This window comes from Dendrobates tinctorius, unplaced genomic scaffold (assembly GCF_039654945.1).
Source record: "Dendrobates tinctorius isolate UK_male_01 unplaced genomic scaffold, ASM3965494v1 ptg000223l, whole genome shotgun sequence".
Classification (NCBI taxonomy): Eukaryota; Metazoa; Chordata; class Amphibia; order Anura; family Dendrobatidae; genus Dendrobates; species Dendrobates tinctorius.
The window spans coordinates 12,341,287-12,485,465 of record NW_027361890.1 but is presented as its reverse complement, the minus strand read 5'-3'; the positions used below and the strand labels follow the sequence as shown (position 1 = coordinate 12,485,465).

Below are 144,179 nucleotides of genomic sequence, written 5' to 3'. Positions count from 1 at the left end.
TCCCATCCCGGGGCTCTGGCGACATTTTGCGACAGGCCAGAGCCCCGGGGCTCCCTCTCGGTTCCCTCTGTATTGGCTGGCTCCGGCAATATGGCGACCACCGCCGAGGACGGCACATGCACTGATGGTGATCTTGGGACGAGATCTCAGTGTCGGCAGAGCCCCGGGCTGCTGCACAGACCCCCTGGCAGCAGCACAAGCCCCCTGATAGCAGCACAGACCCCTGGCTGCAGGACAAGCCCCCCTGATAGCAGCACGAGCCCCCATGGTAGCAGCACAGACCCCTGGCAGCAGCACAAGCCCCCTGATAGCAGCACGAGCCCCCCTGGTAGCAGCACAAGTCCCCCTGGTAGCAGCACGAGCCCCCCTGGTAGCAGCACAAGTCCCCCTGGTAGCAGCACGAGCCCCCCTGGTAGCAGCACAGACCCCTGGTAGCAGCACGAGCCCCCCTGGTAGCAGCACGAGCCCCCCCTGGTAGCAGCATGAGCCCCCTGGTAGCGGTATGAGCCCCCCTGGCAGCAGCACGAGCCCCCCTGGTAGCATCACTAGCCCCCCTGGCAATGCGCTGTACATCGGAGCACCCTCTCATCCCTTCCTGCAGCCTGCAGTATCACCCCACTCCTGCCGCCTGCAGTCACCACCCCCGTAATCAATAAGACACCTGGATTATAAGATGCACCACCATTTTATTAAAAAAAAGTTTTTTCCTATTTTTCTCCTCAAAATTTGTGGTGCGTCTTATAATCCGGAGCGTCTTATAAAGCGAAAAATATGCTTTTATGCAATGAAAACAATTTTATATAAAATATAATTATTTTTGCATCGCTTTATTCTGTGAGCTATAACTTTTTTATTTTTTTACTGATGATGCTGTGTGGTTGCTCATTTTTTGCGAGACAAGATGACGTTTTCAGCGGTACCATGGTTATTTATATCCATTTTTTTGATCTCGCGTTATTGCACTTTTGTTCGGCAGTATGATGATAAAGCATTGTTTTTTGCTTTGTTTTTGATTTTTATTTTTTAAGGGATTCACTAAAGGGGTTAACTAGCAGGACACTTTTATAGGGCAGGTCGTTACGGACATGGCGATGCTAAATATGTGTACTTTCATTGTTTGTTTGTTTTTTTATTTCCAAAAATATATACTTTTTTTAAATTTATTTAGGGATTTTTTATAAATTATTTTCACACTTTTTTTGTTTTACTTTATTTTATTGTCCCAGGGGGAGACATCACTGTAATGTGTCAGATCGCTGATCTGACAGTTTGGACAGCGATAATCAGCTGACACCCGGCCGTGATCAGCGGCAACCCCCCCCCCCCGAGGCTGCAAAAACACTGAAAGAATTGACATGCTGTAGATTTTAGCCCCTTAATGATGGGGCCAAATTTTTTAAATCTGACCAGTGTCCCTTTATGTGATAATAACTCTGGAATGCTTCAACAGATCTCAATGATTTTGAGATTGTTTTTTTGTGACATGTTGTACTTTATGTTAATGGTAAATTTATTTCTATATGTTTGTGTTTATTTAAAAAAATATCAGAAATTTGACAAAAATGTAAAAAAAAAATTGCAATTTTCAAACTTTGAATGATTATCCCTTTAATCCGTATATTCATACCACACAAAAACATTCATAAATAACTTTTACATCAGCACCATTTGTAAAATGTTATTTAATTTTGTTAGCCTTTTAGGAGGTTTAAAAATGTAGCAGTAATTTTTCTTTTTTTTCAAGGAAATTTACAAAACTTATTTTTTGAAGAACCTATTCAAGTTTGAAGTGAATTTTGGGGTTCTAGATCTTTGGAAACCTCCAAAATTGATACCATTTTAAAAGCAGCACCCCCCGGCATACAACCCCTGGCAAAAATTATGGAATCACCGGCCTTGGAGGATGTTCATTCAGTTGTTTAATTTTGTAGAAAAAAAGCAGATTACAGACATGGCACAAAACTAAAGTAATTTCAAATGGCAACTTTCTGGCTTTAAGAAACACTAAAAGAAATCAAGAAAAAAATGTGGTAGTCAGTAATGGTTACTTTTTTTAACCAATCATGGGGGAAAAATTATGGAATCACTCAATTCTGAGGGAAAAAAATATAGAATCATGAAAAGCAATCAAACAAAAAAACACTTCAACACATCACTAGTATTTTGTTGCACCACCTCTAGCTTTTATAACAGCTTGCAGTCTCTGAGGCATGGACTTAATAAGTGTCAAACAGTACTCTTCATCAATCTGGCTCCAACTTTCTCTGATTGCTGTGGCCAGATCAGCTTTGCAGGTTGGAGCCTTGTCATAGACCATTTTCTTCAACTTCCACCAAAGATTTTCAATTGGATTGAGATCAGGACTATTTGCAGGCCATGACATTGACCTTATGTGTCTTTTTTCAAGGAATGTTTTCACAGTTTTTGCTCTATGGCAGGATGCATTATCATCTTGAAAAATGATTTCATCATCCCCAAACATCCTTTCAATTGATGGGATAAGAAAAGTGTACAAAATATCAACAAAACGTGTGCATTTATTGAAGATGTAATGACAGCCTTCTCCCCAGTGCCTTTACCTGACATGCAGCCCCATATCATCAATGACTGTGGAAATTTGCATGTTCTCTTCAGGCAGTCATCTTTATAAATCTCATTGGAATGGCACCAAACAAAAGTTCCAGCATCATCACCTTGCACAATGCAGATTCGCGATTCTTCACTGAATATGACTTTCTTCCAGTCATCCACAGTCCACGATTACTTTTCTTTAGCCCATTGTAACCTTGTTTTTTTCTGTTTAGGTGTTAATGATGACTTTCGTTTAGCTTTTCTGTATGTAAATCCCATTTCCTTTAGGCGGTTTCTTACAGTTCGGTCACAGACGTTGACTCCAGTTTCCACCCATTCGTTCCTCATTTGGTTTTGTTGTGCATTTCTTGTTTTGGAGACATATTGCTTTAAGTTTCCGGTCTTGACGCTTTGATGTCTTCCTTGGTCTACCAGTATGTTTGCCTTTAACAACTTTCCCATGTTGTTTGTATTTGTTACAGATCTTAGACACAGCTGACTGTGAACAACCAACATCTTTTGCAACATTACGTGATGATTTACCCTCTTTTAAGAGATTGATAATCCTCTCCTTTGTTTCAATTGACATCTCTCATTTTGGAGCCATGATTCATATCTGTCCACTTGGTGTAACAGCGCTCCAAAGTGTGGTCACTCCTTTTCAGATGCAGACTAATGAGCAGATCTAATTTGATGCAGGTGTTAGTTTTGGGAATGAAAATTTGCAGAGTGATTCCATAATTTTTTCCCTCAGAATTGAGTAAATCCATAATATTTCCCCTATGTTAAAAAAGTAACCATTACTGACTACCACATTTTTTGTTCTTGATTTCTTTTAGTGTTTCTTAAAGCCAGAAAGTTGCCATTTGAAATGACTTTAGTTTTGTGCTATGTCTGTGATCTGCTTTTTCTACAAAATTAAACAACTGAATGAACATCCTCCAAGGCCGATGATTCCATAATTTTTGCCAGGGGTTGTATTGAAAACTGCTGTCAGGTGGTTTATTAACCCTACAGGTGATGTTAAGGAATGAATGCAAAGTGACATGACAGGAATGAAAAAATGTATTTTTAACACTTAAATGACACTGACTTCTGAACAGGCCACTGTAGCCGACAGACTTTAAGGCCGCTATTTGGCTGTGAATTGCCATGGCAAACATCAGGACCACAGAATCATGATCTCAGGATGCCAATGAGTTTAAAGAGGAAGCCCCCCACACTTTGTTAACCATTTATATAATGTAGTCACTATTGACAGCAGCATCTATGGGGTTAAACAGATATGGACGGTGCCAACACTGACTGTGGCTGATGCAGCAAGTTGTCAGCTATAGTGTATGTACTGTATGGCCGACAGCTGCTGTATTGTCAACTGTATGGGGATGCTAGTCTCTTATATCTCAGGTCAGTAAAAAGACGTATTGGCTGTCGTTAAGAGGTTAACCCCTTCACCACCTTGCGATCTTCCATTTTTTGCACTTTCATTTTCTGCTCCCCTTCTTCCCAAAGCCATAACTTTTTTTTTGTTATTCCCTCAATATGGCTGTATGGGAGCTTGCTTTTTGCAGCATGAGTTGTCCTTTTGAATGACAGTATTGATTCAGCCATATAGTGTACTGGAAAGCAGGAAAAGAATTCCAAGTGCAGTGAAATTGCAAAAAAAAATGCAATACCACAATTATTATTTTTTTATATTTTTTTTTTACCATGTTCACTAAATGTTAAAACTGACCGGCTCATATAATTATTCAAGTCATTAAAAGTACGCAGATACCAAACATGTATAGGTTCTTTTTTAATTAAGTGATGAAAAAAATTCCAAAACTTGGAAGGAAAAAACAAGTATTGCCATTTTCCAAGACTTGTGGCATCTCCATTTTTTGGGAACTGGGGTTGGGTGAGGTCTTCTGTTTTTCTCCCTGAGATGACATTTTTATTGATACCATTTTGGGGTAGAAGCAATGTTTTTGTTGCTTGTTATTGCACTTTATCGCAATGTTGTGACCAAAAAAAAATTAATTCTAGGTTTTTGATTTTTTTTCTCGTTATGACATTCACCGATCTCATTAATTTATTTCATATTTTGATAGATAGGACATTTCTGAACTCAGCGAAACCAAACATGTATTTTTAATTTTTTTAATTTTTTTATTTTGAATGGAGCAAATTCAGATTTTTAAAAACTTTTCTGTTTTTTACTGTTTTCTGACTTTAGACAAAAAGAACAAATAGGAGTTTAGAGTCCCAATATATACTAAAAGGTATAAGTTTATTAAACATGCATAAATAACAATATGAACAGACTAGGATCAGGTAATGATGGCTACAGGGGTCCTCCCATGTAAATACATAAAGTGCTTTAGTGCCAAAATACACATATATAGAATAAAGTGAGAAAGTGCAGCGAAACACGCTTTGAAGGCGGCGTGGCTTGGGTCCAGCCCTTATACAATATGGGTAAGCAGTACTAATGGGTGATATAATATATCCCAACGTTTATGTATGCATTTGCACTTGATTGTTTCTGGCATATGGTATTATATACACTTGCTTATTCTATATATGTGTATTTTGGCACTAAAGCACTATAAGTATTTACATGGGAGGAACCCTGTAGCCATCATTACCTGAACCTAGTCTGTTCATATTGTTATTTATGGATGTTTAATAAACTTATACCTTTTAGTATATCTTGGGACTCTATACTCCTATTTGTTCTTTTTGTCTATAGTATTGTGCCTAGGAGTGTATTTATGTGACCTGATTACGTTTTTTGGTCTACTTGGCATCTCTACACTTATGTTTCCTTGTATGGTTTGTGTTCTTCTATTTACTGACTTTAGTTGTCCTCTTAAGAAACTTGAAGTTGCGATCATCTGATTGCCTGTGCTACAAATTGCCAGGTTTCAGGCCTGCTATATGTAGCAAAATTCATGATCTCCTATAAACGCTGGAGATTTACAATGACAGGCATAGGGGTCTTTTGCAGACCCCCGGCTGTCATGACAACCCATCGGCGCCCTGTGATTACATGACAAGGACGCCTATGGGCGTTTCATGTGGCGCTCTTCCTACTGGCGCATGTTAAAAGCCACTGTCAGAGACTGATAGGAGAATTTAACTTGTTAACAGCAGCAGGTGGATCCAACAGCGGCTGTTAGAAGCACATGACAGCTTATCAGATCAGTTGTCATGTGCAGAGAAAGATGCTGGCTCAGCGTCAGAGCCCGCATCAATTGCAGGGAGACGACCTTGGTGTCATGTCGGACGCTGTTCACACCACAGCGTCCGGCAGGCAGCGGTAGTTCCATCTCCGTCCACTATAGCCTCAGTGGCGCCGGTTTGATTTTACTCAGGTTATCTGGGGTTAATCTAGCTGGAAATCAGGTGGGATGTTTGGTCACGCCCACGGTCTTTAAATAGTCGTGCTGGCCTGTGGGCGTCGCCGATTATAGCTTGTGTTTTGTGCCAAGTGGTTCCGGTCTGGAGTGGAGGTGTTGGAGAGAGAAATTCATATCTGGTGTTGTATGATCCGTTATTACCTTTTCGCCTTCCTATATTTGTGCTTTGTTTTGCCCTGTTCACATTATAGTATTGTCCTGTGTGTATGCGGCACAGTGCGGTTTAAGTTCTCCCTGTCTGTCATTACTGTGTGGGTTTTGGTGGTTTGACAACTCACTGGGTGGAGGGTGGAGGGTTCAGCTTAGGGCTGAGCAGGAGATAAGGAGAGGCTGGAGGCTCAGGCATTTGCACCTTTAGCAAAAACCCTGAGTTGAGGGTCAGACAGGGTTTCCCTAGTTTGAGGGACTCCGCAGGGGCCTGGGTTTTGTCAGCCTCCTTCGAACTAAGCCTCGCATAACATTATAATCGGCCCAACATTTTTCCATGGATTCCATGACTTCCATAAACCGCCAGTTGGCGGCGCTGTCCGTACAGGTCACCGAGTTGAAGGGGGCAGTTCAGCAGCAGGGCCTGGTTGTAGCTAATGTACAAGCGGCTTCTGCTGGTGCAGGTGCAGAGCCTAAGATTCCGCTGCCTGAACGATTTTCTGGGGAACGCAGCAAATTTGTCATCTTTCGGGAGGCCTGCAAGTTATACTTTCGCATGCGCCCGGTCTCCTCAGGTAATGAGGCTCAGCGGGTGGGTCTGGTGTTATCATTACTGAGTGGGGACCCCCAAGCATGGGCGTTTTCCTTACCAGCCGACTCTGCTACGTTTCATTCGGTTGAGAATGTTTTTTCAGCACTCGGGCTCATTTATGATGACCCCGACAGATTGGCTTTAGCAGAATCTAAAATCCGCGCCCTCCATCAGGGGGAACGTATGGCGGAAGACTATTGTTCAGAATTTCGCCGTTGGGCAGTAAACACACAGTGGAACGACCCAGCGCTGCGGAGTCAGTTTATTCATGGGGTCTCAGAAAGAGTTAAACAGGCCCTCCTGATGTATGAGACTCCTGCATCGTTAGAATCTGCCATGAGTTTGGTTATTCGTATTGATCGCCGTTTGCGTCAAGGGGCGCAGGAGACGCTGCCTCTGGGGGAAAGCAGGGGTGCCAGTGTGGTTGCTGCAGATGAGCCCACGGAACCTATGCAAATCGCTGGGGTATCACATGTGCAGCGTCGCGTTCCTGGGTTCAGGAAGCATGGAGCATGTTTTTACTGTGGTAAAAGAGATCATTATGTAAATGCTTGTCCTGTGCTACCAAAGAAAGTCGCACCGGCGGAAAACTGGTAAGCTCAGAGGGTATGGAGGAGGCCCAACTGAGCGTATGCATATCCTCCATGATGGTATCTCAATGTATGCTCCCTGCCAGGGTTATTATTGCGGGCAGAGAGCTACCAATATCAGTTTTTGTGGATAGCTGTTCAGCCACCAATCTCATGAATGAGGAGTTTGCACGCATGGCAGGTTTCAAGATCGAAAAACTCCCTCATCCTATTCGCGTGGTTACCATTAATGCCGCTCCCCTCCCACAGGGGGAGATTACTGAGTTTGTAGCTGAGGTTGAACTCCACATTGGGGTCCTACATTCTGAGTGGGTTACATGTAAGGTACTCAATAATCTCCCAGCACAAATAGTCCTGGGTTTCCCATGGTTGTCTAAGCACAACCCGGTGATTGACTGGAGAACCCAGGACATAGTCCAGTGGAGCAGTTTCTGCCAGGAGAATTGCTTGGCCACATGTGTGTCCGCCGTGAAGCCCAGCCTTCCGGAGGCATTGCTGGATTTTGCGGACGTATTCTCTGAGAGGGGTTGCTCAGAACTACCTCCACATCGAGCCTATGACTGTCAAATTAGGTTAAAACCCGGGGCTAAATTGCCAAAGGCGGGGATGTTTAGTATTTCTGGTCCGGAGAGACAAGCTCTTAAGGACTACATTGCGGAGAGTTTAAGTAAAGGGCACATCCGGCCTTCATCCTCACCTGTAGCAGCGGGGTTTTTCTTCATTAAGAAAAAAGATGGGGGGTTACGCCCGTGTCTGGATTTCCGGGAGTTAAACCAGATTACGGTCCGTGATCCCTACCCGATGCCTCTGATCCCTGATTTGTTCAACCAGGTGGCTGGTGCGAAGTGGTTTTCCAAACTTGACCTCAGGGGGGCATATAACCTCATAAGGGTCCGTCAGGGGGATGAGTGGAAGACGGCATTTAATACCCCTGAGGGTCATTTTGAAAGCCTAGTTATGCCATTTGGATTGACAACCGCGCCTGCTGTGTTCCAACATTTCATTAATGATGTATTTGCTCATGTGCTGGGGAAATTTGTGATTGTGTACCTGGATGATATCCTTATTTATTCGAGCGACCAGGACACTCATTTAGAGCATGTCAGGCAGGTGTTACAGCTGCTCCGTGAGAATAAGCTCTATGCTAAGCTTGAAAAATGCGTGTTTTTTGTTCAAGAGTTGCCTTTTTTGGGATATATTGTGTCCGCCGCAGGGTTTAAAATGGATGCCGCGAAGGTGCAAGCGGTGCTGCGATGGGAACGGCCTGGTAATCTAAAAGCGCTCCAGCGGTTCCTTGGGTTTGCCAACTATTATAGGAAGTTTATTAAGAATTTCTCTACTATAGCCAAACCGCTCACGGACATGACGAAAAAAGGTACCAATCTCGCTATCTGGTCTGAGGATGCGGTGCGTGCATTTGAGCTTCTGAAGAACCGTTTTGCTTCAGCCCCCATTCTGGTGCAACCGGATGTATCTAAACCTTTTACGGTGGAGGTCGATGCGTCTGAGGTGGGAGTGGGGGCAGTACTGTCACAGGGCTCGTCGTTGAGCAATTTGCGTCCATGCGCCTACTTCTCCAAGAAGCTGTCGCCGGCCGAACGGAATTACGACATCGGCAACAGGGAGTTGTTGGCCATCAAATTGGCTTTTGAGGAATGGCGACACTTCTTGGAGGGGGCGGCCCACCAGGTCACAGTCATCACCGACCATAAAAACCTGCTCTATCTGGAGTCGGCCAAGCGTCTGTCTCCCAGGCAGGATCGCTGGGCATTGTTTTTTACACGTTTTAACTTTCTGGTGACTTACCGTCCTGGGGCGAAAAACACCAAGGCGGATGCCTTGTCCAGGTGTTTTCCGGGGGAAGACCCTCGGGAAGAGCCGGTACCCATCCTCCAGGAAGGTGTAGTGGTTTCGGCTCTCACGACTGAGGTAGAGGCGGAGATTGCCGAGGCCCAGGAGGAGGTACCACCAGGACTTCCCGCTAATAAGTCGTTCGTACCCCTTCATCTTCGTCTTAAAGTGTTGGGGGAACACCACGACTCGGTCCTGGCCGGTCATCCAGGGGTTAGGGGCACCTTGGAACTGGTATCGCGCCGCTTCTGGTGGCCAAAAATCCGGCAGGATGTGGTTTCCTACGTGACAGCTTGCATCACGTGCGCCAGGGCCAAGTCGCCCAGAACCCGTCCTGCTGGCACTCTACAGCCTCTGGGGATACCTAGTAGGCCATGGACAGAAATCTCCATGGACTTTATCACAGACTTGTCTGCCTCGGCGGGGAACACGGTCATCCTGGTGGTGGTTGATCGATTTTCGAAGATGGCGCACTTTGTGTCGTTGCCGTCCTTGCCCAACGCGAAGACGTTGGCTCAGATATTTGTGCAGGAGGTGGTCAGACTGCACGGAGTTCCATCGGACATAGTGTCTGATAGGGGTACCCAGTTTGTGGCGAAGTTTTGGAAAGCTTTTTGCTCACGATTGGGGATCAAGTTGTCTCATTCGTCGGCGTTTCATCCGCAGTCAAATGGTCAAACAGAGCGCATGAACCAAAATCTGGAGCAGTATTTGCGATGTTTTGTGTCTGACAACCAAGAGGAGTGGTCGACGTTCCTTCCCTTGGCCGAGTTCGCATTAAATAATCACCGCCAAGAATCATCGGGAGAGTCTCCGTTCTTTTGTGTTTATGGGCACCATCCTCAATTTTGTACCTTGCGTCAGGGGGGCTCTGGGGGCGTCCCAGAGGAGGACCGGTTAGGAGTTCAACTATCATCGGTCTGGAGGAGTGTGAAACAGCGATTGCTGAGCATGAGCGCAAGATACAAACGTGTGGCTGACTCTAGACGCGTGCCAGGTCCGGACCTGTGTGTGGGTGATTGGGTGTGGTTAGCTACTAAAAACATAAAACTCAAAATTCCATCATTGAAATTGGGTCCAAGGTTTATTGGCCCTTTTAAGATTGCTGCCATCATAAACCCGGTTGCTTATCGGTTAGAGCTTCCTGCGGTATACAAGATACACAACGTGTTTCACAGGTCTTTATTGAAAAAGGTGGTAGGCTCTGTGGACACGACGCCGATGCCACCTCCAGTCATGGTGGATGGCGATTTAGAGTTTGAAGTCTCCAAGGTGGTGGACTCTCGAGTACTGCACCGTACTCTTCAGTATTTGGTGCACTGGCGGGGGTATGGTCCGGAGGAGAGGTCTTGGGTACCAGCCTCGGACATACATGCGGATCGGCTGGTCAGTTCCTTTCACCGCCGTCATCCGGACAAGCCGGGTCCTATGAGTCTTGAGGGCCCTGGGGTCCCTCGTAGAAGACGGGGTACTGTCATGTCGGACGCTGTTCACACCACAGCGTCCGGCAGGCAGCGGTAGTTCCATCTCCGTCCACTATAGCCTCAGTGGCGCCGGTTTGATTTTACTCAGGTTATCTGGGGTTAATCTAGCTGGAAATCAGGTGGGATGTTTGGTCACGCCCACGGTCTTTAAATAGTCGTGCTGGCCTGTGGGCGTCGCCGATTATAGCTTGTGTTTTGTGCCAAGTGGTTCCGGTCTGGAGTGGAGGTGTTGGAGAGAGAAATTCATATCTGGTGTCGTATGATCCGTTGTTACCTTTTCACCTTCCTATATTTGTGCTTTGTTTTGCCCTGTTCACATTATAGTATTGTCCTGTGTGTATGCGGCGCGGTGCGGTTTAAGTTCTCCCTGTCTGTCATTACTGTGTGGGTTTTGGTGGTTTGACAACTCACTGGGTGGAGGGTGGAGGGTTCAGCTTAGGGCTGAGCAGGAGATAAGGAGAGGCTGGAGGCTCAGGCATTTGCACCTTTAGCAAAAACTCTGAGTTGAGGGTCAGACAGGGTTTCCCTAGTTTGAGGGACTCCGCAGGGGCCTGGGTTTTGTCAGCCTCCTTCGACCTAAGCCTCGCATAACACTTGGACAAACCTATATGCCCAAGGTCGTTAAGGGGTTAAAAAAGCTGCAGTTTTCCAATTTAGTCAGGAAAAAAAAATAGTATGTGCATCAGATTTCTGCAATCTCACAACTTTTACTTTGTACCATAAAATTTTTAGACTACATTCTAGGATATCCACTGATCTTTTGATTTGAACTTTATCCACCTTGCCGTTTTTTTCTGCTACTGTCTTCTGCTTTGGCCCTAGTTTTTGTAGCCACAGCTCTACTATTTTGGCTTTACTATGGCCTAGGTTTATTATGGCAGCCAGTTGACAAAGATGACATTAGCCCTGCCTCGTATTTAAAGAATAGCTATCCTGAAATGCATTGCCTACTGATTGAGGTTTTTGCCCTTTTTAGAAGAGACCTCAGTCAACAGGAAATGCCTTGCAGGATCTTGACATGGGACTTAATTTTAAGTTTGTCACTAAACTTTGCCTTAAAGGGGTTTCCCAGTCCAAATCAAAAACCCTGTGTAACTGCAGACTTATGACTCTTCCCAGCGTACACACTACATGCTGCGGTGATTCACCAATTTCATGCCCTCTAGTTGGACACGCTAACTGGACGGCTGCACTACTAGATGGGGTGTGGCCTTGTTCCATACAAGTGTATAGAGCAAGGCCACGCCCCTGGCCGGGAGTATGTATAATTCATACATACCCTTCGGTCCCAGCTCAGAAACCGGCCAATTCCCAGAGCACACAGTGTGTGCACTTGCAGCGCCCCTGAGGGTCCAGTTGCCACAGAGGTACTGCACCTCATTCAGAGGTGTGGTATCCCACCCTCAGGTAAGGATGGCGCACCAACCAGGACTCCTAACACTTACACCCAACACTCACCAGACTGGCCAGGAAAGGGTGTTGGGGAGTTAGTGGGGAAGGTAGGTAGAAGGGGAGGAGCTTAGGAAGTGGGGTGATTGAGGACATCCAATCAGTGACAGTGAGGTGACAGTTAGTGGGAGGAGTTAGTGTGAGGTAGAAAGATTGCTCTGGAAAGATCCAGTCAGTCAGGGACGGACCAGCAAGAGAGCAGGACTGACGTGGGGAGAGTAAGGGTCGGAGAGACACATTTAGACGGAAGGAAGCTCCTAGGAGAATAGAAGGGGTCCTAGGGGCACGGGTAGTGCAAGACATGGAAGGACCAGGCCACAGTGGGGGAGCCGGCCCGTAAGTCTAATGGAGAATAACAAATGAGGCTCAGTTAGCAAGCTGGAGGCTGAGGTAACTTCAAGTGCCTCAGCCGCAACCACAGTTATTCCCCAAAAAGGCAGCCAAATAGGAGTAAGCGAACTTTGATAACGTCACCCGACATGGTCCGCGGCTGCTGGCTCGGGAACACTGCGCAGAGAGGTGGCCTACAAAGGTAAACATCAAGGTGAGTCCTGAAAAGGTGTTCCTAATCTACCTGGGAGTTTGCTGGACCCCTCACCCGGAGGACACAGTACCAAGTGGGTTACCATGTACACAGTAATAGTGAGTAAAAACACCGAAACTGCACCCAACTGTGTTCCTCGTGTCATTAGCGTCTCGCCTGCCCTGCACCGCACGCACCATCACCGGCTCAACTGATAACACCTTAACTGCCCTGGGACACAGCTCTGCCCGTGGAGAGCTTAACTATCTTTGTTGCCCTAACACCGTCCCAGAGGATCTGCATTGCAACGTCGGCTACCATTGCCGAATACCACGGGTGGCGTCACGACAAACTCCCTATTTCCCTACCATTTCTCTATAATTTTCCCCACAACCATCATCATCCTTCATTAAACATCCATCTTTACTGGACGCCCAGGGCCACGGACCGGGTCACTGGCACCGTGACACATCCCCTTTAAAGAACCTGACCGGCCTGGTACTGAGTAACCTAAGGGCCTGTGGGGTGCTCCACACTGGTGAATTCATAAGTGTGCAGTCACACAGAGTGCCTGCAGACTTATTGATTTGGACCGGAAAACCTCTTTAACTTTGCCACTTGCATTGCTCATTTTGTACCTGCTATCCCAGCTGTGACTTTTGCTTCTCTTTCTGTCTATAGTCCCTTCACATCTTCTGATCTGAGCCTCTCTAACTTTCCTGTAATGTTGATCCTTGTTTCTGTTCATGACTGCACTTCTATTACTTAAACCCCTTTAGCCCCCAAGCCTGTTTTCACCTTTATAACCAGCCAAATTTTACAATTGTGGCCAGTGTCACTTTATGAGGTATTAACTCTGGAAGGCTTCAACGGATCCAACTGATTGTGTAATTATTTTTTCATGACATATTGTAATTCATGATAGTGGTAAAAATTGTTTGATATGACTTGCATTTATTTGTGAAAAATTTGGAAATTTGGCAAAAATTTTGAAAATTTTGCAATTTTCAAACTTTTAATTTTTATGCCCCTAAACCAGAGAATCATGTCACACAAAATAAACAAATAAAATTAATAAATAACATTTTCTACATGTCTAATTTAGATCAACAAAATTTTTGAACATAATTTTTTTTTGTAAGGAAGTTAGAAGGGTTAAACGTTTACCAGCGATTTCTCATTTTACCAACAAAATTTACAAAACCACCCCTCAAAGTACTCAAATCCACATTTAAGAAGTCTATTAATCCTGCAGGTGCTTCAGAGGAATTAATAGAATGTGGAAAGAAAAAATAAACATTTAAAGGAGATATCCGGGACTTTAAAAAAAAAGGCATGTAGTTGCTCACAGAGGCAACTCCTTGTCTGTTGTACCTGGCGCCGGTCAGTGACCGATCCTGCCAGAGACTCAGCTGATTCCTGTCAACAGAGCAGCAATTTCTCTTCCTGTTGACAGGGCGAGACTACTGGCATCATGCTTATTGACAGCCGGCTTCCCCAATTAGGCAGCGGAGAGCCAGCTGTCAATCAGCATGACACCAACAAGAAGACAAACTGCCGCTCTGTTGATGTGAAGTCAACAGAAGTTTGTGACTGCTCTGTGCCGGTGGAGAACAACAGGCAGGTAGGCAGCAACTCTCTGCCTGTTAGTACTTCGGTACTTTTTTTTTTAAAGTCCTGGATATACCTGTTAACTTTTTCTCACTAAAAAATTATTTTAGACCCCAATTTTTTTATTTTTACAAGGGAAATAGGAGTATATGGACTCCAAAATTTGTTGTGTAATTTCTTTTGAGTATGCCAATACCCCATATGTGGGAAAAAAACTACTGGTTAGGTGCACGGCAGGGCTAGAAAGGGAAGGAGTGCCGTAACTTTTTGAATACAAAATTGGTTGGAGGACATCATGTAGCATTTGGAGAGGCCTCGTTATGCCTACAGAGTGGAAACCCCCAGAAGTGATCCCATTTTGGAAACTAGATTCTCCTCAAGGAAATTATCTAGACTTGTGGTGAACACCTTGAACCCACAGGTGTTTCCCAGAATTTTACAATGTAAAATAATGAAAATGAAAAATAAATAGATTTTTTTTTACCAAAATGTTGTTTTCATCTTAATGTTTTTCATTTTCACAAGGTTAGCAGGAGAAAACTGACCAAACACGACATATTGCCCACGGAACTTTCCATCTAAATCTGCCTGCCAAACTGTCATTCCTTCCTTTCCGAGCTTTGTCGTGCATCCAAACATTAGTTTTAGCCCATGCATTAGTTATCAGCCTACTCAGGAGAAATTTTTTGGTTTTCCATTTTTGGAAACGCCGGTGTTCATTGAACTGTACGGAGTGACCACGTCCAATACATTGTACATGTAATGCTCAATGTGTGACTGGACACACCGCCTCCAGCAGGGCGAATTTATGACACACGCGACCCTGGATACACCGCCTCCAGTAGGGCGAATTTAAATAATAAGACGTGAAGCCGGATACACCGCCTCCAGCAGGCGAATTTCAGAAATACACATGAAGCCGGATACACCGCCTCCAGCAGGGCGAATTTAAATAATAAGGGGAAACACCAGGGAAACAATTACAATGGTGGGCCCTGCGATAGGGAACGGGGACGTGGACACCTTCTGCACTCCCATGAATCAGTGTCTCTACACTCCTACCGATCCCTAGGCCGCACCGGGCGCTGGTCAGGATACCTTTAAACCTAGTGAAATGGCTGGTGCAGAGACTAATCCCACCACTGCACTGAAACACACATAAAGGAAAGGCACAAACAGGGAAACACCACTTAGCTTTGCTCTGTTGCTCTTGCTCCCAGCAACAGAGTCCACCACCAGAATGCAGCTTTCCTCCTGAATAGCTGCCACCAAGCTCTGTCAGAGCTGCAAGGAAATCCCCTCTGACTCCTTCCACACCAGGGCTCTGACCGTGCTGCAAGGAACTCTCTCTAGCTCCTTTCTGCACCAAGGATGGTTGAAATGAACACTATCACCAACACCAGTGAGAGCACATGACACACCTTTATAGTTAAGCCAGAGGAATCACACCTGTTAGTGATTCCCGTGTAATAACGCTAACCACCACCGGGGGCAAACTAGAACAAAAGACACCACTGTGTAATAATCCTAATGGCCACCGGGGGCAAAAACCAAACTTAAGCACACAGCTTAAGGAAAAAAAAGGATACATGTGCTTTTAACTGTCATCATCCAACCTGGATCATGACAGTATGGGTGAAATTTATCTTGCAGAGACTCACATCACTGCAAGATAAATAGACATGCTGCAGTCCGCAGGTGATCCACGGGCATCGGTGGACGCATAGTGGACATGGGATTTCTTGAAATGCCATCCACTATACTGTAACATCTGCACACTGTGGGTTTGACACTGTGGAAGTATGCAGCATCCAACCCGTAGCGTTTACACATACCCTGAGGCACTAGATTGTATCAGACACTATTTTAGGAATTATTAATTTGTCTTGTACATTGTTTTTAGCTAAAGTGTATTCATCATATAGAAATATTACATTGACAATGAGTGGCTATGATACTATTCTTGTACAAGTCCAAAGGGATAAAATCCAGGTTTTGTATTTCACAGTGATCCATATTATCTGCGTGGGTCAGAACACTTCTGTTTGTAGGGCATTTTTCATTTCATGCCTGGAAAAGCACAAGAAATCCAAATCATCATAAAGGGAATGCTGTGGACATCGTGGTTTCTCATCATCCATGTGTGACCAACACATTAACTGTATAATGGCTTCATTAGTTTACCGTCTGTGTTCATCAAATCAAGCAGTCAGCACAGAAAAGACGGAAGATAAAGGGCTCTATTGAAGATCCTTTTATGGTCCCAACCTGCCCCTATAACCAGACACTTTATTCTTTTACCACCAACAGACTGAAGACACATGTATCCTAAATAATAATGCCACACTACCTCCTCTATTAATATTTTTCTCCTTCCAGGCTATTACTGCAGGCATGTGATGCAGGTCCCTCCAGAGATATCGGACGTTTGATATTTACTATGGGAAGGTCAGCATCTGTATAAATATGCGTGTGTGCACTACAATTCGCTTTCTGTTGCTAAATGGCAACTATTATGTGTGCCCAGATAATGTGACCACCATACATTACAATTGCTTTATTTTGGGAGTGGTAATGCATCGTTCCTTGGTCAGACTTTAGGAGTTAGATCAAAGCAGAGGACTTTTTTCGTAATGGAAAATATAATTTAAATGCTTTGAAATATTCACATTGAATATCTATTTTCATAGCACAGACCTTATTGATCGTGATAGTACTTACACTTAAAGACCATTCCCACCTTAGCAACTTAACACATATCACCTATTCACATACATATCGGCATGGAGGGATGGGTAATAACTTGCTAATCACTGGGGGGTCCTCACAGTTGTAAGGAGGTGGCGGGGACCCTCATTTGCCCCCTCTCTCTCTTGCCTCATGTGGTATCTGGATGGTGTACCTGTATATAAAGATATTAATGTTATACCAATGTGATGTGCTGTGTCTGTATTGAATTAATTTGCTGTGTTTGTATTGTCTTAATGTAATGTTATGTGGGCCATGCACATAAAGGCCGTCCTCTGTGGCGTGTCCACATCGGACATTACCTGTCTGAATCCTGCTCATATAGGTACTATACACATGGTCAGGTTTTTAAATACATCAGTTAGGGACTGCTCTGATATGGGTTACCTTGACATTTGGTAGAACGGCTTAGTATACATTTTTTGCAAAAAACGTATCAACCAAATACCCTGCTTTTTGTCATCTTTTTACTAGCACTTGCTTTTTACTGTTACTTCTTTATAACAGAATATTTTTGTTAGTTTGTTTTACTGTGTTTTTCTGTGTTTCAGTTACAGGACTGTGTTGCTTTCATCAAAGAGCAAGGGCCCCGAGGGCCATATGTGGTGGCAGTGAAAATGGCCTCCGATTGGGATGAGGAACCATTGTGTGAGGCTCAGTGTTGCGAGCGGCCGACGACAACGGCTGCAGCTGCTATATTTGGACAGCAGGAAGCAGTGCCCAGACCAAATGTGGCAGTCGCTGAGGAGTCACCGGAGCAGGCGACTCTGGGAGCTATGGGCCCACCGCTGGAGGGGGCGCAGAGCAGAAGGAACAGTGGAGACTCCTCTTCCAGCAGATCCTCGTCCCACACCAATATTGTAGTGCAGAGTCCGCATGCGGCCCATTATACCAATCAGCAGCCGTGTGTTGACTGATGCGGCCCCTTTAAAAGAAAAAAGATGTGTGTTGTGCCGGTTACACCTAAGAAAAAATGAAGAGACTGTTCCGCATTTCTTAAGGACAAGGAGCCCAGTCCGGCACCAGGACTAAGGTGTCAAGAGAGGCCAACACGGTGATGGATAAAGAACTGTGGTTGTTATCCCCCTCCTCCAAGTTTATTTACGCACGTTTGCGTACCCCTTGCTGGATCACGTGCCTGAAAACCCTACGAGGGTTGGCTGCCAGGAACTGTGTTTGTAGCTGCTGCAAGGACTGACTTCTTTTAGCCAGGAACTTTACCCCATTTTAACCTTGGACTAGCCCCCTGTTAAGCACAGTGTACGAATTTGTTAGTAAACCTGTGATCTGGTCAAAGGAGGGAGGGTGAGAAGCTGATCAGGAGGATGTGAGGTGCAAGCCGGGTCCAGACTATGAGGACTGTGTGAGTGGCCATTGGGCCAGGGTATTTGTTTTATAAGTCCCAAGAGCAAGGGGACCAGGGCCAGACGGATCCACTATAAGAGGAACTGAGACTCTTTTTGGTTCTACAGTACTGTTATTATTGTTTATCTGCTGTTTTAACTCTGCAGGTGCTGTCATGGTCGTGGATGACCATGTTTTAGGAGGGAGGAGTGTAAGGAGGTGGCGGGGACCCTCATATCTCTCACTTTCCTCATGTGGTACCTGGATGGTGTGCCTGTATATTAAGATATTATTTTTATACTAATGTGATGTGCTGCGTCTGTATTGAATTCATGAGCTGTGTTTTTATTGTCTTAATATGTTCATTGTAATATGTAACCTGATGACAGACTAGGGCTAGTAAGGGGTTAATTAAGGGGGCTGGCTAAGCCATCTAAAAGTAATAGGAAGTTCCTGTCAGTGGTCAGGCTCCTACGGTTCGGAGCAGAAGGTATCCCAGACGAGGGGACAAAGCTGCCGCAGACATCTGCTTCAGTCTGCCGGGCAGTGTAGATGGACCCTGGGACCGTCATCAGAAAGACTGATACTGACTGGCCTCAAGTAACAGCAGAGACAGAACAGGAAGCCAAATTTCATTTACAGAAAAGTTTTCCTTGTTGGATCAGAACTGTGCCTGACGTGTTTTGTTTCTGGATCCTCATCCTCAGCGCCTGCTGTGAGCGTGGAAAGGAGGTAATTGACTGTGCTGTAGAATTGGGACCATACCTGTCCTTTTCATGTGCAAGGGGCCGGGGTGTTTATAGACTGTTGCTTTAAATGGACTCGGACATGACTACCACCCAGTGCCACCTTGTTACACAATCATGAGAATGTAGCTCTAAAGTGCCCCATTCATTCATATATCCCACTACTTTAATCACTGTCTATGGAACTGCCAGAGTTAGTCAAGAGCTGTACTCACTTGCCGCCACTATTTTAATAGATAATGAAGAGTCAGGAGTGGACACAGATAGAAGAGGGCCCCTGTGCAAGAATAATACATGGGCCCTTTGCAGTCCAATAACTAAATAGCACAATTCTAACTGCTTTGGAGGTGGAAATGAGCCACCTTACTTCTTGGTCCCATGTGCGGCCGCTCAGGTTGCACCAATTATATGTCCATCCCTGAATAGAGTTACAGAGCACATGAGCAGCCATTGCTTCATTCAAGGGGGCATTCAGAACTTTGTTCTCAAGATTGTGAGGTCCTACAGGTGGGAACCTTAATGATCACCAGCATATCACCCTTCCTGACCCAGCAATCAGCAAGTTATCATTTATCCTTTCTGTAACTTTGTTTTATTTTTTTTACAATTTTTAAGATCTCTGATTGCTGTTAATAGATGTGACTAGAGTTGAGCGAAACGGGTCGAAAAATTTCAAAAGTTGCCGACTTTTGGCAAAGTCGGGTTTCATGAAACGAAACCCGACCCTAGGATGAGGTCGGCCACGAGGTCGGCGACTTACGCGCCAAAGTCGCGTTTCAAAAGTTTGTTTTGCGCTCTTTTTCAGCCAATCAGGATCCACGGACACTGTGGGCAACGTGATGACATAGGCAGGGGTCACCACCATCTTTCAGAAGGGCATGCAAGTGATTGGCTTGCTTTGGTGGACGTCACAGGGGGTATAAAAGGGCGTGCACGCCGACCGCCATCTTACTTCTGCCGATCTCAGTATAGGGAGAGGTTGCTGCTGATTCTGTAGGGAGAGCGTTAGGCAGGGAAGAAGACAAAAAAACTGCTTCTGCTGCTAGCGATTTGGCCTGCACAACACACCAGTCACTGTGTGTGCAGTGCAAGGGGAGGCTATATAGTGGTGTATCAGTGGTGTTGGTTGTTGGGCTGCCTTCTAAGGCTTCCTGACATTCCTGCATTGCTGTTTACCCACTGCTCCGCAAACTGCTTTTTTAAAAGCAATCCCAATTTTTTTTTTTTGTCCTGCTGAGAAGAAAAAAAAACTGCTTCTGCTGCTAGCGATTTGGCCTGTACAACACACCAGTCACTGTGTGTGCAGTGCAAGGGGAGGCTATATAGTGGTGTATCAGTGGTGTTGGTTGTTGGGCTGCCTTCTAAGGCTTCCTGACATTCCTGCATTGCTGTTTACCCACTGCTCCGCAAACTGCTTTTTTAAAAGCAATCCCAATTTTTTTTTTTTTGTCCTGCTGAGAAGAAAAAAAAACTGCTTCTGCTGCTAGCGATTTGGCCTGCACAATACACCAGTCACTGTGTGTGCAGTGCAAGGGGAGGCTATATTGTGGTGTATCAGTGGTGTTGGTTGCTGGGCTGCCTTTAAAGGCTTCCTGACAGGCTGGCATTGCTGTTTACCCACTGCTCTGCAAACTGCTTTTTTAAAAGCAATCCAATCTCCCTTATCCTCTAGTCACTTTTGTCACAGCTGTGCCATCGAGCCTGTGACATAGCGCTCAGATATCAGTGGGCCTCACACAATCCAAAAGTGTCCAGTGTCCACAAGTGTCTGCAGAAATTCAAAATCTCCCTTATCCTCTCGTCACTTTTGTCACAGCTGTGCCATCGAGTCTGTGACATAGCGCTCAGATATCAGTGGCCCTCAAACAATCCAAAAGTGTCCAGTGTCCACAAGTGTCTGCAGAAATTCAAAATCTCCCTTATCCTCTAGTCACTTTGGTCACAGCTGTGCCATCGAGCCTGTCACATAGCGCTCAGATATTCATTGGGCCTCACACAATCCAAAAGTGTCCAGTGTCCACAAGTGTGTGCAGAAATTCAAAATCTCCCTTATCCTCTAGTCACTTTGGTCACAGCTGTGCCATCGAGCCTGTCACATAGCGCTCAGATATTCATTGGGCCTCACACAATCCAAAAGTGTCCAGTGTCCACAAGTGTGTGCAGAAATTCAAAATCTCCCTTATCCTCTAGTCACTTTGGTCACAGCTGTGCCATCGAGCCTGTCACATAGCGCTCAGATATTCATTGGGTCTCACACAATCCAAAAGTGTCCAGTGTCCACAAGTGTGTGCAGAAATTCAAAATCTCCCTTATCCTCTAGTCACTTTGGTCACAGCTGTGCCATCGAGCCTGTCACATAGCGCTCAGATATTCATTGGGCCTCACACAATCCAAAAGTGTCCAGTGTCCACAAGTGTGTGCAGAAATTCAAAATCTCCCTTATCCTCTAGTCACTTTGGTCACAGCTGTGCCATCGAGCCTGTCACATAGTGCTCAGATATTCATTGGGCCTCACACAATCCAAAAGTGTCCAGTGTCCACAAGTGTGTGCAGAAATTCAAAATCTCCCTTATCCTCTAGTCACTTTGGTCACAGCTGTGCCATCGAGCCTGTCACATAGCGCTCAGATATTCATTGGGCCTCACACAATCCAAAAGTGTCCAGTGTCCACAAGTGTGTGCAGAAATTCAAAATCTCCCTTATCCTCTAGTCACTTTGGTCACAGCTGTGCCATCGAGCCTGTCACATAGCGCTCAGATATTCATTGGGTCTCACACAATCCAAAAGTGTCCAGTGTCCACAAGTGTGTGCAGAAATTCAAAATCTCCCTTATCCTCTAGTCACTTTGGTCACAGCTGTGCCATCGAGCCTGTCACATAGCGCTCAGATATTCATTGGGCCTCACACAATCCAAAAGTGTCCAGTGTCCACAAGTGTGTGCAGAAATTCAAAATCTCCCTTATCCTCTAGTCACTTTGGTCACAGCTGTGCCATCGAGCCTGTCACATAGCGCTCAGATATTCATTGGGCCTCACACAATCCAAAAGTGTCCAGTGTCCACAAGTGTGTGCAGAAATTCAAAATCTCCCTTATCCTCTAGTCACTTTGGTCACAGCTGTGCCATCGAGCCTGTCACATAGTGCTCAGATATTCATTGGGCCTCACACAATCCAAAAGTGTCCAGTGTCCACAAGTGTGTGCAGAAATTCAAAATCTCCCTTATCCTCTAGTCACTTTAGTCACAGCTGTGCCATCGAGCCTGTCACATAGCGCTCAGATATTCATTGGGCCTCACACAATCCAAAAGTGTCCAGTGTCCACAAGTGTGTGCAGAAATTCAAAATCTCCCTTATCCTCTAGTCACTTTGGTCACAGCTGTGCCATCGAGCCTGTCACATAGCGCTCAGATATTCATTGGGTCTCACACAATCCAAAAGTGTCCAGTGTCCACAAGTGTGTGCAGAAATTCAAAATCTCCCTTATCCTCTAGTCACTTTGGTCACAGCTGTGCCATCGAGCCTGTCACATAGCGCTCAGATATTCATTGGGCCTCACACAATCCAAAAGTGTCCAGTGTCCACAAGTGTGTGCAGAAATTCAAAATCTCCCTTATCCTCTAGTCACTTTGGTCACAGCTGTGCCATCGAGCCTGTCACATAGCGCTCAGATATTCATTGGGCCTCACACAATCCAAAAGTGTCCAGTGTCCACAAGTGTGTGCAGAAATTCAAAATCTCCCTTATCCTCTAGTCACTTTGGTCACAGCTGTGCCATCGAGCCTGTCACATAGCGCTCAGATATTCATTGGGTCTCACACAATCCAAAAGTGTCCAGTGTCCACTAGTGTGTGCAGAAATTCAAAATCTCCCTTATCCTCTCGTCACTTTTGTCACAGCTGTGCCATCGAGCCTGTGACATAGCGCTCAGATATCAGTGGGCCTCACACAATCCAAAAGTGTCCAGTGTCCACAAGTGTCTGCAGAAATTCAAAATCTCCCCTGTCCTATAGACACCTTGTACCTTGTTTTACATTACTATATAGTTTGTTGGATTTTGTCTACATTTCTACCAAAAATGAGGAAGGCTGGTGGAAGAGGCCGTGGAATTGGGCGGGGGTTGGCAGCTGGTAATGATGGTGTTGGTGGTGGATCTGATGGTAGTGGCAAGAGCAAAATAGGACCGAATGCAGGAGGTGTTGAGCCTGCGTCATCGTCTGGCTACATAAGGCCTCGAACGCTTAGTTTTCTAGGAGTTGGCAAACCGCTTTTAAAGCCAGAGCATCAGGAAAAAGTTTTGTCTTACATTGCTGACTCAGCCTCCAGCTCTATCGCCTCCTCTTCTTCAGTTGTAAAAAGTAAAAGCACTGAGTCGTCATTGGAGGCTCATGTTCATGAACCACACCTTTCCTTGTGTCCTTCACCCCAACCAAGATTGAAGGATGACGCAGGCCATACTACTGATTACTCCATGGAGCTGTTTTCACATACCATGCCTGGATTATCAAGTCAAATGGTGACTTACCCAGGCCAAGATGAATCTGACATGGAGTGCACTGATGCACAGCCGCTGATGGATGATTCTGCTGGTACATTCACTCAGAGCACTACATTGTCCTCGCAGTGTACAGAGCCAGATTCTGACCCTGATGAGACTCAGGTGCCCCTTCCCGCACACTATACCACCATACACGGTGACACAGAGGAAGGTGCACATGACATAGAAGAGGAGGTGATGGATGACCCAGTTGTTGACCCAGATTGGCATCCATTGGGGGAAGAGGGTGCTGCTTCCAATAGCTCAGATGAGGAGCATCCACAGCAGACATCGACATCGCAACAGCTGTTATCTGGCAGGCCCGGAGCATTCCAAAGACAGGTTCCAAACATCAAAAGAGTTGCTGGACAGCTTGTCCAGAGGGTCAAAAGATCACAGCGTGCTAGGCCGCAAAATGTCTGCCAAAGTAGGAAGAGTGCAGTGTGGCACTTTTTTGACCAAAATCCTCATGATCAGGCCAAGGTTATCTGTAAGAAGTGCGCAAAGACCTTTAGCCGAGGGAAAAATCTGAAAAATTTGAATACCAGTTGCATGCTTAGACATTTAACCAGCATGCACTTGCAAGCGTGGACACAACACCAAACCTCAAGTGCCACATGTGCAACTGATCACAACGAAGGTAGTCAGCAACGCTACATTGTTTCCCCCACTGTAAGCCCACCTATTAGCACAGCAGCAAATGTTGAGGTGTCGTTGCAAGGCCACAGCAGTCAGGGAATCCCACTGTTATATCAACGAAAGACTGATTCTAGGCCATCAGAAAGAACACCAACTCCATCACCATCATCAACCCTCTCTCAGTCCGCCCTGTCCACCGCTACTTCCACCATATGCAGCTCTCAAGTCCAGCTCACCCTCCCAGACACTATGAGTAGGTCAAGAAAGTACTGTCTCTCATCCGCGTACACTGGGTTTGAACGCCCACATTGCCAAACTAATCTCGTTTGAGATGATGCCCTTTCGGTTGGTGGAAAGCACAGCTTTCCGCGAACTCATGGCCTATGCAGTACCACGCTATGACCTACCCAGTCGCCACTTCTTCTCTCGCAAAGCCATCCCAGCCCTCCACCATCATGTGAAAGACCGCATTGTCCATGCACTCAAGCAGTCAGTGAGCGGAAAGGTGCACCTCACAACTGATGCATGGTCCAGTCGGCATGGCCAAGGCCGTTACGTGTCCATCACTGCGCACTGGGCTAATGTGGTGGATGCAGGGTCCACAGGGGACAGCGGTGGTGGGACAGTGCTGCCTAGCCCACGGTATAGGAAACAGTTGGCTGTAGGCGTTCGACCCTCCTCCTCCTCCTCCTCCAGAAGCGAAAGCTCGTCCACAGAGCGCAGTCGTACGAGCACTCCATCTGCAGCTGCCACTGTTGCACACGATGTGTCCCCCTATCGAGCAGCTAGTGGAAAGTGTCAGCAGGCTGTGTTGCAGATGATGTGTTTGGGCAACAGACACACCGCCGAGGTGCTGGCCGAGTACTTGAAGCGACAAACTGAGTCATGGCTGGGCAGTGTACATCTTGAGGCAGGCAAGGTAGTTAGTGATAACGGCCGTAATTTTGTGGCAGCCATAGCCCTTTCAAAACTCAGCCATATACCTTCCTTGGCTCACACCTTGAACCTGGTGGTGCAGTGCTTCCTCAAAAATTATCCGGAGTTAACAGCCCTGCTCCAGAAGGTGCGAAGACTGTGCGCGCACATCCGCCGGTCGCCTGTACACTCCGTTCGTATGCAGAAGCTGCAGCGATTGCTCCACCTTCCCAACCACCGCCTCATTATCGACATTGCAACAAGGTGGAACTCCACCCTGCACATGGTGGAGCGGCTGTGCGAGCAGAGGCAGGCCATAATGCATTTGTGGGAGGATACACGGCCAGGCACTTTGAGAGCAGACATGGAGTTGACAGGTGTGCAGTGGTCGAAGCTGAAAGACCTCTGTAAAGTCCTTCAGTGTTTTGAGGAATGCACACGGCTGGTAAGCGCAGACGACGCCATCCTAAGCATGAGCATCCCACTTATGTGTCTGCTCATGCAAACTTTGACGCACCTTAAGGAGCAGGCGTCTGCAGCCAATGTTGATGAGGAGGAAGAGGAGGAGGGAATCCTTGATGACATTCAGCCATTGTCTGCTCAGGGACCTCTCCTGGACGAGGTGGAGGAAGAAGAGGAGGAGGAGGAGGATGATGGGGATGATTACTTAGGGGAGGAGGATGCATCTCGTGGGGCAAGTGAAAATTTTGGCGTGGCAAGGTCTGGTACAGGGTTTGTGCGTGACTGGAGGGATGTGGATTTGCCAGAAAGTGCTCCTCCAACCAGCACTCGCAGTGCATCATTGACACCGGGAACATTGGCCCACATGTCAGATTATGCCTTGCAGATCCTAAAAAGGGACCCACGCATTGCCAAAATGATGAACGATGACGACTACTGGTTGGCCAGCATCCTGGATCCACGCTATAAAGGCAAATTACAAAACATCATGCCACAGGAGAACCTTGACCTAATATTGGCTAATAAACAAGCAACTCTGGTAAATCGGTTGCTTGAGGCATTCCCAGCACACAGCAGCGGTGATGGTTCTCACACGAGCCGTACGGGCCGGGGGCAGCTTGGCAGAGGTGTTCGTGGTGCACACAGCAGAAGTGGCGTTGGAGACAGGGGTTTCATGACAATGTTGTGGACTGATTTTTCAAGTACCGCTCACACAACTGGTAATACTGCATCGATGGAAAGTGACAGGAGACAGCAGTTGTCAACTATGGTTACAAACTACTTTTCCTCCCATATCGATGTTCTCCCACACAGGTCATTCCCCTTTGACTATTGGGCCGCTAAACTGGACACCTGGCCTGAATTGGCACAATATGCCTTACAGGAGCTCGCTTGCCCAGCTGCAAGTGTGCTATCGGAAAGAGTCTTCAGTGCAGCTGGATCAATCCTGACAGAAAAAAGGACCCGTCTGTCAACCCAAAATGTGGATGATCTAACCTTCATTAAAATGAACCACGCATGGGTTTCCAAGGATTTTGTCCCACCTTCCCCTGATGACACATAGGGTGACAGAAAAATGGCTTGCTTTGGTCCACCTCTTCCTGGGACTTGACCTATTTCACCTTTTGCATCAGCTGAATGTCCAACATCAACATATGCCACTTTCTAAAACTCCCTAACTGTGCTGCCTCCCCCCCCATGGCCGGTGTCACCACCTAGCGCACGACACCGTGCGAGTGCCGTTGCCCTGGACAGGTGGGTAGGCCGACTCTTGGGCGCGGGCACTGGTACAGGGTCCTTCATAGTGCAATCAAGTGTCTCTGACGGTGGTGGTGCACACCCGCCGTCAGACACACCGCCGTACTATGAGGGGCCCAGTGCCAGTACCGACGCCCATGAGTGGGCCCCCCTTGCTTGGGCAGGGCCCCAGCATTTCCAATCTTTACCTCTCCCTGCTCCTCCGCTGTGTAGTCTGGGCCGTCAAATCCATACTGTGCCTGACACCGTCTGAGCCTGCCTCCTGATGTATAGACATATATTTTGAATGTGTACGCTATCCATACATGTTATCTGGGGATACGGTACCCTTTCTAACCTTTGTGCAATCACGTGCAATCCATACTGGGCCTAACACCATCTGAGCCTGCCTCCTGATGTATAGACATATATTTTGAATGTGTACGCTATCCATACATGTTATCTGGGGATACGGTACCCTTTCTAACCTTTGTGCAATCACGTGCAATCCATACTGGGCCTAACACCCTCTGAGCCTGCCTCCTGATGTATAGACATATATTTTGAATGTGTACGCTATCCATACATGTTATCCGGGGAAACGGTACCCTTTCTAACCTTTGTGCAATCACGTGCAATCCATACTGGGCCTAACACCGTCTGAGCCTGCCTCCTGATGTATAGACATATATTTTGAATGTGTACGCTATCCATACATGTTATCTGGGGATACGGTACCCTTTCTAACCTTTGTGCAATCACGTGCAATCCATACTGGGCCTAACACCGTCTGAGCCTGCCTCCTGATGTATAGACATATATTTTGAATGTGTACGCTAACCATACATGTTATCTGGGGATACGGTACCCTTTCTAACCTTTGTGCAATCACGTGCAATCCATACTGGGCCTAACACCGTCTGAGCCTGCCTCCTGATGTATAGACATATATTTTGAATGTGTACGCTATCCATACATGTTATCTGGGGATACGGTACCCTTTCTAACCTTTGTGCAATCACGTGCAATCCATACTGGGCCTAGCACCGTCTGAGCCTGCCTCCTGATGTATAGACATATATTTTGAATGTGTACGCTATCCATACTTGTTATCCGGGGAAACGGTACCCTTTCTAACCTTTGTGCAATCACGTGCAATCCATACTGGGCCTATCACCATCTGAGCCTGCCTCCTGATGTATAGACATATATTTTGAATGTGTACGCTATCCATACATGTTATCCGGGGATACGGTACCCTTTCTCACCTTTGTGCAATCACGTGCAATCCATACTGGGCCTAACACCGTCTGAGCCTGCCTCCTGATGTATAGACATATATTTTGAATGTGTACGCTATCCATACATGTTATCTGGGGATACGGTACCCTTTCTCACCTTTGTGCAATCACGTGTAATCCATACTGGGCGTGAGAACGGCTGGCGAGCTGTTAAGCAAGCTACAGCACCTGTGGTTTGCACACGTAAGTTTTTCATTTTTTCAGGAATGACGGTTAGGCCTAATTCCGGAACTGCGGTTGACCTGCACTTACTGGGAAATCATTGTTCGCGGGTAATAAATGTAATCAGTGATCCCCATCACTAACGTTGTTCAGCGGGTTATCTGCACCTGTAAGCGACAAACGCTGGCCTTTTCAGTGTAGCGCACATGCAGCCACGGACATGTAAGGGCATGACACACCAGTTATTGGCCAATCTCATGTGCCAGAGCCTCACGTGTCCCTCTAGTAAGCCGGACTCGGACCGCGGGGCATGACGGAGTCTCGTTCGTTAACGGAATTAAGCTTGCAATGTGTGCATCTAATCTGTAGCTGGTATGGTTGAGGTTTCCCAGGTGGAGTCGAATTTAACCGTAGGCTCCACTCCTGGTGGTGCCCTTCTGGACATTCCTTTAAGGTTCAGCTTTGCAACCATACTGCCCACGTAAAACAAACACTTTGCCTTCATGAACGCTGTTTGGAGGGTCATGACTCGTGGGAATAACGCCGCCCAATCAGTTAACCTGCTAGAGAGATCGTTCGTTGCTCCCAAGCATGACATCACACTCCCTAGGAAGAAGGTAATGCCACTGTGGCGACCGTACTCCTGGGGGCGACACAAGTGCACTGATGCCCAGCCACTGCTCGATGAATCTGCTGGTACATTGACCCAGACCACTACATTCCCCTCGCACGCTACACGACCTGAATCTGACCCTGATGAAACTCAGGTTACCCTTCCCATATACAGTTCCATCTTACACGGTGACAGAGGAAGCTGCAGATGAAAGTGCAGGTTCGGCCCACCCGCCATCAGACACACCACCGTACTATCAGGGGCCCTGTGCCAGTGCCGTCGCCAACGAGTGGGCCCCCCCTGCTTGCTCAGGATCACAGCACTTGCAAAGTTGAAATACTGTGCAGTGAGATGGAAGATGGGGACGACGAGGAATCCAGACAAGTACAGGGATTCCCTAGCGAGGAGACTTATTTGATTGTTTTCAATGTTGGGACAGCAATTTTTGGGGAGCACTATACTCTGGAGAATGATAGATGGGGCCCACCATACACTGGAACATTCCAAAGGTGGACATCAGACACTGGAGCAGCATTTACAGGGCCCATTATACACTAGAGCATTAGAAATGGGGCCCATTATGTTTGGAGCATTATTTGGGCCCATAAGACAGTGGAGCTTCATCCGTGGGGACCAACATATACTGTAGCATTATGTGGAGCTCATCATATACTGTTTCAAACATTATATGGGACCAATGATTCTGTATGGAGAAATAGATGGGCCTCGTCATGAGATGTAAAAAGTGAGGTATTTTTCATTGTACTATACCGCTATTTCTCTGCCGTATCAGAGCATGATGAGTTGTGGTATGTGTTAAAGGGGCGCTCTTTCGCCCAGGGCACATGAAAACCTGCAGCCAGCCCTCCCCCCCCACAACTTTAGCCAAATAACCCCCATTTTTCAGTGCGTAACTTGTATTATGAAGTTAATTAAGGTTGACAAGCTTAAGTAAGAAGAATTGATGCTTTTGGCATTCAAATGGGCACTGTAGGTGTGTTTCCTGTCCTCCTCTCACTGCCGACTTTTATTTCCCATTGACTTACATTGGGTTTCGTGTTTCGGGACGACCCCGACTTTTCCCTATAATCGGACGATCTTGCTCGACCCGACTTTTGGAAAAGTCGGGTTTCACGAAACGCGACCCTAAAAAAACAAAAGTCGCTCAACTCTAGATGTGACCCTTCTTGTTTTCATCTGAGGTTGTGACCCAGTCTAAGCATCCATAGCCAGTACATAAAAGCAGCATCCAACATTTTTTGATATATCTCTAGGACAAATTTGGCACTACTAATGCACTGGATGTCTTAGAACAATCCCATACAAATCTGTGGAATCAGTCCTGACAATTCTCACCACTAGAGTTGAGCGACTTTGGTCGGATCGGGTTTCATGAAACAAAATTTGTTTCAGATGAAACTGGTCCGACTAGGGCAAAAAAAGTAGGAGTTTTCTCCGAAACCCGACCCCAATGCAAGTCAATGGGGAATAAAAGTCGGCATTGAGTGGATGAATGTCTTCCGCTCAATGCCGACTTTTATTTCCCATTGACTTGCATTGGGGTCGGGTTTTGGACGAAACTCCGACTTTTTTTGCCCTAGTCGGACTAGTTTCATCTGAAACAAATTTTGTTTCATGAAACCTGATCCGACCAAAGTCGCTCAACTCTACTCACCACCATTTCTAAGGGGTGAAAAGTACATTCTGTGCACTGATATATAGTGTTAACTATTTATTGTGCAAAGTAAATCTTGCCAAATCAGACAAGGTGATTTTCTGGATTTGTTTTCTCATTTTGACTCTCATAGTTGTGGTCTACCTATGATGTCAATTACAGGCCATGCTCATCTTTTTAACTGGGAGAACTTGCACAATTGGTGGCTGATAATATTTTTTCCCCCACTGTATGCATAAAAGCAAGCTACGTGAGACATTGTGATCCTCTGGGCAATGTTCTGCTGGGAAACCTTGGGTCTTGGCATTCATGTGGATGTTTCTTTGACAAGTATGACCTAAACATTTTTGCAGAACAAGTATACAGTCCTTGGTGGTCATGGTACTGCTCAATGACGGTGACCTGTTTTGGAAGGATAACGGGCCCTGCTATATATTTTGTGAGGTGGTTATGTGACGAATGTAAAAATATCCTACAGTCTACAGAGGAATCTCACATCTATAAACATACAAACCCTACTGTAGATTCTAGAGATCTGGTCACCAATGTGGCCAATAAGTGCTTTAAAGGGAATCTGTCATGAGGTTTATGCTTCTTATCCTCAGGACACGATATGATAGGAGCAGAGACTAATTCTTAATATAGGGGAAGAAAGTAATTTTTTATATAGGAGCATAGAATAATCTAATATATAAAGCTCAATGTGGGTGTGTGTGTATGTGTGTGTGTATGTCCGGGATCGGCATCCGCACCGTCGCAACTACAGCCATAAAATTTGGCACAGTCACATGTCTGGACCCCGAGAGCGTCAAAGGCTATGTTGTGAGGCGAAAATTTAACCCCGCGCGTTCCAATTCACCAAGCAATTTTGCCCCTATCTACATAATGGGGAAAAAGTGAAAGGAAAAGTGTTGGAGGCAAATTGACAGCTGCCAGATGTGAACAAGGGGGACTTAAAGAATGAGAGCGATGGCGCCAGTGTATATACCGTACAGTTGCTAAGGTGGGGCCCTGACATGGGATACTCACCACACACGGGGATATGAACACACACACAAAATGCGCCACACACTACCACGTGCTTCAACACATATACCACCCTCAGCACACATTTCACCACACATACACCAACCTCACCACATAAAAGCCGAAACACGAAAGTCGCCACTCAAAACTCGCCACGCTGTCCCAGAGCTGTTTAAAAGATGAAAAATGAGCTGTGATTGGTTGCTATCAGCAACAGTTTCCTTTGTAGACAGTTGTGGTAACGGAGGCCTATTATTCTTATCATTTCTATGGTGTTATCGTCCTTCTGTAAAGCTGGAAATAACACAATTTATTACCGTGCCAAGCCAGACCACCCTCTGACACAGACTGCAGGGGGAGCCCAGTATCACACAGGATAGGATTAGATACACGGTTCAGCAGTCAGTATCACACAGGATAGGATTAGATACACGGCTCAGCAGTCAGTATCACACAGGAGAGGATTAGATACATGGCTGAGCAGTCAGTATCACACAGGATAGGATTAGATACACAGCTCAGCAGTCAGTATCACACAGGACAGGATTAGATACACGGCTCAGCAGTCAGTATCACACAGGAGAGGATTAGATACATGGCTGAGCAGTCAGTATCACACAGGATAGGATTAGATAAACAGCTCAGCAGTCAGTATCACACATGATAGGATTAGATACATGGCTCAGCAGTCAGCATCACACAGGAGAGGATTAGATACACGGCTGAGCAGTCAGTATCACACAGGATAGGATTAGATACACAGCTCAGCAGTCAGTATCACACAGGATAGGGTTAGATACACGGTTCAGCAGTCAGTATCACACAGGATAGGATTAGATACACGGCTCAGCAGGCAGTATCACACAGGATAGGATTAGATACACAGCTCAGCAGTCAGTATCACACATGATAGGATTAGATACATGGCTCTGCAGTCAGCATCACACAGGAGAGGATTAGATACACGGCTGAGCAGTCACTATAACACAGGATAGGATTAGATACACAGCTCAGCAGTCAGTATCACACAGGATAGGGTTAGATACACGGTTCAGCAGTCAGTATCACACAGGATAGGATTAGATACATGGCTCAGCATTCAGTATCACACAGGAGAGGATTAGATACACGGCTGAGCAGTCAGTAACACACATGATAGGATTAGGTACACGGCTCAGCAGTCAGTATCACACAGGAGAGGATTAGATACATGGCTCAGCAGTAAGCATCACACAGGATAGGATTAGATACACGGCTCAGCAGACGGTGTCACACAGGATAGGATTAGATACACAGCTCAGCAGTCAGTATCACACATGATAGGATTAGATACATGGCTCAGCAGTCAGTATCACACAGGAGTGGATTAGATACATGGCTGAGCATTCAGTATCACACAGGACATGATTAGATACACAGCTCAGCAGTCAGTATCACACATGATAGGATTAGATACATGGCTCAGCAGTCAGTATCACACAGGATAGGATTAGATACACGGCTCAGCAGACGGTGTCACACAGGATAGGATTAGATACACAGCTCAGCAGTCAGTATCACACATGATAGGATTAGATACATGGCTCAGCAGTCAGTATCACACAGGAGTGGATTAGATACATGGCTGAGCATTCAGTATCACACAGGACATGATTAGATACACAGCTCAGCAGTCAGTATCACACATGATAGGATTAGATACATGGCTCAGCAATCAGTATCACACAGGATAGGATTAGATACACAGCTCAGCAGTCAATATCACACATGATAGGATTAGATACATGGCTCAGCAGTCAGTATCACACAGGATAGGGTTAGTTACACGGCTCAGCAGACGGTGTCACACAGGATAGGATTAGATACACGGCTCAGCAGATGGTGTCACAAAGGATAGGATTAGATACACAGCTCAGCTGTCAGTATCACACAGGATAGGATTAGATACACGGCTCAGCAGTTAGTGTCACACAGGAGAGGATTAGATACATGGCTGAACAGTCAGTATCACACAGGATAGGATTAGATACACAGCTAAGCAGTCAGTATCACACAGGATAGGATTAGATACACAGCTCAGCAGTCAGCATCACACAGGATAGGGTTAGATACACGGTTCAGTAGTCAGTATCACACAGGATAGGATAAGATACACGGCTCAGCAGACAGTATCACACAGAATAGGATTAGATACATGGCTGAGCAGTCAGTAACACACAGGATAGGATTAGGTACACGGCTCAGCAGCCAGTATCACACAGGATAGGGTTAGTTACACGGCTCAGCAGACGGTGTCACACAGGATAGGATTAGATACACAGCTCAGCAGTCAGTATCACACATGATAGGATTAGATACAGGAGAGGATTATATACACGGCTGAGCAGTCAGTGTCACACAGGAAAGGATTAGATACACAGCTCAGCAGTCAGTATCACACAGGATAGGGTTAGATACATGGTTCAGCAGTCAGTATCACACAGTATAGGATAAGATATACGGCTCAGCAGTCAGTATCACACAGGAGAGGATTAGATACACGGCTGAGCAGTCAGTAACACACATGATAGGATTAGGTACACGGCTCAGCAGCCAGTATCACACAGGATAGGGTTAGTTACACGGCTCAGCAGACGGTGTCACACAGGATAGGATTAGATACACAGCTCAGCAGTCAGTATCACACATGATAGGATTAGATGCATGGCTCAGCAGTCAGCATCACACAGGAGAGGATTAGATACACGGATGAGCAGTCAGTATCACACAGGATAGGATTAGATACACGGCTCAGCAGTCAGTATAACACAGGATAGGATTAGATACACGGCTCAGCAGTCAGTATCACACAGGAGAGGAATAGATATATGGCTGTGCAGTCAGTATCACACAGGATAGGATTAGATACACAGCTCAGCAGTCAGCATCACACAGGAGAGGATTAGATACATGGCTCAGCAGTCAGCATCACACAGGAGAGAATTAGATACACGGCTGAGCAGTCAGTATCACATAGGATAGGATTAGATACACAGCTCAGCAGTCAGTATCACACAGGATAGGATTAGATACACGGCTCAGCAGACAGTATCACACAGAATAGGATTAGATACACGGATGAGCAGTCAGTATCACACAGGATAGGATTAGATACACGGCTCAGCAGTCAGTATAACACAGGATAGGATTAGATACACGGCTCAGCAGTCAGTATCACACAGGAGAGGAATAGATACACGGCTCAGCAGTCAGTATAACACAGGATAGGATTAGATACACGGCTCAGCAGTCAGCATCACACAGGAGAGGATTAGATACATGGCTCAGCAGTCAGCATCACACAGGAGAGAATTAGATACACGGCTGAGCAGTCAGTATCACATAGGATAGGATTAGATACACAGCTCAGCAGTCAGTATCACACAGGATAGGATTAGATACACGGCTCAGCAGACAGTATCACACAGAATAGGATTAGATACACGGCTCAGCAGTCAGTATAACACAGGATAGGATTAGATACACGGCTCAGCAGTCAGTATCACACAGGAGAGGAATAGATATATGGCTGTGCAGTCAGTATCACACAGGATAGGATTAGATACACAGCTCAGCAGTCAGTATCACACATGATAGGATTAGATACATGGCTCAGCACTAAGCAACACACAGGAGAGGATTAGATACACGGCTCAGCAGACGGTGTCACACAGGATAGGATTAGATACACAGCTCAGCAGTCAGTAAAACACATGATAGGATTAGATACATGGCTCAGCAGTCAGCATCACACAGGAGAGGATTAGATACACGACTGAGCAGTCAGTATCACACAGGATAGGATTAGATACATGGCTCAGCAGTCAGCATCATACAGGAGAGGATTAGATACATGGCTCAGCAGTAAACATCACGCAGGAGAGGAGTAGATACACGGCTGAGCAGTCAGTATCACACAGGATAGGATTAGATACACAGCTCAGCAGTCAGTATCACACAGGATAGGATTAGATACACGACTCAGCAGACAGTATCACACAGAATAGGATTAGATACACGGCTCAGCAGTCAGTATCACACAGGAGAGGATTAGATACATGGCTGAGCATTCAGTATCACACAGGACATGATTAGATACACAGCTCAGCAGTCAGTATCACACATGATAGGATTAGATACATGGCTCAGCAGTCAGTATCACACAGGATAGGATTAGATACACAGCTCAGCAGTCAATAGCACACATGATAGGATTAGATACATGGCTCAGAAGTCAGTATCACACAGGATAGGGTTAGTTACACGGCTCAGCAGACGGTGTCACGCAGGATAGGATTAGATACACGGCTCAGCAGATGGTGTCACACAGGATAGGATTAGATACACAGCTCAGCTGTCAGTATCACACAGGATACTATTAGATACACGGCTCAGCAGTCAGTATCACACAGGAGAGGATTAGATACATGGCTGAGCAGTCAGTATCACACAGGATAGGATTAGATACACAGCTCAGCAGTCAGTATCACACATGATAGGATTAGATACAGGAGAGGATTAGATACACGGCTGAGCAGTCAGTGTCACACAGGATAGGATTAGATACACAGCTCAGCAGTCAGTATCACACAGGATAGGGTTAGATACATGGTTCAGCAGTCAGTATCACACAGTATAGGATAAGATACACGGCACAGCAGTCAGTATCACACAGGAGAGGATTAGATACACGGCTGAGCAGTCAGTAACACACATGATAGGATTAGGAACACGGCTCAGCAGCCAGTATCACACAGGATAGGGTTAGTTACACGGCTCAGCAGACGGTGTCACACAGGATAGGATTAGATACACAGCTCAGCAGTCAGTATCACACATGATAGGATTAGATACATGGCTCAGCAGTCAGCATCACACAGAAGAGGATTAGATGCACGGCTGAGCAGTCAGTATCACACAGAATAGGATTAGATACATGGCTCAGCAGTCAGCATCACACAGGAGAGGATTAGATACATGGCTCAGCAGTCAGCATCACACAGGATAGAATTAGATACACGGCTGAGCAGTCAGTATCACACAGGATAGGATTAGATACACAGCTCAGCAGTCAGTATCACACAGGATAGGATTAGATACACGGCTCAGCAGACAGTATCACACAGAATAGGATTAGATACACGGCTCAGCAGTCAGTATCACACAGGATAGGATTAGATACACAGCTCAGCAGTCAGTATCACACAAGATAGGATTAGATACATGGCTCAACAGTCAGTATCACACAGGGAGAGGATTAGATACACGGTTCAGCAGTCAGTATCACACAGTATAGGATAAGATACACTGCTCAGCAGTCAGTATCACACAGGAGAGGATTAGATACACGGCTGAGCAGTCAGTAACACACGATAGGATTAGATACATGGCTCAGCAGTCAGTATCACACAGGATAGGGTTAGTTACACGGCTCAGCAGATGGTGTCACACAGGATAGGATTAGATACATTGCTCAGCTGTCAGTATCACACAGGATAGGATTAGATACACGGCTCAGCTGTCAGTATCACACAGGAGAGGATTAGATACATGGCTGAGCAGTCAGTATCACACAGGATAGGATTAGATACACAGCTCAGCAGTCAGTATCACACAGGATAGGATTAGATACACAGCTCAGCAGGCAGTATAACACAGGATAGGATTAGATACACAGCTCAGCAGTCAGTATCACACAGGATAGGATTAGATACACGGTTCAGCAGTCAGTATCACACATGATAGGATTAGATACATGGCTCAGCAGTCAGCATCACACAGGAGAGGATTAGATACATGGCTGAGCAGTCAGTGTCACACAGGATAGGATTAGATACACAGCTCAGCAGTCAGTATCACACAGGATAGGGTTAGATACACGGTTCAGCAGTCAGTATCACACAGGATAGGATTAGATACACGGCTCAGCAGGCAGTATCACACAGGATAGGATTAGATACACAGCTCAGCAGTCAGTATCACACATGACAGGATTAGATACATGGCTCAGCAGTCAGCATCACACAGGAGAGGATTAGATACACTGCTGAGCAGTCAGTGTCACACAGGATTGGATTAGATACATAGCTCAGCAGTCAGTATCACACAGGATAGGGTTAGATACACGGTTCAGCAGTCAGTATCACACAGGATAGGATTAGATACACGGCTCAGCGGACAGTTTCACACAGAATATGATTAGATACGTGGCTCAGCAGTCAGTATCACACAGGAGAGGATTAGATACATGGCTGAGCAGTCAGTAACACACATGATAGGATAAAGTACACGGCTCAGCAGCCAGTATCACACAGGATAGCGTTAGTTACATGGCTCAGCAGACGGTGTCACACAGGATAGGATTAGAAACACAGCTCAGTAGTCAGTATCACTCATGATAGGATTAGATACATGGCTCAGCAGTCAGCATCACACAGGACAGGATTAGATACATGGCTCAGCAGTCAGCATCACACAGGAGAGGATTAGATACACGGCTCAGCAGTCAGCATCACACAGGATAGAATTAGATACACGGCTGAGCAGTCAGTATCACACAGGATAGGATTAGATACACAGCTCAGCAGTCAGTATCACACAGGATAGGATTAGATACACGGCTCAGCAGACAGTATCACACAGAATAGGATTAGATACACGACTCAGCAGTCAGTATCACACAGGATAGGATTAGATACACAGCTCAGCAGTCAGTATCACACAAGATAGGATTAGATACATGGCTCAACAGTCAGTATCACACAGGGAGAGGATTAGATACACGGTTCAGCAGTCAGTATCACACAGTATAGGATAAGATACACTGCTCAGCAGTCAGTATCACACAGGATAGGATTAGATACACGGCTGAGCAGTCAGTAACACACGATAGGATTAGATACATGGCTCAGCAGTCAGTATCACACAGGATAGGGTTAGTTACACGGCTCAGCAGATGGTGTCACACAGGATAGGATTAGATACATTGCTCAGCTGTCAGTATCACACAGGATAGGATTAGATACACGGCTCAGCTGTCAGTATCACACAGGAGAGGATTAGATACATGGCTGAGCAGTCAGTATCACACAGGATAGGATTAGATACACAGCTCAGCAGTCAGTATCACACAGAATAGGATTAGATACACAGCTCAGCAGGCAGTATAACACAGGATAGGATTAGATACACAGCTCAGCAGTCAGTATCACACAGGATAGGATTAGATACACGGTTCAGCAGTCAGTATCACACATGATAGGATTAGATACATGGCTCAGCAGTCAGCATCACACAGGAGAGGATTAGATACATGGCTGAGCAGTCAGTGTCACACAGGATAGGATTAGATACACAGCTCAGCAGTCAGTATCACACAGGATAGGGTTAGATACACGGTTCAGCAGTCAGTATCACACAGGATAGGATTAGATACACGGCTCAGCAGGCAGTATCACACAGGATAGGATTAGATACACAGCTCAGCAGTCAGTATCACACAGGATAGGGTTAGATACACAGCTCAGCAGTCAGTATCACACATGACAGGATTAGATACATGGCTCAGCAGTCAGCATCACACAGGAGAGGATTAGATACACGGCTGAGCAGTCAGTGTCACACAGGATTGGATTAGATACATAGCTCAGCAGTCAGTATCACACAGGATAGGGTTAGATACACGGTTCAGCAGTCAGTATCACACAGGATAGGATTAGATACACGGCTCAGCAGACAGTATCACACAGAATAGGATTAGATACACGGCTCAGCAGTCAGTATAACACAGGATAGGATTAGATACACGGCTCAGCAGTCAGTATCACACAGGAGAGGAATAGATATATGGCTGTGCAGTCAGTATCACACAGGATAGGATTAGATACACAGCTCAGCAGTCAGTATCACACATGATAGGATTAGATACATGGCTCAGCAGTAAGCAACACACAGGAGAGGATTAGATACACGGCTCAGCAGACGGTGTCACACAGGATAGGATTAGATACACAGCTCAGCAGTCAGTAAAACACATGATAGGATTAGATACATGGCTCAGCAGTCAGCATCACACAGGAGAGGATTAGATACACGACTGAGCAGTCAGTATCACACAGGATAGGATTAGATACATGGCTCAGCAGTCAGCATCATACAGGAGAGGATTAGATACATGGCTCAGCAGTAAACATCACGCAGGAGAGGAGTAGATACACGGCTGAGCAGTCAGTATCACACAGGATAGGATTAGATACACAGCTCAGCAGTCAGTATCACACAGGATAGGATTAGATACACGACTCAGCAGACAGTATCACACAGAATAGGATTAGATACACGGCTCAGCAGTCAGTATCACACAGGAGAGGATTAGATACATGGCTGAGCATTCAGTATCACACAGGACATGATTAGATACACAGCTCAGCAGTCAGTATCACACATGATAGGATTAGATACATGGCTCAGCAGTCAGTATCACACAGGATAGGATTAGATACACAGCTCAGCAGTCAATATCACACATGATAGGATTAGATACATGGCTCAGAAGTCAGTATCACACAGGATAGGGTTAGTTACACGGCTCAGCAGACGGTGTCACGCAGGATAGGATTAGATACACGGCTCAGCAGATGGTGTCACACAGGATAGGATTAGATACACAGCTCAGCTGTCAGTATCACACAGGATACTATTAGATACACGGCTCAGCAGTCAGTATCACACAGGAGAGGATTAGATACATGGCTGAGCAGTCAGTATCACACAGGATAGGATTAGATACACAGCTCAGCAGTCAGTATCACACATGATAGGATTAGATACAGGAGAGGATTAGATACACGGTTGAGCAGTCAGTGTCACACAGGATAGGATTAGATACACAGCTCAGCAGTCAGTATCACACAGGATAGGGTTAGATACATGGTTCAGCAGTCAGTATAACACAGTATAGGATAAGATACACGGCTCAGCAGTCAGTATCACACAGGAGAGGATTAGATACACGGCTGAGCAGTCAGTAACACACATGATAGGATTAGGAACACGGCTCAGCAGCCAGTATCACACAGGATAGGGTTAGTTACACGGCTCAGCAGACGGTGTCACACAGGATAGGATTAGATACACAGCTCAGCAGTCAGTATCACACATGATAGGATTAGATACATGGCTCAGCAGTCAGCATCACACAGAAGAGGATTAGATGCACGGCTGAGCAGTCAGTATCACACAGAATAGGATTAGATACATGGCTCAGCAGTCAGCATCACACAGGAGAGGATTAGATACATGGCTCAGCAGTCAGCATCACACAGGATAGAATTAGATACACGGCTGAGCAGTCAGTATCACACAGGATAGGATTAGATACACAGCTCAGCAGTCAGTATCACACAGGATAGGATTAGATACACGGCTCATCAGACAGTATCACACAGAATAGGATTAGATACACGGCTCAGCAGTCAGTATCACACAGGATAGGATTAGATACACAGCTCAGCAGTCAGTATCACACAAGATAGGATTAGATACATGGCTCAACAGTCAGTATCACACAGGGAGAGGATTAGATACACGGTTCAGCAGTCAGTATCACACAGTATAGGATAAGATACACTGCTCAGCAGTCAGTATCACACAGGATAGGATTAGATACACGGCTGAGCAGTCAGTAACACACGATAGGATTAGATACATGGCTCAGCAGTCAGTATCACACAGGATAGGGTTAGTTACACGGCTCAGCAGATGGTGTCACACAGGATAGGATTAGATACATTGCTCAGCTGTCAGTATCACACAGGATAGGATTAGATACACGGCTCAGCTGTCAGTATCACACAGGAGAGGATTAGATACATGGCTGAGCAGTCAGTATCACACAGGATAGGATTAGATACACAGCTCAGCAGTCAGTATCACACAGGATAGGATTAGATACACAGCTCAGCAGGCAGTATAACACAGGATAGGATTAGATACACAGCTCAGCAGTCAGTATCACACAGGATAGGATTAGATACACGGTTCAGCAGTCAGTATCACACATGATAGGATTAGATACATGGCTCAGCAGTCAGCATCACACAGGAGAGGATTAGATACATGGCTGAGCAGTCAGTGTCACACAGGATAGGATTAGATACACAGCTCAGCAGTCAGTATCACACAGGATAGGGTTAGATACACGGTTCAGCAGTCAGTATCACACAGGATAGGATTAGATACACGGCTCAGCAGGCAGTATCACACAGGATAGGATTAGATACACAGCTCAGCAGTCAGTATCACACATGACAGGATTAGATACATGGCTCAGCAGTCAGCATCACACAGGAGAGGATTAGATACACGGCTGAGCAGTCAGTGTCACACAGGATTGGATTAGATACATAGCTCAGCAGTCAGTATCACACAGGATAGGGTTAGATACACGGTTCAGCAGTCAGTATCACACAGGATAGGATTAGATACACGGCTCAGCGGACAGTTTCACACAGAATATGATTAGATACGTGGCTCAGCAGTCAGTATCACACAGGAGAGGATTAGATACATGGCTGAGCAGTCAGTAACACACATGATAGGATAAAGTACACGGCTCAGCAGCCAGTATCACACAGGATAGCGTTAGTTACATGGCTCAGCAGACGGTGTCACACAGGATAGGATTAGATACACAGCTCAGTAGTCAGTATCACTCATGATAGGATTAGATACATGGCTCAGCAGTCAGCATCACACAGGACAGGATTAGATACATGGCTCAGCAGTCAGCATCACACAGGAGAGGATTAGATACACGGCTCAGCAGTCAGCATCACACAGGATAGAATTAGATACACGGCTGAGCAGTCAGTATCACACAGGATAGGATTAGATACACAGCTCAGCAGTCAGTATCACACAGGATAGGATTAGATACACGGCTCAGCAGACAGTATCACACAGAATAGGATTAGATACACGGCTCAGCAGTCAGTATCACACAGGATAGGATTAGATACACAGCTCAGCAGTCAGTATCACACAAGATAGGATTAGATACATGGCTCAACAGTCAGTATCACACAGGGAGAGGATTAGATACACGGTTCAGCAGTCAGTATCACACAGTATAGGATAAGATACACTGCTCAGCAGTCAGTATCACACAGGATAGGATTAGATACACGGCTGAGCAGTCAGTAACACACGATAGGATTAGATACATGGCTCAGCAGTCAGTATCACACAGGATAGGGTTAGTTACACGGCTCAGCAGATGGTGTCACACAGGATAGGATTAGATACATTGCTCAGCTGTCAGTATCACACAGGATAGGATTAGATACACGGCTCAGCTGTCAGTATCACACAGGAGAGGATTAGATACATGGCTGAGCAGTCAGTATCACACAGGATAGGATTAGATACACAGCTCAGCAGTCAGTATCACACAGGATAGGATTAGATACACAGCTCAGCAGGCAGTATAACACAGGATAGGATTAGATACACAGCTCAGCAGTCAGTATCACACAGGATAGGATTAGATACATGGATCAGCAGTCAGCATCACACAGGAGAGGATTAGATACATGGCTGAGCAGTCAGTGTCACACAGGATAGGATTAGATACACAGCTCAGCAGTCAGTATCACACAGGATAGGGTTAGATACACGGTTCAGCAGTCAGTATCACACAGGATAGGATTAGATACACGGCTCAGCAGGCAGTATCACACAGGATAGGATTAGATACACAGCTCAGCAGTCAGTATCACACATGACAGGATTAGATACATGGCTCAGCAGTCAGCATCACACAGGAGAGGATTAGATACACGGCTGAGCAGTCAGTGTCACACAGGATTGGATTAGATACATAGCTCAGCAGTCAGTATCACACAGGACAGGGTTAGATACACGGTTCAGCAGTCAGTATCACACAGGATAGGATTAGATACACGGCTCAGCGGACAGTATCACACAGAATATGATTAGATACGTGGCTCAGCAGTCAGTATCACACAGGAGAGGATTAGATACATGGCTGAGCAGTCAGTAACACACATGATAGGATAAAGTACACGGCTCAGCAGCCAGTATCACACAGGATAGCGTTAGTTACATGGCTCAGCAGACGGTGTCACACAGGATAGGATTAGATACACAGCTCAGTAGTCAGTATCACTCATGATAGGATTAGATACATGGCTCAGCAGTCAGCATCACACAGGACAGGATTAGATACATGGCTCAGCAGTCAGCATCACACAGGAGAGGATTAGATACACGGCTCAGCAGTCAGCATCACACAGGAGAGGATTAGATACACGGCTGAGCAGTCAGTATCACACAGGATAGGATTAGATACACGGCTCAGAAGACAGTATCACACAGAATAGGATTAGCTACACGGCTCAGCAGTCAGTATCACACAGGAGAGGATTAGATACATGGCTGAGCATTCAGTATCACACAGGACAGGATTAGATACACAGCTCAGCAGTCAATATCACACATGATAGGATTAGATACATGGCTCAGCAGTCAGTATCACACAGGAGAGGATTAGATACACAGCTCAGCAGTCAGTATCACACAGGATAGGATTAGACACACAGCTCAGCAGTCAGTATCACACATGATAGGGTTAGTTACACGGCTCAGCAGACGGTGTCACACAGGATAGGATTAGATACATTGCTCAGCTGTCAGTATCACACAGGATAGGATTAGATACACGGCTCAGCTGTCAGTATCACACAGGAGAGGATTAGATACATGGCTGAGCAGTCAGTATCACACAGGATAGGATTAGATACACAGCTCAGCAGTCAGTATCACACAGGATAGGATTAGATACACAGCTCAGCAGGCAGTATAACACAGGATAGGATTAGATACACAGCTCAGCAGTCAGTATCACACAGGATAGGATTAGATACACGGTTCAGCAGTCAGTATCACACATGATAGGATTAGATACATGGCTCAGCAGTCAGCATCACACAGGAGAGGATTAGATACATGGCTGAGCAGTCAGTGTCACACAGGATAGGATTAGATACACAGCTCAGCAGTCAGTATCACACAGGATAGGGTTAGATACACGGTTCAGCAGTCAGTATCACACAGGATAGGATTAGATACACGGCTCAGCAGGCAGTATCACACAGGATAGGATTAGATACACAGCTCAGCAGTCAGTATCACACATGACAGGATTAGATACATGGCTCAGCAGTCAGCATCACACAGGAGAGGATTAGATACACGGCTGAGCAGTCAGTGTCACACAGGATTGGATTAGATACATAGCTCAGCAGTCAGTATCACACAGGATAGGGTTAGATACACGGTTCAGCAGTCAGTATCACACAGGATAGGATTAGATACACGGCTCAGCGGACAGTTTCACACAGAATATGATTAGATACGTGGCTCAGCAGTCAGTATCACACAGGAGAGGATTAGATACATGGCTGAGCAGTCAGTAACACACATGATAGGATAAAGTACACGGCTCAGCAGCCAGTATCACACAGGATAGCGTTAGTTACATGGCTCAGCAGACGGTGTCACACAGGATAGGATTAGATACACAGCTCAGTAGTCAGTATCACTCATGATAGGATTAGATACATGGCTCAGCAGTCAGCATCACACAGGACAGGATTAGATACATGGCTCAGCAGTCAGCATCACACAGGAGAGGATTAGATACACGGCTCAGCAGTCAGCATCACACAGGATAGAATTAGATACACGGCTGAGCAGTCAGTATCACACAGGATAGGATTAGATACACAGCTCAGCAGTCAGTATCACACAGGATAGGATTAGATACACGGCTCAGCAGACAGTATCACACAGAATAGGATTAGATACACGGCTCAGCAGTCAGTATCACACAGGATAGGATTAGATACACAGCTCAGCAGTCAGTATCACACAAGATAGGATTAGATACATGGCTCAACAGTCAGTATCACACAGGGAGAGGATTAGATACACGGTTCAGCAGTCAGTATCACACAGTATAGGATAAGATACACTGCTCAGCAGTCAGTATCACACAGGATAGGATTAGATACACGGCTGAGCAGTCAGTAACACACGATAGGATTAGATACATGGCTCAGCAGTCAGTATCACACAGGATAGGGTTAGTTACACGGCTCAGCAGATGGTGTCACACAGGATAGGATTAGATACATTGCTCAGCTGTCAGTATCACACAGGATAGGATTAGATACACGGCTCAGCTGTCAGTATCACACAGGAGAGGATTAGATACATGGCTGAGCAGTCAGTATCACACAGGATAGGATTAGATACACAGCTCAGCAGTCAGTATCACACAGGATAGGATTAGATACACAGCTCAGCAGGCAGTATAACACAGGATAGGATTAGATACACAGCTCAGCAGTCAGTATCACACAGGATAGGATTAGATACACGGTTCAGCAGTCAGTATCACACATGATAGGATTAGATACATGGATCAGCAGTCAGCATCACACAGGAGAGGATTAGATACATGGCTGAGCAGTCAGTGTCACACAGGATAGGATTAGATACACAGCTCAGCAGTCAGTATCACACAGGATAGGGTTAGATACACGGTTCAGCAGTCAGTATCACACAGGATAGGATTAGATACACGGCTCAGCAGGCAGTATCACACAGGATAGGATTAGATACACAGCTCAGCAGTCAGTATCACACATGACAGGATTAGATACATGGCTCAGCAGTCAGCATCACACAGGAGAGGATTAGATACACGGCTGAGCAGTCAGTGTCACACAGGATTGGATTAGATACATAGCTCAGCAGTCAGTATCACACAGGACAGGGTTAGATACACGGTTCAGCAGTCAGTATCACACAGGATAGGATTAGATACACGGCTCAGCGGACAGTATCACACAGAATATGATTAGATACGTGGCTCAGCAGTCAGTATCACACAGGAGAGGATTAGATACATGGCTGAGCAGTCAGTAACACACATGATAGGATAAAGTACACGGCTCAGCAGCCAGTATCACACAGGATAGCGTTAGTTACATGGCTCAGCAGACGGTGTCACACAGGATAGGATTAGATACACAGCTCAGTAGTCAGTATCACTCATGATAGGATTAGATACATGGCTCAGCAGTCAGCATCACACAGGACAGGATTAGATACATGGCTCAGCAGTCAGCATCACACAGGAGAGGATTAGATACACGGCTCAGCAGTCAGCATCACACAGGAGAGGATTAGATACACGGCTGAGCAGTCAGTATCACACAGGATAGGATTAGATACACGGCTCAGAAGACAGTATCACACAGAATAGGATTAGCTACACGGCTCAGCAGTCAGTATCACACAGGAGAGGATTAGATACATGGCTGAGCATTCAGTATCACACAGGACAGGATTAGATACACATCTCAGCAGTCAATATCACACATGATAGGATTAGATACATGGCTCAGCAGTCAGTATCACACAGGAGAGGATTAGATACACAGCTCAGCAGTCAGTATCACACAGGATAGGATTAGACACACAGCTCAGCAGTCAGTATCACACATGATAGGGTTAGTTACACGGCTCAGCAGACGGTGTCACACAGGATAGGATTAGATACAGTGCTCAGCTGTCAGTGTCACACAGGATAGGATTAGATACACGGCTCAGCAGTCAGTATCACACAGGAGAGGATTAGATACATGGCTGAGCAGTCAGTATCACACAGGATAGGATTAGATACACTGCTCAGCAGTCAGTATCACACATGATAGGATTAGATACATGGCTCAGCAGTCAGCATCACACAGGAGAGGATTAGATACACAGCTCAGCAGTCAGTATCACACAGGATAGGATTAGACACACAGCTCAGCAGTCAGTATCACACATGATAGGATTAGATACATGGCTCAGCAGTCTGCATCACACAGGAGAGGATTAGATACATGGCTGAGCAGTCAGTGTCACACAGGATAGGATTAGATACACAGCTCAGCAGTCAGTATCACACAGGATAGGGTTAGATACACGGTTCAGCAGTCAGTATCACACAGGATAGGATTAGATACATCGCTCAGCAGGCAGTATCACACAGGATAGGATTAGATACACAGCTCAGCAGTCAGTATCACACATGATAGGATTAGATACATGGCTCAGCAGTCAGCATCACACAGGAGAGGATTAGATACACGGCTGAGCAGTCAGTGTCACACAGGATAGGATTAGATACACAGCTCAGCAGTCAGTATCACACAGGATAGGGTTAGATACACGGTTCAGCAGTCAGTATCACACAGGATAGGATAAGATACACGGCTCAGCGGACAGTATCACACAGAATACGATTAGATACATGGCTCAGCAGTCAGTATCACACAGGAGAGGATTAGATACATGGCTGAGCAGTCAGTAACACACATGATAGGATTAGGTACACGGCTCAGCAGCCAGTATCACACAGGATAGGGTTAGTTACACGGCTCAGCAGACGGTGTCACACAGGATAGGATTAGATACACGGCTCAGTTGTCAGTATCACTCATGATAGGATTAGATACATGGCTCAGCAGTCAGCATCACACATTAGAGGATTAGATACACGGCTGAGCAGTCAGTATCACACATGATAGGATTAGATACATGGCTCAGCAGTCAGCATCACACAGGAGAGGATTAGATACATGGCTCAGCAGTCAGCATCACACAGGAGAGGATTAGATACACGGCTGAGCAGTCAGTAACACACGATAGGATTAGATACATGGCTCAGCAGTCAGTATCCCACAGGATAGGATTAGATACACGGCTCAGCAGACAGTATCACACAGAATAGGATTAGATACACGGCTCAGCAGTCAGTATCACACAGGATAGGATTAGATACACTGCTCAGCAGTCAGTATCACACAGGAGAGGATTAGATACACGGCTGAGCAGTCAGTAACACACGATAGGATTAGATACATGGCTCAGCAGTCAGTATCACACAGGATAGGGTTAGTTACACGGCTCAGCAGACGGTGTCACACAGGATAGGATTAGATACACTGCTCATCTGTCAGTATCACACAGGATAGGATTAGATACACGGCTCAGCTGTCAGTATCACACAGGAGAGGATTAGATACATGGCTGAGCAGTCAGTATCACACAGGATAGGATTAGATACACAGCTCAGCAGTCAGTATCACACAGGATAGGATTAGATACACGGCTCAGCAGGCAGTATCACACAGGATAGGATTAGATACACAGCTCAGCAGTCAGTATCACACAGGATAGGATTAGATACATGGTTCAGCAGTCAGTATCACACATGATAGGATTAGATACATGGCTCAGCAGTCAGCATCACACAGGAGAGGATTAGATACATGGCTGAGCAGTCAGTGTCACACAGGATAGGATTAGATACACAGCTCAGCAGTCAGTATCACACAGGATAGGGTTAGATACACGGTTCAGCAGTCAGTATCACACAGGATAGGATTAGATACACGGCTCAGCAGGCAGTATCACACAGGATAGGATTAGATACACAGCTCAGCAGTCAGTATCACACATGATAGGATTAGATACATGGCTCAGCAGTCAGCATCACACAGGAGAGGATTAGATACACGGCTGAGCAGTCAGTGTCACACAGGATTGGATTAGATACATAGCTCAGCAGTCAGTATCACACAGGATAGGGTTAGATACACGGTTCAGCAGTCAGTATCACACAGGATAGGATTAGATACACGGCTCAGCGGACAGTATCACACAGAATATGATTAGATACATGGCTCAGCAGTCAGTATCACACAGGAGAGGATTAGATACATGGCTGAGCAGTCAGTAACACACATGATAGGATAAGGTACACGGCTCAGCAGCCAGTATCACACAGGACAGCGTTAGTTACATGGCTCAGCAGACGGTGTCACACAGGATAGGATTAGATACACAGCTCAGTAGTCAGTATCACTCATGATAGGATTAGATACATGGCTCAGCAGTCAGCATCACACAGGACAGGATTAGATACATGGCTCAGCAGTCAGCATCACACAGGAGAGGATTAGATACACGGCTCAGCAGTCAGCATCACACAGGAGAGGATTAGATACACGGCTGAGCAGTCAGTATCACACAGGATAGGATTAGATACACGGCTCAGAAGAAAGTATCACACAGAATAGGATTAGATACACGGCTCAGCAGTCAGTATCACACAGGAGAGGATTAGATACATGGCTGAGCATTCAGTATCACACAGGACAGCATTAGATACACAGCTCAGCAGTCAATATCACACATGATAGGATTAGATACATGGCTCAGCAGTCAGTATCACACAGGATTTGGTTAGTTACACGGCTCAGCAGATGGTGTCTCACAGGATAGGATTAGATACACTGCTCAGCTGTCAGTATCACACAGGATAGGATTAGATACACGGCTCAGCAGTCAGTATCACACATGATAGGATTAGATACATGGCTCAGCAGTCAGCATCACACAGGAGAGGATTAGATACACGGCTGAGCAGTCAGTGTCACACAGGATAGGATTAGATACACAGCTCAGCAGTCAGTATCACACAGGATAGGGTTAGATACACGGTTCAGCAGTCAGTATCACACAGGATAGGATAAGATACACGGCTCAGCGGACAGTATCACACAGAATACGATTAGATACATGGCTCAGCAGTCAGTATCACACAGGAGAGGATTAGATACATGGCTGAGCAGTCAGTAACACACATGATAGGATTAGGTACACGGCTCAGCAGCCAGTATCACACAGGATAGGGTTAGTTACACGGCTCAGCAGACGGTGTCACACAGGATAGGATTAGATACACGGCTCAGTTGTCAGTATCACTCATGATAGGATTAGATACATGGCTCAGCAGTCAGCATCACACATTAGAGGATTAGATACACGGCTGAGCAGTCAGTATCACACATGATAGGATTAGATACATGGCTCAGCAGTCAGCATCACACAGGAGAGGATTAGATACATGGCTCAGCAGTCAGCATCACACAGGAGAGGATTAGATACACGGCTGAGCAGTCAGTAACACACGATAGGATTAGATACATGGCTCAGCAGTCAGTATCCCACAGGATAGGATTAGATACACGGCTCAGCAGACAGTATCACACAGAATAGGATTAGATACACGGCTCAGCAGTCAGTATCACACAGGATAGGATTAGATACACTGCTCAGCAGTCAGTATCACACAGGAGAGGATTAGATACACGGCTGAGCAGTCAGTAACACACGATAGGATTAGATACATGGCTCAGCAGTCATTATCACACAGGATAGGGTTAGTTACACGGCTCAGCAGACGGTGTCACACAGGATAGGATTAGATACACTGCTCATCTGTCAGTATCACACAGGATAGGATTAGATACACGGCTCAGCTGTCAGTATCACACAGGAGAGGATTAGATACATGGCTGAGCAGTCAGTATCACACAGGATAGGATTAGATACACAGCTCAGCAGTCAGTATCACACAGGATAGGATTAGATACACGGCTCAGCAGGCAGTATCACACAGGATAGGATTAGATACACAGCTCAGCAGTCAGTATCACACAGGATAGGATTAGATACATGGCTCAGCAGTCAGCATCACACAGGAGAGGATTAGATACACGGCTGAGCAGTCAGTGTCACACAGGATAGGATTAGATACACAGCTCAGCAGTCAGTATCACACAGGATAGGATAAGATACACGGCTCAGCGGACAGTATCACACAGAATACGATTAGATACATGGCTCAGGCTGGTTTCACATTCGCGCTTTTTAAGCGCACGCACGGCCGGGGGTAGCTCCGCCCCCGAGCCGGCTCTCTGCCCGGCGTGCCCGCCCCTTCCTTGTAGCGCCGCCTCCTAGCGCACAGCGGCGCCTGCGATCGGCGCACCCTACCTTTAGCATAGGGTGCGCAGATCGTGCGCAGGCCGTGCGCTAGTTGCGCTTTGACCTGCGCTGCGCACTTTTGACGGTGTGCCGTGCGCGCCAAAATCCGAAAAGTTTGATTTTGGCGCGCACGGCGCACCGTCAAAAGTGCGCAGCGCAGGTCAAAGCGCAACTAGCGCACGGCCTGCGCACGATCTGCGCACCCTATGCTAAAGATAGGGTGCGCCGATCGCAGGCGCCGCTGTGCGCTAGGAGGCGGCGCTACAAGGAAGGGGCGGGCACGCCGGGCAGAGAGCCGGCTCGGGGGCGGAGCTACCCCCGGCCGTGCGTGCGCTTAAAAAGCGCGAATGTGAAACCAGCCTCAGCAGTCAATATCACACAGGAGAGGATTAGATACATGGCTGAGCAGTCAGTAACACACATGATAGGATTAGGTACACGGCTCAGCAGCCAGTATCACACAGGATAGGGTTAGTTACACGGCTCAGCAGACGGTGTCACACAGGATAGGATTAGATACACGGCTCAGCAGTCAGTATCACTCATGATAGGATTAGATACATGGCTCACCAGTCAGCATCACACATTAGAGGATTAGATACACGGCTGAGCAATCAGTATCACACAGGATAGGATTAGATACATGGCTCAGCAGTCAGCATCACACAGGAGAGGATTAGATACACGGCTGAGCAGTCAGTATCACACAGGATAGGATTAGATACACAGCTCAGCAGTCAGTATCCCACAGGATAGGATTAGATACACGGCTCAGCAGACAGTATCACACAGAATAGGATTAGATACACGGCTCAGCAGTCAGTATCACACAGGATAGGATTAGATACATGGCTCAGCAGTCAGTATCACACAGGATAGGATTAGATACATGGCTCAGCAGACAGTATCACACAGGATAGGATTAGATACATGGCTCAGCAGTCAGTATCACACAGGATAGGATTAGATACACGGCTCAGCATTCAGTATCACACATGATAGGATTAGATACATGGCTCAGCAGTCAGTATCACACAGGAGAGGATTAGATACACAGCTCAGCAGTCAGTATCACACATAATTGGATTAGATACATGGCTCAGCAGTCAGTATCACAAAGGATAGGGTTAGTTACATGGCTCAGCAGACGGTGTCACACAGGATAGGATTAGATACACGGCTCAGCAGACGGTGTCACACAGGATAGGATTAGATACACTGCTCAGCAGTCAGTATCACACAGGATAGGATTAGATACACGGCTGAGCATTCAGTAACACACAATAGGATTAGATACACAGCTCAGCAGAAAGTATCACACAGGAGAGGATTCTTGGGTAATCGTTTAGTTAATTTGTGTTGCAAATCTGTAGTGTTGGATATATGATGTGAAATGCTTTCACAGGATAGGAATAGATAAGCAGCTCAGCAAACAGTATCACACAGAATAGTATTAGATACACGGCTCAGCAGTCAGTATCACACAGGATAGGATTAGATGCACGGATTTTATGTGCAATATAATCATTATAATTTGTTATAACTAACCACAGTTGTTTACTATGCCCAGGCAACGCCGGGCTCTTCAGCTAGTCTAATATATAAAGCTCAATGTGGGGGTGTATGTCCGGGATTGGCATCCTCACCGTCGCAGCTATAGCCACAAAATTTGGCACAGTCACACGTCTGGACCCCGAGAGCGTCATAGGCTATGTTGTGAGGTGAAATTTTAACCCTGCGCCTTCCAATTCACCAAACAATTTTGCCCCTATCTACATAATGGGGAAAAAGTGAAAGGAAAAGTGTTGGAGGCAAATTGACAGCTGCCAGATGTGAACAAGGGGGACTTAAAGAATGAGAGCGATGGCGCCAGTGTATATACCGTACAGTTGCTAAGGTGGGGCCCTGACATGGGATACTCACCACACACGGGGATATGAACACACACACAAAATGCTCCACACACTACCACGTGCTTCAACACATATACCACCCTCAGCACACATTTCACCACACATACACCAACCTCACCACATAAAAGCCGAAACACAAAAGTCGCCACTCAAAACTCGCCACGCTGTCCCAGAGCTGTTTAAAAGATGAAAAATGAGCTGTGATTGGTTGCTATCAGCAACAGTTTCCTTTGTAGACAGTTGTAGTAACGGAGGCCTATTATTCTTATCATTCCTATGGTGTTATCGTCCTTCTGTAAAGCTGGAAATAACACAATTTATTACCATGCCAACACAGACCACCCTCTGACACAGACTGCAGGGGGAGCCCAGTATCACACAGGATAGGATTAGATACACGGTTCAGCAGTCAGTATCACACAGGATAGGATTAGATACATGGCTCAGCAGTCAGTATACACAGGAGAGGATTAGATACATGGCTGAGCAGTCAGTATCACACAGGATAGGATTAGATACACAGCTCAGCAGTCAGTATCACACATGATAGGATTAGATACACAGCTCAGCAGAAAGTATCACACAGGAGAGGATACTTGGGTAATCTTTTAGTTAATTTGTGTTGCAAATCTGTAGTGTTGAATATATGATGTGAAATGCTTTCACAGGATAGGAATAGATAAGCAGCTCAGCGCACAGTATCACACAGAATAGTATTAGATACACAGCTCAGCACACAGTATCACACAGAATAGTATTAGATACACGGCTCAGCAGACAGTATCACACAGAATAGGATTAGATACATGGCTCAGCAGTCAGTATCACACAGGATAGGATTAGATGCACGGATTTTATGTGCAATATAATCATTATAATTTGTTATAACTAACCACAGTTGTTTACTATGCCCAGGCAACGCCGGGCTCTTCAGCTAGTCTAATATATAAAGCTCAATGTGGGGGTGTATGTCCGGGATTGGCATCCGCACCGTCGCAGCTATAGCCACAAAATTTGGCACAGTCACACGTCTGGACCCCGAGAGCGTCATAGGCTATGTTGTGAGGTGAAATTTTAACCCTGCGCCTTCCAATTCACCAAACAATTTTGCCCCTATCTACATAATGGGGAAAAAGTGAAAGGAAAAGTGTTGGAGGCAAATTGACAGCTGCCAGATGTGAACAAGGGGGACTTAAAGAATGAGAGCGATGGCGCCAGTGTATATACCGTACAGTTGCTAAGGTGGGGCCCTGACATGGGATACTCACCACACACGGGGATATGAACACACACACAAAATGCTCCACACACTACCATGTGCTTCAACACATATACCACCCTCAGCACACATTTCACCACACATACACCAACCTCACCACATAAAAGCCGAAACACAAAAGTCGCCACTCAAAACTCGCCACGCTGTCCCAGAGCTGTTTAAAAGATGAAAAATGAGCTGTGATTGGTTGCTATCAGCAACAGTTTCCTTTGTAGACAGTTGTAGTAACGGAGGCCTATTATTCTTATCATTCCTATGGTGTTATCGTCCTTCTGTAAAGCTGGAAATAACACAATTTATTACCGTGCCAACACAGACCACCCTCTGACACAGACTGCAGGGGGAGCCCAGTATCACACAGGATAGGATTAGATACACGGTTCAGCAGTCAGTATCACACAGGATAGGATTAGATACACGGCTCAGCAGTCAGTATCACACAGGAGAGGATTAGATACATGGCTGAGCAGTCAGTATCACACAGGATAGGATTAGATACACAGCTCAGCAGTCAGTATCACACATGATAGGATTAGATACACAGCTCAGCAGAAAGTATCACACAGGAGAGGATACTTGGGTAATCGTTTAGTTAATTTGTGTTGCAAATCTGTAGTGTTGAATATATGATGTGAAATGCTTTCACAGGATAGGAATAGATAAGCAGCTCAGCGCACAGTATCACACAGAATAGTATTAGATACACAGCTCAGCACACAGTATCACACAGAATAGTATTAGATACACGGCTCAGCAGACAGTATCACACAGAATAGGATTAGATACATGGCTCAGCAGTCAGTATCACACAGGATAGGATTAGATGCACGGATTTTATGTGCAATATAATCATTATAATTTGTTATAACTAACCACAGTTGTTTACTATGCCCAGGCAACGCCGGGCTCTTCAGCTAGTCTAATATATAAAGCTCAATGTGGGGGTGTATGTCCGGGATTGGCATCCGCACCGTCGCAGCTATAGCCACAAAATTTGGCACAGTCACACGTCTGGACCCCGAGAGCGTCATAGGCTATGTTGTGAGGTGAGATTTTAACCCTGCGCCTTCCAATTCACCAAACAATTTTGCCCCTATCTACATAATGGGGAAAAAGTGAAAGGAAAAGTGTTGGAGGCAAATTGACAGCTGCCAGATGTGAACAAGGGGGACTTAAAGAATGAGAGCGATGGCGCCAGTGTATATACCGTACAGTTGCTAAGGTGGGGCCCTGACATGGGATACTCACCACACACGGGGATATGAACACACACACAAAATGCTCCACACACTACCACGTGCTTCAACACATATACCACCCTCAGCACACATTTCACCACACATACACCAACCTCGCCACATAAAAGTCGAAACACAAAACTTGCCACGCTGTCCCATAGCTGTTTAAAAGCTGAAGAATGAGCTGTGATTAGAGTTGAGCGATACCAGCCGATACTTGAAAATATCGGATCGGAATGGATCGGCCGATCTTAAAAAAAAGTATCGGTATCGCCGATTCCGATACCGGGAACCAATGCAAGTCAATGGGGCCAAAATATCGGAATTAAAAAAAACCCTTTCTTTCCTTGTAGGTTAATTCTACATGAAGAAAAACAACTAAGAATAATGTAGAATGTATTGTGGGAGGTGGAGGAGACATTAATGCCATAGAGGTTTAGCCCAATCAAATGGAATAGCAGGAATTAAACTTTTTTTTTAAAGATGTTAGGAGTTACAAAGATATTGACTATGTTAGCCTCATTTATATTTTGCCAGACATGTATGTCTTCTTCTTCTTTCTTCTTTCTTCTTCTTTCTTATTCTTCTTCCTTTTTTTACCTTCTTCTTCTTCTTATTATTCCTTTTTTTACATTCTTCTTCTTCTTCTTCCTTTTTTTACATTCTTCTACTTCCTTTTTTTACATTCTTCTTCTTCTTCCTTTTTTTACATTCTTCTTCTTATTCCTTTTTTTACATTCTTCTTCTTCTTCCTTTTTTAAATTCTTCTACTTCCTTTTTTTACATTCTTCTTCTTCTTCTTCTTCCTTTTCTTACATTCTTCATATTCTTCTTATTCAACAATTATTATTCTACATATTCAGCTTCTTCATCTTCTTCCTATTCTTCTTCATCATATTCTTGTTTGTGTCAGGCATTCCTGTAGTTGTTATCTAGAAAAGTTAGAAGTTTACACCTTCCGTTCTGCCTGTCACAAAAGATTTACAACAGGATTTGTCCGGGTTCAGTTTGGCCTGCAGCAGCAGGCCTTTTCCAGGGGCACCACGAGGAGGAACGGACTCACCCCCATACACTGCTTAGTCTTCTTCTGCTTATAAATAAGATAATATCATTTGCTCACAGTATTAGTCTTATGCTTAATGTTCTTCTGCTTTGTTTTTTTTATGCTTCTTTGTCTTCTCTCTCTTGTTGTTCTGCATCTTGGTGGTTGTCTTCCTGTTCTTTGTCCTCTTGAACCAGCTGACGGTACTGGCACCCGGAGGGGCAGCAGAAGGAACAAGAGCCAATGGCACTACCGAGGACCAGCTGACGGTGCTGGAACCCGGTTACTAAGCAGGAGGTACCTGTGCTACAAAGCACTACCAAGGACCAGCAGACGTTGCCGGAACTCGGATACCGAGATGGAGGCACCTAGGCCAAAGGCTCTGACGAGAACCAGCTGACGGTGCTGGAACCCGGAGGGGTAGCATAAGCTGCAAGAGCAAATGGAAATAGCGAGGACCAGCTGACAGTGCTGGCACCCGGAGGGGCAGCAGAAGGAATAAGAGCCAATGGCACAACCGAGGACCAGCTGACGGTGCTGGAACCCGGTTACTAAGCAGGAGGTACCTGTGCTACAAAGCACTACCAAGGACCAGCAGACGTTGCCGGAACTCGGATACCGAGATGGAGGCACCTAGGCCAAAGGCTCTGACGAGAACCAGCTGACGGTGCTGGAACCCGGAGGGGTAGCATAAGCTGCAAGAGCAAATGGAAATAGCGAGGACCAGCTGACAGTGCTGGCACCCGGAGGGGCAGCAGAAGGAATAAGAGCCAATGGCACAACCGAGGACCAGCTGACGGTGCTGGAACCCGGTTACTAAGCAGGAGGTACCTGTGCTACAAAGCACTACCAAGGACCAGCAGACGTTGCCGGAACTCGGATACCGAGATGGAGGCACCTAGGCCAAAGGCTCTGACGAGAACCAGCTGACGGTGCTGGAACCCGGAGGGGTATCAGAAGTTACCCCTGAAAAGCAAAGTTGGCATGCCGCAAGCTGGCCGCAGTTACCGAATCACACAGTCCTACAGGGGGTGCTTGTCCTACTGGCACTATGGAACAAGCCTTTCTTACCAGAACCCGCAGTCCACATAGGAAGCACCTAAACTGCTGGCACCCTAGCCTCGGCTAACCCAACCGCAACACGACATGGCAACTTGGGGTGGCAAACTGACATTGACACTTCCCGGAAACAGCAGGCAGGGCTGGAACCAAGCTGGGCAGGAGGGAGTACCCGTGCCAAAGTCAGTTATGAGCAGCAACTGGCGATGTTGGAGCCCAGGACAAGCACTTAGCAGGCTGAGGCCTGATGTGCTGTCAATTGGGAGGCAGCAGGACAGATTGCCATCAAAACAGCAGGGGAACAGCTGACGTTACTGAACCCCACAAACACAGGAGCTAGTGTTTTACTCTGTGAAGACGGCACTTCCGAGCAACAACTGGCTGTGTTGAAGCCCAGGGACAAGCACGGAGCAGGCTGAGGCTGCATTGAAGAAATGTTAAGATCGGTTGTAGACTACTAATTTGAACCAAGCTCCACTTAGGCCTGTGGCTTCACTGATTTTCGTATTTCCCCTGTCCTCCAACCCCGCCAGTTACAGCTCCGAAGTGGCGTCTGCACAATCCACACTTGTTCCTGTGTTACAGGTGTTCAGTCCGGTCAGTTAATCCCCTGATGTGTGTCCGGCAATGTCGCCTGCTCTGTCCACATTCCCATAATGGGAATGTGGACAGAGCAGGCGACATTGCCGGACACACATCAGGGGATTAACTGACCGGACTGAACACCTGTAACACAGGAACAAGTGTGGATTGTGCAGACGCCACTTCGGAGCTGTAACTGGCAGGGTTGGAGGACAGGGGAAATACGAGAGACAGTGGAGCCACAGGCCTAATTGGAGCACGGTTAAAAATCAGTAGTGGTACGACTGTGTAGGCAGCAGGAGACTTTGCCATCCACACAGCAGGGGATCAGCTGACATTACTGAACCCCACTGAGACACGGGAGCAAGTATCTCTTTCCGTGTGGATGGCACTTCCGAACTACAACTGGCTGTGTTGAAGCCCAGGAAATAGGAGGGTGTAGGCAGAGGCCTACTGTATTTTGAATGAGGTGACAGCAGGAGAGACTGCCATCCACACAGCAGGGGATCAGCTGACATTACTGAACCCCACTGAGACACGGGAGCAAGTATCTCTTTCCGTGTAGACGGCACTTCCGAACTACAACTGGCTGTGTTGAAGCCCAGGAAATAGGAGGGTGTAGGCAGAGGCCTACTGTATTTTGAATGAGGTGACAGCAGGAGAGACTGCCATCCACACAGCAGGGGATCAGCTGACATTACTGAACCCCACTGAGACACGGGAGCAAGTATCTCTTTCCGTGTGGACGGCACTTCCGAACTACAACTGGCTGTGTTGAAGCCCAGGAAATAGGAGGGTGTAGGCAGAGGCCTACTGTATTTTGAATGAGGTGACAGCAGGAGAGACTGCCATCCACACAGCAGGGGATCAGCTGACATTACTGAACCCCACTGAGACACGGGAGCAAGTATCTCTTTCCGTGTGGACGGCACTTCCGAACTACAACTGGCTGTGTTGAAGCCCAGGAAATAGGAGGGTGTAGGCAGAGGCCTACTGTATTTTGAATGAGGTGACAGCAGGAGAGACTGCCATCCACACAGCAGGGGATCAGCTGACATTACTGAACCCCACTGAGACACGGGAGCAAGTATCTCTTTCCGTGTGGACAGCACTTCCGAACTACAACTGGCTGTGTTGAAGCCCAGGAAATAGGAGGGTGTAGGCAGAGGCCTACTGTATTTTGAATGAGGTGACAGCAGGAGAGACTGCCATCCACACAGCAGGGGATCAGCTGACGTTACTGAACCCCACTGAGACACGGGAGCAAGTATCTCTTTCCGTGTGGACGGCACTTCCGAACTACAACTGGCTGTGTTGAAGCCCAGGAAATAGGAGGGTATAGGCAGAGGCCTACTGTATTTTGAATGAGGTGACAGCAGAAGAGACTGCCATCCACACAGCAGGGGATCAGCTGACATTACTGAACCCCACTGAGACACGGGAGCAAGTATCTCTTTCCGTGTGGACGGCACTTCCGAACTACAACTGGCTGTGTTGAAGCCCAGGAAATAGGAGGGTGTAGGCAGAGGCCTACTGTCTTTGTAATGCGGAGACAGCAGGAGAGACTGCCATCTCCACAGCAGGGGATCAGCTGGCAATGATGAACCCCACTAACACTTGAACGAATGTGTTTGGCTCTGTGGAGACGACACTTCTGAACACCAACTGACGCTGTTGGAGCCCAGGATTAGGCGAGGAGCAGGCTGTGGCCTACTGGATTTTGGCAGGTGAAGGCAGCAGGAGACTTGCCATCTCCACAGCAGGGGAACAGCTGGCAGTGCTGAACCCCACTAACACTCTAACGAAGGTGTTTGGCTCTGTGGAGACGACACTTCTGAACACCAACTGACGCTGTTGGAGCCCAGGATTAGGCGAGGAGCAGGCTGGGGCCTACTGGATTTTGGCAGGTGAAGGCAGCAGGAGACTTGCCATCTCCACAGCAGGGGAACAGCTGGCAGTGCTGAACCCCACTAACACTCGAACGAATGTGTTTGGCTCTGTGGAGACGACACTTCTGAACACCAACTGACGCTGTTGGAGCCCAGGATTAGGCGAGGAGCAGGCTGGGGCCTACTGGATTTTGGCAGGTGAAGGCAGCAGGAGACTTGCCATCTCCACAGCAGGGGAACAGCTGGCAGTGCTGAACCCCACTAACACTCGAACGAATGTGTTTGGCTCTGTGGAGACGACACTTCTGAACACCAACTGACGCTGTTGGAGCCCAGGATTAGGCGAGGAGCAGGCTGGGGCCTACTGGATTTTGGCAGGTGAAGGCAGCAGGAGACTTGCCATCTCCACAGCAGGGGAACAGCTGGCAGTGCTGAACCCCACTAACACTCTAACGAAGGTGTTTGGCTCTGTGGAGACGACACTTCTGAACACCAACTGACGCTGTTGGAGCCCAGGATTAGGCGAGGAGCAGGCTGGGGCCTACTGGATTTTGGCAGGTGAAGGCAGCAGGAGACTTGCCATCTCCACAGCAGGGGAACAGCTGGCAGTGCTGAACCCCACTAACACTCTAACGAAGGTGTTTGGCTTGTGGAGACGACACTTCTGAACACCAACTGACGCTGTTGGAGCCCAGGATTAGGCGAGGAGCAGGCTGTGGCCTACTGGATTTTGGCAGGTGAAGGCAGCAGGAGACTTGCCATCTCCACAGCAGGGGAACAGCTGGCAGTGCTGAACCCCACTAACACTCTAACGAAGGTGTTTGGCTCTGTGGAGACGACACTTCTGAACACCAACTGACGCTGTTGGAGCCCAGGATTAGGCGAGGAGCAGGCTGGGGCCTACTGGATTTTGGCAGGTGAAGGCAGCAGGAGACTTGCCATCTCCACAGCAGGGGAACAGCTGGCAGTGCTGAACCCCACTAACACTCTAACGAAGGTGTTTGGCTCTGTGGAGACGACACTTCTGAACACCAACTGACGCTGTTGGAGCCCAGGATTAGGCGAGGAGCAGGCTGGGGCCTACTGGATTTTGGCAGGTGAAGGCAGCAGGAGACTTGCCATCTCCACAGCAGGGGAACAGCTGGCAGTGCTGAACCCCACTAACACTCTAACGAATGTGTTTGGCTCTGTGGAGACGACACTTCTGAACACCAACTGACGCTGTTGGAGCCCAGGATTAGGCGAGGAGCAGGCTGTGGCCTACTGGATTTTGGCAGGTGAAGGCAGCAGGAGACTTGCCATCTCCACAGCAGGGGAACAGCTGGCAGTGCTGAACCCCACTAACACTCTAACGAATGTGTTTGGCTCTGTGGAGACGACACTTCTGAACACCAACTGACGCTGTTGGAGCCCAGGATTACGCATGCCGCATGCAGAGGCCAATGGGCAGCGGTTTTTATGGAGGTTGTGGACTACTACTGATTCTAACCATGCTCCACTTAGGCCTCTGGCTCCACTGTCTCTACTATTTACCCTGGCCTCCAACCCCGCCAGCTACATCTCTGAAGTGGCGTCAGCACAATCTACACTTGTTCCTGTGTTACTGGTGCTCAGTCCCGTCAGTTGATCCCCTGATGTTTGTCCGGCAAGTTCGCCAGCTCTGTCCTCATTCCCACTACTGGTTATGGGAATGTGGACAGAGCAGGAGACCTTGCCGGACACACATCAGGGGATAAACTGATGGGACTGAGCCACAGGAACACAGGAACAAGTGTAGATTGTGCTGACGCCACTTCAGAGATGTAGATGGCGGGGTTGGAGGTCAGGGGAAATAGTAGAGACAGTGGAGCCAGAGACCTAAGTTGGGCACGGTTAAAAATCAGTAGTGGTTTGAATGTTGATGGAGCTGGTGACTTTGCCGTCCACACAGCAGGGGATCAGCTGGCATTACTGAACCCCACTAACACAGGAGCTAGTGTGTTTCTCTGTGCAGACGACACATCTGAGCGACAACTGGCTGTGTTGAAGCAAAGGGATTATAGTTCAGGTGGTAGAAAAATGAACACACCAGCAGACCTGGATACAGTTGCCAACCACTAATTTAGTCTGTAAGAGGAATGGCAAAGTCTTTGGAGATCCAGGCCTTGTTCATTTTCAGAAAAGTCAGCCGGTCAACATTATCGGAAGATAGTCGCGTGCGACGGTCTGTTAGTACACCACCTGCGGCACTAAAGACACGTTCCGATAATACACTGGCAGCAGGGCAAGCCAGCACCTCCAATGCATACTGGCTAAGCTCTGGCCATGTATCCAGCTTAGAGACCCAAAACTTCAAGGGGGAAGAGCCATCTGGGAGTACAGCGACAGGGCAAGACATGTAGTCTGACACCATCTGACGGAAGCGTTGCCTCCTGCCTCGAGGCGTCGCTGATGGTGTAGACAATTGTGGTGGACACACAAAACTTTGCCACATTTGGGCCATAGTGGTCTTGCCTTGTGCTGCGGCGCTGCCTCTGCTCCCTCTTTGTGCAGAGTTTCCTCCACTGCCTCGACGCACAGAGCTGCTTTGTAAAGCACTAGCAACAATGCTGTCGGGTGGAATGGAAAACATTATGGACTGCACCAGTGACTCTTCGTACTCCCGCATTTTACGCTCCCGGTTCAACGTTGGTATGAGCCTTTGTACGCTGTCCCGGTAGCGAGGATCTAGGAGGGTGTACACCCAATAATCAGCCGAGACGAGAATGTGGGCGATGCGGCGGTCGTTTCTCAGGCACTGCAGCATGAAATCAACCATGTGCTGCAGACTCCCAACTGCCAAAGAACCGCTGTCCCCTGTTTGAGGCGTGACCTCGGCCTGCTCTGCATCACCCCACCCTCGCTGTACATACTGAGTAGAGGTTTGTGTACCTCCCTCCTCTGGAGAGATGTCTTCCTCCTCCATCGACTCCTCCTCATCCTCCTCACAAAGTGTCCCCTGCCTAGGCCTTTGTGAGGAAACACGTAGCGCAGACTGTCCAGAAGCAGATGGCATTTGGGACTCCTCATCCTCCACCTCTTCTGAAACCTCATCCCTTAGTGCTTGCAGTGTTTGTTGAAGCAGGCAGATAAGGGGGACAGTCATGCTGACTAGTGCATCATCTGCACTCGCCATCCGCGTGGATTCATCGAAGGCACGCAAAACGAGGCAGATGTCCTTCATAGAGGCCCACTCAATGGTGCTGAAGTGTGAACGGCGCACAGTGCGACTTGTTTGCGCCTGATGCAGCTGGTACTCCATGACTGCTGCCTGCTGCTCACACAACCGCTCCAACATATGTAACGTTGAATTCCACCGGGTGGGCAGGTCACATATGATGCGATGTTCCGGAAGGCCAAATCGTCGCTGCAGAGCAGCGAGGCGCGATCTTGCCGTGCTGGAACGTCGCAAGTGAGCGCACTCTATGCGGACCTTGTGCAACAGTGCAGCAAGATCCGGATAGTCCCTCAGAAAGCTCTGCACGACCAAGTTAAGAACATGTGCCAGACATGGGATGTGTGTGAGGTTGCCTAGGCCAAGAGCTGCCACCAGATTTCGGCCATTGTCACACACTACCAAGCCCGGCTGGAGATTCGCTGGCCCAAACCACACATCGCTCTCCAGCTTGATAGCATTCCAGAGCTCCTGCGCTGTGTGGCTTCGATTCCCCAAAGAAATTAATTTGAGTACAGCCTGTTGACGTTTGGCCACGGCTGTGCTCATATCGGTCGTAACAGGCTCCTGCTCTGCTGTTTCTGAGGAACTTGAGTAGGAGGAGGAGTCTATGTGTACAGACTGGAGTCCTGCAATCCGTGGCGTTGGAAGAACACGTACAGCGCCACTCTCCAGATCCGTACCCGGCTCCACAACATTGACCCAGTGGGCAGTGAGGGAAAGGTATCGTCCCTGTCCATGGTTACTGGTCCACGCATCGGTGGTCAGGTGGACCTTGCTACTAACGGCGTTTAGTAGCGCATGTTTTATTTTGCCCTCAACATGTTTCTGCAGGGCAGGGACGGCTCGCCTGCTGAAATAAAAGCGGCTGGGCACGTTGTATTGGGGGACTGCCAATGCCATTAAGTCCCGGAAGGTGTCAGTGTCCACCAGCCTGAATGACAGCATTTCAACTGCCAGAAGTTTGGCAATGCCAGCATTCAGAGACTGTGCTCGGGGATGGTTTGCCGAGTAAGGGCGCCTTTTATCCCATGCCTGTGCTACCGATGGCTGTGATGGATGGGAACGTGCTGTTATGGGTGGAATCTGACAGGGTCTCCGGACAACAGTGGCAGAGGTTCTTCCTTGGCGATCCTGTGAGGAAGCCGAACCAGCAGTGTGTGAGCTGGAGGAAGAGGGCCCAACACGAACTGAAGAGGTGGTAGGTGGTGCTGTACATTGGCCTACGTCTTCAGGGTGTCTCTGCAACTCCAACTCGTGCTTGGTGCGCACATGTTTCCACATATTTGTGGTATTGAGGTTGCTGACATTTCTCCCTCTTTTGACTCTCTGATGACACAGCTTGCATTTGACAAAGCAAATGTCATCTGCAACTGTGTCAAAAAAGGACCACGCACTGCAACTCTTGTGAGCGCCCGGTTTGCCTTTGGAAGGAGGAATGCTCCTAACGGGTGCCGAAGTGGAGGGTACAGGCAACCAAGTCTTCCCCCTCCCTCTGCCTCCTGTTTTGGCCGGTAGGGGAATCTCTTCCTCCGAGCTGCTCCCACCACCTTCCTGTTGCTCACGCCATGATGGGTCAAGGACCTCATCATCTTCCCTCCCCTCTTCAAACAGCTGCTTCTCCGGGGTTGTCTCGCCAGCACCGTACGCACCAGAAAGTGGCAACTGAGTCTCGTCATCATCTGATGCGTACTGAGGTGTGCTGACCATAGGCACTGGCCCACTCGCCTCTTCAGATTCAGAGGGACAAAGAAGTTGCGCATCACTGCATACTCCCTCTTCTTCACATTCAGGAATGCTGCTTGGCTGGCCCCCTCTTTCCAAGCCAACAGATTCCGAGAACAGAAGTAGAGACTGTGATGGCTCCTGTCCATGTCTCTCTGACTGCCTGGGCACTTTGGCAGGTGGTGAAGAGACAGATGGTTGCTCTTCGGTGCTCTGACCCTGAGAGGATGCGGAAGTAATTGAAGTCGATGCGTTAGCTGCCATCCATCCGACAACGGCTTCAATTTGTTCCTCCCGCAGCAGTGGGGTACGTTGAGGTCCTACAAAGCTGCGCATAAAGGACTGTTGCCTGCTAAAACTGGGGGATGCTGATCCACTGGTGCCCGCAGCAGGCCCAGAATCCCCACGTCCTCTACCTGTAGAATCCCCACGTCCTCTCCCTGCAGAATCCCCACGTCCTCTCCCTGCTGAAACTCCACGCCCACGCCCACGCCCACGCGCCTTACTCCCTGCCTTCTTCATCTTGCAAGACTGCTTAAGATAGGCAAAAAAGTACAAAGGGGGGCCTTAGTGTGCTTATTCCTGAACAGCTGGTTACAGGTACAAGAAACACTAATTTTATGAAGTGTGTGTGTGTGTGGACTAGACTTTAATAGGAGCTGATGTGGCCTACACAAGTTCAAAATGTAGTGTTTGGTGAACTTTTTTTGTGGTTTCTTTGTTGGAAACAAACTCAAAGTATGTGAACAAAGAATTGAAACTGATAGTATCACCAACTTTTTGGAGCTATTACAATGCAGGCAGGTAACCTACAATGCAAAAGATGAGGCTCCAAAAAAATTGGGTAATACTAATCTGGCTGCGCCGGCAGGGCACAAGCCAGAAAAAAAGGCTCCTCTATCTACTCCTATATAGTGTTTGCAACCAACCAATGTTGATGGATACGGATGGATGCACACTAATAGGAGAAGAAAAAATGAGCTGCACTCAAAGACAAATATGTGTGAGGCAGTGACGCACGTTGAGCGTCCTACAACCAGACGTAGCTGCAGGACACTCTACTCAGCGTGAGCTGCACTCACACACAGTCAGAGGCCTCTCAGACAGCCGTCAACAGTGCAGCTAAGTGGGCACTGGCACTGACAGGCTGCAGAAAGGCTCCGCTGTGTACTCCTTTATAGTGTTTGCAACCACCGTAGATGGAGACGGATGGATGCACACTAATAGAAGAAAAAATGAGCTGCACTCAAATAAAAATATGTGTGAGGCACTGACGCACGCTGAGCCTCCTACAGCCAGACGTAGCTGCAGGACACACTACTCAGCGTGAGCTGCACTCACACACAGTCAGAGACCTCTCAGACAGCCGTGAACAGTGCAGCAAAGTGGACACTAGCACTGAAAGGCTGCAGAAAGGCTCCGCTGTCTACTACTAGTGTTTGCAACCAACGTATATGGATACGGATGGAAGCACACTAGATTGAAATTATGTAAAAAATGCAGCTCAAAAAATAAAAGATGTATGAGGCAGCAGTGATCACACTGGGTGGCCTACAGCCTGACGTGGCTGCAGGACCCACTCCACAGCGTGAGCTGCACTCACACAGCCCTTGCAGACAGCTGTGAACACTGCTGCTAGGGCAAAGAAGGCTACAGTGGTGGTTTATGTAGCCTGGGTAAAGCACTAGATGTTTGGTGGAATCGCTATTTCTAACTGTCCCTCACAGTCTTCTACAGCAGCCTGTCCCTAACTGAATTCACAGCAGAGTGACCAGAAATGGCGGCTGCGGTGGCTTTTATAGTGCATCATGACATCATTTCGGCAGCCAATCACAGCCATGCCAATAGTTAACATGCCTACATGCCTAACAGGATGTGCCCACACTTCGGAGGATTCCCATTGGCTTAATCAAAGCAAGCAGGCTCATAGCATGATGGGAACTTCCTATTCCGATTCCGATTCCGGAATCCGGTATGACAAAAGTATCGGAACTAAGTATCGGAATTCCGATACCGCTAATATCGGCCGATACCCGATACTTGCGGTATCGGAATGCTCAACACTAGCTGTGATTGGTTGCTATCAGCAACAGTTTTCTTTGTAGACAGTTGTGGTAACTGAGGCCTATTATTCTTATCATTTCTATGGTGTTATCGTCTATTAGATACATGGCTCAGCAGATGGTGTCACACAGGATAGGATTAGATACACTGCTCAGCAGTCAGTATCACATAGGATAGGGTTAGATACACGGCTGAGCAGTCAGTAACACACATGATAGGATTAGGTGCACGGCTCAGCAGTCAGTATCACACAGGATAGGGTTAGATACACGGCTCAGCAGTCAGTATCACACAGGATAGGGTTCGATACACGGCTCAGCAGACGGTGTCACACAGGATAGGATTAGATACACTGCTCAGCAGACAGTATCACACAGAATAGGATTAGATACACGGCTGAGCAGTCAGTAACACACATGATAGGATTAGGTACACGGCTCAGCAGTCAGTATCACACAGGATAGGGTTAGATACACGGCTCAGCAGACGGTGTCACACAGGATAGGATTAGATACACTGCTCAGCAGCAGGGCCGGTTTTAGGCAAAGTGGGGCCCTAGGCAAAGTTTAAAATGGGGCCCCAAATGCTAACGTATTGCACATCACAGAAGCATTTCGATTGTAGTTACATGCGCCGAGTTCAGGCTGCTAAATGAGTGTGATCAACAAAATTGTTCAACACTTGTTTCCCGGCCTCTTTCCACCGTCTGAGAAAGAATGATAGGAACAGAACAATCACTAATGGATCACTAAGGGTGTGTGCACACGTTGCGGGTTTTGCTGCGGATCCGCAGTGGATTTGGTCCTGCGGATTCGCAGCAGTTTCCATGCGGTTTACAGTACCATGTAAACCTATGGAAAGCCAAATCCGCCGTGCACATACTGTGGAAAATTCTGCACAGATTTGTTGCGGTTTATTTTCCGCAGCATGTTACTTCTTTTTTTGCGGAACCGCAGCTGCAGTGTACGTTCCGGGACATACAAATCAATCTCTCCCTCTCAACCACACTGCCAAACCGCACTAGAACCTGCATCAAATCCGCTGTACACATGCTAGGAATCCGCAGGAAAAATGCATGTGTTTTACCTTGTGGTTTCTGCCAAGGGATATGGATTCTCTGCAGAAAAAGCTGCAGACTAATCCGCAACGTGTGCACACACCCTAACAGATCACCATACAGTATCATGTTATCAGCAGCACATCTACAGTTTACACCCCATAGTCCTCCATATAATATAATGTGCCCCATAGTCCTCCATATAGTATAATGCAGCCCTTCCATAGAATATATGGCAAACCCCTCATAGGAAATAATGCAGCCCCTTATATAGTATAAAGTAGCCCCTCCATAGAATACAATGTAGCCCTCCTCATAGTATAATGCAGCCCCCCATCGAATATAATAAATATAATACAGCTCCCCCATAGAATATAATGTAGCCCCAAATAGAATATAATACAGCCCACCTCCCCATAGAATATAATGTAGCCCCCCATATTATATAACACAGCCTCCCCCTATAGAATATGATGTAAAATGTACCCCCCATGGTATATAACACAGTCCGATAGTATATAGCCCAGCACCACATGGTATATAGCCCAGCACCACATGGTATACAGCCCACCATGGTATACAGCATAGCATGGTATACAGCCCCCCATGGTATAATACAGCCCACCATGGTATACAGGCTGTATACCATGCTGGGCTGTGTACCATGGTGGGCTGTATAATACAGCCCAGAATGGTATAATACAGCCCAGCATGGTATAAAACAGACCAGCATGGTATAACAGACCAGCATGGTATATAGCCCCCCCAGAATGGTATAATACATTCCATCATGGTCTAATACAGCCCAGCATGGTATATAGCCCCCCGAATGGTATAATACAGCCCATCATGGTATATAGCCCCCCAGCATGGTATAATACAGCCCAGCATGGTATATAGCCCCCCCAGCATGGTATATAGCCCCCCAGAATTTAATAATACAGCCCAGTATGGTACAATACAGCCCAGCATGGTATATAGCCCCCCCAGCATGGTATAATACAGCCCAGCATGGTATATAGCCCCCCCAAAATGGTATAACACAGCCCAGCACAGTATTATACAGCTCAGCATTGTATATAGCCCCCCCAGCATGGTATGATACAGCCGAGCATGGTATAATACAGCCCAACATGGTATATAGTCCCCCCAGAATGGTGTAATACAGCCCAGCATGGTATATAGCCCCCCCAGCATGGTATATAGCCCCCCTAGAATGGTGTAATACAGCCCAGCATGGTATATAGCCCCCCAGCATGGTATAATACAGGCCCCCCCCAAAATGGTATGATACAGCCGAGCATGGTATATAGCCCCCCAGCATGGTATAATACAGCCCAGCATGGTATATGCCCCCCCCCCAGAATGGTATAATAAAGCCCAGCATGGTATGTAGCCCCCCCAGCATGGTATAATACAGCCCAGCATGGTATATAGCCCCCCCCCAGCATGACCCCACAGTCCAGTACTCACACTGATTTAAAAAAAAAAAAAAAAAACACTCCTTACCTTCTCCTTGTGCCCGCACTGCTGGCTGCTCCTGTCTCCTCCTGCTCTGTCTGGCACACAGTGAGAGCGCGTTGACGTCATCATGCTCCCGCTGTGTCAGAGGCAGAGCGGGGAATGATGGGAGAGGGAGCGTCAGCTGACGCTCTCTCCTGCATCACTGCCTCCTTCAATGTGGCGGTGGCGGGAGTCGGCGCTGGGGGCAGGCGGGCCCCCCTGCCTGACAGGGGCCCCCAGCCAGCGGCACATCACACAGCCGCTATGGTTGTTGCTGTCAGCAACAGTTTTCTTTGTAGACAGTTGTGGTTACTGAGGCCTATCATTTCTATGGTGTTGTTGTCCTTCTGTAAAGCTGGAAATAACACAATTTATTACCTTGCCAACACAGACCACCCTCTGACACAGACTGCAGGGGGAGCCCAGTATCACGCAGGATATGATTAGATTCACGGCTCAGCAGTCAGTATCACACAGGATAGGATTAGATACGCAGCTCAGCACACAGTATCACACAGAATAGTATTAGATACACGGCTCAGCAGACAGTATCACACAGAATAGGATTAGATACACGGCTCAGCAGTCAGTATCACACAGGATAGGATTAGATGCACGGTTTTTATGTGCAATATAATCATTATAATTTGTTATAACTAACCACAGTTGGTTACTAGGCCCAGGCAACGCCGGGCTCTTCAGCTAGTTCATAATATAGGAGCAGGGACTGATTCCAGTGACATGCTACTTAATAGGCTCCTTGCTGTAGTTTTAATAATATCACTATTTTAGCTGCTGGTGTTTTCAATGATGAAACCTTGAAACCATGCCCACACCTCTGATTGGCAGCTTTCTGTGTGCACATTGCATAGACAGAAAGTTGTCAATTGAAGGTGTAGGAGTGGGGAAATAGTCAGAGCTTATGAATATCAAGGACTTCATAGAAGAAGTTCATCTTTGAGAAGACTAGCAGAGCTTCAGCAGTTGAAATAGTGTTTTATCAAAACTACGTCGAGAAGCCCAATGGGTGTCCCATCATTAGATTTGGGGAATCTGCCTCTACTTTATGTTGCAGTCAGATGGGGCAGCATAAACGTGATGACGGATTCTTTTCAATAAGAGAAAAAATTTTAACTAAAATATATGTGAGTGCTAAATATCAGGAAAATGGACAGGCCCTAGCTGCTTCTACTGTATTACCTTGCCTGGAATATATTCAGATCAGCACCATGGGCAGCGCCTGCTATATTCTGCTTTCAGGCAACTCTACTGGGCTCTTGCCAGCCATTAACCCTGTCACTCACAGTCTGGTCTCATTCCAGCAATTCAGCTAATTGCCTTTTAATAGTGTATTGTGCAACTCTTTATTACCCTGTCATATCTCTCCCCTGAGAATGCAGAAAGGAAATGGAGGGTGCAAAAAAGGACAAGAAGAACAGGGGAAAGGGGATATTTGGAGAGTATCAGCAATGGTAATACTCTTATGGAGCAAGAGTTGGATAGGAATTTAAAGAACCTGCTCAAAAGTAAGAGAAAAAAGAACAACAAGGAGCAATAGAAGGAACCCTGGTTTCCATGTATCTGGAATAACTGTGTTAGTTTTTGGGGCCTGAACAGTTGGCTACTGATGTAAAAATTGCATTAGTTGTCACCAGGCTTTTTACCAGTTTATTTTGCTAGACGGGGCCTTTAGCCACGTTCCTACTATAAAATTAGACAACTCACAAACTTTATTTCCAAGTGAGCCCTGAAACGTACCCACATCCGGATTGCACTCACCGCAGGAGAGCGTTACCTATGTTGGCACATCATCAGTGATGTATGTCTAGGCATCGCTGTGACATAAAATACGATTGGTTTACCTATTAAAATGAGCTAATTAGCCAGACTCCTTCACACACAGCGCTGATTACTTGCCAACGTAGGAAACACTGTCTTGTGCCATTCACAGGCAGAAAGTAAAAATAGTGGGCTTGTGGCTGTTACTGGGAAATAGGGGCACTTTTGGAAATAAAAGTATAATGCTGCATTTGTAAGGTGTATCCATTTATAGTAGGAACAGAAGTAAACATATGCTGTATGTAGTGTTACTTAAGTGAATCTTCCCTTTATAAGAACAGATAACCAGTAGGTCCTCACTGAGTTACTATTACGTCTCAAAACCTTTAATTAATATGCTTACTTATATAGCTTATATTACAGACACCATCATCAATGTCCCCATTGGGGCTCACAATCTAAGTTCCCTATCAGTATGTCTTTGGAAGGAAAACTGAGTACCCAGTGGAAACCCATATAACACATGAGGACATACAGACTCTTTTAATGTTGTACTTGGTGGGATTTAAACCCAGGGCCCCAGAGCTTGAAAGCAACAGTATTAACCACTGAGCCACTGTGCTGCCCATGGTTTTTCTCCACTCCATCTTCATGAGCCTTGCTCCTCTACAGCAGCTGCATGGTTTGCTTTTATAGTATGATCCCCCCCATATTGTAAATGATGAATATTTGTCTATGTCTTATACTGGACAATGAGTATTATTGTCATAGTCATCACTAGGTGCAAATATGCCTTGGGTCTAGCTGGAAGGACACAAAGCCTGGCTCCTGGCGAGCTATTCATGCACCTTGCAGCTGACTGGACTCATGTTACCAACTAGACAATTACCTGCCTCATGCCATACAGAGGTGCCCTATAGAGATGTCACCGCCTCCTACATACAGACAGAAACATACATCACTCATGTTCTGTAATATTATTACTGTGGCTATATTATAACAATCCAAGTAAAGATAATGGGAGTATGCATACAGATTATAATCTGTCATATACTGGTAGAAATGCTTTCCAGCCATAATGAGAATAGTTATGTCCAGAAGATTAATTGTCACTGATGAGAACAGTAAATGATATTGTTCTATAATGCAGAAGAATTCAATATAGAGAGAGACTGCAGATAAGAGTGATTGATCATATTGTTTGGTGATATGAAGTAAGTGCAGTTTAGCAGGGATGAGGGAGGAGGTGGATGGGGAGAGGAGGCGCTGCTTCTCCTCTGGAGCTGCACCTGCCCTGTGTGTGAATGGGGGGTATATAAGGGGCACAGAGACACTGGGCTGTGGATGGTGAGATGATGGAGGCTCAGAAGCAGTGCTCCCCGCAGGCTGGAAGTGCTGCTCTGGAGCTTGTCACTGCTGCACAGATGGACATGACACCAACTAGGTAAAAGGAGTCTACCAGTTCTTCACTCTCTCTGATAGGAACTGCAAGGCTTCCGACCACCCAACACCTGCTCCATGCTCTCCCCTGCACTAGCTAGCGTCTGTTTTCCATTTCTAAGTGTCTTTTCTATTCCTACTCACTGACTGAATCCTCCAGATTCTTGCTTTTGTGTCGATCTGGATCTGTTGTGTGAGCTCTCTGCTCTGCTGTTTCGTTTCTCCATTACTATTTCCCTCTTTTGTTTCTTTACAATCTATTCACACCATGTTCTAACCTGTCTCTCTTCCAATCCTCCTTGTCATCTCCTCTATCTTTATTTTATTATATCTGCCCTTTTTTCCTTACTTGTTTCTTTCTGCTCACCTCTGTCTCTTCTATTCATGCTCCCTCTCTACCTTCCTTCTCTACTTTTCTGCCTTTCTTCTTTCTTTTCATTTCTTCCTCTTCTCTTGCTCTTTTCAGTCTCTTTTACTACCCTTTATACTGTCATGTCTTTGTCTTTTCATTATGATTTGCTATATTTTTATCTCCTCTTTTCCATTTCTTTCTTCACTTATTCCAGTTACTTTCTTGCTTTGTTTTGCTCTTCTGTCACTTTTTTATATCTCTACATAATTTTCTACTTTTCTTTCTTTACTTTTTTCTTTCGCTCTCTCTTTCATTCCTTCATTCTTTCTTTCCACTTTACATCTTTTCTTCCTTATCTCTCGGTCCTCTCCCCTCTGCTACTTCTTATTTCATGCTCTCTTACACCCTAAACCTCTCTTACTCCTGTTGTACTACATTTTCTTTTCTATTTTTTCACTTTAGTCTTCTTACCTTTTTACTCTTCCATCTTACTTCTCACATATATTTCTCTCTTTTCTTCATCTTTTATCTGCATCTCTTTGTCATTCTCTTTTTCTTTCTCTTCTTGTTTCAGAATTTCATCTTTCCTCTTTCTCTACTTCTTTCCATTGTTTCTCTCTATTTCTTCTTTCACACTCTGTCTTTAGTTCTCTCTTTCATCTACCCCACACTCTTTCCCTATGCCACTTCTCTCTTTATTCTCACATTGTCTCCCTCTTTCCCAGCAATGATGTTTCTTTCTTTGGAGTAAGCTTTAGTGCTCACTCTTTCAGTAGACACTCGCCACACTTTCTTGGTACAGCTATGGGCAACATCTCTTACTCAAGCCAGCCTGTCCTGTGCGAAGTCACATACCTGCAGTCACTGAGAGCTGGCTGCTACTAGGGGTCTGAACACTGCCCCTTACTACCAAAAATCTCATTCATCTGCCTCTCCTGCAAAACTGAATAAAATCCTTCCTAACATTATCCAGAAAATTCACTTCATAATAGTTAATAAATCAGAAACGTACATCATAACTAGACAATAGATAACTATATATAGATGGCTGCTCTGATATACAGATTGATCAGATTAATATTGACAGTCTTCTGAGGTCATACATTTAGATATAAATATATATATTATATATACATATATATCTATGATGATATATATATAGTACAAATGCGCAAAAATATGCATTTAAATATCTCATTTACATATTAAACATATGAGAAATATATATATGTGTATATATATATACATACATGGTGTGTATATTTATTTACAGGCACCTGTAACATCCATGTGGATGTGTAAACTCTTAGTGCATGTGTTAATATATATATATATATATGTTTGTTTGTATATATATATATATATATATATATATATATATATATATATATAAATATTTCTCATTCTGTTCCTCGTGTTTTACTGCTATGTACACAGTGCTAAAAAGCTCCCCTGGGTGCCATAGACAATAATATTGTTGCCCTCTCAGTTTAGCACTGAGCTCTCCTCTGTGTATTGTCTCTTATAACAGATTCACAATACAGGGCACATGGAGGAAATGTCACTGCTATTTACACAGAATTCTCTCCTGTGCTCTGACTCTGCATTAGTCTTTTTCATTTTCATTTTTTTTACTTAGTATTTTTCTTTTACATGCATGCTAAAATTTATTCATTTCTTTCAAGTCATCTGATATTGCTTTTGTGTGATTAGTACATTTATTTGTATTTATTTCGTTCTTTTACTTATTTTATAAAATGTCTTGAATTGTCAGTTCACCATGGAAGCAAAGAATCCTTGAAATTTAGCAATCATTTACAATACATCTCCTGTAGGATAATCTGGAATTCCCTTCCCAGAGAAAAAAAAAATAACGTGATATTAGCAGACAAATGTTGACCTATTTGTGCAGTGAGATGTAAGCATTTGATTTCTAAAGGAGGAACCCAGCGTGTCATATCCAGTTATACACGCCACAATATACTGTATATCCCCAAATATTCCTCAGTACTGCTGCCCCCCAGATACCCCACGGCCCTTATGTCCCCCACATTCTTCATAAAAGCCATAACGTGGGCACATGTGTTGGATTCGATGCCAAGAAGAGGAAGAATGGAACAGTTCTGCAACGAATATTTCTTACCATGTACAGCCATGTTTTTATCCAATTCTTCAGGTTTCTTTAGAGCAAATGGGATTTTTCTAAAGATAAATCTAAATATAATAATCATAATTGGAGTGGGGAATAATAAAAAATAAGATGGTAAGCAAACATAGCAGTGTATGCGTGTGTATACTTATTTTATATATATGTGTGTGTGTGTGTGTATATAGTGTATGTGTGTATAATGTATGTATACAAATTGAGTGTGTGTATATACATATATAAGTATATATATATTCACACACACACATATATATATATATATACTGCTCAAAAAAATAAAGGGAACACTATTCCATTTGCAACAAGCTGTTTGTGTTCCTTTGATTTTTTGTGAGCAGTATATATATATATATATATATAATATATATATATATATATAGTGAAATAATGGTGTGTATATAAAAAATGTGCAATTGTGTGTATATATAAATTGTGTTTATTTACATATGTGTATATATAATATATATTCACACACATACATATATATGCGTGTATACATATATATGCATATATAATATATACGTTTGTATAGTTATACTGTATATGCACATAACTGGACCGACAAATAATGGGTATAAATATATATACACACTACACATGTCCATCTCCTTTCATTACATCTCCTTGCTTCCAGATTATGCCCTTAGGTGCAGGCTCTCCGCAGCATTGCCAGCTTCCCTTAGTAATTAAGCCTTAGAAGACAATTACAAGTGATTTTCCAGTGAATGGAAACAAATAGTTCTCTGCTCCTTAGATCCAGAGATCAGGTTCCTCAGCTCCTCCATTTGGTTGGAGATACATACACATTATCATAATGACTTTCGGATGAGACCTTGATATAGAGGAATGTCACCTCAGCAGAGATACGCAGTGGGTGGTGCAAATCTGGGTGAAGAATGGCGTATCATACCTTGCTGTAGGTGGTAGAAGTTGGAGGTCATTGGGGGCTTCAGGTGTTAAGGATGAGTAATGGTTTATTTAGGAGAGATGGTTTAGATCACTGGTCAATCACGGTGAAAAAAAGGTAATTTCTGGTGGTAAGATGATGGTGCTTTTTTGCAGCACTGGAAAATCCCACTGGGGTTCATGAACTGATACTTAAGGAAAAAATCTATGATAAAGGTTGGATGATGTGGGTTTAAAAAAAAAGGATCCTGGGCACTACTGGGAGCTATAGTGAAACAATGGCTGAGCTTTGGTGAACGCTTTAACTACTGCATGGGGTGACAGAATGGGAGGCTTAAAGTGTTGGAAGGAAGGGATTGTGCAATGCAATTGGTGACAAAAGGGGTGGGGGTGAACATTTAGGCCCTCCCCCAGAAATGCAGCAGTCATGCAGACACCCTCATTCCCTTAACCCTCCCCACATCAAAATTTTTTTCCCAATCTCCACTGGCTAGATGAATGTTCTAGCTGGAGCTATTCCTTGACCGAGCTTAGCACAATACTAACATATTGCATTTCCCCCTCCCTGTCTAAATCACCCACCCACCACAGGATTTGCATTGGGCTCCTATTCTGCTGAGGGAAGTACACACAGAAGAAGTGTCCACCAAGTTTCTGTTATTATCAGCAGCACCCTTTACTTCCAACTCCAATAGACAAAGACAAAAGGTAAAAGATGTTCATCATGGAGATACCTAGGAGGTTCTAATTACCTTTGCAGAAGGTGTCATGCTGAGGGGGGTTCGAGGGTGGAGAAGAGCCAGCCTGAACAAGTGGAGGTAACAGTCTACATCAAGGCGATCACTGCAGACCAAGAAGGAGGACATTCCTGATTTTGTCGGGTTTTGACAAGCCAACATGGCTACCATGATAAGGAACAAACTGTCCAATGTGGCCACCTCGGTGTCCAACAAGTCACAGGCCAAGGTTAGTGGAATGTTTGCCAGAATGGGCTTCCAAGCAGCCACCGATGATGAAGCACTTGGATTTGCTCATTGCGATGACCTGGACTATGAACATCGACAAGGTCTTCAGATGGACATCCTAAAGACTGAAGTGTCCCCAGGAGATGCCCCTGCAGAAGGAGATTTTCATTACCAAAGAGATGGCACAGGTCCCCCTTCTTCTGCATCAAAAGATGAAGGACTATGTTCTGAATTGTCAACGGGTGAAAAGCCTAAAATCACAGCATGGGAAGCTGGCTGGAATGTCACCAACGCTATCCAGGTAAGATAGGACATTTCATGGTCTCTACTCTAGTTTTTGGTGGTGATCATCTCTCACATCATTTTATTCATATCTTATAAATATGATATTGGTGGTCTTCATGGAAGGTTTGTAGATACTCCACCTGTTGAGGTCATTTTTCCAAGGTCAAAAATTCCTATCTCCTGAAGGACCAGTCTTTGTGATAGGGCCAGATAGCCCCTCCCTGTAAAATAATGTACTCCATGCACCACCAAAGGTTAAAGCTTGCATACAAGGATGACATTCCCCCAGGAGAGATCATCCCAATTAAATATGGGTCAGATGCCCTCAATAGAGATTCTGTTTGTAAAACAATTAATTTACTTCTCTTACCTGCATTAGATCCCTGCCAGTAATACAAAATAACAACACATAGGGGCAAGGACCCCCAAACCTGAAGACAGTGAACATGATCTATCTGTTAGATAAATAGATGATATAGAGTAGGTGAATAAGAAATTAGATGATAGACAGATAGATGGACAAGTTTTCGTTTCCAACTATTTCAGCATAAAGGCTAACTATACAAAAATGACCTGTAGTTATATAACACAATAGAAATATCAAATTGAAAGGTAAATATAGTGTTAATACCGACGATGGACCCTTGTTTTTGGTGTCATCTTTGTCTGTCTGACACCAAGGATCGTGTAATTTCTGTGCAAACGAAATTTTACACAAATAGTATCTGCGTGTATAGAAGAAAGGATTTAGCAGCTTTATGTAAATGTGCCGAGGTCTTGGGAAAAAATGAGAAAATAGACATTTACAACCAGACAGATCTGTAGAAAAAACGAAATTTCCTTTACACATTATATATATATATATATATACACAGTACATTATGTATTTATATATAGACATACATATAAATATGTATTTATATATATTTCTTTGTCTATCTATGGATCTCTCTCAATATCTCTCTCTATATATATTTCTTTAGTTCTTTAGTATATATATATATATATATATATATATATATATATATATATTAGAGCTTAAATGCTTACAGCAATTCCATTTTAACCACATTTACATATTTTAACTATATCAGATCATCTAAACTTATCTGTTTTTGCTTTTTTTTGTTTAGTTTTGTGTCATTGCTTCTTTTATTAGTAATTTCTCACAGGTAGATTGGAAAGATATTACATTTATGCAGGTTTTATGCAAGATCCCTATATATAACATACAGTATATAACAATATATAACATATATAACAAAAATGACATCTGATTTGAGGCTGCATATTCCTGGCCATGCTGTTCTTAGACTGGTCTGAATTGCACCTGTCATTGCCTGTTTAGAGCTACTACCAGAAGTAAAGTGTAAGATTCTGATGAATTATCATCATATGTCATGTATGGATTTGCTCATATAATATCCTCAGCAGAGCCTAAGACAAAATCTGTCAAGATGGCAGCCCAGCTGTGAATAACTCTACACACTGGAATAGGGTGAGCTAGGCACATTTTCATGTGGGTATAAACGCCCCCAAGTGGAATAGAGTAGAATTACAGTCTGATGTGTTTTTTGTTTTTATTTTTATTTTTGCTTTCGATATATAGTCTGTAAATGATTAATGATATGGAAGTTGGCATTTGGTCTTTTGGTTCTCTGTTTGTTCACCTGTCTGCTTCTATCTATCTCTGTCTGTCTGTTTATTGATCTAGCCATCCGTGTGTTTAATCCATCCAACCATCTATCCATAGTATTCATCTTCATGTATACAGTATATATGTATATCTTTTTAATTATTTATATATTGTATTTGTGTAAAATAGAATATAGCTGTTTAGATATTTAGCAATAGAGGACTGTGGAGCCAATGACTACCAGTTCACCATGCTCCTGTGAAGATCTGACATTGACATACCAGGTTCGATATGTCACTGTCATGGTCCAGTCCGGAGTTTATTGTCTGCTGTCCTCTCCCGGGACTGGTCATGCGGGGGGTTAATCTCCTCGGCCTTGTTCTGGAGCTAGCTGTGCTATTTCAGTTCCTCACAGCCAGCTGACAAGTGTTAGTGATAGCTCTAGCTTCCAGTCTAGAGCCTATGACCCTTGTACCTTGGTGATCCTCCTGCCTTTGACTTGTATCCACGTGTATGACCCGGACAGTCATCTCTGACACCGTCTCTTGGTATTCGTCTCTGCTGCTACGTTCTCTGTCTGGCTTTTGATTCCCAGGCTTGTACCCCAACCATGTCTTCCGTCTCACGTTTTTGGACCCATGTTTGGCTTTTTGACCCTCTGCTTGGTATTTTGACTATGTGTATTGCTGCTACTTCTGGTACGTCTGCTCCTGATCGTTTCTGACTCGGTTCGTCTGACCATTCTCTCATTACCTGTGACACCTGTGCGGTTGCTCAGTGTTGCTACGCTTAGTGGGTAAACTCTCTTCCCTCACCAGCTCCCCCTGGTGGAGGTTTCACTACAGTCACGCTCCACAAGAAGAAACATTACCCATTCGATCCCAGTCACATGCCTCTCACCAAGCCAAACTAGATCTCACACTTTGCATTGATGAAGGGCAACACCCCTAAACAACATGTCTGCAAAATTGAGATTTTGGTTTGGTTTTTATCCTAAATCAAGTGGCAAGGCTATGAAAGGGTTTATATTGATTTTTAGGATTGTTACTTCCAATAGGTGGCACTAGAGTTCAAGCCTTCTTCCTCTCTGAAGAGGCAATTTGCACCTGTGAATATCTGACATGTGAACAGAAAGAGGTTGCAATCCCTTTATCCCATATGAAAAGATCAATGCTATTAAAAGTCCCATCATGGTTGAGGGCCCTTTTGAAGATTTTGCCTTTGGGCCAACAAGTTTTAGCCTATTCCGCTGCAGAATACAGATAAATTGATTGTGCAATTTTATGCATCTAATTATTTATAGAGGATCTTGGAGGGGGCTGGCAGAGACAACTCTTTTTTTTTTAGTAATGTAGTAGTAGATCAAGACCCTTTGCATATAAATTGTCAGTGTCATCATTTCATATTTATGTCAGTCAAGGGTATAACTACCAGGGTAGTAAGCATAGTAGCACTTTCATGAAAGGGACAGTAAAGAACTGAAGATCAAACTTTGAGCAATCTATAAAAAAGGAAAAATACATGCTATCGACTGAAGACTATTAGAGCCATAATAATTTAATGCCCAGAAATCACTTAGTCCTGAAGGGGGCCATGCTGGACTGGGACCATGTTTCAAGGTTTGCTTTCAGACCCCATGACCAGTCAATTACAGCCTCATGGATGACATGGAAGAATAACACTATCAGTCTTTCCTCATCTGTATATGGCTACTTACTGGAAGCAATCGGTTTAATTCAGTTGCACAGTAAATACAGTATCATATGAGTGTCCCATTATTATTTTGATTTCCATCCACAGAGAATAACCAGAGGCCATACAAAATAGTAAATAAATTAACCATTATAAAAGAATAGTAACACCAAATGGCCCTATCATGGGTCTACTTGGCATTATGAGTTCTTCTCCAATATTAACTTTCCAGGAAGTGACATAAAAAGGGTTGTCCCAATTTGACAAGCTCTGCTCATATACACTATTAGGTAATATGCATGTCATGGGGGTGGGGTGTCCTCGCTCAGCAAATGCACGTACAACTGAAATGTCCAGGCCATAGTCAGTGTCCTTGAATGCAGAGAGCGATGCAAGGCTCTAGATACTTTATGTGAACGATTTATAGGGACACTGAGCCTAACCCCATCGTGTCTTGGGTTCCTGCTAGCACAGTGTACCCTATTTATTGTTATAAAGGATGGAACTGACTGTTCAGAAACTCAGCGAGTTACTAACCATTAGGCTGGAGTCACACACAACCATTAAAAAATCGGTCCAATTTTAACGGTACGAAATGGCACAAAGAATTCTTGTCCAGGGATCCGTCTGTCATCCCATTTTCCGGCGATGAACCGATTTTATTCGCACCTAAGCATCAAATTGACATCCAATGTCAATGCCCGATGCTCTTTCCTGTTGACCAGGAGAAGTCTTGCGATTTAATCGCAAGTCACACGTGTGGTGCGTTTTCAATGCGATTATTAATCGCATCCATAGACTTGCATTGTCGAATCCGATCCGAAAATCGGTGACAATCGCAGCATGCTGCGATTGTCTCGGTCCGAGGAACGGATACGATAAAAAAACGCATGATGGGAGCAGCAACATAGAATAACATAAGGACGAATGCAATGTGATTTTTTATCGCATTGCATTCGTCCGATTTTATCGCTTGTGTGACTCCGGCCTTAATGATCATTTCCCGCACATACGTTTGCTTTCATGTGATTGATATGACCACATTTTCCAGCTCATTTAATTACTGTTCATCGTCACAAATAATTTGGAAAGATAAAATACTCAAAGGAGAATCAACTTGGTACAGATCCATTAAAAATTATTATTATATTACAATATTGGAGACAATTTTCTTTTCCTTTTTCTTCTAAATACAGTTTTTTTAAAATATTTGACTAGAATTATTTAGCTCCCACAGCCTCTATGGATAACTATACATACTGTAGACTGCATAGACTATGAATTAACAGTGATCTTCAATCAATGAGTTTACTCTCCTTTTTTGGACTATCCTCAAAGTTGATTTATGACCAGTTAAGAGTTCAATTTTAATGCCAGAAATCAGTTTAGAAGAAAGTTCAAAAGAAGAAAGATAAGAGTTACAAGCCCTGCTGTCAGGCCAAACATTCACTATTAACTCATCCTGCAGTCTCTTATGTACAGTGATGCACACAGACAGGGCCGTCTCCAGGCTTTCGTGGGCCCCTGGCAAAGAGTCTCAGTGGGCTCCTTTAACACATTCCACGATTCATGATGCACAGATACAGCAGAGAAATATGCCAAAGATTTCACTTACTTCTTACATTACATGAGTGATATCTATTGTAAATTCAACAATAGCTCAGAAACCAGACAGTATAGTCCTCCATACAGTATTATGAGCACCACATAGCCCTACATACAGAATAATGAGCCCCATATAATGCTCCACACAGTATAATGAACCCCATATATTGCTTGATACAGATTAATGAGCCCTATCTATTGCTCCATACATAATTATGAGCCTCATATATTGCTCCATACAGTATAATGCACCCCATATATTGCTCCATACAGTGTAATGGGCCCCATATATTGCTCCATGCAGTATAATGGGCCCCATATAATGCACTATACAGTATAATAAGCCCCATTTATTGCTCCATGCAGTATAATGAGTGCCATATAATGCTCCAAACAGTATAACGAGCCCCATATATTGATCCATATTTAATGGGCCCCATATAATGCTCCATGCAGAATGGGCCCCATATAACACTCCAGTATATGATGGGCCCCATATATTGCTTCATATATAATTGGCCCCATATAATACTGCATACATAATGGGACCCATATATTGCTCCAAACATAAAAAAATAAAAAATGAAACACTTCTCCTCACTGGCTGCAGGTCCGGACTCCTCAGCGTCGCCATCTTCCCACTCTCTGCACTGTGACTATTCAGCGCAGAGAGCACGCCGTAGTAACATCATTGCACCCTCTGCAAAGGGATCTCCGGTATGGAAGTTAGGGTAAATCCCTCAGCGCTCTGATTCTCACCCCAGGCTTCTATAAAAGGGATCATTGGTATGGAAGTCAGGGCAAATCCACTCAACGCGCTGGTTCTGACGCCAGGCCTCTCTTAAAGGCATCCCCGGTATGGAAGTTAGGGCAAATCCACTCAGTGCTCTGGTTCTGACCCAATGTCCCTCTTAAAGGGATCCCCGGTATGGAAGTGAGGGCAAATCCACTCTGCGCTTTGGTACTGACCCCAGGCCTCTCTTAAAGGGATCCCCAGTATGGAAGTTAGGACCGTTCCACTCAGCGTTCTGGTTCTGAACCCAGGCTCTCTTAAAAGGATCCCCTGTATAGTAGTTAGGGCAAATCCACTCAGCGCTCTGGTACTGACCGCAGACCTCTCTTAAAGGGATCTCCGGTATGGAAGTTAGGGTAAATCTCTCAGCACTCTCATTCTCACCCCAGGCCTCTCTTAAAGGGATCCCCGGTATGGAAGTTATGACCGTTCCACTTAGCGCTCTGATACTGACCCCAGGCCTCTCTTAAAGGGATCCCTGGTATGGAAGTTAGGACCGTTCCACTCAGCGTTCTGGTTCTGACCCCAGGATGATGGGATGATGTGGGATATTAGGGGTAGTAGTCCTGTGGCTCTGGCTGACGAGATGATGTGGGATATTAGGGGGAGTAGTCCGGTGGCTCTGGCTGACGGATGATGTGGGATATTAGGGGTAGTAGTCTGGTGGCTCTGGCTGATGGGATGATGTGGGATATTAGGGGTAGTAGTCCGGTAGTAGTCCGGTGGCTCTGGCTGACGGGATGATGTGGGATATTAGGGGTAGTATTCCGGTGGCTCTGGCTGACGGGATGATGTGGGATATTAGGAGTAGTAGTCCGGTGGCTCTGGCTGACGGGATGATGTGGGATATTATAGTGAATGTGGCTTTGCAGAGTGGGCGGGGCTCTACACTCAGCTTTATATATATAGATATAATCATTATATTTTGTTATAAGTAACCCATAGTTAGTTACTATGCCCGGGCAGTGCCGGGCTCTACAGCTAGTAAATAAATAAATAAATAAATAAATGTCAGTTCATATATTTTAACCATTAGGTCAGCAGATTCTACTATTACATCTAATAAACTATCTTATGAATCATATGATTTAAACTTAGCTACTTAAAGGGGTTTTCCCAAGAACAAACTTCATTTAAATCAATAGCTACTGCAATGTACTGTGTAATGGTCGTGTCTGACCGTACAGGAACATGGTCTGTTCATACCACAGCTCCTGGGCACGGAAGGAAAAGAGTATACAGACATTACAGCATGGGTTCACAGCTGATTCTTTTTGTGAGGCAAAACATTTTACTGCCTGTTTTTAAGCAATGTTTTACCTCACAGAAAGAATCAGCTGTGATCCCGAGCTGCAATAATTGTATACTGTCTTTTCCTTCCTCCCTTTCCCAGGAGATGTGGTATGTTCAGACAATGTTCCAGCATGGTCAGACACATCCATTACACTGCACATAGTTGTCAAGTTACCAAAAGCTGTAGACATAATCAATGAGTGGGTCCACCTTGACATTTCGTCCCACCCACTGCCATCTTGCAGTCAGTGCTCGGAGCTATCTTTGTTTTCACAGTATCCTTCCCCACTTCTCTCAAGTTTTCTTGATGCATGGACCGATCCTGCTTACTACGCCAAATGTAAAGTGTGCGAGAGCGGAAGTCATGATCGAGATGCTGTCTGACTATGCTCTGGCAATTTACAGGAAAACAGTTTCCCTGTCTCAGTGTTCTGTCAGGTGTGGAGTGCATCACACTCATTAGTAGGCCGCAGGCCTCCACTGTCTCCAGGCATCCATCATCCATCCAGGAGCACAACTCAGGGGACTCCAACTTCATTGCAACAAGCAAATGTTTACTGGTCAATTCAAGATTGTTCATCAGGTTGTAACATGTGGGATAAGACTACACCCAAGCCCATTGACTCAGTCAGCCTCAGGGATTCCCTGATGCACTTCAGCACGTGCACATAGACCTTCTGTCTACATGGGTCCCTATCCATCTTCCACTTTATGCCAGAGTACACGGTGTGCCCGTCAGTCCCTATGGCTGACTTTGGGCTCCAGATGTGACAGGAGCAACTGCTGGGGATTCCAGTATAGGATCCCAGTGCCTTGACGAATTGGCACATGTTGGCCCCAACAGCCCACTGTACCCGAATTTGACCTTGTCAATGCACTTCCCTGTCTGAGTCACAACCACTTTTTACTATCACTAGTCCCCACCCACTGGGTTAGTTCTATACATTAATTATATCCTATCCTATAGACTAAACCTATTGTATTTTTCCCATGACCTATACTATTATGACAACACTTAACTATATAAACAGTACTACACCAAGTCTAATCCTGTACTTAACCTGCACTATACATTACTCACATTGTACATCAACACTTTACACTACTTATACGTTGTACATAACCATCACACAATATAAAAGACGCACATCACTATTCACATTACATATAAAACCGCATGACATTGTACACATTGCACGATTGTTGTCTTCAGGAGAAGGAACGCAGCAGAACAGTCCACCACCCTTAGGCTATGTGCCCACGTATGCAGAAAATTTTGGTTTAAAACCAGACACCTTCCCAGAAAACGCGCGTTTTATTTTCACGTTTTCCGTGCGTTTTTGCTTAAAAACTGCGCGTTTTTGATGAGTTTTTTTTGCAACTTTTCTGACTCTTAGAAAATAGCAAAAACACGGACTTTTCCACAAAATTAATGAGCATGCTGCGTTTTTGAGCGGAAAAAAACGCAACAATGTGCACAAAAAGTGCGGAATTCATTTAAAATGAATGGGATGCTTCTTTTATGCGTTTTTGAAGTGTTTTGACGCTTACAAAACGCTTACGTGGGCACACAGCCTTACACAGCACACGGGCAGTTTCACCGGTACGTGTAGTGACAGTTTTCTCATGTACCGGAGACACTGACACACGTAGACACTTTCTAATGAATGTGTCTATGCAGATGTCAGCGTGTTTTCACGGACCGTGTGTCCATGTGCAAAACACGCTGACATGTCCGTTTTTGTGCAACAGCACGGATCACACGGACCCATACAAGTCAATGGGTCTGTGTAAACACGTACCGCACATGGATGCTGATGCTGTCCGTGTGCGATCTGTGTGCGTTTTTAAAAGTCAAAGGGTTAACATTAAAAATAATTTTTCAAAAACACGGACATGGACACACGGACAGCAAACGGATGGTACACACGGACATACGGATAGCACACGGATGTCACACGGATGACCTTCGCATGCACACGGATAGCTCCGGTACCGGTTTTTCTGGTACCGGAATTATCTGGAGGCTGGAGTCACACTAGCGAAAAAATCGCATTGCATTTGTCCCAATGTTATTCTATGTTGCTGCTCCCATCATCCGTTTTTTTTCGGAACGTTTCCTTAGACCGAGACAATCGCAGCATGCTGCGATTGTCACTGATTTTCGGATCGGACTCGCCAATGCAAGTCTATGGGTGCGATTAAAAATCGGATTACAAACGGACCACAAGTGTGACTTGCGATAAAATCGCAAGACTTTTCCAGGTCGAGGAAAACGGCCGAGTGAGAGGCGCTAAAAGCACGCATTACACACGGACCAATGATTTTCTATGGGGTCCCTCGCACCAGCCGTATATTTCTCATCCGTATTCTACTGTCCGTGCCAATCGCAGCATGCGAGTACGCCAATGCAAGTCTATGGGTGCGCAAAAAATACGGATTACACACGGACCACACATGTGACCTGCGAGAAATACGCACCCGGTGTCTTTTAGCAAAGCCGGCAATTCAGTGCGCTATACAGTAAACTCACACTGACAGGTTTAATAAAGAAATGAAAGAATAGATATAGACACATAGAATACATAATATATATATATATATATATATATATATATATATGCATTCTATGTGTCTATATCTATTCTTTGGTTTCTGTTAGAAACCCTGACATAGGGCTCCATTATATGTCCATTTTGCAAGCCTGCAAGAAAATCTCGCCATACGGATGCCATACGGATGCTTACATGCGCAAAATACGCAACCACACCTTGATTACGGATGACATACGGAGCACTGTTTAGGGGCCATTCATCCGTATTACGCATGTAAAATACTGACTGTATTTTGCGTCGGTTAGTGTGACCCTGGCCTAAGCCAAAACCAGGAGTGGATAATGAATACAGAAGTGGTGACGTGTTTCTATTAGGCCATGTGCACACTGTTCAGTATTTGGTGAGTTTTTTACCTCAGTATTTGTAAGCCAAAACCAGGAGTGGGTGATAAATACAGAAGTGGTGACGTGTTTCTATTAGGCCATGTGCACACGTTCAGTATTTGGTCAGTATTTTACCTCAGCATTTATAAGCCAAAACCAGGAGTGGGTGATAAATACAGAAGTGGTGACGTGTTTCTATTAGGCCACGTGAACACTGTTCAGTATTTGGTGAGTTTTTTACCTCAGTATTTGTAAGCCAAAACCAGGAGTGGGTGATTAACCCCTTCCTGCCATCCGACGTACTATCCCGTCCACGGTACCCGGGCCCGTATGACCGGGACGGGATAGTACGTCGGCGCGATCAGCGGCGCCCACGTGGTGAGCGCCGCTGATCGCGGCCGGGTGTCAGCTGATTATCACAGCTGACACCCGGCACAATGTGTCAGGGGCGGTCACGGACCGCCCCCGACACGTTAACCCCTTGCACACCGTGATCAAACACGATCGCGGTGTACCGGGGGTTAAAGGGAAGCATCGGCAGGGAGGGGGCTCCCTCCGTGCTTCCCTGAGCCCCCCACGGCAGCGCAATGTGCAGCGCTGCTGCGGGGGACTCCCTTCCTCCAGGCCTCCGAATCCAAGATGGCGACGGGGGCCTTCGGGGGCCTGCGGAAGCTGGCTTCCTCAGTGCCTGCAAAGCGCAGGCATGAGGAAGCCTTCTGCACTGCCTGTGTCAGATCGCTGATCTGTCACAGTGAACTGTGATGTGACAGATCAGCGATCTGTCACAGGACAGTGATGTCCCACCGGGACTATTTAATAAAGTAAAAAAAAAATAAAAAAAAGTGTAAAAATAATTAAAAAAAAATCGCCAAATAAATGAGAAAAAAATAAAAAAATATTCCCCCAATAAATCCATTTTTTGGAAATAATAAAAAAAAAAAACAATAAAAGTACACATATTAGGTATCGCCGCGTCCGTAACGACCCGCCCTAAAAAACTGTCCCATTAGTTAACCCCTTTAGCGAACCCCTTAAAAAATAAAAATAAAAAACGAAGCAAAAAATAATGATTTATTATCATACCGCCAAACAAAAAGTGTAATAACACGCGATCAAAAAGACGCATATAAATATCCATGGTACCACTGAAAACGTCATCTTGTCCCGCAAAAAACGAGCCACCACACAGCATCATCAGCGAAAAAATAAAAAAGTTATAGCTCGCTGAATAAAGCGATGCAAAAATAATTATTTTTTATATAAAATAGTTTTCATTGCATAAAACCGACAAAAACATAAAAAATGACCTAAATCAGGTATCGCTGTAACCGTACTGACCCGAAGAATAAAACTGCTTTATCAATTTTACCGCACGCGGAACGGTGTAAACGCACCCCCCCCAAAAGAAATTCATGAAACGCTGGTTTTTGTTCATTCTGCGTCCCAAAAATCGGAATAAAAAGCGATCAAAAAATTTCACGTGCCCGAAAATGGTACCAATAAAAACGTCAACTCGTCCCGCAAAAAATAAGACCTCACATGACTAGGTGGGTCAAAATACGGAAAAATTATAGCTCTCAATATGTGGTGAGGCAAAAACTATTTTTACAATAAAAAGCGTCTTTTAGCGTGCGACAGCCGCCAAACATAAAAACCGCCATAAATAGTAAATCAAACCCCCCGTTATCACCCCCTTAGTTAGGGAAAAATAATAAAATAAAAAAAATGTATTTATTTCCATTTTTCCATTAGGGTTAGGGCTAGTGTTAGGGCTAGGGGTGTGTTGGGGTAGGGTTAGGGCTAGGGTTAGGGTTAGGGCTAGGGTTAGGGCTAGGGTTAGGGTTAGGGGCGTGTTGGGGTTCGGGTTGGAGTTAGAATTGGGGGTTTCCACTGTTTGGGCACATCAGGGGCTCTCCAAATGCAACATGGCGTCTGATCTCAATTCCAGCCAATTCTGAGTTGAAAAAGTCAAATGGTGCTCCTTCCCTTCCAAGCTCTGCTATGCGCCCAAACAGTGTTTTACCCCCACATGTAGGGTATCAGCCTACTCAGGACAAATTGCAAAACAATGTTTGGGGTCCAATTTCTCCTGTTACCCTTAGGAAAATAAAAAATTGGGGGCAAAAATATCATTTTTGTGGAAAAAAATGATTTTTTTATTTTCACATCCGAGTGTTATAAACTTCTGTGAAGCACTTGGGGGTTCAAAGTGCTCACCACACATCTAGATAAGTTCCGTGGGGGGTCTAGTGTCCAAAATGGGGTCACTTGTGGGGAGTTTCAATAGTTTAGGTACATCAGGGGCTCTCCAAACGCACATGACACCCGCAGACCATTCCATCAAAGTCTGCATTCCAAAACGTCACTGCTTCCCTTCCGAGCCCCGACGTGTGTCCATACAGCAGTTTTCTCCCACATATGGGGTGTCAGCGTACTCAGGACAAATTGGACAACAACTTTTGGGGTCCAATTTCTCCTGTTACCCTTGGGAAAATGAAAAAATTGGGGACTAATTGATCATGTTTGTGGAAAAAATACGATTTTTTTATTTTCATGCCCTGGCATTATAAACTTCTGTGAAGCCCTTGGGGGTTCAAAGTGTTCACCTCACATCTAGATACGTTCCTTAGTGGGTCTAGTTTTCAAAATGGGGTCATTTGTGGGGGGTTTCCACTGTTTAGGTACATTAGGGGCTCTCCAAAGGCAACATGACACCCGCAGACCATTCCATCAAAGTCTGCATTCCAAAACGTCACTACTTCCCTTCTGAGCCCCGACGTGTGCCCATACAGTAATTTTCTCCCACATATGGGGTATCAGCATACTCAGGACAAATTGGACAACAACTTTTGGGGTCCAATTTCTCCTGGTACCCTTGGGCAAATAAAAAAATGGTGACTAAATGATCATGTTTGTGGAAAAAATACAAATTTTTTATTTTCACGCCCGGGCATTGTAAACTTCTGTGAAGCACTGGGGGGTTCAAAGTGCTCACCACACATCTAGATAAGTTCCTTGGGGGGTCTAGTATACAAAATGGTGTCATTTGTGGGGGGTTTCCACTGTTTAGGTACATTAGGGGCTCTCCAAAGGCAACATGACACCCGCAGACCATTCCATCAAAGTCTGCATTCCAAAACGTCACTACTTCCCTTCCGAGCACCGACGTGTGCCCATACAGTAGTTTTCTCCCACATATGGGGTATCAGCATACTCAGGACAAATTGGACAACAACTTTTGGGGTCCAATTTCTCCTGGTACCCTTGGGAAAATAAAAAAATGGTGACTAAAAGATCATGTTTGTGGAAAAAATACGAATTTTTTATTTTCACGCCCGGGCGTTGTAAACTTCTGTGAAGCACTTGGGGGTTCAAAGTGCTCACCACACATCTAGATAAGTTCCTTGGGGGGTCTAGTATACAAAATGGTGTCATTTGTGGGGGGTTTCCACTGTTTAGGTACATTAGGGGCTCTCCAAAGGCAACATGACACCCGCAGACCATTCCATCAAAGTCTGCATTCCAAAACGTCACTACTTCCCTTCCAAGCACCGACGTGTGCCCATACAGTAGTTTTCTCCCACATATGGGGTATCAGCATACTCAGGACAAATTGGACAACAACTTTTGGGGTCTAATTTCTCCTGGTACCCTTGGGAAAATAAAAAATGGTGACTAAAAGATCATGTTTGTGGAAAAAATACGAATTTTTTATTTTCACGCCCGGGTGTTATATATTCTGTGAAGCACTGGGGGGGGTCAAAGTGCTCACCACACATCTAGATAAGTTCCTTAGGGGGTCTAGTTTCCAAAATGGTGTCATTTGTGGGGGGGTTCCACTGTTTTGGTACATCAGGAGTTTTCCAAACGCGACATGGTGTCCGATCTCAATTCCAGCCCAAAACGTCAAATGGCGCTGCTTCCCTTCCGAGCTCTGCCATGCGCCCAAATAGTGGTTTACCCCCACATGTGGGGTATCAGCGTACTCAGGACAAATTGCACAATAACTTTTAGGGTCCTGTTACCCTTGGAAAAATAAGAATTGAGGGTGAAAAGATCATTTTTGTGGAAAAAATATGATTTTTTAATTGTATGGCTTTATGTTATAAACTTCTGTGAAGCCCATGGGGGTTCAAAGTTCTCACCACACATCTAGATAAGTTCCTTAGGGGGTCTAGTTTCCAAAATGGTGTCATTTGTGGGGGGTTTCCACTGTTTTGGTACATCAGGGGTTTTCCAAACGCGACATCGTGTCCGATCTCAATTCCAGCCAAAAACGTCAAATGGCGCTGCTTCCCTTCCAAGCTCTGCCATGCGCCCAAGTAGTGGTTTACCCCCACATGTGGGGTATCAGCGTACTCAGGACAAATTGCAAAATAACTTTTAGGGTCCTGTTACCCTTGGGAAAATAAAAATTGGGGTGAAAAGATCATTTTTGTGGAAAAAATATGATTTTTTAATTGTACAGCTGTACGTTATAAACTTCTGTAAAGCCCTTGTGGGTTCAAAGTTCTCACCACATATCTAGATAAGTTCCTTGGGGGGTCTAGTTTCCAAAATGGGGTCACTTGTAGGGGGTTTCCACTGTTTAGGTACATCAGGGACTCTCCAAACGTGACATGGCGTCCAATCTGAATTCCAGCCAATTTTGCATTGAAAAAGTCAAACGGCGCTCCTTCCATTCTGAGCTCTGCCATGCGCCGAAACAGTCGTTCCCCCCCCCACATATCAGGTATCTGCGTACTGAGGACAAATTGCACAATAACTTTTGCAGTCCAATTTCTCCTGTTACCCTTGGTAAAATAAAAAAAATTGAACCTGAAGTATTTTTTTTATGAAAAAAAGTTAGATGTTCATTTTTTTTTAAACATTCAAAAAAATTCCTGTGACGCACCTAAAGGGTTAATAAACTTCTTGAATGTGGTTTTGAGCACCTTAAGGGGTGCAGTTTTTAGAATGGTGTCACTTTTGGGTATTTTCTATCATATAGACCCCTCAAAGTGGCTTCAAATGTGATGTGGTCCTAAAAATAAAATGGTGTAAAAATGAGAAATCGCTGGTCAACTTTTAACCCTTATAACTTCCTAACAAAAAAAAATTTTGGTTCCAAAATTGTGCTGATGTAAAGTAAACATGTGGGAAATGTTACTTATTAAGTTTTTTGTGTGCCGTATCTCTGTGATTTAAGGGCATAAAAATTTCTGTTTTTCTCACAAATAAACGCAAGTTATTTGAATGAAATTTTACCACTAACATGAAGTACAATATGTCACGAGAAAACAATGTCAGAATCACCGGGATCCATGGAAGCGTTCCAGAGTTATGACCTCATAAAGGTACAGTGGTCAGAATTGTAAAAATTGGCCCGGTCATGAACGTGCAAACCACCCTTGGGGGTGAAGGGGTTAATACAGAAGTGGTGACATGTTTCTATTAGACCACGTGCACACATTCAGTATTTGGTCAGTATTTTACCTCAGTATTTATAAGCCAAAACCAGGAGTGGGTGATAAATACAGAAGTGGTGGCGTGTTTCTCTTAGGCCATGTGCACACATTCAGTATTTGGTCAGTATTTTACCTCAGTATTTGTAAGCCAAAACCAGGAGTGGGTGATAAATACAGAAGTGGTGACGTGTTTCTATTAGGCCATGTGCACATGCTCAGTATTTGGTGAGTTTTTACCTCAGTATTTATAAGCCAAAACCAGGAGTGGGTGATAAATCCAGAAGTGGTGACATGTTTCTATTAGGCCATGTGCACACATTCAGTATTTGGTCTGTATTTTACCTCAGCATTTATAAGCCAAAACCAGGAGTGGGTGATAAATACAGAAGTGGCGACGTGTTTCTATTAGGCCATGTGCACACATTCAGTATTTGGTCAGTATTTTACCTCAGCATTTATAAGCCAAAACTAGGAGTGGGTGATAAATACAGAAGTGGTGACGTGTTTCTATTAGGCCACGTGCACACTGTTCAGTATTTGGTGAGTTTTTTACCTCAGTATTTATAAGCCAAAACCAGGAGTGGGTGAAGAATACAGAAGTGGTGACGTGTTCCTATTAGGCCATGTGCACACATTCAGTATTTGGTGAGTTTTTTACCTCAGTATTTGTAAGCCAAAACCAGGAGTGGGTGATAAATCCAGAAGTGGTGACATGTTTCTATTAGGCCACGTGCACACATTCAGTATTTGGTGAGTTTTTTACCTCAGTATTTATAAGCCAAAACCAGGAGTGGGTGATAAATACAGAAGTGGTGACGTGTTCCTATTAGGCCATGTGGACACATTCAGTATTTGGTGAGTTTTTTACCTCAGTATTTGTAAGCCAAAACCAGGAGTGGGTGATAAATCCAGAAGTGGTGACATGTTTCTATTAGGCCACGTGCACACATTCAGTATTTGGTGAGTTTTTTACCTCAGTATTTATAAGCCAAAACCAGGAGTGGGTGATAAATACAGAAGTGATGACGTGTTTCTATTAGGCAATGTGCACACTGTTCAGTATTTGGTGAGTTTTTTACCTCAGTATTTATAAGCCAAAACCAGGAGTGGGTGATAAATACAGAAGTGGTGACGTGTTCCTATTAGGCCATGTGCACACATTCAGTATTTGGTGAGTTTTTTACCTCAGTATCTGTAAGCCAAAACCAGGAGTGGGTGATAAATACAGAAGTGGTGACATGTTTCTATTATACTTTTCCTACGGTTGTTCCACTCCTGGTTTTGGCTTACACATACTGAGGTAAAAAACTCACCAAATACTCAACACGTGCACGTGGTGTAAATGTACAGACTGGCCTCAGGAGATAAGCCTGCTCCATATTGGAGGTGGTAGCTGTGTTTATACTGCAGGAATCTGCCTCAAGCAAGTTAATCCTCTTAAATATTGACATCACCATCCCATTTCAGGCCTCCTACCACAATGTGATTTTGGGTTGTTGATGAGTTGTCATAGCAGCCAACAGCCTCCTGAAGGCCATCGTTAACACCTTGCTCCTTTTTAGTACTCCTGTGATGCCAAGCCATAGACAGGTCTCTATAGAACACTGTGATTTTACTGCTATGGATATATTCTGCTATGCAGAAGTATTATAGTAAGTAGAAGAAGTGATTCAATGATCACAGGTTCAAGTCTCTTATAAGGACAGTATGAATTAAAAAAATGTTTTTAACCCCTTTCTGTCATGTGACGTACTATCCCGTCCATGTGCCCTGGGACTTAACTCCCAGGAATGGGATAGTACGTCACAGCGATCAGCGGTGCCCAAGTGGTGAGCGCCGCTAATCGCGGCCGGGTGTCAGCTGATTATCACAGCTGACACCTGGCACAATGTGTCAGGGGCAGTCACGGACCGCCCCCGATACGTTAACCCCTTGCACACCGCGATCAAACACGATCGCGGGGTATCGGGGGTTAAAGGGAAGCATCGGCAGGGAGGGGGCTCCCTCCGTGCTTCCCTGAGCCCCCCACAGCAGCACAATGAAGTACACATATTTCGTATCGCCGCGTCCGTAACGACCCACCCTATAAAATTGTCCCATTAGTTAACCCCTTTAGCAAACCCCTTAAAAAATAAAAATAAAAAACAAAGCAAAAAATAATGATTTATTATCATACCGCCGAACAAAAAGAGCAATAACGCATGATCAAAAAGACGCATATAAATATGCATGGTACCACTTAAAACGTCATCTTGTCCCGCAAAAAACGAGCCACCATACAGCATCATCAGTGAAAAAGTAAAAAAGTTATAGCTCGCAGAATAAAGCGATGAAAAATAACTATTTTTTATATAAAATTGTTTTCATTGCATAAAAGCGCCAAAACATAAAAAAAACCTAAATGAGGTATCGCTGTAACCGTACTGACCTGAAGAATAAAAGGGCTTTATCAATTTTACGGTGTAAACGCACCCCCCAAAAGAAATTCATGAAACGCTGGCTTTTGTTCATTCTGCATCCCAAAAATCGTAATAAAAAGCGATCAAAAGATGTCACGTGCCCGAACATGATACCAATAAAAGTGTCAACTCATCCCGCAAAAAATAAGACCTCACATGACTCAGTGGATCAAAATATGGAAAAATTCTAGCTCTCAATATGTGGTGATGCAAAAACTATTTTTACAATAAAAAGCGTCTTTTAGCGTGTGACAGCTGCCAAATATAAAAACCGCCATAAATAGTAAATCAAACCCCCTGTTATCACCCCCTTAGTTAGGGAAAAATAATAAATAAAAAAAATGTATTTATTTCCTTTTTCCCATTAGGGTTAGGGCTAGGGCTAGGCTTAGGGCTAGGGTTAGGGCTGAGATTAGGGTTAGGGGTGTGTTGGGGCTACGGTTGGAGTTAGAATTGGGGGTTTCCACTGTTTGGGCACATCAGGTTCTCTCCAAATGCAACATAGCGTATGATCTCAATTCCAGCCAATTCTGCGTTGAAAAAGTCAAATGGTGCTCCTTCCCTTCCAAGATCTGTCATGTGCCCAAACAGTGTTTTACCCCCACATATAGGGTATCAGCCTACTCAGGACAAATTGCAAAACAACTTTTGGGGTCCAATTTCTCCTGTTACCCTTAGGAAAATAAAAAATTGGGGGCAAAAATATCATGTTTGTGGAAAAAAATGATTTTTTTATTTTCATGCCCGGGCGTTATAAACTTCTGTGAAGCACGTGGGGGTTCAAAGTGCTCACCACACATCTGGATAAGTTCCGTGGGGGGTCTAGTTTCCAAAATGGGGTCACTTGTGGGGAGTTTCAATAGTTTAGGTACATCAGAGGCTCTCCAAACGCACATGACACCCGCAGAACATTCCATCAAAGTCTGCATTCGAAAACGTCACTACTTCCCTTCAGAGCCCCGACATGTGCCCATACAGTAGTTTTCTTCCACATATGAGGTATCAGCGTACTCAGGACAAATTGGACAACAACTTTTCGGGTCCAATTTCTCCTGGTACCCTTGGGAAAATAAAAAAATTGGGGACTAAATGATCATGTTTGTGGAAAAAATATGATTTTTTTATTTTCATGCCCTGGCATTATAAACTTCAGTGAAGCCCTTGGGGATTCAAAGTGCTCACCACACATCTAGATAAGTTCCTTAGGGGGTCTAGTTTCCAAAATGGTGTCACTTATGGGGGGTTTCCACTGTTTAGGTACATTCGGGGCTCTCCAAAGGCAACATGACACCCGCAGAGCATTCCATCAAAGTCTGCATTCCAAAACGTCACTACTTCCCTTCCGAGCCCCGACGTGTGCCCATACAGTTGTTTCCTCCCACATTTGGGGTATCAGCGTACTCAGGACAAATTGGACAACAACTTTTGGGGTCCAATTTCTCCTGGTACCCTTGGGAAAATAAAAAAAATAGGGACTAAAAGATCATGTTTGTGGAAAAAATACGATTTTTTTATTTTCACGCCCGGTCGTTATAAACTTCTGTGAAGCACTGGGGGGTTCAAAGTGCTCACCACACATCTAGATAAGTTCCTAGGGGGGTCTAGTTTCCAAAATGGTGTAATTTGTGGGGGTTTTTCACTGTTTTGGTACATCAGGGGCTTTCCAAACGCGTAATGATGTCCGATCTCAATTCCAGCCAAAAACGTCAAATGGCGCTGCTTCCCTTCCAAGCTCTGCCATGCGCCCAAATAGTGGTTTACCCCCACATGTGGGGTATCAGCGTACTCAGGACAAATTGCACAATAACTTTTAGGGTCCTGTTACCCTTGGAAAAATAAGAATTGAGGGTGAAAAGATAATTTTTGTGGAAAAAATATGATTTTTTAATTGTATGGCTGTACGTTATAAACTTCTGTGAAGCCCTTGGGGGTTCAAAGTTCTCACCATACATCTAGATAAGTTCCTTGGGGGATCTAGTTTCTAAAATGGTGTCATTTGTGGGGTGTTTCCACTGTTTTGGTACATCAGGGGTTTTCCAATCGCGACATGGTGTCCGATCTCAATTCCAGCCAAAAAAGTCAAATGGCGCTACTTCCCTTCTGAGCTCCGCCATGCGCCCAAATAGTCATTTACACCCACATATGGGGTTATCAGCGTACTCAGGACAAATTGCAAAATAACTTTTAGGGTCCTGTTACCCTTGGGAAAATAAAAATTGGGGGTAAAAAGATCATTTTTTTGGAAAAATATGATTTTTTAATTGTACCGCTGTACATTATAAACTTCTGTGAAGCCCTTGTTGGTTCAAAGTTCTCACCACATATCTAGATAAGTTCCTTGGGGGGTCTAGTTTCCAAAATGGGGTCACTTGTGGGGGGTTTCCACTGTTTAGGTACATCAGGGGCTCTCCAAACGTGACATGGCGTCAGATCTGAATTCTAGCCAATTTTGCATTGAAAAAGTCAAACTGCGCTCCTTCCCTTCTGAGCTCTGCCATGTGCCGAAACAGTGGTTCCCCCCACATATCCGGTATCAGCATACTCAGGACAAATTGCACAATAACTTTTGCAGTCCAACTTCTGCTTTTACTCTTGGTAAAATAAGAAAAATTGAACCTGAAGTATTTTTTTTTGTGAAAAAAAGTTAAATGTTCATTTTTTTTTAAATATTCAAAAAATTCCTGTGAAGCACCTGAAGGGTTAGTAAACTTCTTGAATGTGGTTTTGAGCACCTTAAGGGGAGCAGTTTTTAGAATGGTGTCACTTTTGGGTATTTTCTATCATATAGACCCCTCAAAGTGGCTTCAAATGTGATGTGGTCCGTAAAAATAAAATGGTGTTGCAAAAATGAGAAATCGCTGGTCAACTTTTAACCCTTATAACTTCCTGAGAAAAAAAAATTTGGGTTCCAAAATTGTGCTGATGTAAAGTAAACATGTGGGAAATGTTACTTATTAAGTTTTTTGTGTGCCGTATCTCTGTGATTTAAGGGCATAAAAATTCAAAGTTGGAAAATTGCGAAATATTTAAAATTTTCGCCACATTTCCGTTTTTTTTCACAAATAAACGCAAGTTATATGAATGAAATTTTACCACTATCATGAAGTACAATATGTCACGAGAAAACAATGTCAGAATCACCAGGATCCATGGAAGCGTTCCAGAGTTATGACCTCATAAAGGGACAGTGGTCAGAATTGTAAAAATTGGCCCGGTCATGAACGTGCAAACCACCCTTGGGGGTATAGGGGTTAACACGTTTTTCCTGACAAAGGAAAGCAGGTTTGGGCTACAGGGATAAGGGGTTAAAACTATCAGAGAATAAAAAAGCCTATAAAATTAAAATCACTTCGCTTTTCCCCAATCTTAAGTGATTAAAAAAATAGCAGCTCACCCTGCAAGAAAAACAAACCCTAACAACTACATTGATGGAAAGATAAAAAAGGAATAGGCCTTGAGGAAAAAAAAATTATAGTTCAGAATTTTTTTAAGCTACTAAAATAATATTAATAAAACTATGCAAATTCGGTATTGCCCTATTTATACTGCCCTGGACAAAGAAAAAAAATGGTGTCAGTACACGAAAAAAAAAGTTTTGACTCTTGGAAGAAGGGCAGAAATAAAAAGTGCCTCCGGCTGGAAGGGGTTAAGGAGGTTTGTCACTTTCTAGTATTTGTTGAATGCCATAAAGTCTTGATGTTCTGTCACAGAAGAATCCTCTCATTCATGACCTCAACTTTTCAGTGTCTGGCCCCTGCTGACTACAGATTGGATATCTAAAGATTAGACTCTAAAAGCGGAAGGCTGTGCAGGGGTTGAACAGTATCTGCACAGGTACAGGAGCTTCAGTTCTGCTATATAATCTAATATATAAAGCTCAATGTGAGTGTGTATGTCCGGGATTGGCATCCGCACCGTCGCAGCTACAGCCACAAAATTTGGCACAGTCACACGTCTGGACCCCGAGAGCGTCATAGGCTATGTTGTGAGGTGAAATTTTAACCCCGCGCTTTCCAATTCACCAAACAATTTTGCCCCTATCTACATAATGGGGCAAAAGTGTATGTATGTATTGGCATCTGCACCGTCGTAGCTACAGCCACAAAATTTGGCACAGTCACACGTCTGGACCCCGAGAGCGTCATAGGCTATGTTGTGAGGTGAAATTTTAACCCCCCGCGTTCCAATTCACCAAACAATTTTGCCCCTATCTACATAATGGGGCAAAAGTGTATGTATGTATTGGCATTTGCACCGTCGTAGCTACAGCCACAAAATTTGGCACAGTCACACGTCTGGACCCCGAGAGCATCATAGGCTATGTTGTGAGACAAAATTTTAACCCCGCGTGTTTCAATTCACCAAACAATTTTGCCCCTATCTATATAATGGGGAAAAAGTGAAAGGAAAAGTGTTGGAGGCAAATTGACAGCTGCCAGATGTGAACAAGGGGGACTTAAAGAATGAGAGCAATGGCGCCAAAGAGTATATACCGTACAGTTGCTAAGGTGGGGCCCTGACATGGGATACTCACCACACACGGGATATGAACACACACACAAAATGCGCCACATAGTACCACGTGCTTCAACACATATACCACCCTCAGCACACATTTCACCACACATACACCAACCTCGCCACTTAAGTCGAAACACAAACGTCGCCACTCAAAACTCGCCACGCTGTCCCAGAGCTGTTTAAAAGATGAAAAATGAGCTGTGATTGGTTGCTATCAGCAACAGTTTTCTTTGTAGACAGTTGTGGTAACTGAGGCCTATTATTCTTATCATTTCTATGGTGTTATCGTCCTTCTGTAAAGCTGGAAATAACACAATTTATTACCGTGCCAACACAGACCACCCTCTGACACAGACTGCAGGGGGAGCCCAGTATCACACAGGATAGGATTAGATACACGGTTCAGCAGTCAGTATCACACAGGATAGGATTAGATACACAGCTCAGCAGTCAGTATCACACAGGATAGGATTAGATACACAGCTCAGCACACAGTATCACACAAAATAGTTTTAGATACGTGGCTCAGCAGTCAGTGTCACACAGGATAGGATTAGATGCATGGTTTTTATGTGCAATATAATCATTATAATTTGTTATAACTAACCACAGTTTGTTACTATGCCCAGGCTTCGCCGGGCTCTTCAGCTAGTAAAGATATAAACATAGTTACGAAGGCAAGAGCATTTTTGTGCTGGATTCATTGTGATTGTTGCAAAATGAAAGAATGAGAAACGCAGCCATTTTGCTTTTCATATCTGGGATTTAGAAGCATGCTAGAAGTTCCCATTGACATTGATGATAGTCTGGACATTAAGACCTTAAAGGAAACCTGTTTATTGCTGCTAATAGAGATGAGCAACTTTGCCTTTTTTCGGGTCGAGTCGAGTTTCACGAAACCCGACTTCCGCAAAAGTCGGGTCGAACGAAATCGGCCGATTATCGTGAAAAGTTGAAGGCAGACTGAAACACGAAACCCAATGCAAGTCAATGGGGAAGCAAAGTCGGCAAGGAGTGGAGGACAGGAAACACACCTACAGTGCCCTTTTGAATGCCAAAAACATCAATTCTGATTACTGAAGCTTTTCAACCTTAATTTACTTCATAATACTAGTTAAGCACTGAAAAATGGGGGTTATTTGGCTAAATTTGTGGGGGGGGGTAGGGCTGGCTCCAGGTTTTCATGTGCCCTGGGCCAAAGAGCGCACCTTTAACACATACCACAACTCATGATGCTCCGATACCGCAGAGAAATAGCGGCATAGTACAATGAAAAATACTTCACTTTTTACATCTCATGACTGATATCCATTTTTAATAGCTCCAAAAATGGACAATATATTACTCCATACAGTATTATGGCCACCGCATAGTGCGCTATACAGAGTAATGAGGCCCATATATTTCTCCATACAGAATCATTGGTCCCATATAATGTTTGAAACAGTATATGTTGAGCTCCACATAATGCTACAGTATATGTTGGTCACCATGGATGAAGCTGCACTGTCTTATGGGCCCAAATAATGCTCCATATATAATGGGCCCCATTTCTAATGCTCTAGTGTATAATGGGCCCTGTAAATGCTGCTCCAGTGTCTGATGTCCACCTTTGGAATGCTCCAGTGTATGGTGGGCCCCATATATCATTCTCCTGAGTATAGTGCTCCCAACATTGAAAACAATTAAATAAGTCTCCTCAAATAAGTCTCCTCACTAGGGAATCCCTGTACTAGTCTGGGCGTACAGACGTGATGTCATTGCGCTCTCTGATCAGAATATCACTGTCAGGAAACGCGGAAGACGTCATGGCAGTGGAGCAGGGAGAAGAAATTATTTCAACTTTGCAAGTGCTGTGATCCTGAGCAAGCAGGGGGGGGGGCACTCGTTGGCGACGGCACTGGCACAGGGCCCCTCATAGTACGGCGGTGTGTCTGACGGCGGGTGTGCACCCCTACCGTCAGAGACACTTGATTGCACTATGAGGGACCCTGTGCCAGTGCCCGCGCCCAAGAGTCGGCCCACCCACCTGTCCAGGGCAACGGCACTCGAACGGTTGCGTGCGATAGGTGGTGACCCCGGCCATGGGGGGGAGGCAGCCCAGTTAGGGAGGTTTACAAAATGGCATATGTTGATGTGGGACATTCACCTGCTGCTAAAGGTGAAATTGGTCAAGTCCCAGGAAGAGGAGGACCAAAGAAAGCCATTTTTCTGGCAACCTATGTGTCATCAGGGTAAGGTGTGACAAAATCCTTGGAAACCCATGCATGGTTCATTTTAATGAAGGTTAGATCATGCACATTTTGGGTCGAGAGACGGGTCCTTTTTTCTGTCAGGATTGATCCAGCTGCACTGAAGACTCTTTCCGATAGCACACTTGCAGCTGGGCAAGCGAGCTCCTGTAAGGCATATTGTGCCAATTCAGGCCAGGTGTCCAGTTTAGCGGCCCAATAGTCAAATGGGAATGACCTGTGAGGGAGAACATCGATATGGGACGAGAAGTAGTTTGTAACCATAGTTGACAACTGCTGTCTCCTGTCACTTTCAATCGATGCAGTATTACCAGTCGTGTGAGCGGGACTTGAAAAATCAGTCCACAACATGGTCATGAAACCCCTGTCTCCAATGCCACTTCTGATGTGTGCACCACCAACACCTCTTCCAAGCTGCCCCCGGCCCCTACGGCTCATGTGAGAACCATCACCGCTGCTGTGTGCTGGGAGTGCCTCAACCAACCGGTTTACCAGAGTTGCTTGTTTGTTAGCCAATATTAGGTCAAGGTTCTCCTGTGGCATGATGTTTTTGAATTTGCCTTTATAGCGTGGATCCAGGATGCTGGCCAACCAGTAGTCATCATCGTTCATCATTTTGGCAATGCAGGGGTCCCTTTTTAGGATTTGCAAGACATAATCTGACATGTGGGCCAATGTTCCCGATGTCAATGATGCACTGCGAGTGCTGGGTGGAGGAGCACTTTCTGGCAAATCCACATCCCTCCAGTCACGCACAAACCCTGTACCAGACCTTGCCACGCCAACATTTTCTCTTGCCCCACAAGAAGCATCCTCCTCCCCTAAATAATCATCCCCATCATCATCCTCCTCCTCCTCTTCCTCGTCTTCCTCCACCTCGTCCAGGAGAGTCCCCGGAGCAGACAATGGCTGACTGTCATCAAGGCTTCCCTCCTCCTCTTCCTCATCATCCTCGGTTGCAGACGCCTGCTCCTTAATGTGCGTCAAAGTTTGCATGAGCAGACGCATAAGTGGGATGCTCATGCTTATGATGGCATCGTCTGCGCTTACCAGCCATGTGCATTCCTCAAAACACTGAAGGACTTTACAGAGGTCTTTCAGCTTCAACCACTGCACACCTGTCAACTCCATGTCTGCCCTCAAAGTGCCTGCCCGTGTATCCTCCCACAAATGCATTACGGCCTGCCTCTGTTCGCACAGCCGCTCAACCATGTGCAGGGTGGAGTTCCACCTTGTTGCAACGTCGATAATGAGGCGGTGGTTGGGAAGGTGGAGCAATCGCTGCAGCTTCTGCATACGACTGGAGTGTACCGGCGACCGGCGGATGTGCGAGCACAGTCTTCAGACCTTCTGGAGCAGGCCTGTTAACTCCGGATAATTATTGAGGAAGCACTGCATCACCAGGTTCAAGGTGTGAGCCAAGCAAGGTATGTGTCTGAGTTTTGAAAGGGCTATGGCAGCCACAAAATTACGGCTGTTATCACTAACTACCTTGCCTGCCTCAAGATGTAGACTGCCCAGCCATGACTTAGTTTGTCGCTGAAAGTAGTCGGCCAGTACCTCCGCGGTGTGTCTGTCGCCCAAACACATCATCTTCAACACAGCCTGCTGACGCTTTCCACTAGCTGATCGATAGGGGGACACCTCGTGTGCAACACTGGCAGCTGCGGATGGAGTGCTTGTGCGACTACGTTCTGTGGACGAGCTTTCGCTCCTGGAGGAGGAGGAGGAGAAGGGTCGAACACCTACAGCCAACTGTTTCCTATACCATGGGCTAGGCAGCACTGTCCCACCACCGCTGTCCCCTGTGGACCCTGCATCCACCACATTAACCCAGTGCGCAGTGATGGACACGTAATGGCCCTGGCCATGCCTACTGGACCATGCATCAGTTGTGAGGTGCACCTTTCCACTCACTGATTGCTTGAGTGCATGTACAATGCGGTCTTTCACATGAAGGTGGAGGGCTGGGATGGCTTTGCGAGAAAAGAAGTGGTGACTGGGTAGGTCATAGCGTGGTACTGTGTAGGCCATGAGTTCGCGGAAAGCTGCGCTTTCAACCAACCGATAGGGCATCATCTCTAACGAGATTAGTTTGGCAATGTGGGCGTTCAAACCCAGTGTACGCAGATGAGAGGATGAGTACTTTCTTGTCCTACTCATAGTCTCTGGTAGGGTGAGCTGGACTTGAGAGCTGCATATGGTCGAACTAGCGGTGGACATGGCGGACTGAGAGAGGGTTGATGATGGTGATGGAGTTGTTGTTCTTTCTGATGGCCTAGATTCAGTCTTTCGTTGCAATAACAGTGTGATTCCCTGACTGATTTGCCCTTGTGACGACAACTCAACATTTGCTGCTGGTGGTGTGCTAACCGGTGGGCTTACAGTGGGGGAACAATGTAGTGTTGCTGACTACCTTCTTTGGGAGCAGAAGCACATGTGGTACGTGAGTTTTGGTAGTCCGTCCACGCTTGCAAGTGCATGGTGGTTAAATGTCTTAGCATGCAACTGGTATTCAAATTTCTCAGATTTTTCACTCGGCTAAAAGTCTTTGCACACTTCTTACATATAACCTTTGCCTGATCATTAGGAGTTTGTTCACAAAAGGGCCACACTGCACTCTTCCTACTATGGAAGACATTTTGAGGCCTTGCACGCTGTGCTATTTTGACCGTCTGGCGAAGCTGTCCTGCAACTCTTTTGGTTTTTGTAACCTGTTTTTGGACTGCTCCGGGCCTGCCAGATAACAGCTGTTGTGATGTCGATGCCCGCTGCGGATGCTCCTCCTCTTCTGAGCTATTTGCAGCGGCACCCTCTTTCCCCAATGGATGCCAATCTGGGTCAACAACTGGGTCATCCATCACCTCCTCTTCAATGTCATGTGCACCTTCCTCTGTGTCACCGTGTATGGTGGTATAGTATGCGGGAAGGGGCACCTGAGTTTCATCAGGGTCAGATTCTGTCTCAGTACACTGCGAGGACAATGTAGTGCTCTGAGTGAATGTACCAGCAGAATCATCTATCAGTGGCTGTGAATCAGTGCACTCCATGTCAGATTCATCTTGGCCTGGGTAATTCACGATTTGACTTGATAAACCAGGCATGGTATGTGAAAACAGCTCCATGGAGTAATCTGTAGTGTGGCCTGTCGCATCCTTCAATCATCCTTCAATTTTGGTTGGGGTGAAGGACACAAGGAAAGGTATGGTTCATGACTATGAGCCTCCAATGACGACTCAAGTGCTTTTATTTTTTAAAACTTCAGAAGAGGAGGCGATAGAGCTGGAGGCTGAGTCAGCAATGTAAGCCAAAACTTGTTCTTGAAGCTCCGGCTTTAAAAGCGGTTTACCTACTCCCAGAAAAGGGAGCCTTCGAGGCCTTGTGGAGCCAGACGATGAAGCAGGCTCAACACCTCCTGCATTAGGTGCTTTTTTGCTTTTGCCACTACCAGCAGATCCACCACCAACACCATCATTACCAGCTGCCAACCCCCGCCCACTTCCACGGACTCTTCCACCACACTTCCTCATTTTTGGGGAAAATGTACCCAAAAACCACCAACTATATGGTACTGTAAAACAAGGTACAAGGTGTATATAGGAGTGGGGATAATTTGAATCTCTCTAGACTTCAGGACAGTTGGATTCTGTCAGGCACTGTTTATATTACACCGCAATGTGACAGGCAGATTCTGGATGGTGTAAGAAAGGTGTATAAAGGACTGTGGAGAATTGGAATCTCTCTAGACTTCAGGACACAGTTGGATTCTGTCAGGCCCTGTTTATATTACACCGCAATGTGACAGGCAGATTCTGGATGGTGTAAGAAAGGTGTATAGAGCACTGTGGAGAATTTGAATCTCTCTAGACTTCAGGACACAGTTGGATTCTGTCAGGCCCTGTTTATATTACACCGCAATGTGACAGGCAGATTCTGGATGGTGTAAGAAAGGTGTATAGAGGACTATGGAGAATTGGAATCTCTCTAGACTTCAGGACACAGTTGGATTCTGTCAGGCCCTGTTTATATTACACCGCAATGTGACAGGCAGAAATTGCCTAGTGTATGACAAACTACAAGGTGTAAACAGAATTGGGCAGAATTGGAATCTCCCTAGAGTGTAGGTCTGTAAGAACAGACAAACTCCTCGGCTTTTCCTTACAGAGTCACACACTTAGATAGCTTCAATTTGGCCGTGATAACAACCGTTACATGGTACTGAGAGAGGAGCGTGCACGTACACCGCTGTACGGTGTATGTAAAATTGCCAAGCTCCGTGTTTTTGTATACGGACTGACACACGCTGTCTCTCTCTAGTTTTGAATGTAATCAAACAGCAAATATACTAAACTGTTTGAAAATCGGACAAAACTATAAGGTGTAGGTCTGTAAGAATGGACAAACTCCTCGACTTTTCCTTACAGAGTCACACACGTAGATAGCCTCAATTTGGCCGTGATAACAGCCGTTACACGGTACTGTGTGAGGAGCGTACACCACTGTACAGTGTGTGAAAAAATGAACGCTCACTACCTCACCAGGACAAAACAATACAATTTGGATTGCTTTTAAAAAAGCAGTTTGAACACTAGTGTGCACACAGCAATGCAGCTAGCCTTAAAAGGCAGGCTAATCACCACCAGCGCTGCTGCACAAAAGCAAAAATCTTCACCTTTCACTGCACAGTAACTACAGTGAAAAGCGCTAGCAGCAGAAGCAGTTTTTTTTTCTTTTTTGCCTTCCTAACGCTCTCCCTACAGAATCAGCAGCTGCAGCAGCTCTCCCTATTCTGAGATCAGCATGAGTAACATGGCGGTCGGTGTCCCCGCTATTTTATACCCCCTGTGACGCCACACAAAACAAGCCAATCACTTGCATGTCCTTCTCCAAGATGGTGGTGACCGCTGCCTATGTCATCACGTTGCCCACAGTGTCCGTTCTTCATGATTGGCTGAAAAAGGGCGCTAAAGCATCTTTTGAAATGCGACTTTGGCGCTAAAGTCGCCGACCTCGTGGCCGACCTCACGCTAAGGTCGGGTTTCGTTTCATGAAACCCGACTTTGGCGAAAGTCGGCAACTTTTGAATTTTTTTGACCCTTTTCGCTCAACTCTAGCTGCTAATATACAGTGGGTGAAATAAGTATTGAAGACGTCACCAATTTTCCAAGTAAATGTATTCCTAAAGGTGCTATTGACATCAAATTCTCACCAGATGTCAGTAACAACCCATCCAATCCACACAATCAAACCATAGGTGTCCATAAATTAAGTTATGTGCAATAATGAGAAATGATGCAGGGAAAAAGTATTGAACGGATGAAGAAAGAAAGGTACAAAAAGCCATGGAAAGTTATGACACCAGCTACAATCTATCAGTAATTAGAAAGCAATCCTTCTGCTTAGTGAAAATTAGTATTAGGTCTTTTATTATCAAGATGCCACACAAAGAAACATCTCATGATTGGTAAAACCAGTGAGATGTCTCAAGAACTTCGCAATTTTATTTTGGAAAACATACTGAAGGCATTGAAGAATTTCTAAACTTCTGAATTATCCAGTGAGCACTGTTTGGGCCATAATCCGGAAGTGGAAAGAGCATCATTTCACATGAATTGGCCACGACCAGGTGCGCCTTGCAATATTTCAGAGAGAGGAGTGAAAAATAATTATCAGAAGAGTTGTCCAAGAGCCAGTGACCATCTGTGTAGACCTACAGAAAGACCTGGAATCAGAGGGTAGAAATATTTTAAAGAAAACTATAACTAATGCACTAGTTCTCCATGACCTGTATGCATGCTCACCACGCAAGACTCCATTGCTGAACAAAAAGCATGTTCAGACACATTGAAATTTTGCTCGACAACATTTAGACAAGCATGTGAAATACTGAGAGAAACATGTCTCGTAAGGTGAGACCAAAATTGAACTTTTTGGATGCCATAATGCACACCATGCAAACACCATACAAACAGTGAAGTTTGGAGGGGGGAACATTATGGTTGTGGCACCCCTGAGGGTTCAGTCGCCACAGAGGTACTGCACCTCATCCAGATTTGTGGTACCCCACTCTCAGGTAAGGAGGGAGCACCACCCAGGACTCGTAACACCTGCACCCAACACAGACTAATAACAAGAATCCCATATAAGAGGCTGTAATGCTCAGGGATGATATCAAAACTGTTTGTTCACCCCGGGCAACAGCCACATCTGCTCCAATAATCAATTGAACAACGGAGAAGGAAAGGAGCGAAACGATGATTGCAAAATTATCAAAAATGTATTAAATAATTTACAAAAAAGTGCACAAAGTCATGATGAAGTGTCAATATAAAACAGATGAATATACACCCAGAAAGGTTCCCTCCACTGACCCAGATGAAAACTGTGTCCACCTGTATATGATGTTATGAGTATATCCACAATAGATAGTTCAAAGTGCAACACAATCAAGATAAAGAATGCCCATGGACACCCGATGATAATCAAAATATTACTATATGCATATATGATGTCAGCAACAGGTCCAAAAAGCCCCATCAAGGACCTGCTGTAACATCATACTACACCATTAAATAATCATAAGATACGGTAGCGGTAAGTACATGTAAATAGGAGCTACAAAAAGCAGTATATTGGATTGAAAAAGCCCATGGACACCCGATAATAGTCAAATTCTACTATATGTATAAATGGTGTTAGCAACAGGTACAAAAGGGCCCCACTATAATATCAAACTGCACCATTGAATAATCATAAGTAGAGTTGAGCGAAACAGGTCGAAAAATTTCAAAAGTCGCCGACTTTTGACAAAGTCGGGTTTCATGAAACGAAACCCGACCCTAGGATGAGGTCGGCCACGAGGTCGGCGACTTACGCGCCAAAGTCGCGTTTCAAAAGTTTGTTTTGCGCTCTTTTTCAGCCAATCAGGATCCACGGACACTGTGGGCAACGTGATGACATAGGCAGGGGTCACCACCATCTTTCAGAAGGGCATGCAAGTGATTGGCTTGCTTTGGTGGGCGTCACAGGGGTTATAAAAGGGCGTGCACGCTGACCGCCATCTTACTTCTGCCGATCTTAGCATAGGGAGAGGTTGCTGCTGCTGATTCTGTAGGGAGAGCGTTAGGCAGGGAAGAAGAAAAAAAAACTGCTTCTGCTGCTAGCGATTTTGCCTGTACAACACACCAGTCACTGTGTGTGCAGTGCAAGGGGAGGCTATATTGTGGTGGATCAGCGGTGTTGGTTGTTAGGCTGCCTTCTAAGGCTTCCTGACAGCTGCATTGCTGTTTACCCACTGCTCTGCAAACTGCTTTTTTAAAAGCAATCCCAATTTTTTTTTTGTCCTGCTGAGGTACTGAGCGTGCATTTTTTCACACCATACAGCGGTGTACGCTCCTCACACAGTACCGTGTAACAGCTGTTATCACAGCCACAGTGAAGCTATCTGTGTGTCACTCTGTGAGAATAAGTCGAGGACATGTTCCGTTCTTACAGACCTGCACCTACTAGTTTTGTCTAGCTTTCAAACAGTTAAATATATTTGCTGTTTGATCACATTCAAAACTATAGAGAGACAGCGTGTGTCAGTCCGTATACTTAAAAAACACGGAGCTTGACAATTTTACGTACACCGGACAGCCGTGTACGTGCACGCTCCTCTCAGTACCGTGTAACGGCTGTTATCACGGCCACAGTGAAGCTATCTGTGTGTCACTCTGTGAGAATAAGTCGAGGACATGTTCCGTTCTTACAGACCTGCACCTACTAGTTTTGTCTAGCTTTCAAACAGTTAAATATATTTGCTGTTTGATCACATTCAAAACTATAGAGAGACAGCGTGTGTCAGTCCGTATACTTAAAAAACACGGAGCTTGACAATTTTACGTACACCGGACAGCCGTGTACGTGCACGCTCCTCTCAGTACCGTGTAACGGCTGTTATCACGGCCACAGTGAAGCTATCTGTGTGTCACTGTGGAAGGATAAGTGGAGGACTTGTTCCGTTCTTACAGACCTACACTCTAGGGAGATTCCTATTCTGCCCAATTCTACATACACCTTGTAGTTTGTGATACACTAGCCAATTTCTGCCTGTGACATAGCGCTCTGATAGTCAGTGGGCCTCACACAATCCAAAAGTGTCCAGTGTCCACTAGTGTGTGCAGAAATTCTAAATCTCCCTTATCCTGTAGTCACTTTTTTCACACCTGTGCCATCGAGCCTGTGACATAGCGCTGTGATATTCAGTGGGCCTCACACAATCCATAAGTGTCCAGTGTCCACAAGTGTGTGCAGAAATTCAAAATCTCTGTGATCCTGTAGTCACTTTTTTCACACCTGTGCCATCGAGCCTGTGACATAGCGCTCTGATATTCAGTGGGCCTCACACAATCCAAAAGTGTCCAGTGTCCACTAGTGTGTGCAGAAATTCAAAGTCTCCCTTATCCTGTAGTCACTTTTTTCACACCTGTGCCATCGAGCCTGTGACATAGCGCTCTGATATTCAGTGGGCCTCACACAATCCAAAAGTGTCCAGTGTCCACTAGTGTGTGCAGAAATTCAAAATCTCCCTTATCCTGTAGTCATTTTTTTCACACCTGTGCCATCGAGTCTGTGACATAGCGCTCTGATATTCAGTGGGCCTCACACAATCCAAAAGTGTCCAGTGTCCAATAGTGTGTGCAGAAATTCAAAATCTCTGTGATCCTGTAGTCACTTTTTTCACACCTGTGCCATCGAGCCTGTGACATAGCGCTCTGAAATTCAGTGGGCCTCACACAATCCAAATGTGTCCAGTGTCCACTAGTGTGTGCAGAAATTCAAAATCTCCCTTATCCTGTAGTCACTTTTTTCACACCTGTGCAATCGAGTCTGTGACATAGCGCTCTGATATTCAGTGGGCCTCACACAATCCAAAAGTGTCCAGTGTCCACTAGTGTGTGCAGAAATTCAAAATCTCCCTTATCCTGTAATCACTTTTTTCACACCTGTGCCATCGAGCCTGTGACATAGCGCTCTGACATTCAGTGGGCCTCACACAATCCAAAAGTGTCCAGTGTCCACTAGTGTGTGCAGAAATTCAAAATCTTTGTGATCCTGTAGTCACTTTTTTCACACCTGTGCCATCGAGCCTGTGACATAGCGCTCTGATATTCAGTGGGCCTCACACAATCCAAAAGTGTCCAGTGTCCACTAGTGTGTGCAGAAATTCAAAATCTCCCTTATCCTGTAGTCACTTTTTTCACACCTGTGCCATCGAGCCTGTGACATAGCGCTGTGATATTCAGTGGGCCTCACACAATCCATAAGTGTCCAGTGTCCACAAGTGTGTGCAGAAATTCAAAATCTCCCCTGTCCTATAGACATCTTGTACCTTGTTTTACATTACTATATAGTTTGTTGGATTTTGTCTACATTTCTACCAAAAATGAGGAAGGCTGGTGGAAGAGGCCGTGGAATTGGGCGGGGGTTGGCAGCTGGTAATGATGGTGTTGGTGGTGGATCTGATGGTAGTGGCAAGAGAAAAATAGGACCGAATGCAGGAGGTGTTGAGCCTGCGTCATCGTCTGGCTCCATAAGGCTTCGAAGGCTTAGTTTTCTAGGAGTTGGCAAACCGCTTTTAAAGCCAGAGCATCAGGAAAAAGTTTTGTCTTACATTGCTGACTCAGCCTCCAGCTCTATCGCCTCCTCTTCTGAAGTTGTAAAAAGTAAAAGCACTGAGTCGTCATTGGAGGCTCATGTTCATGAACCACACCTTTCCTTGTGTCCTTCACCCCAACCAAGATTGAAGGATGACGCAGGCCAAACTACTGATTACTCCATGGAGCTGTTTTCACATACCATGCCTGGATTATCAAGTGAAATGGTGAATTACCCAGGCCAAGATGAATCTGACATGGAGTGCACTGATGCACAGCCGCTGATAAATGATACTGCTGGTACATTCACTCAGAGCACTACATTGTCCTCGCTGTGTACAGAGCCAGATTCTGACCCTGATGAGACTCAGGTGCCCCTTCCCGCACACTATACCACCATACACGGTGACACAGAGGAAGGTGCACATGACATTGAAGAGGAGGTGATGGATGACCCAGTTGTTGACCCAGATTGGCATCCATTGGGGGAAGAGGGTGCTGCTTCCAATAGCTCAGATGAGGAGCATCCACAGCAGACATCGACATCGCAACAGCTGTTATCTGGCAGGCCCGGAGCACACCAAAGACAGGTTCCAAAAATCAAAAGAGTTGCTGGACAGCTTGTCCAGAGGGTCAAAAGATCACAGCGTGCTAGGCCGCAAAATGTCTGCCAAAGTAGGAAGAGTGCAGTGTGGCACTTTTTTGAACAAAATCCTCATGATCAGGCCAAGGTTATCTGTAAGAAGTGCGCAAAGACCTTTAGCCGAGGGAAAAATCTGAAAAATTTGAATACCAGTTGCATGCTTAGACATTTAACCACCATGCACTTGCAAGCGTGGACACAACACCAAACCTCAAGTGCCACATGTGCAACTGATCACAAAGAAGGTAGTCAGCAACGCTACATTGTTTCCCCCACTGTAAGCCCACCGGTTAGCACAGCAGCAAATGTTGAGGTGTCGTTGCAAGGCCACAGCAGTCAGGGAATCCCACTGTTATATCAACGAAATACTGAATCTAGGCCATCAGAAAGAACACCAACTCCATCACCATCATCAACCCTCTCTCAGTCCGCCCTGTCCACCGCTACTTCCACCATATGCAGCTCTCAAGTCCAGCTCACCCTCCCAGACACTATGAGTAGGTCAAGAAAGTACTCAGTCTCTCATCCGCGTACACTGGGTTTGAACGCCCACATTGCCAAACTAATCTCGTTTGAGATGATGCCCTATCGGTTGGTGGAAAGCGCAGCTTTCCGCGAACTCATGGCCTATGCAGTACCACGCTATGACCTACCCAGTCGCCACTTCTTCTCTCGCAAAGCCATCCCAGCCCTCCACCATCATGTAAAAGACCACATTGTCCATGCACACAAGCAGTCAGTGAGTGGAAAGGTGCACCTCACAACTGATGCATGGTCCAGTCGGCATGGCCAGGGCCGTTACGTGTCCATCACTGCGCACTGGGTTAATGTGGTGGATGCAGGGTCCACAGGGGACAGCGGTGGTGGGACAGTGCTGCCTAGCCCACGGTATAGGAAACAGTTGGCTGTAGGCGTTCGACCCTCCTCCTCCTCCTCCTCCAGAAGCGAAAGCTCGTCCACAGAGTGCAGTCGTACGAGCACTCCATCTGCAGCTGCCACTGTTGCACACGAGGTGTCCTCCTATCGAGCAGCTAGTGGAAAGCGTCAGCAGGCTGTGTTGCAGATGATGTGTTTGGGCGACAGACACACCGCCGAGGTGCTGGCCGAGTACTTGAAGCGACAAACTGAGTCATGGCTGGGCAGTGTACATCTTGAGGCAGGCAAGGTAGTTAGTGATAACAGCCGTAATTTTGTGGCAGCCATAGCCCTTTCAAAACTCAGCCACATACCTTGCTTGGCTCACACCTTGAACCTGGTGGTGCAGTGCTTCCTCAAAAATTATCCGGAGTTAACAGCCCTGCTCCAGAAGGTGCGAAGACTGTGCGCGCACATCCGCCGGTCGCCTGTACACTCCGTTCGTATGCAGAAGCTGCAGCGATTGCTCCACCTTCCCAACCACCGCCTCATTATCGACATTGCAACAAGGTGGAACTCCACCCTGCACATGGTGGAGCGGCTGTGCGAGCAGAGGCAGGCCATAATGCATTTGTGGGAGGATACACGGCCAGGCACTTTGAGAGCAGACATGGAGTTGACAGGTGTGCAGTGGTCGAAGCTGAAAGACCTCTGTAAAGTCCTTCAGTGTTTTGAGGAATGCACACGGCTGGTAAGCGCAGACGACGCCATCCTAAGCATGAGCATCCCACTTATGCGTCTGCTCATGCAAACTTTGACGCACCTTAAGGAGCAGGCGTCTGCAGCCAATGTTGATGAGGAGGAAGAGAAGGAGGGAATCCTTGATGACATTCAGCCATTGTCTGCTCAGGGACCTCTCCTGGACGAGGTGGAGGAAGAAGAGGAGGAGGATGATGATGGGGATGATTACTTAGGGGAGGAGGATGCATCTCGTGGGGCAAGTGAAAATGTTGGCGTGGCAAGGTCTGGTACAGGGTTTGTGCGTGACTGGAGGGATGTGGATTTGCCAGAAAGTGCTCCTCCATCCAGCACTCGCAGTGCATCATTGACACCGGGAACATTGGCCCACATGTCAGATTATGCCTTGCAGATCCTAAAAAGGGACCCCTGCATTGCCAAAATGATGAACAATGACGACTACTGGTTGGCCAGCATCCTGGATCCACGCTATAAAGGCAAATTACAAAACATCATGCCACAGGAGAACCTTGACCTAATATTGGCTAATAAACAAGCAACTCTGGTAAATCGGTTGCTTGAGGCATTCCCAGCACACAGCAGCGGTGATGGTTCTCACACGAGCCATACGGGCCGCTGGCAGCTTGGCAGAGGTGTTCATGGTGCACACAGCAGAAGTGGCGTTGGAGACAGGGGTTTCATGACAATGTTGTGGACTGATTTTTCAAGTACCGCTCACACAACTGGTAATACTGCATCGATGGAAAGTGACAGGAGACAGCAGTTGTCAACTATGGTTACAAACTACTTTTCCTCCCATATCGATGTTCTCCCACACAGGTCATTCCCCTTTGACTATTGGGCCGCTAAACTGGACACCTGGCCTGAATTGGCACAATATGCCTTACAGGAGCTCGCTTGCCCAGCTGCAAGTGTGCTATCGGAAAGAGTCTTCAGTGCAGCTGGATCAATCCTGACAGAAAAAAGGACCCGTCTGTCAACCCAAAATGTGGATGATCTAACCTTCATTAAAATGAACCATGCATGGGTTTCCAAGGATTTTGTCCCACCTTCCCCTGATGACACATAGGGTGACAGAAAAATGGCTTGCTTTGGTCCACCTCTTCCTGGGACTTGACCTATTTCGCCTTTTGCATCAGCTGAATGTCCAACATCAACATATGCCACTTTCTAAAACTCCCTAACTGTGCTGCCTCCCCCCCCATGGCCGGGGTCACCACCTAGCGCACGACACCGTGCGAGTGCCGTTGCCCTGGACAGGTGGGTAGGCCAACTCTTGGGCGCAGGCACTGGCACAGGGTCCCTCATAGTGCAATCAAGTGTCTCTGACGGTGGTGGTGCACACCCGCCGTCAGACACACCGCCGTACAATGAGGGGCTCAGTGCCAGTAACGACGCCCACGAGTGGGCCCCCCTTGCTTGGGCAGGGCCCCAGCATTTGCAATCTTTACCTCTCCCTGCTCCTCCGCTGTGTAGTCTGGGCCGTCAAATCCATACTGTGCCTGACACCGTCTGAGCCTGCCTCCTGATGTATAGACATATATTTTGAATGTGTACGCTATCCATACATGTTATCCGGGGATACGGTACCCTTTCTCACCTTTGTGCAATCACGTGCAATCCATACTGGGCCTAACACCGTCTGAGCCTGCCTCCTGATGTATAGACATATATTTTGAATGTGTACGCTATCCATACATGTTATCCGGGGATACAGTACCCTTTCTCACCTTTGTGCAATCACATGCAATCCATACTGGGCCTAACACCGTCTGAGCCTGCCTCCTGATGTATAGACATATATTTTGAATGTGTACGCTATCCATACATGTTATCCGGGGATACGGTACCCTTTCTCACCTTTGTGCAATCATGTGCAAGCCATACTGGGCCTAACACCGTCTGAGCCTGCCTCCTGATGTATAGACATATATTTTGAATGTGTACACTATCCATACATGTTATCCAGGGATACGGTACACTTTCTCACCTTTGTGCAATCACGTGCAAGCCATACTGGGCCTAACACCGTCTGAGCCTGCCTCCTGATGTATAGACATATATTTTGAATGTGTATGCTATCCATACATGTTATCCGGGGATACGGTACCCTTTCTCACCTTTGTGCAATCACGTGCAAGCCATACTGGGCCTAACACCATCTGAGCCTGCCTCCTGATGTATTGACATATATTTTGAATGTGTACGCTATCCATACATGTTATCCGGGGATACGGTACCCTTTCTCACCTTTGTGCAATCATGTGTAATCCATACTGGGCGTGAGAACGGCTGGCGAGCTGTTAAGCAAGCTACAGCACCTGTGGTTTGCACACGTAAGTTTTTCATTTTTCAGGAATGACGGTTAGGCCTAATTCCGGAACTGCGGTTGACCTGCACTTACTGGGAAATCATCGTTCGCGGGTAATAATTGTAATCAGTGATCCCCATCACTAACGTTGTTCAGCGGGTTATCTGCACCTGTAAGCGACAAACGCTGGCCTTACCAGTGTAGCGCACATGCAGCCACGGACATGTAAGGGCATGACACACCAGTTATTGGCCAATCTCATGTGCCAAAGCCTCACGTGTCCTTCTAGTAAGCCGGACTCGGACCGCGGGGCATGACGGAGTCTCGTTCGTTAACGGAATTAAGCTTGCAATGTGTGCATCTTTTCTGTAGCTGGCATGGTTGAGGTTTCCCCGGTGGAGTCGAATTTAACCGTAGGCTCCACTCCTGGTGGTGCCCTTCTGGACATTCCTTTAAGGTTCAGCTTTGCAACCATACTGCCCACGTAAAACAAACACTTTGCCTTCATGAACACTGTTTGGAGGGTCATGACTCGTGGGAATAACGCCGCCCAGTCAGTTAACCTGCTAGAGAGATCCTTCATTGCTCCCAAGCATGACATCACACTCCCTAGGAGGAAGGTAATGCCGCTGTGGCGACCGTACTCCTGGGGGCGACACAAGTGCACTGATGCCCAGCCACTGCTCGATGAATCTGCTGGTACATTGACCCAGACCACTACATTCCCCTCGCACGCTACACGGCCTGAATCTGACCCTGATGAAACTCAGGTTACCCTTCCCATATACAGTTCCATCTTACACGGTGACAAAGAGGAAGCTGCAGATGAAAGTGCAGGTTCGGCCCACCCGCCATCAGACACACCACCGTACTATCAGGGACCCTGTGCCAGTGCCGTCGCCAACGAGTGGGCCCCCCCTGCTTGCTCAGGATCACAGCACTTGCAAGGTTGAAATACTGTGCAGTGACATGGAAGATGGGGACGACGAGGAGTCCAGACTAGTACAGGGATTCCCTAGCGAGGAGACTTATTTGATTGTTTTCAATGTTGGGACAGCAATTTTTGGGGAGCATTATACTCTGGAGAATGATAGATGGGGCCCACCATACACTGGAACATTCCAAAGGTGGACATCAGACACTGGAGCAGCATTTACAGGGCCCATTATACACTAGAGCATTAGAAATGGGGCCCATTATGTTTGGAGCATTATTTGGGCCCATAAGACAGTGGAGCTTCATCCATGGGGACCAACATATACTGTAGCATTATGTGGAGCTCATCATATACTGTTTCAAACATTATATGGGACCAATGATTCTGTATGGAGAAATAGATGGGCCTCGTCATGAGATGTAAAAAGTGAAGTATTTTTCATTGTACTATACCGCTATTTCTCTGCCGTATCGGAGCATGATGAGTTGTGGTATGTGTTAAAGGGGCGCTCTTTCGCCCAGGGCACATGAAAACCTGGAGCCAGCCCTACCCCCCCACAACTTTAGCCAAATGACCCCCATTTTTCAGTGCGTAACTTGTATTATGAAGTTAATTAAGGTTGACAAGCTTAAGTAAGAAGAATTGATGCTTTTGGTATTCAAATGGGCACTGTAGGTGTGTTTCCTGTCCTCTCACTGCCGACTTTTATTCCCCATTGACTTACATTGGGTTTCGTGTTTCGGGACGACCCCGACTTTTCCCTATAATCGGCCGATCTTGCTCGATCCGACTTTTGGAAAAGTCGGGTTTCACGAAACGAAACTCGACCCTAAAAAAACAAAAGTCGCTCAACTCTAATCATAAGATGTAGTAACGGTAAATATACATAAATGGGAGCTACAAAAAACAATACAGTAGAGCAGTATGGTATAATATTATCAGAGTGTCTGCATTCAACAGAAAAAATTGAGAAAGTGCGTCCATATCAAATTAAAGTCCCTGTATGTATATTATAGGAGTAATATATCCACAATGGGAAAATTCCAGTGTAACATCATGCTGCACCATGGTTGAATAGTGAGATGCAGCAATCAAAAATATGCCCAGGAACGATTCCTGCAGAGGACAATTCGGTGTAAAGAGGCACTTACCGGGCAGAGCACAGAGGGAAGGTGAGGGAGCGTCTGGTAGTGACCTCTGTGCTCTGCCCTTGGGGCACAGGTAGTGGGAAGTCCACTCGTGGGACCCATATCCACGCTGATTATCATCAAGTGGAGGGACCAGGTTGCAGTAGGGTACCAGCCCCCGAGACTAGTAAAGAAATCACCAGACTCAGCTAGAAAGCCAGAGGCAGCGGCACCTCTAGGTGCTTCAGCCACAGCCACAGTTATCTTCACTGAAAAGGCAGCCATATAGGAGCAAGGGGACACAGAGAGGACATCACCCAACAAGGTCCGCGGCTGTTGGCTTGGGACACTGACTGTGAGGTGTTGGGCAGGAAGGGAGGAAAGCCAGCACAGTGAGATGGCCAGGAAAGGTACTTACAGAAAGGAGTCCTGGAAAGGTGCATCCCAATCTACCTGGGAGTTTGCTGAACCCCTCACCTGGAGGATACAGTACCAAGCAGGCATCTGTGCACACCAGAACTGTGAGTAAAGCTTTGGAAACTGCACCCAGCTGCCTCCTTTAATCATTTCTGCATCACCTGCCCTGCACCACATCCACCAACCTCACCTTTAACATCATCATCCAAAAGTGGATGAAAAGTGCCCTGGGATACAGCTCTACCTGTGGAGAGCTTAACCATCTCTGCTGTCCTGTCACCATCCCAGAGGATCTGCATAGCAGCGTCGGTTCCCTGACCGAATACCACAGGTGGCATCACGAAGACTTTATTATAAACTTCATAAACTTTATTTCCCTGTAAATATCCCTTCAATTGGACGCCCAGGGCCATGGACCGGGTCACAGCTGTCGTGACGCATCCCCTTTAAATACTGGTCTGGTACCGTGTACCCCATGGCCCTAGCGGGCAATCCATGGTGTGGGGCTGATTTTTAGCATATGGCACTGACAAACTTCATGTAATTGAAGAAAGGATGATTGGACAAATGAGACATTCAGGTCAGAAATCTGCTGCCATCTTCCAGGATGATGAAGATAAAATGAGGGTGGACAATTCACATAGCCAGGGAAACTCTCAATGTGTTTCAGAAAAAGAAACTAAAGCTGCTAGAATGACCAAGCCAATCACCTTACCTGAATCCAATAGAAAATTTATGGAAGGAGCTAAAGCTCAGAGTTCATAGAAGTAGCCTACATATCCTACATGATTTGAAGAGTGTTTGTGCAGAAGTGTTTTTCAGTAATATCAGTACTGTTTTTGTGTTGCATCTTGGCACTGTCCAGGTTCAAAACTATTTATCCCAGACATGGATTACGGCGTGGTAAAGAAGGTTGAACAGGTAAGGGATATGGTTGTTTTTTATTTACCTTATTTTTCGCTTTATAAGACGCACCGGATTATAAGACGCACCCCCAAATTTCTTGAAGAAAAAGATAATTTTTTTTTATGTTAAATGGGGGATCTGTCTTATAATGCCAGTGTCCGTCTTACAAATCATATATATGTCATTCATCCTGGTATCTATTAAACCCCCATCCTGGCATATGGCCCCCTTGTGCTGTCACATGGCCCCCCTGTACTGCTGGCACACTGGCACATTGCCCCCTTGTGCTGGCACATTGCCCCTTGTGCTGCTACACTGCTACATTGCCCCACTGTGCTACTGGCATGCACATGACTCCCCCATCCCATCCTGGATATGCCCCCCTGTGCTGCTGGAATACACGACCCCCCCACCCCATCCTGGATATGCCCCCCTGTGCTGCTGGCGTGCACATGGCCCCCCCATCCCATCCTTGATATGCCCCCCTGTGCTGCTGGCATGCACATGGCCCCCACATCACATCCTGGATATGCCCCCCTGTGCTGCTGGCACGCACATGATAACATAACAAACAGTTAACTCACCTTCCGATGATGGCTCCCTGCTCACAGCTCCCTTGTGGCTCTTCCTGTGTCTGTGCTGACATCCAGGAGTTGCTCATACAGGCATTTCATTGTAGCTGCAGGACCTTCCATCACATGAACGCAGTGCTGCACACTTGGAGTCACGTGACCGCAGGTCCCATAGGCACAGACACAGGAAGAGTCAGGGGAGAGCTGGGAGCACGGAGCCATCATCAGAAGGTGACTATAGTGACGGGGCAGTGGGGGGAGAGTGCAGGCACATGCAATATGCGCTGCTCCCCTGTCCACCAACTCGTCACGGCTTCAGCACCGAGGTGATGGACAGCGTGTGCAGTGAATATTACATGAGCCTAATGAGCTGGAGCACTGACCACCGCTGTCTCTGCAGCCCGCAGCCAGCCCACCCCAGTCCCATGACACCACTCCAGAGCCGCCCCCCCTCCTCTACAACAGTACACATTCGGATTATAAGAAACACCCCCCACTTTCCCCCAAAATTTTGGGGAACAAAAGTGCGTCTTATAGTCCGAAAAATACGGTATTTTTTTTTTACAGGAGGGCACGGCTTCAATGGAGTCGGTGTTAGGTGAGTATTTTTGTTGTTTGTTATTTTGTTTTTTTACAGGACACAATGGCTTCAATAGAATGGGCATTAGATGGGTATTACTGTGTTTGATATTTTAACTAAAAAAGTAAAAGTGTGTTTTTTGTTTCAAATAGAGGACTTTATTCTTGTTGTGTGTTAATTTACAATATGACTATACTATTAGTAATGAATAGGTAACTTATAGACACATCTCCATTACTAAGCTGTGCACTTGATGCCACCGGACAATACAAAGGTGACATCAACCCCACAAAAATGAAACCCACTTTCCACGGCCACAGGCCAAGTGGGAAGAGTGGGCAAAGCACCAGAATTGGCACATCTAATACATGTGCCTTTTCTGGGCAGTTATAGGCTGCTATTTTTAGGTTGGAGAAACCAATATCCATGGCCCATTACCAGGCTGAAAAAATCAGCCACAAGCTGTCTGTTTAGACTGGCTGGTTTTCAAAAATAGGGGGAACCCTATGCCGTTTTATTTAAATTATTTATTTAAGTAATTTCAAAAAATGGCACGGGGACTCCTCTATTCTTGATAACCAGCCAGTTTTGCCTGGCTGGTTATCAAAAAAACAGGGGAAACCATGCAATTTTTTAAAATTTATTTATAGAGCAGGCGCCGGCTGATGAGTACTCCCATCAGCCACCATCTGCTCTCGCTGTTAGTAGCAGCAGCAGGCATAGATTGATGGGACTAGTAGCCCCATCAGCCAATACCTGGGACTGTAGGTAAATTTTTTTACCTTCGGTCATAGCTGTGGGCTCACGCTGTAATCTGATAGCGTGGGAGTTGTGGCTCTCTGATCGGCGGTAATAATCTTACCGTCGATCAGAGGCAGTGTTTGCCGCGCTGTCGTGCACTTGACAGCATGGCAAACACTGGATGTTCGGGCTGCCCATTCATGTGAATGGTATAAGGGTTTGGGTACTGTTCTGGAACCCGAACCAAACTTTTTTTTAACTGGTCGAACCTGCCAGACCCATCACTACTCATCAGCCCTCCAGCGTCTCAATCACGAAACACCCATGTGTTGCCATGACAGCCAAGGGTTTCTGATGACCCCTGTGTCTATCATCACTGTACTCCAATGGAAGTCAGCAGTCATTGATCTTAATAGGAGACCATGATTTCTGCTATATACATCAATGCTCAGATGATCACAGGTTCATATCTACTAAGGGAACTAACAAAAACAGTGAAAAGTAAAAAAAAGTTTTTAAAAATATGAAAAAAAATAAGTCTAAATCACCCTGTCTTTCCCCAGTAAAAATATTTGCCATCACTACATTTGTAAAAGTCTGTTCTATCAAAATATAAAATAAATGAATCTGATTGGTAAACGGTGTAATGAGAAAATAAATCAAAATTTCCAGAATTGCAGTATTTTTTGGCCGCTGTACCAGCAGAGAAAAATGTCAAAAACAAGTGATCAAAACATCATATCTACTCAAAAAAAGTATCAATAAAAATCATTCTCGAGGCGCAAAAAAAGCCCTCACGCAGCCTCATATCCTGAGAATTGAAAACGTTATGGCTTTTGGAAAGTGGCGACACAAGCAAAATGTTTTTATTTTTTATTTCTTAATTTTTTTTCACCCCATAAATAAAACAAAAACTATACATGTTTGGTACCTGCATAATCTTACTAGTCAGTTTTACCGTAAAATCAAAGCTGTAAATAAAATCATAAAAAATTAATTGCAGTTTTTTTGCTATTTCACTACAATTTAATTTTTTTCCCCACTTTCAAGTACATCATTTGATAAAATAAATGGTGCCATTCGAAAGTACAGCTGTATTGACAGAAAAATAAAAAAGTTATGGCTCTTGGAAAAAGGGGAGAAAACATTGAAAGCACGAAATGAAAAATCTGCTTGTCGTTGATGGGTTATATACAAAAGCTTGATATAAATAATAGGTCATTTTCTGATAATGCATTCCTTTAAACAGACCTCCAGAGTAGAGATGGGCGAACCCGAACAGTAAAGTTTGGCATCCGTACCAAACACCTTCACCAGGAAGTCCATATTACAGTGTTTGTTGCATTGTTATGTGTATGGCAGAGCAGCAAACACCGCTTCTGATCGGCGGTGAAATCATCCAGTTAAACTTTATACCACCGATCAGAGCTGAGCGCTCACGCTGTATTTTGATAGCGTGGGAGCCGCGGCTCTCTGACCGGCGGGAATGTTTTCATCACCCATCAGAAGCGGTTTGGGGGAATTGCCAAGTGAATGGGGTCCGGGTTCGAGTCCGGGTACTATTCTGGTACCCAAACCCGAACTTTTTGTAACTGTTTGGCTGAACCCACTGGACCCGAAAATCCAGATGTCCGCCCATTTCTACTGCAGAGCTCCATTTTTATAGCTATTAATTGACGTTCCATCACCTGATGCGCCATTAGTAAAAACATTTAAAAGTTTTATATGTCTGGGGGACCCTTTAAAACAAAGCATCACTGTACTGCATTGATTCATGTGAAATTGTTATCCATTTAAATGCTTAATCATTGTTAATGCATCAAGTCATGGGTAAATTAATACTTCAAATGGGGTAAAATATATTAAAGAAATAAACTACTTTATATACATTTTGGCATTTTTGAAAACATAGATTCCATTGGAATAAATTCAGAAATCTGCTAATGGATCTGTCCCTTATTTTTCAGAATGAACTGTCTTTAACCCTTAATTCTTGCATGAACTAGCCCTTAATTTTCAATGAAAGAGAGTTCTACTTGCCCCCAGGGCTTTACTTACGTGATGGATTTTTTTTTCTGGCGATCTGTCAATGTGCACTATAGCATGGGCTGGCCTTCACACTGGAGCAGCATTATAATGAGCCATTTGAGTTAGCATAGGATATACTACAATTGTCAACTGTACCATGCAATGACACTATATTAACTGGGCAGACCTGCAATGAACCAGAAAAAGCTTTTATAGGATATGCTTCATACCAATATGGGTGATCGCGAATCATGTGACCACTACATTCCAGGAGAGTGGTTTAACCCCTTTGCCCCGAAGCCTATTTTCACCTTCCTGTCCAGGCCAATTTTTACAATTCTGACCACTGTCAGTTTATGAGGTAATAACTCTGGAATGCTTCAATAGATCCCACTGATTCCGAGACTGTTTTCTCGTGATATATTGTACTTCATGATAGTGGTAAAATTTATTTGATATTACTTGCATTTATTTGTGAGAAAAAATGGAAATTTGGCAAAAATTTAGAAAATTTCGCAATTTTCAAACTTTTAATTTTTATGCCCTTAAATCAGAGAGTCACAATCCACAAAATAGGTAATAAATACATTTCCCACATGTCTACTTTACATCAGCACAATTTTTTAAACATAATTTTTTGTTAGGAAGTTATAAGGGTTAAAAGTTGACCAGCGATTTCTAATTTTTACAACAGAATTTACAAAACAATTTATTTAGGGACCACGCTAATTATGCAAATTGTTTCTTCAGAGAGGAAGAGCACTAGAACTCTAGTGCCACCTATTGGAAGTAGCAATCCTAAAAGTCAATGTTGACCCTTTAACGAGCCTTGCTACATGACTTAGGATAAAAGCCAGCCACCTCAAATTTGAAGTAACTTTGAGGGACCTATGTGATGGAAAATACCCAAAAGTGACAAAATTCTAAAAACTGCACCTCTCAAGGTACTCAAAACCAGTTTATTAACACTTCAGGTACTTCATATGAGTTTTTGAAAAAAATAAACATTTACTTTTCTTTAACAAAAATGTTCCTTTAGACCTATTTTTTTTTACTTTTTCAAGTGTAACAGGAGAAAATGGACCATACAAATTGTTGTGCAATTTATCTTGAGCATGCTGATACCCCATATGTGGGGGAAATCTACTGTTTGGGCACACAACAGTGCTCAGAAGGGAAGGAGCGCCATTTCACTTTTTGAATGTAAAATTTGCTGGCATAATTAGCGGACACCATGTCATGTTTGGAGAGCTCCTGATGTGCCTAAACAGTGGAAACCCCCAACAAGTGACATCATTTTGGAAACTAGACCTCTTATGGAACTTATCTAGTTGTGTCTTGAGCACCTTGAACCCACAGGTGCTTCACAAAAGTTTATAACGTACAGCCGTGAATATAAAAAAAAAATCACATTTTTCCCAGATAAATCTTTTTTAGCTCCCAATTTTGCATTTTAATGTGTGGTTTAGGCACACTGGGGCTCAGAAGGGAGGGGGGCATTTGGATTTGGGAGCAGAGAATTTGCTGAATTTCTTTTGCGGGGCAAGGAGCCATTTCGCTTTTACAGAGCATTTGTGCTACCAGTAACGTGGAAGCCCCCTATATTTCCACTAACAGATGACAGACCTGAGCCAGGGTTTGTTTTTTTGTGGATTGAGTTGAAGCTTTTATAGAGAACATTTTACATAACATTTATGATCACATTTGATTGGCGCACTACGCTGAGGACTTACATCGGGGTTTACATCTAAATCTCTGAGTGACATGACAAATGAAACCCCCGATGGATCCATTCACTATAATGAGGCCACACAGTTACTCTGGACTCCATCTGGCCTCAATTCAGTGGTGTCCTTCTTTTCAGAAGTACACAAAACTGTGGCCGTTGGCACTTTTATGCAATCCTAAAGAGATTGACAATGCCGGGTCACAGGTCAGATGGCGTCCACAGTGCCTCCATCTGCCTCATTATAGGGAATCTTCCGCCAGAGGTTCCGTCTGAATCACGTATTTCAGAGATTTACATGGAAAGCCCGATGTAAGCGCTCAGCGCAGAGCGCAGGATAAATGTGCACCGAGCCTTACTGCAATCTATAGGAGGCAGAATGAAAAAATCAACAGCAGGCTAAGAATTGATTTTATTTATTTTGTACGCCATTCCTTGTGCACTATAAGTGATTAGGCGACTTTATTTTTTGGGTCGGTGCGATTATAGCAATACCAGATATATATTGTGTTTTTATGTCTTGTTTTTGCCATATTTTGAGAACTATAATTTTTCTATATTTCGGCAAACAGAGTCAAGTTATGGCTTGTTTTTTTGCAGAATGAGCTGATATTTTTATTGGTACCATTTTTGGACATATGACATTTTTTGATAGCTTTCTATTCTGATTTTTGGGAAACAGAATGAACAAAAACCAGCAATTCAGGAATTGCTTTTTGTTTTTATTTTTTATACCATTCCGTATGTGGCAAAATTAATAAGGCAGTTTTATTTTTCTAGTCAATACGATTACAATGATACCCAATTTATATCTTTTTTATGTTTTGGCGCTTTTACACATTAAAAACTATATAGAAAAAAATAATGATTTTTGCATCGCTTTATTCTGAGAGCTATAACTCTTTTATTTTTCTGCTGATGTAGCTGTATGACAGCTTGTTTTTTTGTGGGACAAGATGATGTTTTCAGCTGTGCCATTGTTATTTACATTTGTCTTTTTGATCGCGTTTTATTGCACTTTTTGTTCGGCGGTGTCATGATAAAGCATTATTTTTTGCCTCTTTTTTATTTTATTACGGTGTTCACTGAAGGGGTTAACTAGTGGGACATTTTTATAGAGCAGGTCGTTATGGGCACGGTGATACCAAATATGTGCTCTTTTATTGTTTTTTTTATTTACATAAATAAATGTATTTATTGGAAAAATATTTGTTTCTTTTTTTTATTTGGGGATTTAAAAAAAAAAAAATATTTTTACACTTTTTTATTTTTTTAAAAACATTTTTACATTGTCCTATCCTCGGACATCACTCTATAGTGTCATATTGCTGATCTGATACTCTGCACTGCAGAGTATTACATCAGCATCTGACAGGCAGGGAAGGAGGCATGTCAGCGCCTGCTCTCAACAGGAGCTCACAAGTGACCTTTCCTGCAGGACCCAGTCATGGGAGTGTGGCTGCTTCTCTCACCTTTCAGTGCATAGTGAGGGGCTGCTGTAATCGCTTCCCTGGCACTGACTGACAGTTTGCTCAGCATTAGAGTCGGCTGTCAGTCAGTGCTGGGGTGTGGTTACAGCCTACGCTCACTATGCACTGGCCGGTGATTGAGCTTCTATGACTGAAAATCCGAAACTGCTGGGAGGAATTAAGGTAATTTCATCCCTGAAGCGGTGCTCTAATGTGGGCACAAGGCAGCTTCACAATACTATCACCCTGCAGATTATCCCTATATCTGAAGGTTAATAGTGTTTTTTTCATTACAAGTTCCCTTTAATCACCAATTGAGGCAAATATAATAACTTTGTAATATATTTATCAGAGAAATATGCTTCTTTCTGCACTTTTGATGTACAGCCTACTCACTTGTAGGCTGTAGGCCTCCACTGTCTCCAGGCCTCCATCATCTGGAGCCGCCTCACACAGTTCAGGGGACACCAAGTTAATTTCAACCAATAAAAGTTTACTGGACAGTTTAAGTTCATCAGATTTTGACATCTGGAATAGGGCACAACACTTCTTATTCCTTACTTCCTTACTGCAACACATCTTCAGCCATATCATTTGTTTCTCCTGGACTATCCCTATGTTCACTGGCTCTGTCGCCCTAAGGGATTTCCTGTCCAGTTCCGCAGTGCACCTGGGATCCACTAACTTATCTTCACATGGTTCCACATCCATTTTCCCCTGTGCAATAGGGAAAATGATGCATCCTTTAGCTCCTGTGCCTGGCCTTGATCTCCTGAAGCTACCAGAATGTCCACACAGGATTCCAGTACGGCCTCCCATTGCCTTGAATAATAGGTACATGCTGGCCCTAGGAGCCCACTACACTTGACCTTGTGAGTTTATCTGACACACATCAGGAAGCGAGTCCTTTTTCTTACCTTACAATCTTCCTCCCACTGTGTGCTAGTCCCAAACATTAACTGTATTTTATACCTGTACCGTGAGCTAATTACAGTTGCTATCCTATAACTATGTACTTGTTAGCAGGTGGAGGGATGCAGTTACAGACAGAAAGCAAAGCAAGGGATAACAAATTTAACAGTTTAATTTAACAAGGGATTAACTCATCGCAGGGAAATAAATGGTTAATGGGGAAATGTGCAGGACAGTAAGTGCAGAATAAGAACAGACTTTTTAGAAAGAACTTATCGTGTCCTTTGTGCTCCTCCACTGCAGATGATCCCGCAGGGAGTTGCAGCGTTGGCAACGGCTGAAACGATGTCCAAAGGGAGGTCCTTTACATGACGGTCTGTCTTCTGGCGGCAGGAGTCGGTGTCTGGTACCTTCCGCTGAGCCCCTAGTCCATGAATACGTGCAGCCAAAGCAAACAAGGGCGCAGCACAAACAGAGTCAAACGTGAATGGCCGTGAATCAAGTGACAGGGAAGGCCGAAATATTCTGTCTGGTATTTGGCTCTGCCTGCTTTGCACGTGCGCGGTACTCACAGTGGGCGCACGGCACCTTTATCTCTGGCAGTTACTGAGCACACAGCACGTCTATCTCCGGCAGCTACTGAGCGCACGGCACCTCTCTGCCCAGCGGTCCTACTGTAGATGGCGGGATCAACTGACATGGCCTGTCACGGCGCTGGTACTTGGGGGACGGAGCTCGTTGCGCCTGTCTGTGCGCTGTTGCTGGTTGGCGCCAAAACTGACTGCTTACGTGTGCACTGCTGCTTTGCCATGACCACTGCTTCCGGGTCACGAGATTTGTCCGGTCTCTTATTCTTTCCCCCGGACAACAGAGGAGACAGCACCGACAATTCCGGACCCGGCACAGGAGAGGTGCCCGCAGCCAGGTCTTCCTCCTTACATACTCAGTCTATTCTTACCTTATGTCCTATCCTTATACTGTGCACTATCACTATGTAACATACCAAAGCCACTGTACTTATACTACTCCATGTAACAGTCTAGTCACAATATACACTATATATAACACAAGATAGTATTCACACTACGCATTATCGACCCAATTGCTGTCTTCAGGGGTACGAATGCAGCAACAGTCCACCACCCTTATATACACATACAACAGCTTTTTCTGACAAGTTATTTGAAACGACCAATACGTTTTAAAGATAAAATCAGTTGTACTCAACTTCCTCTGCTCCAGCACAGACTACCAGCACACATGACCTCTGCAGGCAATCACTGAATTCAACAGTGATGCCTATTTACAGGAGATGTCTTGCTCTGTGAAATGGCGTGATCACACTACGCATGCCACTATTAGCTAGGTGTTCCTTGCCCACCTGCCAATGGAGCCAGCATTGACATGAGAGACAGATGGTGTTTACCTATGTTTTATCTTCTTTTTTACCATGCACCTATGGCAAGTAAGACCAAATTGTGATGCTCTCATCTCCATTGTGGAATATGTCTTCACGATTTTTTTGAAAGCAGAATTTCCAAAATACATTAGGGAATCCTCTCCTTATTAGAACCAGCTGTGATGCTCCAGATGCTTACAGAATTATGTCAATTATTGTAAAACTTTAATTCATTCTCTATTACTTTATGCAAAGTTTGTTGAAATTACAGTGGCCACTTAAATACATCAAACTAATGGGGTTTAAAAGATGTAAGGATTGAAAATAATTAAAATAATAACAATAGTAATAACAACAACAACAATATTATTATTTCACTTTAAAAGAGAAAACTTGGGCTGCATAATATCTATTAAAGGGGTTGTTCGGTTCAAATTGATAAGTTTGCAGTCACTCTGTGTGACTGCAGATTTATGAATACACCCAGCAAACACACTGTGCACTGTGGAGATTGGCCGGTTTCTGACCCGGGACCGGAGGGTATGTATGAGTTATACATACTCCCAGCTAGTGGCCGAGCCTCTCTTCCATACAATTGTATGGACCTAGGCCGTGACTTCTAGTCGACCACGAGCACTGGACGGCCGCATCACTAGATGAGGAGCTGCTTTACTCCATACAAGTATATGGAGTGAGGCCACACACAGACAGACCCTGGCCTGGAGTATGTATAACGCATACATACCCTTCTGTCCCGGTTAAGAAATTGACGAATCCCGGCAGCGCACAATACGTGCAATGGGGGGGATTCATAAGTTTGCAGTCACACAGAGTGACAGCAGACTTATAAATTTGGACCAGACAACCCGTTTAAACAGAACCTAAAAGACTGAGCTAATTACCTATATACATTACAGTAAGTTGTGGAATGTTGTCAATGATGAGTTAATGGAGAAAAAAGGGCATCTCATACACAGTTTTTGCATGGAAATCCACTACTGTCTAAATTTGTCCATATTCCCATCATGCTAAATGTAGAAGGTATTATTGTTTGTTCTACAATAAAAACTAGTTTAACAAGGTAGTACAAGAAGTCTATAAGATGTAAAATATGCAAGTCGACCTTGGATAAACCAGCATTTTAGGAAGTATTTGGCTAGAAACATTGACAAATTCTTATGTCCTCACTTGTGTTGTGCTTGTATTTTGCAGGGGATGTTCGTGCTTGGATTACCCTACGCCATTCTTCATGGTGGATATCTGGGACTGTTCCTCATTATTTTTGCTGCAGTTGTGTGTTGCTACACAGGGAAGATTCTCATTGCTTGCCTGTATGAAGAGAATGAAGATGGGGAGACTGTGAGAGTGAGGGACTCATATGTGGACATTGCCAATGCCTGCTGCGCACCAAGGTTTCCTAAACTTGGGGGAAGGATTGTTAATGTGGCTCAAATTATCGAACTGGTCATGACATGCATCCTTTATGTGGTGGTCAGTGGAAACTTGATGTACAACAGCTTCCCATCCTTTCCAATTTCTCAGAAGTCCTGGTCAATCATAGCCACTGCTGTGCTTCTACCATGTGCATTCCTCAAAAACCTTAAGTCTGTATCCAGGTTTAGTTTACTCTGCACCTTAGCTCATTTTGTCATTAACATCCTAGTTATTGCCTATTGTCTGTCTAGAGCCAGAGACTGGGCTTGGGACAAAGTGAAGTTTTACATAGATGTAAAGAAGTTTCCCATCTCCATAGGCATAATTGTCTTCAGCTACACCTCCCAGATCTTCTTGCCCTCATTGGAAGGGAACATGAACAACCCCAAAGAATTCCACTGCATGATGAACTGGACCCACATCGCCGCCTGCATACTCAAGGGGCTTTTTGCTCTGGTGGCTTATCTAACCTGGGCAGATGAAACCAAGGAGGTCATAACAGACAACCTACCCTCTACTATCAGGGCAGTGGTCAATATCTTCTTGGTGGCCAAAGCCTTGCTGTCTTACCCACTGCCCTTCTTCGCTGCAGTAGAAGTCTTGGAAAGATCTCTTTTCCAGGAAGGAACCAGGGCATTTTTCCCAAACTGCTATGGGGGAGATGGGAGACTGAAGTCGTGGGGCCTCACCCTCAGATGTGCCCTAGTCATTTTTACCTTGCTTATGGCCATATATGTGCCCCACTTTGCTCTTTTGATGGGTCTCACTGGTAGCCTGACAGGAGCTGGTCTTTGTTTCCTGCTTCCAAGCCTCTTCCATCTTAAGCTGTTGTGGAGGAAGCTTCAGTGGCATCATGTCTTTTTTGACGTTTCCATTTTTGTCATTGGTTCTATCTGTAGCATTTCTGGATTTATACATTCTCTAGAGGGTCTAATAGAAGCTTTTAGGTACAATATAGAAGATTAATGAAAAGACAGTAAAGTGTGGCATCAGCATCACTAATAATTATGCATCAGTTTCTACTGACATCCTCATTTTGGCTATACACATTAATGCATTTGCTACCTAAGATGGTACCATCAATACATTGCCTCGTTTTGTGTTGCTGGAACATCTGGTAGCTAAAAAAGCAAGAACATGCTCGTATCATGAGCTATGACTCCATTTTCTATACCCCTCAAGAAAAGCTTACAAAAAGATATCTGTATATGAATCAAATGGAAATATTTTATTTTTTTGATAGTTATTATAGGTAATCCAGCAGGATAAATTATGGTGGATAAAAAATATATATATAGAAAAATCTTATTGCAAAGGAAGTCTATAATAAAGAGTCCCATGTAAGAAAGGCCTGCATGCAACATTTCATTGCCCATTTGCTGAATCTGCTAGGCACACCACATTGGCACACTGCACCAGGGCATATTGTCATTCTTCCAAGCTAGTTTTCACATTGATTACCATATTGTGAGAGTAACTGTAAGGAGTAGAATTTGACAAAATCTCAAGAGTCCACCAAAAGGGCTCTGTGAAGATGTCACTCGTTTCCTGGTTTTCTAAGCACAATTCAATCCAAAATATCACAGTCCACCTATAAGCAGCAGTTGTGAATGCCTATTGAATATTTTCTTCCAATATGGGGTTCACCTAGAGGAGTAAATACACACACAAGGGGTTTGTACAGGGGTGGAAATTCATCATGTGCAGTTTTTTCCAAAGTGCAAGGTTTGTTACCTGTGAGTGTGTGTATGTATGTGTGATGTAACTGTGCTCACAGACAAGTGTACAGTATATCCTAAAGTTCTATTGTGGTACCTTAATATATACAACAATAAAGAGAGATTCTCATGACTGTGTCATGTCTCGTACAGTCACCTTACTGTATTGCTATTTTACTTGTGACGATTGCTCAATATTAGTAGGTAATTAATGGCCACCATCAGTAAATGACCTATTGTTTAAATCAGATTTTTGTGATGCAAATACTTAAATTTTTTTTTATATATATATATATATATATATATATATATATATATATATATCTTTATGTTTTATGTGCTGTCTTTAAAACGAAGAGTTTTCAGCAAGGTTCCTGATAATCAGAATTACAATGACTCTGCTGCTACTCTCTTCGCAATGACCTTTGCTGCGTAGGCTCATTAAATACTTCAATACAAAACATAGGGTCGGACTATGTTCACTACATGTATTGTTTCCTTAAACAACAGGAAGTTTGAGTCTAAAAAAAGCCAAGTGGCCAGTGTGAAAATTGTCATATTTCTATTTTTATTTTATTTATTATTACATTATCATTGCTGTCTCCAATGAGGCTCACAATCTAGCTTCCCTACCAGTATGTGTTTGGAGTGTGAGAGGAAACAGGAGTACCAGGCGGAAACCCATGCAAACACGGGCCGAACATATGAACTCTTTGCAGATGTCCTTGGGGAATTTTCATCATAGGACAGCACAGATTTAAACAACAGGTCATTGCCTGATGATGTCCCTTTAAGCAGCACACTAAATTGTTATATTCAAGTAGCTAGATTCCAAATCTCTTTTGAGTGAAAATCTTTCCTTTCCTTAATTGATGTGGACAGTTTTCCAAGGCAAAAAGCCAGAATTAAAGTTGATAAAGGTCACTGGGAAAAAAAAATGGTGGTGGGTGCTCTAATAAGTAAGAGTGTCAAATAATTTGTAACTAAATAAACCTTCCAATCTACTCACCTCACAAATTTCTTTCCATTGATATGACATTAGTGTAGTCTAACTCCACATCCTCCTACTTTTTTGCAGGGGTGCGTATTGACACCTCATCAATGCCACCTGACTGTGAGAGCCATTTATTACATGGCAATAAATATTCACACTCAATGTTGGGATTCCTTCTAGTCTGCAGTGCAGTGGATCAGACCTGAACAAGAAGACTGGATTCCAACTCTTAGTCTGTGCTTACATTGCATTGGAGCCTCCAATGCAAATTCTGTCCAGTTTAATCAAAAGAATAACATAAGCGCAAATGCCACCATCTATAGCTATACTAATAAGATAGTGAATCTTCACATCTAACATTTGAGAAATCTCTATTGATTAGGCATTAGAGTATAGATGTAAAGTTGTGCTCAAAACTTTACATACCCCGGCAGAATTTTTGCTTTCTTGGCCTTTTTTCAGATAATATGAATGATAACACCAAAACTTTTTCTCCACTCATAGTTAATAGTTGGGTGAAGCCTTTTATTGTCAAACTACTATGTTTTCTCTTTTTAAATCATAATGACACCCCAAAATATCCAAATGACCCTGATGAAACGTTCACATACCCTGGTGATTTTGGCTTGATAACATGCACAAAAGTTGACACAAATGTGTTTGAATGGCTACTAAAGGCAACATCCTCACCTGTGACCTGTTTGCTTGTAATCAGTGTGTGTGCATAAAAGCTGAGTGAGTTTCTGGGATCCAGACAGACTCTTGCATCTTTCATCCAGCCACTGACGTTTCTGGATTGTGAGTCATGGATCTATGGGAAAATGTAGTTGAACTGTATAAAACAGTAAAGGGATAAAAAAAGATATCCAAGGAATTGATAATGCCAGTCAGCAGTGTTCAAACTGTGATTTACAAATGGAAAAACAGGAGCTCTGTAAAAACAAAACCACGGTCAGGTAGAACAACAAAAATTGTATCCACAACTGCCAGTAAAATTGTTCGGGATGCAAAGAAAAACCCACAAATAACAACATCAACTGAGATACTGGAATCTCTGAAAATTAGCGCTGTGGCTGTTTCAAGATGCATAATAAGGAGGCACTTGAAGAAAAATGGGCTGCATGTTTGAATCGCCAGATGAAAGCCATTACTGCACAAATGCCACAAAGTATATCTCCTACAATATCCAAAACAGCACAGAGACAAGCCTCAAAACTTCGAGAACAATATATTTTGGAGTGATGAGACCAAAATTGAACTTTTTGGTCACGACCATAAATGTTACATTTGGAGAGAGGTCAACAAGGACTATGATGAAAGGAACACCATTCCTACTGTAAAGCATGGAGGTGGATCGCTGATGTTTTGGGGATGTATGAGTTACAAAGGCACAGAAAATTTGCTCAAAGTTGAAGAAAAGATGAATGCAGCATGTTATCAGCAAATACTGGAGGCAAATTTGCAATCATCAGCCTGGAAGCTGCGCGTGGGACGTACTTGGACGTTTCAACATGACAAGGATCCAAAACACAAGGCCAAGTCGACCTGTCATTGGCTATAGCAGAACAAAATGAAGGTTCTGGAGTGGCTATCTCAGTCTCCAGACCTCAATATCATTGAGACACTCCGGGGAGATCTCCAGCATGCAGTTCATGCTAGACAGCCCAGGAATTTACAGGAACTGGAGTTTTTTGCCAAGAAGAGTGGGCAGCTTTACCATCTGATAAAATAAAGAACCTCATCTACAACAACAACAAAAGACTTTAAGCTGTTATTGATGTTAGAGGGGGCAATACACGGTAATAAGAAATGGGGTATGTGAACTTTTGATCAGGGTCATTTGGATGTTTTGGATTGTCATTATGATTTAAAAGAGAAAACACAGTAGTTTGACAATAAATGGCTTCACTCAACCACTAACCATGAGAAGAGAAAAAGTTTTGGTGTTATCATTCATATTCTCTGAAAAAAGGCCAAGAAAGCAAAAATTCTACCAGTTTATGTAAACTTTTGAGCACAACTGTATATTCAAAGGAGGTACACTAGTCCAGCTTATTACCACAAAGCTTGTAAAACAATCTCTCTCCGCTGAAACACTGGTTTCCATGAAGCCTGATGATGGACAGATTTGCTACCAGGTAAGTGTTAACACGCTAAGTGCACTACAAGGTCATTCTGAGTAAATGTAAAGGTGCTCTGAACTGTGACTAATTTGAAGGCTATGTTAAAGGGAATCTGTCACCCCATTTTCGGCCTATAATCTGCGGCCACTGCCATCAGGGGCTTATCTACAGCATTCTGTAATGCTGTAGATAAACCCCTGATGAAACCTGAGAGATAAGAAAAACACGTTAGATTATACGGGGTGCGGAGGCGGTGGGTGTGGTGGTTCGGTCCGGCGCCTCCCATCTTCATACGATGATGTCCTCTTTCTTGCTTCTCCCTTGGCTCCTGCGCGGGCGTACTTTATCTTCCCTGTTGAGGGCAGAGTAAGGTACTGCAGTGTGCAGGCACCGGGAAAGGTCAGAGAGGTCCGGCGCCTGCGCACTGCAGTACTCTGCTCTGCCCTCAACAGGGCAGATAAAGTACGCGTGCGCAGGAGCCGAGGGAGAAGCAAGGAGGAGGACATCATCGTATGAAGATGGGAGGCGTCAGACGGGACGGTGACACTCATCGGACCGGACCAGACGCCCGGGTGAGTATAATCTAACTCTTTATTCTTATCTTTCAGGTTACATCGGGGGCTTACCTACAGCATTACAGAATGCTGTAGATAAGCCCCTGATGGCGGTGTCCGCAGCTGATAGGGCTAAAATGGGGTGACAGATCCCCTTTAATTTCGCCAACAAAGGCTTTTTATTTCTTCAGTGTATCAAAGAGATAAGTATGTAGCAAAAAATGCTCCTATGCAGATCTAGTGCAGATCTATTTATGGTAACAGTCTATAAACACTTTATGTAGTCTGTCATACAGTAATTGTAACTTCCATCCGCCCCCTAGTTTCATCTACTGCTTATATAGTATATATGTAGTAGGAAATTAGGGAGAAGGGGGACTCTATCTTGCTAGTCTGTCTTAGATTCAGAATTTTCTATACAAAAACTGGAGCCACTGGCCCTATTATCCCAAACACAACATTTCTGTAGCAGCTGCAGATAACTGGCACAAAAAATACCGTAAATGATATAAATAAAGCCAAAAAAATCTGCACTTGAATATAAAAAGTGGGAGTTGGAGAAGGACCCCTTGCTTAAGTGAAACAAATATCTGTCTACGGTATACACCCCTAAAATGACTCATACATAATCTGGTCACGATATTTATCCATTGCAATGTTCCCTAATACACCCACTAGACACCCAGCTCCCTGTCGGAATTAGTGTTTGCACACCCCAATATACATTTCATGCCCTGGGGCCACCTGTCTGTCTATTTTCATTAATGAAGTCAATACATCAGATCCGTAAAATGTGTGAGAAAAACAATACAAAGGTGGACATTGCTAGAGAAACTGATGTGCTCATCTCAGGACCAGTAGACTTTTATATCCTGGAAGTAAATAATAGAGATTTTGAAAGCTGTAAGAAATGTATATATAAAAAATTACATTGGAAAACTGTAAAACAGTAATACCGGTGCTATCACCCTATAATATGTGTAAGATGCCTAAGCGAGGTAGTCATAGGTGAGCTTCTGTTCCCACTCGCTTTGACATCTTACAGACATCTCACAATCCAATCCCAGTGTACAGCTGTGTGTGAGGTGCATTATACTTACTTTAGGGCTGCAGGCCTCATCTTCTGAGTCCGGAACTCCCTCTTCTGGAACCAGGGCAGCAATTAATACAGGAGACACGAGGTTCATAAAAACAACAAAACTTTTAATTGGTGAATAGCATTATTTACAGGCAGATGTAGAGGATAAGACCAAACGGGTTGTCATCTTTCCCACTGGTACTGGATACAACTTCAGCCCTGGTTCTCGGTATAGGTAGAATATCCCTCTCACTGGCTTCTCTAGCGCTAAGGAGACTTCTCCACCACTAGCAGTATATTAGGATTGCAATACCTTCTGCCCCATGTGGTCTGAGTGCATGTTTACCTGTAGCTTCACAGATGGAGTTCACCTCAGGCCCTTGATGTCCATTTCGAGGTTGCCCCAGGCAATTTAGATGGAATCACATGGAAGGGTATTTTCGGCAATCCACTGCCCCGAGTATTAGGCCCATGCTGACCCTAGCAGCCTCTTGACTTAGGCCTGCTATTTAACACACTGCTCTAAACACATTAACTGGCCTGGTCACTTCCTGGACTTGCCACTAACTCTCAGTTCCTCCTCCCAAACTGGGCCGGCCATTACTGTTAACCCTGCCTAAGATAACTGTTTCCCCAGTGTGTATCATCCTTTTATAACATATCTAAACATCAAATGCATTTAAGCCTTGAGTATCAGGGAGCAAACCACCAGCCCCCACCTCTGTTACATATGCACTGCTACTGTGGTTAGCAGCAGGTTTTCTGCCAAATCTTGGGTGCAGTAGTTCAAAGAGTTAAAACTTGTTAAATTGCAAACTGTACTGTAGTGCAATTGTAGTAGCATCCACATATAAAAATATTATACTGTACAGGGATAGTCAGGGATCCCTGAAGGAGAAGGACGATTCCTTTAAAATACTTATGATTAGTTGCGCGTTTCTGTTCCACGGATCTTTCCGTGGTGGGAGACGTCATAGTATTCTGGGAAGATCACTCACAAAGCGTATCATCTAATCACAGCGCTACTTGTTGGAACGCTGCCAGGACACTTGGAACTCTGACTAGCCACATTAAGAGACAAGCCCATGTGCACTGAGCGACAAGCATTGCCAATGGATCATCAAATGGATACTACCTATCCCTCCCACTGGAACTACTATTTTACTGTATTGTAACATTTTGTAGACACTATACTGAGTTTTGAACTTTCATCTACCGTATATCGGTAGGATCCATTTACACTAGAATATTGTTATCTGGGGAGGCTTCTACAATTGCACTACAGCGTAGTTTACAATTTAACAAAAGTATTGGAAAACCGTACTCCTTTTTTTATGCAATGAAAAATAATTAAAAATTATGCAGCAGCAGATGAGTGGGCGTATTCACATCTTTCTTAGTACATGCAGAGCAACTGCTTCAAACTACATAACAATAGTTATGCAAATTGTGAAGATCATTGCATACAATACATTAGAAATGGGTAGACCCATATCAGTGGTCAGTAGGATCTTGGCACACCATAGATTTATAAGGTTTCTTAACTTCATTTTCATTAATTACACACAACTATGTTATCCAGAATCTGCAGAGGGTACCATCATTTATAATAAATAATTGATTACTTACCGTACTTAATAACTTTCTGATCTTTTCTGAATGTTTTAATTCTGGCAGTTTAACCCACAATGATCCTGTGAGCAAGGCTCTGAAACATCACCTTGGCCTGAACCGGAGGTGAGACATCAGCATTGCAAATTTCATTTTGAAAATTTTGAACAACTTATCCAAAAATTGCAGATGGCCAATATTTTTAAGGACACATTGGAAAGTCAAAAGTAATCATAAAAAGTCATAAAGAAGATTATAAGTGGAAAAAAGAGGTCCTATCTTAACAGACTGTTGAGGAATTTCTGGACAACAGATGGAAGTGTTGCTTGGCATGTGCTCCACCGCTTCATTATTTGAGGGACTGCCGGAGAAAGCTGAACATTGTACTGTTTGTGAAAGACATTCTGGCAGGGTATCTTAGAGCAGTCAGACCTCTACACATCAGAATGTTATCCCCAATGCTTTGGTCAAGTTATAACTTTCAATGTTGGAAATACGCATTTTAACTGACACCACTAATACAGCAGCACAGATCTGCACTATGTTTGCATGCTGAGCACTTCCATTATCCTTTTCACTCTTCCAAAGTGGATTATTTAAAGAACTCCCATGTATATATTTTTTATAATTGAATGCCTTTATATGTGCATGTAATATAGTGTGAGTGTATTAATATACTCACCTACCACTACTCTCTTCTGTGTCCAGCACCTTTCTGCTTCAATTCACGGTGATGTCACCGCAATTGTGACTCTCCAGGCTCACTCTATGTGGGAGTTCTGTGCATTTCTGTGCTAATGAGCCCACTGGCCTAATCTGCCTTTCTTCTAATCTCTCAATATCTTATCTCTGCATCTATCTCCACCTCTATTTAATCTATATTTCTTCCTAACTAAACCAGGAAGTGTCCTACTCTTTTATCTACTTGCACCCCTCCCACCTGGGGAAATTCCATAAAGTCTTTACCGTTTCCACACTATACCTATCCAACTTCCTGAACTTCAGTGCCCTCCACTGTACTTCCCAATTACTAACTATAGTTATCACTATCACTATTTCTTACTCTTACACCTGTGTCCTAACTTCTTACCCTAATACTTTCCCATTAGTCTTAATATTTTACCACACTGTTATGGAAATACATTAAAGTAATAAATATGAATCATCTGTATTAACCTGCAGGTATGGAGGATGTCGCCACGGATCTGAGACAGACCAAAAGTTAAAGGTTTATTTACAGGGAATTTTCACTCCACGAAAGGAGGATCAGTAGGGGGTTAAATGAGACAGAGTAAAGGCCCCTTTACAATTAGCGATGCACCAGCGATCCCAACCACCATATGACCCGGTCAGGATCGCTGGTGCATCGCTAAATGGTCGCTAGTGAGCTGCCAAACAGGCAGATCTCACTAGCGATGCAGCAGCGGTTGGGGGTCGCTCTTACCTTTCAAACACGGCGAGGGTGTCCGTCTTCCGCCTGCGTCCATGGCTTGCTTGTCGGTGCCAGCAGGAAGCCGACGACGAGAAATGGACCAGGCCGATCTCACATGATCACTGATAATCAGCGGTGGAGCCGGTCGGAGGTAAGTATCACATGTAGCGATATCGCTAGCAATATCGCTGCTGCGTCACAAAATTGGTGACGCTTTAGCGATATTGCTAGCGATATCGCTATGTGTAAAACCCCCTTTAAACAGTAAGCAGAACAAAGGAGGTGAAGGAAGCAATTAAACGGTAATGCAGCGTTTAAACAGTTAAACTCAGATAATTATAACTTATCAGTCTGGGGGAAAGCGTGATTGAAGTCTTCTTCTCCCACGTTGGCACCGGCAACAGCGGCGCGTGCAGTCTCTAAAGTCTCTGCTCAAGATGAAGTTGGGACCTCCAGGGTTTAAAGCAGGGAGCTGAAGCGGAAACTGGGTCTCCCTGCTCTGGGTCTCTGTATAATACCCGCCTGTCTCACCGCAGCAGTGATGCTGTGCACACTGTTACGTCTCTTTACCACACTCAGGCGCTCAGGCTCGTCACTGCGGTCCCCGGGACTGCGTGCTCATGCGAGTGTCTCTGTACTGTCAGGGGGAAGTCTCCTCTGGTCACGGAGGCTACTGGGTCCCTCACATACAGCGCTCACAACGCTTTGTCTTTCAGTCTCAGTCTTCAGACAGAGGACTCTCTCTCCCTGGGAGCATGGTGTAGCAGCCTGCTCACTGTCCTACACACTCTGCTTTCCCGCCCTGAAGTCGTGCCATTTCTTGTCCACAGCCCCCTCTTACCGGTCACCGCCCCCACGGTCACATAGTCCGGTCGGTCCAGGTCAGAAAGTCTTCCCCCAGAAACCCTGCTGTTTGGCTAGATGCTTCCGGGCATGAAGCAGGAGAGATAACCCCTTTTGAGCTCTTCTTCATCTTCACCCCCTTACACATCCACAACAAAACCATTATCAAAATATATAAGCATTCTAGAGAATCATCCACATTACAGCAAAATAAGGTACCTGTTTTATTAGGGAGTGACGAAGAGCATGCTTGTCCATGACATACTCTTACACCTGTGTACACAGGCTGTTGAACAATATCATACTGTCCTTATATCAGTATCACATCATTGCAGCACATCCCGTTTACATGGGGCTATGTGCTGCTGATAGCAAAGATTTTTTTGCTAACATAAATGGTGTAATGTACTGACAAACTAGCATTTTGTTAATTCATCAAGTGATCACCAGCATGGTTGCACCAGACAGATAATCCGGAACAAGGAAAAAATGAATATTTTACTTTTTTTCACAAAAAATTTAATTTGGAACCAAATTTTTTACTTTCACAAGGGTATCAAGAGAAAATGGACCACAAAATTTGTTGTACTTTTTTCCTGACTATGCCAATACCCCATATGTGGGGGAGTGCCACTGTTTGGGTGCATGGCAGGGTTTAGAAAGGAGGGAGCACTGCTTGACTTTTTGAATTCAAAATTGGCTGGAATCAATGGTGGCGCCATGTCACGTTTGGAGACCCCCTGATGTACCTAAACAGTGGAACTCCCCACAATTATAACTCCAACCCTAACCCTAACACACTCCTAACCCTAATCCCAACCCTAACCATAACCCTAACCACAACCTTAACCCCAACACACCCCTAACCCTAATCTCAACCCTAACCATAATCCCAACCATAACCACAACCCTAACCCTAATCCCAACATTAACTTTATCCCAACCCCAACCCTAACCCTAGCCCCAACCCTAACTTTAGCCCAACCCTAACTTCAGTCCAACCCTAGCTTTAGCCCCAACCCTAACTCCAGCCCCAACCCTAACCCAAGCCCCAACCCTAACTTTAGCCCAACCCTAACCCTAGTCCTATCCCTAACACTAACTATAGCCCAATCCTAACTTTAGTCCAACTCTAACCCTAATGGAAAACCAGAAATAAATCCATTTTTTTAATTTTATTATTTTTACCTAACTAAGGGGGTGATAAAAGGGGTTTTTATTTAGTATCTTTTTTACTTTGATCACTGTGATAGGGTCTATCACAGTGATCAAAATGAACCAGTAGGAAAAATGTCCTATTGTTGCTGGGTGGCAGATCTTGGCGTGATCACTGCACATGCGCCTGCCATTTTCTTCCCGGAAGATGCCGGTGACAGGGGGACTTCACGAGGGGATGCAAGGACTTCAAAGGTACGGGGGGAATCGGGAGACCCCATTCCTCTTTCCTCTGATGTGTGATCACATCAGTGGAGAGAGAAATTAAATGGGAAATCTGACTTTCTTTTAGGTTGCTGTTTTCCGTGAATAAGAGCGATCGCAACACCGGGGTTGATAAAAACTGACCTGAATCATGTTCTCTGGGATCTTAGCTACCCCTGGTAGCCAAGACCCCAGAGAAATTCCAACTCTGGGGGGCGCTATACACTTATTTCTCAGCACCGTTAAAAAGCGGAGCTGAGGTATAAGTACCCTTAACTGCCGCAGTTAAAAGGTGTATCTGTGATCGTTAAGGGGATATATATGATGTCATTAGATTGTGAGCCCTCGCGGGCAGGGTCCTCTCTCATCCTGTACCAGTCGTGACTTGTATTGTTTAAGATTACTGTACTTGTATTTAATATGTATACCCCTCCTCACATGTAAAGCACCATGGAATAAATGGCGCTATAATAATAAATAATAATAATAATAATAATAATAATTAGGCACCTTTTTGATGTGGTCAACAAAAGTGTATCGTCTTTTTGTCAGGAAAAGGGGTGTGGCCAAAACTGTGCATAAATTACTGGAGCAAAGTAAACTAACTAATAAGTGGTGTCAACTTAGACTAAACAGTTTAACAATACGTCAAACTTATCAACCAGCATGAGCCACTTTGATAAATGTGGAGCATTTTAGAACTGTCTAGTCTAAATTTACTCTGTCGACAAATTAAATTAGTTTTAGTACATTACACCCATTTTTTCATAGGTGTCATACGAGGTCTCTTCTCTGTTATACAAGGCTACTTAAGCTGGGGTCACACTTACTGTATGAAAAATTGGTCCGAGTCTCCCTGCCGAGAGTCACAAGAGGGTAATGCGAGCGTTATGCGAGTACAATCCGATTTCTCACACCTAGCATCCGATTTACATCTGAATGCAGTGCAATTGCTATCCAATTGCAATGCGATTTTAACATGAGCTTTTACATACAGCAATTCTCAGTCATTTACATATCGTTTTCAAACAAAATATTCTTCAAAACACACACATATATTATACATATATATATAATATGTGTGTATTTTGAAGAATATTTTGTTTGAAAACGATGTGTAAATGACAAAGAATTGCTGTATGTGGGAAGTGGGAAGAGCGAGGTTAAGTGCCAGAATTAGTGCATCTAGAGGTGCGCTTTTTCTGGGATGGCTGAGAGCTAATGTTTTTAGCCAGGGGGACAGTATCCAT

General features: G+C 44.9%; 1 protein-coding gene across 2 annotated transcripts; it reads left to right on the top strand.

Moving 5' to 3' along the window:
- Window positions 1–73,272: 73,272 nt before the first annotated feature.
- Window positions 73,273–133,013, top strand: SLC32A1 (solute carrier family 32 member 1). 2 transcript variants are annotated; one of them, XM_073555340.1, is made up of 3 exons: window positions 73,273–73,396; window positions 77,409–78,083; window positions 130,936–133,013. In XM_073555340.1, the coding sequence occupies exons 2-3, from the start codon at window positions 77,715–77,717 to the stop codon at window positions 132,121–132,123; spliced, it is 1,557 nt and encodes a 518-aa protein (XP_073411441.1). In that variant the 5' UTR covers window positions 73,273–73,396; window positions 77,409–77,714; the 3' UTR covers window positions 132,124–133,013. The 2 variants fall into 2 exon arrangements, with proteins under 2 accessions (XP_073411441.1, XP_073411442.1); XM_073555341.1 differs by lacking the exon at window positions 73,273–73,396 and adding an exon at window positions 75,845–76,007.
- Window positions 133,014–144,179: the final 11,166 nt, after the last annotated feature.

What these genes read in the sequence shown, in the direction of transcription:
- SLC32A1 (XM_073555340.1), top strand. Translation starts at nt 77,715, where the DNA reads ATGGCTACCATGATAAGGAACAAACTGTCCAATGTGGCCACCTCGGTG. An exon ending in ATGTCACCAACGCTATCCAG is followed by an intron (nt 78,084 to 130,935) that starts GTAAGATAGGAC and finishes TGTATTTTGCAG; the next exon opens with GGGATGTTCGTGCTTGGATT.